The 144179-nt window shown below is 42.6% G+C and overlaps 1 protein-coding gene, 1 long non-coding RNA gene and 1 pseudogene across 5 annotated transcripts; 2 read left to right on the plus strand and 1 right to left on the minus strand.

Annotated features, from left to right (window-relative positions):
- Positions 1-582: 582 nt before the first annotated feature.
- LOC133497370 (5S ribosomal RNA) lies at positions 583-701 on the minus strand (annotated as a pseudogene).
- Positions 702-39832: 39131 nt separating this feature from the next.
- LOC133492217 (uncharacterized) lies at positions 39833-106368 on the plus strand. 4 transcript variants are annotated; one of them, XR_009792596.1, is made up of 5 exons: positions 39833-40400; positions 40557-40675; positions 40802-40939; positions 41335-41439; positions 106069-106368. It is a non-coding gene; the product is annotated as an uncharacterized LOC133492217 (long non-coding RNA). The 4 variants fall into 4 exon arrangements; XR_009792594.1 differs by lacking the exon at positions 106069-106368 and adding an exon at positions 53317-53810; XR_009792595.1 differs by lacking the exon at positions 41335-41439.
- Positions 106369-107930: 1562 nt separating this feature from the next.
- sox1b (SRY-box transcription factor 1b) lies at positions 107931-108902 on the plus strand. Its single transcript, XM_061810898.1, has one exon. It carries the CDS (start codon positions 107931-107933, stop codon positions 108900-108902), a length of 972 nt encoding a protein of 323 aa, XP_061666882.1.
- Positions 108903-144179: the final 35277 nt, after the last annotated feature.

Consider the following 144179-nt stretch of genomic DNA (forward strand, 5'->3'; position numbering starts at 1 on the left):
GTCAGCAAAGATGCCAGTGTGTCAAATGAAACTGCTGCTCACAGTCCCATCTGGAAGGATCTTCTCCAAAACTGGAAAGAACATTTCAAAAGGAACCGGATCAGCTCGTCAAAGCTTGAGAGGCTGTTTGTTCATCCCAATCTTAATTGGACAATTTATCTGTGTGGAGATTTTTTTCTTTTGTATGAACAGAATTTAACTTGTATTTAAAGGTGTTTTGTAGTGATTAATTCTTTCCCTTTAAATAAAACAAAACAGTTACAAGTTAATTGTAAAAATGTAAGTGTGTTTTTGTATTTTATCCAGAGTTTTGGAGCTCTTTGTAAGACCAGGAATCACCAATGTGATGATTGGAGGTACCAAGTAGCCCCCAAGGAACACTGGTGGGTAGCAGGTCCATTCTAAAAATAGTTCACCACTTGATGGAGCATTTTGATTAACTTCTTCTTTTCCTTTCGGCTTGTCTCATTAGGGGTCGCCACAGCGTGTCATCTCAGATGAACACACATTTTGTTTTTGGCACAGTTTTTACACCGGATGCCCTTCCTGACATAACCCCTCTGGATTTTAGCCGGGGAGAGAAGCTTACAGCACGTGGTATTCCCAGGCGGTCTCCCATCCAAGTACTAACCAGGACCAAACCCACTTAGCTTCCGAGATCTGATGAGATTGGGCTTTCTCAGGGTAGCATGGCCGTAAACCCATTTTGATTGACTAAGCAATAATGTTTATTTAACCTTAACGTGGAAAATGTTTATTAATGTCCCAAATAGTCTTTATTGCGTTTAAAAATAAAGGAGATTGTGTTCAGTAGAGCAAAAAAAGTTGTTTTATTGACCAAAGTAATGATAAATAAAATAAAAATAAAATAATAAAAATACAATTTAGAACTGGAATTTAAGAAGACTTTCAACATTGCACATCTCATCCTGCACTATGTCATTGATTGAATTGAAAAAAAAAAAAATCAACGGCGTAACTTTTGCTCAGTCACCTTTCTGGTATACTCGGGTACTCTGTCATGCGATTGTGAATTTGTTGAACTGACATGAGAGATCCATTCCTCGCTTAATATTGTTGATGAGAATTTGAACTTGCCCTGGTGTCAGCATAAGTACACATGTGAATTGTACCATTGGAAGTAGCAGCCAGTCATCCTCAACCATTGCATCACATTGCAAAATGGCAAAAACTGAATAGTTATGTTATTTTGTACTTTCAATCCAGGTTGGAGTTTATCTTTTTGTGCGCAATGCATAAAGTCTGTGCGCAGAGACCACATCAGCAGTGTGCAGCCTAGAGGGAAAAGTGCCTAGAACCCACACTTTTATGTATTTATTTATTTATTTATTTTTACAATTTTCGGTGCTAGACCAGTACCAGAACTTTAAAATCAATTCTAAAGCTGACTGGAAGCCATTGCAAGGACTTAAGGATTGGAGTTATCTGCTCTGACCTCTTTGTTCTGGTCAAAACCCAAGCTCCAGCACGCTGGATGAGCTGCAACTGTCATGATTGTCACGGACGAGACTCGGGGGTGGACCCAAATGCACGACTCAGGTGAGAGGTAAGCAGTGCGGAATAAGCCTTTATTCGTTCCAATGTCGGTTACCAGGGAGTCAGTCCAAACAAGCAGCAAGATCAGTAACGGCAGGCTTACGGGGTAGGTCGGGAGACAGGCGTTGGTCGGTACACGGGAGGTAGACGTCAGAAGTACGGTAGTGCGGGAACGAGGCATGAGAGGCAACGATCTAGCAGAGTAATAGTCGTCCCCCGTGTCCTATATGTACTGGGTCTTAATCAAAGGTCATGAGGCGCAGGTGTGCACCTTCAGATTAGCTGGCCACGCCCAGCCCTGGCTGGAATCCAGGAGCATGACAGAACCCCCCCCTCAACGGCCGGCTCTGGACGGCCCAGGAGCATCAGGGTGAGCTGCGTGAAAGTCCCTGATGAGGGTGCGGTCCACGACGAAGCGGGAGGGGATCCAAGAGCGCTCCTCCGGGCCATATCCCTCCCAGTCCACCAGGTACTGGACCCCCCTTCCTCTGCGACGGGAAGACAGCAACCGGCGCACAGTGTACACCAACCCACCGTCGACCATGCGGGGGGGCGGGGGGTATTTGAGCGGAGGAGCCAGCGACGATGTGCGATTCGGGCGAAGTCTGCTGACGTGGAACGTAGGGTGCACCCTCATCGACCTGGGCAGTTTCAACGAGACGCGACCGGGTTAATAACTTTGGAAACCGGGAACGGGCCAACGAACCTGGGAGCAAGTTTGCGGGATTCCGTCCGCAGCGGGAGATCTTTGGTGGAGAGCCACACTCGCTGTCCCACTCTGAGCTCTGGTGCGGCCCTCCTCTTGCGGTCTGCTGCGGCCTTGTAGGCGCTGCTCATGCGCAGCAGTGTCCTCCGAGCTGCTTCCCAGGTCCGTTTGCAGCGTCGCACCACGGCCAGGGCCGACGGAACTGTGGATTCTGTGACCAGTGGAGGAAACAGGGACGGAGGATACCCATGCACGACATGGAGTGGAGCCATACCTGTTGAAGCGGAGGGTAGAGAATTGTGGGCATACTCCACCCACTTGATGTGCTGGCTCCACGTGCTCTGGTCCCTGGATGCCAGACATCGAAGACCGGTCTCTAATTCCTGGTTAATCCTCTCAGTCTGGCCGTTAGACTCTGGGTGATGACCCGATGTCCGACTTGCTGAAGCGCCGATGAGGTTGCAGATCTCCTTCCAGAAATGGGCGCTGAATTGCGGACCCCTGTCCGAAACGATGTCCTGGGGTAGGCCGTGGTAACGGACAACCTCGTCTAATACCAACTGGGCTGTCTGCTTGGCCGACCGGATCTTCGGAAGCGGCACGGAGTGGACCATTTTGGAAAAACGGTCCACTATGGACAGCACCACTGTGTTCCCTTGAGAAGGCGGCAGGCCGGTGACGAAGTCCAGCGCGATGTGTGACCACGGACGAAAGGGGATGGACAGGGGTTGCAACTCACCAACAGGCCGTAGGCGGGAAGTCTTATTGGCAGCACACACCGGGCAGGCGTTGACGAACTCCCTTACGTCCTTGCTGAGGTTAGGCCACCAGAACCTTTGTTCGACCACTGAACGTGTCTTCGCCATACCCGGCCGGGTGGCAGACCGTCTTGTTGGTATGGGCCTAGTTGATGACGTCTCCCCGCAGAGATGGGATGACGAACAGGCGGCCCGACGGACAATCCGCGGGTGACGGTGTCTCTCCCAGAGCCTCCTTCACCCGCGACTCGATCGCCCAGGTGAAACCGGCCACGAAGCACCCCGCTGGCAGGATAGTAGCGGCATCTGAATCCGTGCGCCCTCCCTCGTGGATCTGCGAGAGTGCATCCGGCTTGCCGTTTTTGGAGCCTGGGCGGAAATACACCTTCAAGTGGAAGCGGGTAAAAAATAGGGCCCACCTGGCCTGACGGGCGTTCAACCTCTTCGCCGACTTCAGGTATTCAAGGTTCTTATGGTCCGTGAAGACAACGAACGGTACTTGCGAGCCCTCCAGCCAGTGCCACCACTCCTCCAACGCGCTCTTGACCGCCAGCAGTTCCCTATCTCCCACGTCGTAGTTCCTCTCTGCCGGGGTCAACTTTCTAGACAGGAACGCGCACGGGTGGATCCTTCCATCCCTGGGACTCCTCTGCGACAAGACTGCTCCGATTCCTGAATTCGATGCATCCACCTCCACCACAAACTGGTTATCTGGGTCCGGAATAATGAGAACGGGCGCAGTAGTGAAACTTGCCTTGAGCCTGCTGAAGGCCTCCTGGCAGGTCCCGGACCAGTCGAAGAGGGTATGTGGCGAGGTGAGCGAATGCAGAGGAGCGGCCACGGAACTGAAGTTCCTTATGAATTTCCTATAGAAATTGGCAAATCCCAGAAACCTCTGTACGTCCCTCCTGTTGGTGGGGGTAGGCCACCGCAGCACCGCGTCGACCTTCCCGGGATCCATCCGTATCTCTCCCTCAGCCAGGACGAAGCCCAGGAAGGACACGGATGCCCGATGGAACTCACACTTCTCCATATTCACGTATAATTGGTGCTGCTGCAGACGCCGGAGCACCTCTCTGACTTGTTGAATGTGAGAGGTTAGGTCTGCTGAAAAGATGAGAATATCATCCAGATAAACAAAGACAGATCTGTTCAGGAACTCCCGAAGCACGTCGTTAATGAAGTTCTGAAAGACGGCCGGAGCGTTAGTCAGTCCGAAGGGCATCACCAGATACTCATAGTGCCCTGTGGGGGTGTTGAACGCCGTCTTCCACTCATCCCCTTCCCGAATCTGCACCAGGTGGTAAGCGCTGCGCAAGTCGAGCTTGGTGAAGATCCGGGCTCCCTGGAGGAGTTCGAATGCTGGAGAGATACGCGGCAAAGGGTACCTGTTCTTGACTGTGATGTCGTTCAGGCCTCGGTAGTCGATGCAGGGTCGCAGCGTGGAGTCCTTCTTCTTGACAAAAAAACCCCGCACCGGCTGGTGAGGATGAGGGGCGAATGAGTCCGGCTGCCAGCGAGTCCTCGATGTAGTCCCTCATGGCTTGATGCTCTGGTCCTTCTCTCTGGTTCTTGAGTCAGTATTGGAATCTTATATCATTTAACACTTTGATAAGAGCAGAATCTGTACTGTGATGAGTTCAGACACCTGATTGAAATTTGTCAAAAACACCATTTAAATTCAGGAAATTGCTGAGTTGAATAAAAATAACTTTCTCAACAATCTTGGCTATGAAAGGGAGATTTGGGATGGGTCTATAGCTTGCTAACATGGAATCATCCAGTGCTCTGTTTTTCAGAAGAGGCTTAACAGCAGCTACTTTAAGAGCTTTGTGAAACTCTCCAGACTGATGTGAGAAATTGATTATTTGCTGCAAATCACGTAGCACTGACTTCACAATAGTTTTGAAAAAGTCAGATGGTATTGAGTCGAGACTGCTCATTGATGGTTTCAGCTGCTGAACAATTTTCCCTTCACGTTTTGGTCAACTGTATCAAATTCTGACAAGGTAATACAGTTTTCCCTTGGTGGCTTCAGATATAGAATCATTTTAGCATTTTGCTGATTTGTGCTGACATTTGACCTGATGGATTGTATTTTTTTTTCACAAAAATAACAGAAAAACTCATCACATTCATCAGCTGTTACGAGTTAGCAGGCTACACTCATGTAATGATGAAACAACTGGTTATTCACAAAAAGAGAAAAATAAAGTCCCACAGGTTTAAAAGTATCCAGGCGCCGCTGTTTAGAAGAAAATGAGCTATCAGCAAGAAAAAATGTCAATAGAAGCAAAGCAAGCAGAGCAAGGAAAAAAACGTCTGTACTGTATGAGAAGTGAGTAGAATACGAGGTATTAAGTAGTGAGTGCTGTGACAACAAAGAAGCGTCCAGCTGTTGAGCAGAGGCCTGCGAATGATTATCTTTTTAATGTGACACCTACTACACAGGTTAAGCTGCAAATACATATGTACTGTAGATGTCACAGCATCTTGTGCACATCTAAGAGTGTGAATGTTATTCTGTATTTAGAGTGGCTTTGACAATCTTCAATAATGATTGGCAAAAAAAAAAAAAAAAAAATACCAACACTATAATTTTCAACTACACTATTTTCCATGCACAGTACTGTAAATATCATGACATGTCCAAACCACTAAAAGAAAAACTTTTCCCTTTCTATTTTTCATTTCACTATTTTTCACAGTTATTAATTCTAAGCTAACTCAAAAATATTTTTTTGCTAATTATGTATTAGTTACGACTAGCTCAAGGAATCACACAGAAGTTTAGGAAGCCTTAACAATCCTAAACCTGACCTAAATTAAAAATGATGACTTTCCTGGTAGTTCTGTAAATGACAGAAAGAACAAAGGTAGATGCTAAATTCCACAGTTTTTGTTGTTCTTGACACCTTCATCAATTAGCTTCACTCCAAGTAGACATCTTTAACAATTTGCCCCAACAAATTGTCACCGTCACATTGTCAATAGTGCAACAATATCAAACACTTTCGAGTTCAAATACACTTCTGACTGAATTTCCTATTTGGCAAAAAACATACAGTATATGAATTGTATGTATTTCTTTGGCCTTGTCCTGTTAGGGGTCGTCACAGCGTCCCATCTCAGATGACACACTTTGAGAAAACATGACATAAAAAGAGAAAAGCAGGGAGAGACATAACTTTGGGGTCAGAGTGTACATTTCATGGAGTTTCTGACATTGCATCTTGGGTTTTCTCCATTTGTCTGCTTGTGTCCACATAATTGTAATGATGAGGCAGTCTCTGGCCGTGGTGCTGAACTTCACCAACTCAGGCCACAGAATCCCGAGACAAATGACTTTCTTGGATTATATTGGAGTAAAAACACACACACATACATGCACACGCATGCATGCATGCACACACCCACACATTAATTGAATACAGTACATCACAGATAACAGATTAACGATCACATTTGGATTTAATAATTCATTTAATTTGTATTTATTTTTCATTAGACACCATCACCCACTTGTGTTTATGACACATGACTAACAGAATCAGTATGGACAAATAGAGTGATCATTGCTGTTGTATGTGAGTGTGTGTGTGTGCATGTGTGTGTGTGCGTGTGTGGGTGTGTGTCTGCGTGTGTGTGGGCGTGGTTGTGTGTATATGTGTCAGAGTGAGTGCGTGAGTGTGCATGGGAGACCGTGGGTTTCGCCATCTGGTTACCGGGGCAATGTTTACTCTGTCATGTCTCAATGTTTGGTGATCCAGCTCACATCCAAACCAAACCTACGTGGATGCAGTGTGATGCACTAACTTTAAACTGCTTATGTTGATACTCAGTGTATGGTATACATTTTGTGTCTGTGTCTGTCTGCAACAAATGGCCATGTGGTAAACATGGACAGTGGGGAAATGGTTCTGGGTGGCGCACATTGGTTGTGGGCAATCCAAATGTTTTCACAATGTTTTTTCATTGCCACAAGGCAGAAAATTTTGCATCGACCAATTTTTATGGTTGACTTAGCTGAGCTAACCGATTGTTTTTTACAGCCCTACACACAATGATACTATGAACGTGATAAAATTGTGACTTTGACTCCAATGTTGTAGGAGATTTTTAAAACAAAAACAAACAAATAAAATTATCATCATCATCAGCAGCATTATATGATACCACCTGAGAAGTCAACAAATCTTGCTGTAGCTCAACCTCACTGGAGCTGAGTTGAGTCAAACACAACGTGTCTGGGTTTAAGTTTTCCCTAACTTTTTGGACAAAAGAAGGAACAGCCACAGCAAGGAGATTAAATTGAAAAAAAAATATTTTCATACTGTCAAATGGGATCCAGTGGCTTGATGTGATGTCGTGTTGACTTCACCTGTGAAAACTTTTTCTTTTTGTCTTTATGTTGTTTGCTTTATCTCCCCACACCCCCCACTCGTCATGGTAACAAAAGGCATCTGTTGCTCACTTGGATGAGACAGGCCCTCCTCGTAAATAAATGCTATTCTGTTTTCACATTATTTAGGTGCATACCTTTACCCCAAAAAAATTCAAATACAAATTCAACCAAGTAAGCTACTAAATTGAATTCAGATTTGCATCATGGCATGCAAGCGTACTTTTATAGCTTGTATCTCGTATCAATTCAAAAACATTTACATTTTTTGTTTTTGTAAATGACTGAAACACATGAATTTGTCAACAATTATTAACGTCATGTTTCATTATCAGTAAATAATACAGACATTTTTACAAGTAATTGCTTCTGAACTCTCGCCTCGTATCTGAGCAAACACACTAAGGCCGTAAGAGTCCCCTTTGACCACCGTGAGCAACATCAGACGTATGCACTGTGGTCAGATTAGTGTCATCCATTGAAGCTACATGGCTTAATCAAAGATTCAAATTACAGCATTTACATTCCCATTAGAACATTTTTAAGAACAAATTTGTGTTTTTGCAAACTTACAATGAAAATGTCAACAAACAAACAAACAAACAAAAAAATACATTGCTAACCAAACCAAGCCAACTATGAACTATAAATTTGAAAGGTCTCTTCCAACTTTGTTTAGTTAATTTTTTTTAACCCACAATGATATCCCTGTCTGTTTATCTTGGTGTAAAACTGAATTATTGCTTGCAGAATATCTTTAGCAATGCATGTTGAAAGCTGAATGATGCTCCCAAGCAGTTTTAAGGTTAATGTTATGGGCCTCCTATTTTTAAAATACAGAATTAGGTTTTTGTGCAATGTCTGTGCTTTCATCCTTGATCAGGGTGTGCCAAGGTGGAATTTTAACACTACATACCATTTCATCCTGCACTTTCTATTTTGGCTTCAGGCAAGATATTTCTCACTCAAAAAAGGATAAAATCTCATCAACTTTCACCATTTTTTCTGTCATTATTCACATACTCCAGTGAGTGCCTGGGGAAAACCCACGCAGGCACGGGGAGAACATGCAAACTCCACACAGGCGGGTCCGGGATTTTTTGTCATAAAACATTAAATTTTAAGTCAATCAGTTAGATATATTTTTGGAAATAAGGACTCACAATGGTAAAATACATGCTAAACACATTGTTCATTTGTTGCCTCTGCGGCGTCCTATTTCAGACAAAAAATTTAAACTCGTTTTCTCGCATTAGAAAATCAAATTCAATTTGCAGAGTTCTGTATTATGAAGTTCATCAAAAATTTCACAGAAAATGTGTTTTCTTGCTTATCCAATGAAGAAGTTTGGAAAAATATTTACATCGCTTTTTCGCAAAAAACCGTCGGCCTTTAAAGGTGAAGCAGAGAGTGAACAGTGAACAACAAGAACCGTAAACAAAACTTTGTTCAAGAAAATTAAGCTCATCAGAGAATAAAACACCCTTCATAAACAAACTTTAACAGTGTCAAAATAAATCTTTCTAATTTACCTGTGGAATATTTTCTCACAACCACGAAACTGGAGATTAATGCACCGGTCGGCATGGTTGTTTTGGGAATATCAAGATGTCATGATGCTTCCGGCGACTTCAGTTTTGGCACCCGATGAGCTTTCCAGTCTTTTTTTTTTTTGATCAGTGAGGCTGAGCAGCATTTCGTTCTTAGAGACTGTGTGCTTCCGTGTTTAAAAAAAAAAAGACGTTAGGCTGTGGTTCACTGCGCTGGATTGGTTTTCATGTGCGCTGAGAATGTGCGACAAATGCGCATTTGCATTGGTCAAGACTACACAAAATAAGCGACGTCTTTCAATATCTATGTATTTCTACTCGTAACAATTTTCACACGTGTGATTCTTCATGCTTGACTGTGCAGATTTGCAAGTGCGATGGCGTGCAGATGCGATGGTGCCCGTCAGATCACAGTGACTGCAAAGGGGGCCATAAACTGCCTCGTATACAACAAGCGTTTTCATTGATCGAATGTGTTCCAATCAACAGACACATATGAAATTTTCCGCCTCACTTCCAAAAGCCGGATCGGAAAATGAATGAGTGTGGATTCTGGCACAGGTTACAGTCGGAATATTGCAGAAAAACGTAAAATATATATCTTTTTATCTATGCAATTTAAAAAGACGGAATTCCGCCTATAAACAGAAAAATCACATCTGCATCATCACTGGACTACAAGGATACCTGGGAGAAATTTTGAAAAAGTGAAACATGATGCAGGCTGCGTGGATTCAGTTCCCATTCAATAACGGTGTGAATGTGAACGTGTCTGTCTATAACGTGACTTGGAATTGACAGTCAAGGTTTTAGTCAGCCTTTTGTCCCAAGCTAGCTGGGATTGGACCAAGTACCTCCCCTGAACAGCATGCAGCACTGTACAGAAAGTGTGTGATTAGGTTTTTAAAGAGATTATTGTTAGCAATTAAAATGATATGTATGTTTATCTACGTGTATACACAGAGTGAATATCAGGAAATCATTTTGCCTTTGGCTTTGCAAATACAAACAATCAAGGTGTTGTAAGTATTAAGTATGGCAGCAGTCAACAACAACATGATTCTATTGTTTTCATCGCCCAGCATCTTTATCATTTTCCTGCTCGAATCTCCTCATCCCATATCTTTGCAATAGGTTGTCATTCTTCCCTGTGTTCCCTTTTTCCATCTCTCTGATCTTCTCCTACCGTTTGAGCATCAAAGGTGTTGAAGAGGTTGGTCATTTTGGGATCCTTCCTCATGACTCCCTTCATCTTCTTCAAACAAAAGCTGGTGCAAAGGCCAACAGTGCACGTTTCAAATGTTTTTGAGTGAAATACTCCTTGTGTTTCGAAATGCTTGAAACCTTTTGAGTGTGTCGTAGACACACAAACTGCATTTTAAGGCGATGAAGACAGACTTCACCTTCCAGGGTGACAATTCCCTCATCTCAGTTTTCAGTGTCTGTATGTAGACTAGAATTTAGTTGATTTGCTTTCTTTGTACCATCCATCCATTCATCCATCTTCCTCCACTTATCAAAGGCCAGGTCACAGGGGCAGTAGATTTAGCAGGTGTGGCCAGACTTCCCTCTCCCCAGCACCTTCATCAAGCTTTTCCAAGAGGATCCTGAGGCACTCCCAGGACAGCCGAGAGACACAGTCTTTCCACCATGTGCTTGGTTGTTCTCCTTTGTGTCTTTCTGGCGAGTTGTGCCGGGAACTTTTCACCAGAGAGGCGTCTAGGAGGCTTCTGAATCAGGTGCCCCAGCCACGTCATCTGGCTCCTCTGAATGCGGAAGAATAGCGGCTCAACGCAGAACTCCTCCTGAATGACCGAGCTTCTCGCCCTATCTCTAAGGGAGAGCCCAGACATGAAACTTATTTCAGTCATTTGTATCCGTGATCTTGTTCTTTTGGTCATGACCCACAGCTCGTGACCATAAGTGAGGGTAGGAACATAGATCAACCAGTAAATGGAGAGCTTCACCTTTCAACTGAGCTCCTTTTTTTTTTTTTTTTTTTACCACAATCTAGAAATTCTGTCCATAAATGTTAGCAACAAAATTAGTGACAAAGGGCAGCCTTGGCGGAGTCCAACTCCCACCGAAAACGAGTCTGATCCCGGCAATATGGACCAAATTCTGACATCAGTCACATAGATACCAAACAGCCCATATCAGGGGAGTTCGGTACCCCTTGCTCCCAAAGAACCCCTCGCAGAACTCCCTGATGGACATGGTCAAACGCCTCTTCCAAGTCCACAAAACACATGGGAAAACTTCCATGCACCCTTGAGGATCCTTCAGAGTGTACAGCGCTGGTCCACTGTTCCACGGCCAGGCCATAAACCTCATTCCTCCTCCTGAATCTGAGATCTGAAGGGCCCTCCTCTGCAGCACCCCTGAATATACCTTACCAGGGAGGCTGAGGAGACTGATCCTCCTGCAGCTGGAACACACCCTTCTGTCCCCCTTCTTAAAAAGGGGGACAGTCACCCCAGTCTGCCAATCCAGAGGCACTGTCCCCAAGATGTTGCAGAGGCGTGTCAACCACAACAGCTCTACAACATCCAGAGCCTTTAGGAACTAAACCCAGAGATAGAAGAGCCTGCCTCAGAGAACCCAAACTCTGCTTCCTCATGGGAAGGCGTGTCGGTGGAATTGAGGAAGTCTTCAAAATATTCTCTCCACCGACTCACAACGTCCTGAGTTGAGATCAGCAGCGCCCCATCCTCACTATACACAGTGTTGATTGTGCACTCCTTCCCCTTCCTGATATGCAGGATAGTGGACCAGAATTTCCTCAAGGCCATCTTGAAGTCATTGTACATGGTCTCACCGAACTCCTCTCACGCCGGGGTTTTTGCTTCAGCGACCACCGAAGCTCCATTCTGCTTGGCCAGCTGGTACCTATCATCTGCCTCGGGAGTCCCATACGCCAGAAATGACTGAATCCCTCACGATTGGTGTCCACAAACATGTTTGGGCGTTCCCCCACCATCAGAGCCAACTCACCACCAGGTGGTGATCAGTTGACAGCGACAGCTCTCTCTTCACCCAGGTGCCCAAGATGCGGTCACAAGTCTGAATACACGACCATAAAGTTGATCATCAAACTGTGACCTAGGGTGTCCTGGTGCCAAGCGCACATGTGCACATCCTTATGCATGAACATGGTGTTCGTTATGGACAATCCATTATGAGCACAGACATCCAGTAGCAGAACACCACTATGGTTCTGATTGGGGTTTTGGGGGGGAGGGGGGGAATCTTCCCAATCAAACCTTTCCAGGACTCACTGCCATTGCCCATGTGGGAATTGAAGTCCCCCAGCAGAATGATGGAATCCCCAGAGGCAGCGCTCTCCAGCACTCTGGCAATCTCTCTAAGGACTTCCAAAAGGGTGGGTACTCTGTACTGCTGTTTGGTGCATAGGCACAGACTACGCTCTCATCCACCGGGGTGAACCCCCACGTACAGTTGCCGAGTCAGGGGGCAATATGTATACTCGCACCTGGTTGGTGCCTCTCGCTGTGGGTGACTCCAGTGTGTAAGACAGTTCAACCTCTCTCAAGAGGACTGGTTCCAGAGCCCAAGCGATGCGTAGAGGCGAGTCCGATAATATCTAGTCAGAACTTCTCGATCTGAGGCACCAGCTCAAACTCCTTCCCTGCCAGAGAAGTGACATTCCATGTCCCTAGAGCTAGTTTCTGAAGCTGGGGATCAGATCGCCAAACAAACAAACAAACAAACCAAAACATCGATTGACAATTTTATTTATTTTATTTTTTTTGTGACTCTAAATTGGCTGGCAATGTGAATGAGTGTGAATGGATATTTGTCAAGCCCATGATTTACAACTAATCTGGGGCGTAAGGACGAACATTTGTTGTGAAAGACTGGAAATGAAAATGAAGACTGGACTTCCATCTTTCAAAAAACAAAGAAGTCTGTTTCTACTGTTTTCCATTCTGGAGTAAATGGTGGTAGAGCAAGTTTTATCAAAATTCCTTTCTGGTGTCAAGAAAGAGAAAATTTGTTTTTTTTTTAAGTTGCGTTTTAATATAATTTTGAGTTTGACGCTAATATTTTTAGTTTTTGTGACAGCTCAAATGTCAAAACAACTTAACCATAACAACAACACAAATTTGTTTATTTACAAATACAACACCGTGAAGTTTTAACAATTTTCACATTTGGAACTGAACTAAATGTGTCGAAAAATATTTTTTTCCCATGTGGTCTGCAATAAAACAGGTACCTTACTACCCTAAGTTGTGGTCTCCGCGATGCTTGACTTGGCACAGGGAGACCCAGCATTTTCTTTGTGGCTTCAACTATATGTTGGAGAGCTTCAAATATTTGTTTCTAGTCTTCCATCAAGCCAACTTGGTGGGCCACTTTTTTAAGGTACTTGACTTCGTGAGCGTTTCTTGTTCCACAGAAGCTCCATGCTGCGTCTGCTGTGACCAATCGCATCACCTCTTCTAGTGGATGTGTTATCTGTAATTTATAGAAATATGCAATCACCATAAAATATTTTTTTATACTGTTACAGTGTACATGTTCCCCATGAAACACACACACTCGCAGTAGTATCAGACGATTTCCAATATCAGATGAATCTGTATTGAGCTCCGACTCTTATCATTCTCTTCTTCCTTGGAAGTGCAAAACCGAGAATGACCTTCATGAAGCAGGTGGCCCTGGGGAACGCGAAGCTTGCTAAGTGGTGGTGCATGTCTACTCTCTCAATGTGCGCCAAAGCGTCGGTCTATTTTATTTTTTTTACTGATGTGTTCTTCTCAAGACACTCCTCGATTGTCAGTTGTCTTTGTTTTTCTGTTCACAACTCTCCGTGACCTTTTTTTTTTTTTTTTGCAAGGTAATGGGAAGGTGTTGGCATGGTGGTTCAGCTGGAAAGCATTGGCCTCACGGTTCTGAGGTCCGGGGTTTGATCCCGGATCCGCCTGTGTGGGGTTTGCATGTTCTCCCTGTGCCTGTGTGTGTCTTCCCCGGGCACTCCAGTTTCCTCCCACATCCCAAAAACATGCAACATTAATTGGACACTCTAAATTGCCCCGAGGTCTGATTGTGAGAGTGGCTGTTTGTCTCTATGTGCCCTGCGATTGACTGGCAACCAGCTCAGGGTGTACCCTGCCTCCTGCCCGTTGACAGCTGGGATAGGCTCCACCACTCCCCGCGACCCTCGTGAGGATAAAGCACCTAAGAAAATTGATGGATGGATGGATGGATGGATGGATGGATGGATGATGGGAAGGTACCTCCCCTTCCTTTCTTTTCACCCCACCCTCCACCAGGTCTTCTTCTTGACTTCCTTCTTGAGCTGTTATCAAATGCACCTCTGCCATCTAGTGTCTGTTATTATGTGCATTACTATTACTCTTAGGCCAAATCCTTTGGTGAGAGGTTAGTCAACATCTTCTGTTGTCTAGAGGGCAAAAAAAAGTCTCTCATAAATGATGTAGAACTACATCATTGCGATAACATGATCCTTTTTAAATAATATAAAACCTAACCCTATATAGGACCCTATCTTTGGTATTAAGGATGGTCTGAAGAAATAAATATGCAAACAGTTCTCCAATTCCATTTTTTTCCGTCAATATGTCAATATGGTGTGCTGAGTGTACATTAAAGAGGAAAAAATGTATTTCAATGATTTTAGCAAATGCCTGTAATATATCGGTGAAAATTTTAAGGGGGTCTGAATACTTTCTCTACCCACTGTATAAGTCTAAGTAGCATTACATATGCTTGTGGTATCACATAAAACCCATTCGATGCTTGTTTTCCTAAACCAGAAAGGCCAGGCCTTCCTTGGGTAAGCACTTTACATGAACACACACGCACATGCACACATCGGCGCACATATTCTAATCTTTGCCCCAAACCTATTTCTCATCTCTGCCGAAGCGCGCTGAGTGAATAATCTTGATAAAGGCTTTTTAATAGACTGCTTTGTGTGGGTATCCTGGGGTGGGGTGGGAGGTGGGTGGGCGGGATGGTTCCCGAGGAAGACTTGATATTGTGAGGCAAAAAAAAAACTAGGAGGTTGGGACACACCAAACTCAAGTGGAGCATTACTGCTCAAAATGCTGTGCTACTGATCCTTCCACATGTCATCGGGATAACATGATCATCAGATGCCTGATTGCAATGAAGAAATGTTCAAGGCCATCTTGTACTAGAACAACCCAGACAACATGTGCTTGATCAGAGGTAATTTTACAACTTGGTGATATACTGTTAGACGATAAAATGATGTCCCTCAGAAGTTTGTATGAAGACGTTTATTACAACAGACGTGACGGATTAGCCAAGGCTTTAGGCCATTCTCATGGTAATGTACACGAGGCTGCAAGTGCACAGATAAACACTAGCACTCACCTTATCAAAATACACGGAATTGAATTGCTTCACCATACTGAGTTACATACAAACACATCCACACATTTTTGACTAAAGAATCAGGCAGCCACGCATCCAATCACATCTGAATGCAGCATGGGCATCTGGGTTTGCGGCACAACTGCCACGCACAGAGGACAAATGAATACAAACAAAACATAGCTTCTGTGTGGTTGATGGTTTGCCCAAAATGATCAGAGAAATACAGTATATTCCTTTTCTGTTAACTCAGTAATACGCCTGTTTGCCTCTTTCACCAATGCCTTTAATTTATTCCTCTTTACCTAACTTTACACCTGCTGTGCTCTCCTAAAATGTTCAGAGATACTTAAAATCCAAAGCCTTTGCCTTTACAGGCTTGGGAGCACTTTGAGAACACCAGTCCATTGTCGGCATAAGGAGTTAGCAGACCATTGTAAACGAAAACAAGACTTTGTAGTGAAAGACGTGATGATAAAATGCAAGAAAGAGATGGTAATTTACATGAAAAAAACTAGACCACTAAACCAGAGTAATACCTGGCAAAAATAAACAGTATAAATGGATTAGAACCATATGAAATGCTAAATATGGAGTGGCTTTATCTCAACTTAATGCAGCTGTTCTTTATGATAGACATCGGCAACTACATTGTGTGTAGTGTGAGTGCATCCACTTAAATCAGTTTAAAAATTACAAGTCATTAGCTCCTCATGTGCAGTTTACCATCAGATATGTGCAGAACCTTCACATTAAGCTGGTGAATCTGGCAAACAATACAGACAGCGTCATTCAGACCAAGCTCTTAATGTCGTAGCAAGTGGGTTTGCTTCGTTTGAACTACCTTGCTTTGTACATGTAGCTCTATAAAACCATGCATAGTTTCCCATCTTCATTTATTGATGATAATGGTGTGCATTGTGTTCATACAATAGAACTCAAATGAATGCTTGAAGGAAAAGAAGATGCTACCCGTTTTAGCTGCATGTGCAGTACCTTATTCCAACTAATGGAAGAGGCATGGTTTGCCAGCTTCATCATCAACACTATCCTCATTAACGATGTTCAGTCATGGACATGAAAGAAGGTGAAGAGGATAGCTACAGGTTGGCCATACAGAGGGTCAGAGATGGGAAGGATGTGCAGCAGGTTAGGACAAATAAGATATAGATGTAAATGTGTTGATATTCAATCATCAACCTTCTGCTGCTTTTGATAGGTGGGGAAAAGATATTCAAATTCCCTACCACACTTAAGAGTGTGTCCATAATATCACGGCATGCTTGTAACCAACGCTGAGAGAAAGACAATGATTTCAGCCAACAGTGTTATGAGAACTACAAGTGGGAGGACCCAAATGCAAAACTCAAAGCCAAAGAGCAGTTTAAAAAAACGTTTATTCAACAAGTTGGGTTCTGTACATGTGTTATTAGTTAATGAAAACAAAGCAAAAATGCATGGCCCATATGTAGTCAGGTTCAACGATTTCATGTGGGTCAATGGCATGAGAAGAATGCTGGAACGTGATGATGAAGTGCAATTCACAAATGCATAGAGGTGTGGGAAAGCATAATTAGGAGCAAGTGAGCACAAGATGGGAGGAACAGGAATCACACACACAGATGTGACAACCAAATCATTCTCAGCTACATACAAAATCAGATCAACAAAAAACAACTTTTCAAAGAAATTAAAATGTTAATTGAAGACTCTAAATTGCTCATAGGTGTGAATTGGAATATGAATAGTTCTTTGTTTCTATGTGTCCTGTGATTGGATGGCAACCAGTTCAGGGTAATTCATTGCATCCTGCCTGATGATAACTGGGAAAGGCTCCAGCACTCCCGCGATGCTTGTGAAGATAATTGGTTCAGAAAAGGGATGGATGGATAGATTAAAATATAAATTCTAAAAAGTGCATCTAGGAATCTAGGGAACAATGCCTGACTACTTTCGAGGTGGTCTTGAACAAGCCTATAGGTGGAACTGCCCCTCCACCTCATGTGAGTAGCATAATTGAGTTTAGAAACCATCAGTTGATGAGACACTATTCAGATTTATTAGAACTATAAGTGCCATCAAATAATGCAGCCTATGGGGAGGACAAGCCAATGCTATTTGTAGGACGGTCCCAAGCCTGGATAAATGCAGAGGGTTACATCAGGAAGAGCATCCATTTTAAAACTTTGCCAAACAAATATGAGCGTTCACCTAAAGAATTCCATCCTAGATATCTCGTGGCCCAGGTTAACTATATCTGCCACCAGTGCCGTTAACTTACAGGTCTCCAGTAAAGATTCGGCTTTTGTGGATTGAAGACGAAGGAGAGGCAGAAAGTGAGTTCTTCACACAGAACCTAGAACTGCATGTGGGAACTTTGAATGTTGGGGCTATGACAGGAAAACGTCGGGATTTCGTTGACAAGACGATTAACAGAAAACCCTGATATATTGTGTGTCCAGGAGACAGGATGGAAAGGCAGTAAGGCTAGAAGTTTAGGGGAATTATTTTATTTTGATGTAGATGAGAAGAGAAATGGAGTTGAAGTTATTTTGAAGGGAGAGTTAGCTAAGAATGTCTTGGAGGTGAAAAGAGTATCAGATCGAGTGATGAGGGTGAAACTTGAAACTGAGGGTTATGTATGGCCCACAGGTCAGATGTGAAAAAAAAGGTGAAAGAGAAATTCTGGAAGGAACTAGATGAAGTAGTTCTGACCATCCCAAAGAGGAGAGTCAGGGAGACAGAGTTGGGATTGATGCAGAATTTGATGGACGTTAAAGAAGTGATGGGTAAATTCAGCATCCAGGTAAGGAAGCTCGAGGGACAGTTAGTGGTAGACTTTGGATAAAAGGGTGGAAATGGTTGTTGTGAACACTTTCTTCCAGAAGACGGAGGAAGATAGGTGACCTACCAGGATGGAGGTACAAGCATTGAGGTGGATTACATCTTGTGCAGACAATGTAATCTGAAGAAGTTTACTGACTCTAAAATAGTGCTGATCGAGAGCGTGGCTGGACAGCATAGGATTGTGATGTGTAAAATGACTCTTGTGGTGAGGTGGGAGATTAAGAAGACAAAAGCAGAGAAGAATGAACCATGTGGTGGAAGCTCAAAAAGAAAGAGTGCTGTGTGGCTTTTTGGGAAGAGGTGAGACAGGCCCTTGGTGGACAGGAGGCGCTTCCAGAACACTGGAACCCTACAGACAAGGTGATAAGAGAAACAGGCAGGGGAGTACTTGGTGTAACTTCTATTGGGAAAGGGGAGAAGGAGACTTGTACAGGAAATCATATGAGGAAAAAGGTTAGCTAAGATGAAATAGGACACTGAGAGGACAGAGGAGAGGTAAAAGTAGAGGTGGAAAAGGGCAAACAAGAGGCACAATGATGACATGTATGTCAGGTTGGACACTAAAGAAGTTGAAGAGACTATCTACAGGTTGTAGATGTAAAGGATATTTTGAGCAGTTGATGAATGAGGAACATGAGAAAGAGGAGGAGAAGAGGCGAGTGTGGTGAACCAGGAAGTGGCAATAATTGGAAATGGGAAGTTAGAAAGGCACTCAGGAGGATGAAAAACGGAAAGGCAGTTAGTTCTGATGATATACCTGTGGAGGAATGGACACGTCTAGGAGAGCTGGCTATGGAGTTTTTGACCAGCATGTTCAACAAAATTCTAGCAGGAGAGAAGATGTCTGAGCAATTAAGGAAAAGTATTATGTTGCCAATTTTTAAGAACAAGACTGATGTGTAGAGCTGTGGGAACTCAAGAGGAATAAAGTTGATGAGCCACAGAATCACATTATGGGAAAAATTAATGATGGCAAGACAGATGTTAATATTTGCAAGTAAAAGCATGGCTTGATGCTTAGAAAGCGTAAACGGGAAATGCATTATTCGCCTTGAGGATGCTCGTGAAAAATAGGTCAGAAGGAGCTACATTATGTCTTTGTGAATCTACAGAAACCCTATGACAGAGTACTAAGAGAGGAACTGTGATATTGCAAGTGTAAGTCTGGATTGGCAGCGAAGTATGTTAGAAAACGGGAAAATGCCTCTGCACCAAACAACAGTCCAGAGTGCCCACTCTTTTTGGAATCATTAGAGGGAGTGCTGGAACTGCGCACTGCTGATGTGGTCTCTGCACACAGACATTTTGTGTTGCGTGAAAAAAAAAAAATCCAACCTGAATTGAAAGTATAACGTATAAACATTCAGTTTGTGCAAAATGATTCAATGAGTGAGGGGCGGCTGGCTGCTACAATCAATGACACTATTCACTTAGATATAAAGCCCGTCAACCAATCCTTACAATGATAGTGTCCTTATGTGCCGCCCACCATCAGTGTTTAGTTAGCAAAGCAGTCTGGGCAACATAGGGTGAAGACGAGCTAGACAAACTGCTTATGTTTCCCCTCGATAGTAATGGTGAAAGTAAAATAAGAAATGCTGCTATTTTAAAATGGAATGACAGTTGGAGTATGTGCAGATAGAAAAAACGGTTAAAGTGGACAAGACAGGACTGGACAAAGTACCTGAGTATAACAGAAACCTGACATCGCAAAAGTTATGCCTTTGAATTTTTTAATTCAATCAATCAAATAGTGCAGCGTGGCATGTGTAATATTAAAATTCCACCTTGGCACACCATTATCAAGGATAAAAGCAACGACAATACAGTGCACAAAAGACTGAAACTGTTTGGGAGCATTATTCAACTGTTAGAATACACTGCAAAAGATATTGATATGGAAGCAATGATTGTATTTTACACCAAGAAAAAAGAAATGAAATATATTTGGAAGTGCCCTTTCAATTTATTCTCGTGTAGTTAAAAGAACATTTGTTGACATTTCAATTGTAAGTTTGCAAAAACACATAAAATAGTTCATAATAAAAGTATTCTGAAGGGAATGTAAAAGCTGTACGTAATCTGATTCTTTTAATAACCAATGTAACTTCAATGGATAACACGTCTGATGTTGCTCACAGTGGTCAAAGGTGCTCAGATGTAAAAATTTAGAAGGAAGACTGGTTCTGGGGGGGGGGGACATCGAGAGGACAGTGTCCGAGAGGACAATGATCCATGCCTCCATTGCTGAGGCAGCCAACTGGAACTGTTACCGTAAGATGGACAGTGCCTGTCATGGTGGCAAGCCCCGAACTTGTTGGTTAACACCAATGATGAGGGATGCCGTCAAGCTGAAGAGGGAGCCATTTTTGGCCTGTGGGACTCCTGAGGCAACTCATGGGTACTGGCTGGCCAAGCGGACTGCACCTTTGGTGGTTTCTTAAGCAAAAACTCGGGCATGAGAAGTTCAGTGGGGCCATGGAGAAAGACTTCTGGCGGGCTCTGAGGAAATTCTGGTCCGTCATCCAGTATCTCAGGATGGGGAAGCAGGGTACCATCAATATTTTGCATAGTGGGGATGAGGACCTGCTGATGTTGACCAGGGACGTTGTGAGTGGTTGGAGAGAATAATTTGACAACTTCTTCAATTTCACAGACATGCCTTCCCATGAGGAATCAGAGTCTGGGTTCTCTGAGGCAGGCTCTCCTATCTCTGGGGTTGAAGTCTCCGCGGCGGTTAAAAAGCCCTGTGGCATAAAGGCCCCGGGGGTGGATGAGATTGGCCCTGGATGTTGTGGGGCTGTCCTGATTGACATGCCTCTGTAACATTGCATGGACACTGGGGACAGTAAATCTGGATTAGCAGACTGAGGTGTTGGTCCCCCTTTTTAAGAAAGGGGACCAGAGGGTGTGTTCCAACTGCAGGGGAATCGCACTCCTCAGCTTCCCTGGTAAGATCTATTCAGGGGTGCTAGAGAGGGGGCTCTGTCAGGAAGTTGAATCTCAGATTTAGGAAGAGCAGTGTAGTTTTCGTGATGGCCATGGAACAATGGAACAGTTCTCCACCCTTGATAGGGTCTTTGAGAATGAGACTTCGTCCAACCAGTCTCCATATGTTTTGTGGACTTGGAGAAGGCGTTCAACCGTGTCCCTCGGGGAGTCCTCCGGAAGTTTCTTTGGGACTATGGTGTACCGAAACCCCTGCTACGGGCTGTTCAGTCCCTGTACAACCAATGTCAAGATTTTGGTCCACATTGCCGTCAGTAAGTCGGGGTCGTTTTTGGTGAGGGTTAGATTTGGAGCCAAGGCTACCCTTTGACAATGATTCTGTTATGGGCAGAATTTCTAGGTGCAGTGAAGACACAGAGGGGTCTGGTTTAGTGGCCTCAGTATTGCATCTCTGTTTTTTGCAGATCATCTGGAACTATGTTTCATGAGGCACAGTTGTGCAAAGATACAGAGTCTTCTAGCATTTAGACCTATTACAGTGCCTCAACCTCCCACATTGTGTTTAGCTTACAGTGTGCCCTTACCCATTCACTCTTCACCGTTACAGACCAGTGCAATGACAATTCTGCAAAGGGTGTAGTTTAGTGACAAATTGTGCGATAGTCTACAGAACATATTAACAACACTGATTGGACCAGCAGGGTGTGAGATTGTGTCCTCTACAATAGTGCATGGCAGAAAGTAGTAGATTTGCTGATCAAGACTTAAATGACTCAATTACAAGTGGGAAAAAACAGTTTGAATGCCTGCTAGATTTGATTTACATTGATCAGTAGTGCCTACCCAAGAGAGGGAGCTGGAAAAGCTGGTGACCTGGATGTGGACGGTCTGAAAGGATCCTGCCCATACTGGTCCTAGTTTGAGTAGTGTGCAAGTCTTCAAAGGTGGGAAGGGTGGCACTGACAATCCGTTCAGTGATTTTTTTGATTGTCTGTTCCGATCAGAGTTTGTCCTTTTTTATGCTGCCCCAAACCAGACTGTGATGGAGGTACACAGTGCTGATTGGATGACCGCTGTGTAGAACTGTCTCAGCAGCTCTTGTGATAGGCCATGCTTCCTCAAAAGCCACAAGAAGTACAGTCTTTGCTGGGCTTTTTTGACGATGGAGTGGATGTTCATCTCACACTTCTCGTCCTGTGAGACTGTAATTCAGAAGAACTTGAAGGTCTTGACAGTTGACACAAGACAGTTGGACAGTGTAAGGGGTGAGGGACGGCTGTGGTGAAGGATGCCTTCTGAAGTCCACGATTATTTTTACAGTTTTTAGAGTGTTAAACGCCAGATTGTGTTGGCCACACCATAGCTCTAGTCTCAACACTTCCTGTCGATACACAGACTTGTCGGTCTTTGATGAGGCTGATGACTGTGGTTTCATTTGCAAACTTCAGGAATTTGACAACTGGGTGCCTAGAGGTGCAGTAGTTTGTGTCAAGTGAAAAGAGCAGAGGGAGGAGAACACGAATAGTGACGCCGCCCCCCCACAACTCCCCCGCCCCCCAGGCTCAGCAGTTGTGTCTTGTCCGTCAGGATGTTGTAGATCCACTGGCAGGTAGCAGGCAAGGTACTGAGCTAGAGAAACTTGGAGGAGAGGAATTCAGGGATGATGATGTTAAACGCAAAGGTAAAGTCCACGGACAGGATGCTCGCATAGATGCCCTCGCTGTTGGTTTTTCAGAGATGAAGTACAGACCCATATTTACGGCATCATCCACAGACCTGTAAGCTCGATGGGCAATCTGCAGTGGGTCCAGCAGGGGACCTGTGACGCTCTTGAGGTGGTCCAACACATGGTATTTTATCAGGACCAACTGGCTTTCCATTTTTCATCCTTTGTAGTCTTTCTAACTTCCCCCTTACTCATCATTTCCACTTCCTGGCCCTTCACACTTGCCTCTTTTACTCCTCCTTCTCTCTCATTTTATTCATTCATCAACTTCTCAAAGTATTCTTTCCATCTATTTCGCACACGACTGGCACCCGTCAACACATTTCCATTGCTATCCTTAATCACCATTACCTGCTGCACATCCTTCCCATCTCTACCCCTCTGTCTGGCCAACCTGTAGAGTTCCCTTTCTCCTTCTTTTGTGTCCAACCTGGTGTACATGTCGTCATATGCTTCTTGTTTAGCCTTCGCCACCTCTACCTTTTCCCTACGTTGCATCTCAATGTATTCCTTACTCCTCTCCTCAGTCCTCTCAGTGTCCCACTTCTTCTTTGCTAATCTCTTTCCTTGTATGACTTCCTCTATTTTTCGGTTCTACCACCAAGTCTCCTTCTCCCCTTTCCTAGCAGAAGACACACCAAGTACTCTCCTGCCTGTCTCTCTAATCACCTTGGCTGTAGTAGTCCAGTCTTCTAGGACCTCCTCCTGTCCATCGAGAGCATGTCTCACCTCTTTCCGAAAGGCCGCACAACATTCTTGCTTTCTCAGCTTCCAACACATGATTCCTTGCTCTATCTTTATCTTCTTAATCTTCCTACCTACCACCAGAGTTATCCTACACACCATCATCCTATGTTGTTAAGCTACACTCTCCTCTACCACTACCTTACAGTCAGTAACCTCCTTCAGATTACATCGTCTGCACAAAATATAATCCACCTGTGTGTTCCTGAGTCTTCTGGAAAAAGGTGCTCACTACTGCCATTTCCATCCTTTTTGCAAAGTCCACCACCATCCATCCCTCAAAGTTCCTTTCCTGGATGTCGTACTTACCCATCACTTCTTCATTTCCCCTGTTTCCTTCACCAACATGCCCATTCTCATCTGCACCAATCACAACTCTCTCTCTGTCTGGGATGCTTAAATCTACTTCATCTAGTTCCTTTCTCAAATTCCTTTCATCTCTAGGTCATTTCCTACCTGTGGGGCATAGCCGCTAATCACATTATACATAACACACGCAAGTTAGTCTGTTTTTTGAGGATGATAAATCATGTGGTGGGGAATATACCACCTTTCTCCTTCCTCTGCTTCATTGTGCACTTCCTCTGCCTTACATTTTTTTATTATGTCACTCAAAAACGTCACATATTACTCCTTGTAATTTTGATCCTTTGACATCTTATTTTTGAGGTTCTGGAGTCACACAGTGGCCATTTGCTTATTCTCTGGTAAGTGCGGTCCCTCCTTAAATCGAAGTGGCCTTTTATAACGTCCTTCTGTGGTCTTGTAAATGCCTTCCTTAAAAAAGTTTTCAAAAAGAGAATGTCATCTAGAGACACTTGCCCATTGTATTTGTTATCATTTTTGAAGTCAGACTCAAGAACCTTGAGTACATCAGCTGAAGTCTCCTTTGGGATCTCTTTGACAGTAACTCGGTGACACACAGTAGGCTTGTTAAAGGAATTAAAGTTGATGTAGGGCCCACAATACTCCAACACAATGTTGTGTGGACTGCATAGGATTCATTCTCTCCTCCTAAGATAACCTGCCTTGGAACCAGTGCCTTGGAAAAATTGTCCCCTATTAACAAGCCAACTTCACAAAAAGAGAGAGCAGAAATCTCCTTTAGATGATTCCAACGGAGTCGCTGATGGTGTAGTGGTACACACACCTGACTTTGGTGTGGTTAGCGTGGGATCGATTCCCACTCAGTGATGGTGTTGATACCTGACCTGTGACTGACTGGCGACCGCTTCACTGTACCCTGCCACCTGCCCGTTGATAGCTGGGTTGGCTCCACCACTCCCGTAACCCTTGTAAAGCTAAGCGGCTAAGAAAATGGATGGATGGATTCCAATGTTTGCCTGATTCATAAGTAGGAATTAGAGAGGTGTTCACTGGTAAACAGTCCTTTGTGTAGCCAGGAGGAAGTTCAATAATTTCTGAGGAGTTGTAGCCTCTTGCCTTGAGACCAGAGACGTGTTCACTTGGCACAAGGGTACCCCTACCAAGTTTGTGGTGAGCCTCAACCTTACTGGTATTGACTTAGGCTTGAGACTGTGTGACACATCTTAGTTAATAAATACTGCATCACATTGAGTGTCCAAGAGCGCATAAACGAGTTTTTCCATACCTGATTGTTGCTCTGAAGAAACCCATACTGGCACAACAGTTGAAGTACTAGTTTGTTTCATTGGTTTCTGTTTTGAAAGACAAGGGAGTTGTGACCTGTTCAGTGTTGCTTTGAGGTGGATTTGTAGGTGAATTTTCATTGTCATACTTAAAATCATGCACTCCCGCGACAGGGAGGCAACTTGGGTGTTTTTTCTTGCATACATTGCAAACAGGTCTATAACTGAAGTCCTTTGCAATATGTCAAGGTTTGAGACATCTATAATATAATTTCTTCTCTTTTATGAACTTTCATCATTGAATGATGTCAGAATGAAATCAGCAAATGCTTTATATCCAATAGAGTCCTTTGTTTGTATCTTTGGCCATTTTGCCAGTCTCTAAACGCATACTGTAAAACAAAAGAATGTCCATAGCTTTGGTTGACACACTCCCATCCGTCCTTATATGCATTACTGTCATCTATATAGAAGATGCGATTAGGTGTTCTCTGAGCTAGACCGCCATGATATTCCGTTAAGTAGCAGAGTTTATCAGCAGATGAAATGTTTTTTTTTATCAATGAGTGGAAAAAATGAAGCCTTCCACTCAATGAACTGTAATGGGTCACCAGTGAATGTGAATGGGGTCTGGCATTGGGATGGTATTCATGGCGATACTGTCCTGTACATCTTGAGCTAAGCAATGAACGTCAGACTTTCAGGGTGAAGAAGACATCACATTGTTGTTAGACTTGTCAATACGAGAAGGAACTGCAAGGGGCCTTTGAGGTGCTGTTTTTAATTCTACAGAGTGAACACAGCCCTCAATTGTTCTTTGTTGTTCATCAGTTATTAGTCTAACTCGAGCAGATTTCACATCCTTTTCTGCTTTGAGCCTTTCTAATTCTCGTTGCAACTTTTTCCTCTTGATCAGCAACAGCATTCAGGGAGTCCTTGTTCTATGAACGATATCCGTTCCTAAGCTGGCGACATAACACAAATTTCCGTATAAATCGGATTTCACCATTAATGTCAAAATTTACGATGACAGTAAGGATTGGATCCAGCACTCCCATGACTCCCGTGAGCATAAGCAGCTCAGAAAATGGGTGTGTGTGGGTACTTTGTATAAAAACTAAAATAGATTCAAATAAAAAAAATAAGAGGCTGTACTTACCATTACAGTGAGAGATGGATGGCGAAGAATGAGAGGAGGCTGCGCTTTGCTATTGGTAAGGAAGCATGTGCATATTCCCCTTACTGGTGGTAAATTCCACCTCAGCGTCCTTGCCTTTCTGCTCTTTCAAAGTTTGGAAAAAACACCGTGCCTTTTCCCTTGAAGTGCCACTGACACAAAAATCACATTTTAAGATCGGTATTGTTATCAAAACTACAGATCTTTTCAATGACTTTGATGATAATACCAGTCGGAAACAGTGAGATGGGAGTGCTCAGCTGAACACTCATATTTGTTTGGTACAGTTTTTACGCCGGATGCCCTTCTTGACGCAACCCCTCTTGGGAGAAACCACTGGCACAATTCAAATATGTACTGTAAAGAATGGAAAGAGGAAGCCACTGGTTTCTTTAGGCAGGACACGGATCTTTCTCTAACAAAAACCGCTGCGCTGCCACACTTTCTTTTTCCAAGTTTACAGTACTTACACAACCCATCAATGTTTTATTATACTGACAGCGTCCACCATTGCTGCTTTAATTAGCAATCCTGCCCCCACCCTCCCGTCCGTAGCTTGTGAGAAGCTGGCTGCTTGAAAAGTACATCTTGAGGTAATAAAGTCTGGGCAACCCTGTTCTAAGGCAACGTTTAACGGATATGGGATTGTCACGTTAATTCACTTTACAACTAGAATGTTGAAGCAATGTTGTTTCAGTTCTTTAGAACAGTTCTGTAGAACTTGGGTCCGAAAGTTCTATGGCATTTGGAGCATAGTCTGGGTTGAGAAACATTTATTTTCACTTTGTCACAGTTAGTCATTGATGCCCAAGAGTCTTTCATGTTCAACCTTAATAAGGTCTCCTGTGACTGCTTCACATGCATGTAAAAGTCATCTTGTGTCACTGGAGATAGAAATATGAAGAGTTCAGACACAAAAGCAGAGATATAAATTTTTTGTTGTTTTTGTAGATATATTATATAAATCAAAGAATCTACAGAAACAACAAAAATTGATATCTCTGCTTTTGCGTCTGAACTCTTCATATGTTCCATGACTTCAAAATACACATTAAGAACATATTCTCTGGCTTTCTCTACAATGTGCATGAGTGGAGCAATTTGACTTTTTGACATCTCCCCTTAACTGCTGTTGTGTTATACATACTTGATTTTTCTATTCATCATAAACTTTGAGAAGCTGTTTTTCTTTTCTGTAGGGCTCCTCCTCCTAATATTCTCAGACCATTTCTGTGAGCATCTGACAAGTGGACCAAAGAAGCTCTTCTTCGATGTTGACTGGGAGATTGATGCAGTTGACTCTTAAATTGCTGTTGACCTTATTGGAATCGTACAGCTAGAACCATAAATTCATTCTCACTACGATCTCCGTATTGAGCATGAGTTGAGCTCCTCTGCAGCTTAGAGAATGCTCTTATTAGGATCCTCTTCTCAGCATGGGTCAAGCTCTTCTTGTAGCGTCAACGGTTGAAAAGATGGTCCCTCAAGCTGATGATTCACAACCTTTATTAGTCTCCTTATATGTGAACATACCTTAAGAACTTGTTCCCTCATCAGCAAGGTGATAAAGAACCATAAGAGTTTGAAAATGAATATATTCTCGACAGACAGGGGAACCTATGCGACGATCCTCTTCGTACACATCAACTCTGTGTTTAATACCATCATCCCTGAACTCCTTAGGTAGTGCAGAGGACATGATGTTGGATTAGTGGTAGAAATGTCATGGAACAGGAACACATGAGAGCACTGAGAACAGGAATCAACAAGGAAATGAGAAATAGAGTGGCTTTTGTGAAGTAACTGGTTCATGGAACCATTGAAAATAACTGCAATACTTTGTTGAGGATATCTGACAACAGGCAGGCTTATATAAACCAGTTTGTATAGCACATTTCATACACAAGATAACTCAGTGTGCTTTACACAATTAAAAGCAGTTAAATACAAAGAAATCTAAGTTAAAACATCCATCCATTATCTGAGCAGCTTGGATAAGCACAAGGGTCATGGGAGCGGTGGAGCCTCTTCCAGCTACCTTTGGGCTTGAAGCGGGGTACACCATGAACTAGTTGTCAGCCAATCGCACAGCACATTGAAACAAAGAACCATTCACACTCAAAATCATACCCAAGGGCAATTTAGACCAGTATAGGAATTTTCACTTAAGGCATATTTTTGGGATATGGGAGGAAACCTGAGTGCCTGGAGAAAACCAACACAGGGATGGGGAGAACCTAGAAACTCTGCCTGCCTGTGGCAAAACTGTGAGGATGATGCTCTAACCAGTTGTGCATCCACGCCGCCCACATTTATAACAGAGGGAAAAAAGAAAAAGAAGTACAATTAAGTCGGCAGTGCAAGAAATATCATCTCAAAATTTTCAAAGATTGTGAGTCTAGGTATTCACAAACAGCTACCTACTTTTGTTTATTGCCAAAAATGATTATCTCAGTTTTGTTGTGGTTCAGTTGAAGAAAACTTTGGCTCATCCAGTTATTTATCCATCCATCCATCCCCATCCATCCATCCATCCATCCATCCATCCATCCATCCATCCATCCATCCATCCATCCATCCATCCATCCATCCATCCATCCATCCATCACTCCATCACTCCATCCATTCCATTTTCTTAGATGCTTATTCTCACAAGAGTTGTGGGGAGCGCTGGAGCCTACCCCAGCTGTCAAAAGGCAGGAGGAAGGCTACTTCCTGAACTGGTTGTCAACCCATCTCAGGGTACATCGAGACGAACAACCACACTCACAATCACACCGAGGGGCAATTTAGAGTGTTAATGTTAATTAATGGTGCATGTTTCGGGGATGTGGGAGCCAACGGAGCCAGGGGGAGAACATGCAAACTCCACACAGGTGGGTCTGGGATTGAACCCAGGACCTCAGAACTGTGAGGCCAATGCTATCCACCGTTCCACCTAGTTATCTATCTGCTTTACAAAGTGACAGTCGAACTGTAGTCATCAGGAGGCACAGGTAAATATACCTCACATCTGCATAGCTATGATAGTCAAAATTAACATTCTGAAGAAACAATATGATTTTTCTTGATATAAATTCTTTTACATCACAAAAATGTGGCATTTGAACAGTGGTGTGTAGATTTTTTTTTAATCTCCACTGCTGCTTTCTTTTTTTTGTCATCACTGCCTAGTTAGGCGGTTGAGCTATTTAACCAGTGAAAACAGTACATTTTAAGACCAGTATAAAAATTTCTTGGCTCTATATTTACATTCATATTATGTTATGAAGAATTGATATGTGTTATTCGATAAAGATATTTTTAATTTATTATTTTTATAAATTAAGTGATATTGTTAGGTGGCAGCACAGTGTATGAGTGGTCTGTGTCTCCCTCACACTTCTGAGGTCTGAGTTTCAAATCCTGGCCCCCACCTATGTGGAGTTTGCATGCTTTCCCTGCACCTGCGTGGGTTTTCTCCGGGCGGTTTGTTTTTCTCTCACATATCAAAAACATGTAATAATCGAAAACTAATTTGCCCCAAAGTGTAAATGTGTTGTGTGAAAGGTTATTTGTTTATACATGCCATTTGCACATTCATATTTAAGTTAGTGATTTTTTTTTCACTTGACGTACATTGCGGCATGTTGGTGCACCCGTAGAGCGTTGGCCTCAGAGTTCTGAGGACTGGGTTGGACCAGGGTTCAAATCCCAGCCCTGCCTGTGTGTAGTTTGCATGTTCTCTCTCTCTTCTGACTCCCGTGAGTGTGTGGGTTTTCTCCAGCCCCTCAGGATTTCTCTCATCCCAGAAACATGGGTTAATTGGAGACACTAAATTGCCCCTAGGTGTGAGTGTGAGTGTGACAGGTGTCTGTCTACATGTGCCCTGCGATTTTCTGGCAACCAGTTCAGGGCGTATCCTGCCCCCTGTCTTGATGACTGCTGGGAGAGGCTCCAGCGCTCCCGTGAACCTCGTGAGGATAAACAGCTCAGAAAATGGATGGGTGGTTTGATCTACTATCTCTGATTTAAGGTACAAAACAGTTACTCTGGACTTGAGATCTTTTTCCACTTTCTTAGTACTTTCTTACTTTTACTGGAGTAATTCATTGGAGGAACACTTTTTGTCGTTCTAAAGTAACAGTCCTCTCAGTGGTACACAATATATGACCCACTTTGCGTCTGAAGTTACATGTAGTGTAATGGAAGCTGCTTAATACTCTAAATCGGGTCAGTTCAGTTAGTCCGACCTCAAGGGTCCAGCTTTGACCTGACTGCTCATCTCATCCACTGTCTTCTGTATCAGGATTTTCTCCACCCCTCCCCACCAAAAATATGAATATAACCCACCAGCCTTCGCTGTAGGAATATAGATGTACTTGTCCGATATACTGATGTCTCCCCTGCCACCTCTTATTAAGGCCGCTGTGGGAAAGATGCACCTGCACAGCTGATGGGAAACAATGCTGTTTCCTCAGCGAGATTGATTTTCTCCATTAAAACGACAGCTTTGTCTCACAACCTTTGTTATGCTAAAGAGAAGATGGAAGATTTCCAATCCAATTAGGGTTGAGTCGTGGGCTGGTCAGCAATATGGACCTCCATTGTGCTGGCCAACCCCACTGGGATGCTCTGGTGTGTCTCCTGAACGGCAATTTAGGTGGAAAGAGAGACAGGGAAGGATAATTGACAGGCAGGAGAAAGGCATCCGTCGACCTCTCAGTCTCGTCACTGAAAAAGGAAATCAAAGCCAAGAGGAGAAGTGATCGAGGATGAAGAGAAGAGGCAAAATAACCTGTTGCTCCCCGCTTTGGCCCACTAGTGCCAGTATTGTCATGTTATTATCCAAGCCGCTTATCCTCACAAGGGTTGCAGGAAAACTGGAGCCTATCCCAGCTAGCTTCAGCCAAAAGGAGGTCTACACCGTGAACTGGTCACCAGTCAGTTGCAGGGGACATATCGACACCATCACTGAGGGGGAATCAATCCCACACTGGCCACACCAAAGGCAGGCGTGTGTGCCACTACACCATGAGTGACTCTACTCCAATGTTGACATTCACAAATTCTACCTTATCTTAAGAATTAACAGGGCTTCCACACTTTAGAATGCTGACATGGTTGAACAAAATAAATTATGAAATTTTTATTCATGTAATTTTCGGTGTAATAGAAGTTTAATCTCAATTGTATTTTGTATTTTTGTCGTTAATAATAAAATAAACTTTGATATAATTCAGAAAGGTAGGCTTCTTAATTCTGGAAAAAAATATTTTATTCAAAATCATATTACCTATGGCATAGCGATATGTGCTGTGATCTTCTCACGTGTGACCAATTTTTGTTTTGGTAAATTTGTATTCAAGTTTGATATTCAGGAATCTTGACTGCGGATTAAATTGTTTAAAGTTTCCTGCTAAACTGGGATAAAATATTCCAACTGTTAGTTTTACAGTTACAGTTTTAAGCAAAGTTAATACATTGTTGGTGTTGTGTAGTGTGCAGAGGATCCCTATCTGGAGCAAGTAAGAGTGTTTGCTACCTCTAATGACTCGACAGTGAAAAGCAAAAATTGTTGAAATTTTTCAGGTATTATTGGAGAATATTGAAGACTCGGAAACTCCCTCCAAGATGCAAATTCAGTCTGAGCAAGAGATGTTCACGAATCTACAGTCTGCTTCCAAACTGCAAGTTGAAGTCACCAGTGCTGGAGCCAATCCCAGCTGTCATCTGGCAGGAAACAGGGTACACCCTGAGCTGGTTGCCAGCCAATCGCAGGGCACATAGAGACAGACAACAATCGTACTCACAATCATACCTAGGCGCAATTTAGATTCTCCAATTAATGCATGTTTTTGGGATGTGTGCGTAAACCGCAGTGCCCAGAGAAAACTCACACAGGCACAAGCAGAATATGCCCTTCCTGTCGATACGGAAACCCAATCACCATACTTTTTGAGCCTGATGACTGGCTTATCATCTGGAAACTTCAGGGCTCTGACAACTGGGTGCGTTGAGGCACAGTCATTTGTGTACAGCAAGAAGAGTTGCCTCACCTGTTGTGTCCGACCAGTCAGGAAGTTGTAGAGCTACTGGCATATACCAGGTGAGAAGCTAAGCTGGAGAAGAGACTTTTGGGGATGATGTTGTTGAACGCAGAGCTGATGTCCACAAACAGGATCAATTAAATTCGATGTTGTTATGTTTCACAATGTACAATTATAAAGGATGTCAACTTTCACCTGTAATAGTACCCAAAACAATGCTTTGCCCTGACCGGAAGTTGAAGCCAAATTACCACGTGAAAGGGGTCTGTTTGAAAATAGACTAGGTCTTTTTCAATCTAAGCCCATCTCATGCATCTTCTTCTCTTACAGCCACTGTCCTCATGCCCACCTTCACAACATGCATCAACCTTTTCTTTGGTCTTCCTCTCGCTCTTTTGCCTGGCAGCCCCATCCTCAACACCCTTCTACCAATATTTTCACTCTCTCGCCTCTGAACATGTCCAAACCATAGAAGTCTACTCTCTCGATCCTTGTCTCCAAAACATCCAACTTGGATGTCCCTCTAATGAGCTCATTTCTAGTCCTATCCAACCTGTTCACACCAAGCGAGAACCTCAGCATCTTCATTTCTGCTACCTCAAGTTCTGCTTCCTGTTGTTTCTTCGGAGCCAACGTCTCTAATCCGTACATCATGGCTGGTCTCACCACAGTTTTCTAAACTTTACCCTTCATCCTAGCAGAGACTCTTCTGTCACGTAACACACCAGACACCTTCCGCCAGCTGTTCCAACCTGCTTGGACCTGCTTCTTCACTTCCTTATCACACTCACTATTGCTCTGGATTGTTGACCCTAAATATTTGAAGTCGTCCACCCTCGCCATCTCTTCTGCCTGGAGCCTGACTCTTCCGCTTCTCTCCTTGTCATTCACGCATATATATTCTGTTTTACTTCGGCTTTGTGTAAATGTAATTCCTCACAAATTATTTGGCACTGGTTGTTCCCATTACCAAGAACTGCAATGTGCAACTTATGCCCGAAGATGGAGTGGTCATCCCCTGGACCTCAGGAACACAAAGGCAGATTTGGTTGAAGCAGGAAGAATAGTAGTGAAGAAGAAAATATTAGAAAAAATAAAGCAAAACAAACCTAGGTGGAGTAAAAGTTATTAAGGCAGAATTCTCAAAATATCAGTTATTCAGAAAAAGTTGACAATTTAAAGAACTCACATACTGACACAGAGATCAAGGCATGTATTTAAATATTTCTGCAGTGTTCATGAAACATCAAAACATTTGATTTTCATTGTCATGGGATCACACTGAGCTTGCAGTTCCTCAACACTAGTGGATGGCACCTTGCATCCATTTTCCAGGAATCAAGATTTGACGAGATGCTGCTAATTCACTTTAGGTCCATTTGATGTCTCCTCAGCCTTTTGCTTGGTCGGGATTGTTGGCACCTCTGAGAGTCCAGACTTTGAGGGTAGCTGTTAATTAATTTAAGAAGCCACCAAGACCATGTCAGTATGGGAAAGCATCGAAGAATGTGGTTTATAGAGTCTTTGTCACATCATTTGGTTTGCTAGCACACATTATTTGATTTAAAAATGCATCAACTAAGGTTATAAGGTCGACTCTAGGTGTGATTGTGAATGCGACTGTTGTCTGTCTCCATGTGCCCTGCAATTGGCTGACAATCAGTTCAGGGTGTACCCTGCCCCCTGGCCTTTGGCAGCTGGGCTATGCTCCAGCACTCCTGCAACCCTTGTGAGGATAAACGGCTAAGAAAATGGATGGATGGATGGTGTCACGATGAGGCTCGAGGGCGGACCCAAATGCACGACTCCAGAGGCAAGCAGGTAGAGTATAAAAGCCTTTATTCAGTCCGAGGTCTATGATCAGCAAGTCAGTCCGTAAGAGCAGCAGTAGCAGAAGAGGCAGGCTTACTTGGATGGTGCGGGGACAGGCGAGGGTCGGTACACGGCAGGTCAGGTATACAGGAGAAGGTTCAAAGCAGGCAGAAGTATCGAGGGAGTCAGGCTTACGGGGTGAGTCGGAGAACAGGCGAAGGTCGGTACACACAGGTTGTCGATCAGGGATACGAGAGTGCTGGAACGGGACATGAAGCTCAACGATCTGGCGGCGGACTAGTTGTCCCCCGTGTCCTATAAGTACCGGGTGTACTCAGCCCAAACTAGGGTGCAGGTATATATATTGCCAGTTCAAGGTGTACCCTGCCTCTTGCCCAAAGATAGCTCAGATAGGCTCCGGCGTGCTCACGACTGTAGGATGGATAAGCGGTTCGGAAAATGGATGGATGATTATTAAACCCAGGTTGATCTATTGATCCATGTGTAATTGAAGACATTGTAATATGTTTTCGTTAAATTCATCTTGAAAAGTTCACAAGTTGTGACAGCAAAAGAAACTAATACTGAATGGTTTATCGATCTGCAACCGGGTTTACGGAGGGGTGGCTGCTCGTGCTTTGATTTGACCTGTGTAATATGTTCTTTGGGTTAGACATTAAAAAAAAGGTGGTTCCGATTTCCAGACCAACCCTAAAAACCCTAAAAATTCCTGCCGACCCTAATATTTTTACACCATGTTTGCCATGTCCGATTTTTGTCATTGTTTAATGTTTTTTGGTCTAAGCCTTTTGCGTTGTGATTTTTGTACCGTTGCCCTGTTGGACTGCCTTCCCATGTATGAAGTTTTTCAACATTTGACTTCTATTCAACATTAAAGAATACAATCGTAGCATGTTGTTGTATAAAAAATAATACACATTGCCATGTTGAGAGACTGAGGGAGAGACAGAGATTCATGGTTACATGCATATCAGATGTCCAGTTACAATTGCACAATGTGAAAATGTTTTGTAAAGAACAAAGAAAGAAAGAAAGAAAGAAACAAACAAACAAACAAAAAAAAAACATACCTACTGACCCTAGTTCTGAAATGTAGGAAATCCGAACCAGAACACATGTTTTTTGACCTTATGTGGTACTTAAAGAAATTTGCTTCTCCCTCCTACCAATAGACCGTGAAACCCACAGGTATGAAATCAGTGGCTGGCTAGGTTGGAAAATGTGAGAGCAGGGCGCCGTACTACAGGCCTCTGCCGGTAAATAGGACAGGTGGGACCCTCCTCTGCCCAATCACCATGTGGCAATCACGTTAAGGGAGACAATCAGCGGGTCCCACCTGTTCACAGTCAGGCCGCACACACATCTCTGTGGCCACTTCCACACCAAAGAGGAACAACAGCACAAAACAACTAAGCATTTTCGCAACACCCAGCATGATCATAACAACTGTAGTAAAGCTGTGTTTAACAACCACAAAAGGATATACTTTTTCTGAGAATATGCTCAAATAGCTGTTTCAGGGTTCTGCTGTAGTGGCACCTGTTTCTTTGGCATGTGCTTGACAGCCTACAAATACATGTTGATATCATTGGGGTCTTGCAGTTAAAAGAAGTAATCTCATTCCAGCACTTTCGACACGTCTCCTCACTTTTTTCACTTCATAGCGCTGCGTTCTTCACGGTCAATCATAACTACAATCCCCACCTCCTCCCTTCTCCCGCTCCCTCTTGACTTGGCTGGTGATAGACGGCGTAATAAGATTTAATAAGGCCCATTTACATGTCAGCTTTTTAAAGGTTCTGCAGGAAAGAAAGGCAATGGGAGGCATGCAGTCGGAGGAAGTAAATGCAGCGAGAGGATAGAAAGTGGGGAAAATGAGGAAATAAGGAAGGAAGGAAAGATGGTAAATGATGAATGTTGATTTAACGATCAACTTCTCTTTTGTGAAATAATACTTAGGGGCTGCTTCAGAATATGTCAGCTCCACTATAAATCTTCAATGGGGTGCAAGATGTCATGCTCCCTTTTTTTTTTATACATAAGTTCTTGTTGCGATGTAGCACACAAAAAAGGGATCACAGCAAGGCAAAACATTTGCATTTTGACCCTGTTTACTCTGTGACCACCTGACTTTTGTGCACATGTGTAATTTGTGATGTTTGGTGCTTACTGATGTTTTTAAAATGTACTGTTGCACTTGTGTGTATTTATTATCCAATTTCCACGCTTGTGTGCATATAACCACCATCTACAGCAGTTAATTAGTGCATAAACTTTAAAATAAATAATAATGAAAGTTTAATTGATGTAAACAAGACCAACTTTGTTGAACAGATCTCTTAAAGATGATTCCACTGATGTAATTATCAATGTCCCTTGACAAATTATAACAAAGTTATGACTCTTTAAAGCCTATAATATTGCACCAATTTAAGGTCATCCTCTTAATGCAAAGTCAACGGGAGTTGAAATTTTAGGTGTAACACTTTTCATTGAGTCAAGGTTTGAAATTTTAATACCTTTCTTAATCTTTATCCCAGTTCCAAAAGACTGGTATCAATGTGAATCTTGTGTGTGTGTGTGTGTGTGGTGTGTGTGTGTGTGTGTGCGTTTGTGTGTGTGTGTGTATAAGTACATATGTATGATGTGTACCATTGATAAAATCTGTGAAATTAGTGTTGGAAGTAGCAGAAAATACAAGTCTTCATGCTGGCTCACAATAACATCATAACAGACCTGGTCAGCTCTAAAAGCCAGAATTGTGTCTGTAAGATGACCAATTTACTTCAGATTTGGAAGAAAGATAAAAAAAACTATACAATAAATTCAGTGTGTGAATTTGAAAACATGCGTTATTCACTTTTTTTTTTTTGATGGTTTGACTGTAAATTTGGGAAATGTTGTCCTAGGGTAAGTTGATCTTGATCTGACAAATTAGATTCTTTCAGTCGTAATTAAAACTATCACTAGTTATATGTCATCATTGATAGCAGTTCTGCTACCACTCAAAATGTGCAGTTATAAGATGTGCATTTTTGAGTGACCATTTATGAGAGCCATTTAGGTGTCACTCAGTATGGATTGACAATATCAGAGAGGTTTTCAATTAACAATATATTGTATTGTGGCCATAGCCGGCGGAACTGGGGACCTCTGGCACCTGCTCCCTCCTCCAACACACACTTTTTATCCAAAGTGCACTGATGTGTACTGCAAAAAAAATGCTCTCAGAGCAGCAAAAATTGCCGCCTGAGCGGACATAGGTGCACTCGGAGCGGCACAAGTGGCCCTGAAAATGTTGGTTCTTGTTGGTAGCAGTGGTGTACTAATTTGTTTCTGGTTTCTGGTCCCTGTTCTGGCTACCTGGCATCGTATAAGACAGTATTTTCTTTTACAAACATGTTTTAATTTGGTTGGTATCTTGCTTTTCAAAATTGGCTAATCTCTGCTTTAACATGTTACCAGGCAAACCTTTCTGACAAGTGTACTGTCTCAGCCAATCACTTATTTTGGTGTTTTTTGATTTCATGTGAAATCCTTGCAATTAGGATGGTTTGGTCTTGTACGCCATCTTTCATTATTATATTCCTCTGAATTGTTTTAATTTTATTCTGGTGGATATTTATGGAAAATTACTGTTGGACAGAATAAGGTTTTAAAGGGGAGCAACAGAAAAAAAACAGAAAGGATACAATAGTGATGAGAAACTAAATCACACAGGAAGGGAGGAAAACGAAACCTGACAGTAACTGTAAGAAAGAAAAGCAAAACAGATAATTAAATGCAAAGTACAATGACGCCTTACATTCAAGTATTCTATAAAGTAGTAGTGTTCCACCGTGTGAGGGAAGGACAGAACAATATAGGACAGGACTGGACAGTACAAAGATAGGAGTGGAAGCATGTTCCCGAAATGTTATTTTATGAGTTTTATTTTGGTAAAAAAATGTGTTTTGGTCATAAATCCAAAATACACATTTGGGCTATTTTCAGTCGAAACATTTCAGTGTCCGAAATTTAAGCCCATCACTAATTGCAACGATCGATTTAAAAAAAAAAAAAAAAAACTAAAAATAGCAAGCCTATTTTATTAAATATTTATTCAAAATTCATTTCACTAAATAACTCCTCAGCCTATTTCTGAGGGATTTTATTTTTCTGCAGAGATCGTTTGTAAGTCCAGAATTATAGTATGTATGTATAGTATAGTATAGTATAGTATATAAACTCCTCTGTTACACAGTAAAACAAAACGAAACCCATGCAGATCCACTATACTTTATGCTTACACAGTTCGACAGGTTAAATAAATATCCATCCTTCCATTTTCCAAGCTGCTTATCCACACAAAGATCGCACAAGTGCTGCAGCGTATTCCAGTTATCTTAAGGCATGAGACAGGGTACAACCTAAACTTGTTGCCAGCCAATCGCAGGGCACATCCAGTATACGCAATCATTCACAAGATATGGGGAATTTAGTTTCTTCAATTAACCTATCATGCGTGTTTTTGGGATGTGGGAAGAAACCCGAAGAAAACCCACACAGTCTCTGGGAGAACGTGCAAACTCCATACAGGCAGGGACCTGAACCCTGGTCCTCAAAACTGTGAGGTAGATGCCCTGATCAGCCGTGCACCCTGCTACCGTTAAATAAAAGAAAGAAAATGTTGTTTCAATCGATTCAATGCACTTTTGTGTGCATCTAAACATACTGATTGTCGTCCAGGAGGGATGTGGTGCTAACCCTTTCAGCTTTCCAAGAAGACTTTTTTTCTCATTGTTTTTGATACCAACGTTTTGAATCTTTCTCACCATCTTTGACTTGAAACATTCCTTTAGCTTCCAATTCTGTCACTTTTACAGAGTGTCAACCACAGCGTGCTAGAGACGGAAAGCTGAATACATCCTGGTACATAGCAAGTGTGTATTGTGTTGACAGTAGATCTTACTGGTTTGTAGTGATTAGCACTGGTTAATCCTCTTTTTCAACATTTCTCTTACCCATACACGCACATATGAACGTCCCTACACAGCAAAAGGTGTTTGAGTCGACAAGTAGCACAGACACTTGTCTGCCATGGACATGAATGATTATGGGGTGGACCCAATGAACTGCTTGTCTCAAGGCCAAGTTTAGCTCACTGTCACACACAAAGCTGAAGGAGCTATTTGCACTTAAATAGGAAGAACATATAAACATCTTTGAACCTATTACTCATATTGTATGATGGAAAGCTCCAGAAACAACGATCTCTAAACTGCTAACTGATGCAACATGGTCAGGCAGACAACCATGTTAAAGACTAATTGACAAGCATTTTAAACAAGTCCTAATTAGTACATGGTTGGTAATAATTGGTCAGGCAGTCTTAGCATTAATTAGCATTAGAAGAAAAAGAAAAGAGCCTGTAGTGTGCCTTCGTGCGTGGATAGATGAGCCCAATGGGGGGGCACTGATGAAGTCCCTACTTTCAAGAAACACACTGGGGCGGGGGTGAGAGTGAGCCACACGAAGGGAGGGGGGAGCTTTTGTCATGGCACATGGTCTGCGGGTGGCCCTCTGCAGGGGAGGGCCAGAAGCAATGGCAAGTGTATATGTGTGTGTGTGTGTGCATGTGCGTGTGTGTGTGTGTGAGCTGAGCTTAGGCTTTACAGAACTAATTGATTCTGCAGTCTCTTTTTTTATACTGCTGCCCCTCATTCATCTTGGCCACCAATGGTTTGTACTGAGAGGCTTCTAGAAACATTGGTAATGGATTTCTCACCTATTGCAGGGAAACTTGTGTCTTTTTGAATCCCTTTGCATCACTGACATCCACTCCCTGCTTCCACAAAGTTTTCCACTCATATACAGGAGTGTGTACAGCATTTCCTAGACTCCAAAGTAATGGTAGCAGTTTAAAACTACACTGTTTCGAGAGAACTTTCCCCACTGTAAGTCTCTAATTGTTGGTTAATTCAAGAAACTATCCAGTGGATTTTGTGCATTATGAGCAATTGTCTCCTAATGAGCTTTAACAAGCTCTTGATTAATGTCTCCAACTACATCTGGTGGCTACAATGATCCTTCAATTAACAGGAACAAGAGCCCCACAACGGATGAGGGGAGCACAGGTTCTGGTAAGGAAGGAAAAGGTTTTGAGAAAAAAGATACACACCTCTTAATTAACATTGGTGATTTTTTTTTATGCAGATTAACTAAAATTGGCATGCTCATTCCAAAATTCCAGTCACTTTTTTTTTTAAGCACGTCTATTTTTTTTCTCTACATCTTAGTCTACAATAAGCAAAATTCCACTGATTAGCTGGAGTAAGTCTTGCCATCTGATTATCACCATCTACAGCGACGTGGCAACTTGTTTGTGGAGTCACAAATTGAGACAGTGTGGTGAGAGGTGTGTGCAACTCCCAATAGTTCAGTACTATCAATATCTGAAAGCAGAAAGCTAGCATAGTAGGAATTAAGACGTTTTGTGCCATCCATCCAATTTCAACACCACTTATCCTGGCTTGGGTCACAGGGCGCTGGAGCCTATCCCAGCTGACTTCAGGTGAAAGGTGGATTATACCCTGAACTGTTCGGCATTCAGTCGCAGGACACTCACATTCCCACCATCACTGGGTGGGAGCTGAACCTGTGCTTCCTGCACCAAAGGCGGGTGAGTGTACTGCTATACTGTCAGTTACATGAGTTGTGCTGTATCCACAATAGTGTTTAATAAACATTTCAGTCATGCTTATTTCATATTTCAATGTATATCAATATTTGAAAACTTTTTTAGAGCAAGCACATATCTGTTCAGCACATTTTTTTCCCCCACACTTTATAAGGAAGTGGGGATCTGTAGTTAAAAAAAAAAAACTTGATGTGATAGAGGAAAAACTGATATCAGTTTTGGATTCTGCACCCAGAAATCAGTGAAAACAGCTGATGTAACTCAATTAAAAAATGTGTTCCCAAATCAGCAGGTGTACTTTAGTTCTTAGTACTTCACCTTCATTTCTTTGTCTTCCAAAGATTTTGTTGGACAATTCCCTCTCTAATCTGTTCTAGTATGGTAGTTCATCAAGGTGAAGAGTTGGGTGTGGAAGAACAGAACTCCAACCCCATCAAATACCTTTGAGATGATGAATTGTCCCAGCGCTTCCATCCCTCCATGTAATGTACAATTGATAGTGTTATTATATAGTTGGGCAGCATGGTGGGTCGGATGGTAAAGCGTTGGCCTCACAGTTATGAGGTCCCGAGTTCAATCTAAGACCCGCCTGTGTGGAGTTTGCATGTTCTCCCCATGCCTGCGTGAGGTTCCTCTGGGCACTCCAGTTTCCTCCCACATTCCAAAAACATGCAACATTTATTGGACACTCTAAATTGCCCCTAGGTGTGATTGTAAGTGTGGCTGTTTGTCTCTATTTGGCCTGCAATTGGCTGACAACCAGTTCAGGGTGTACCCTGACTCATGCCCGTTGACAGCTGGAATACGCTCCAGCACTCCCTGTGACCCTCGTGAGGATAAGCGGTGAAGAAAATGCATGGATGGCTGGAATATATAATTGAGTGATGCATAGGGAAAATGTTATTGAATGGGGATCAAGCGTGCACCAGCTGCATTGAAGTCATATATTTGAACGACAACCAATTGCGGTTGTTTGTATTAATCCATTCATCTATTTTCTCGAGCACTTTTCCTCAATAGGGTCACTAGGTTGGAGCCTATTTTAGATTACTTTGGGCCAAAGGTTAGGCACGCATTGGACTCGTTGCCAGCAGCTGGCACGTATAAACAAATAATGAGTCATTCTCTGGTCAATCCATCTAACTTGCATTTTTGAGGGGAATGTCGTACAAAGCCACAATCTGTCATGATCCTGCCGCTCCAGCCCAGGCTGTGCGGGTGCCCGTGCTTGTGCTAATTGGGAGGCACACACCTGCGCCTCATGCGGGCTGATTATCCCGTGTATATATAGGACCCCGATGATGACTGGTGCTCCGCCAGATCGTTGAGCTTCATGCACCGTTCGAGTACTTACGTATCCCTGATCGTCAACCCGTGTGTACTGACCTCCGCCTGTTCTCCGACTGACCCCGTAAGCCTGACTCCTTTGACACTTCTGCCTGCTTTGATCGTTCCTACTCTCTTCGCCCGATGTCCCATCTACCGCTGCCGCACCTGACTGCCTGCCCGATCCCCGACCATTGAATAATAAACGTTTATCCCAAATTTACATCTGCGTCTCCCGTGTCCCCCTGCATTTGGGTCCTACCTCCGTTCCGATGGGTCGTGACAGAATCTTGGTTATAAGTAATATTTTAAATATAATATTACAAGTAATAAATACTGCCTTTTCATTTGAGGATCATGCCTCTGACACTCTAACTGTAAGATTTCCTCAGCTTCTGGAGCTTTGTCAGAGAGATAATGGTAGCTCTCCCATTGTGAACGCACAGGTGCACACACATCTAGGTTGAACAGAGATAGCAAGGTGGCTGACATTTGTGCAGTGTCGACAGTGGACATTTCTCCTGGCCAATCATCCAGACTGAAAGGGGAACTGGAGATAAGGCCTTTTGTCTGGCCTGACAAGGTCTTAGTGATGCTGCCATGGGAGACCATTCAGTCCGTTCAATAGTGTTCACATGTACATGTATGTGTGTTGCGCCTATCCCGGTCATCCATGACAGAAAACCCAAAGGAGAAGTCATTAACAAGGAGTCTTCACCTTTTCAGGATTGTCACTACACACTACTTCGTCAAGATTCAACATATTTTTGTTGGCACCAAAGTTCAATGGTGCCATTTCATTTTTGACTACCCTGATGTGCAAAGCAGCATTTAGGGCAAGTAATGAAGTTTCATGGGATTATGTTGGCTCTAGAAGAAGGTGCGTGGGAGCCAAATGCAGCAAAAATCAACAATTCTGTCAAATGACAGCTGCACTTTGAGGTCTCCAGATGAGGAACTTGTGCACATAGCATAATGTGCGAGGCTATCTTTATAATAGCTAAAGCGCCACTTACACTAGTGTGACGAGTAATTGGTGCTACAAAAATCTTAATAGCATCATATATCCTGAGTTGAGCTTTTAAGAGTATATCTTGCCTTGATCTCTCTCTCTCTCTCTCTCTCTCTCTCTCTCTCTCTCTCTCTCTCTCTCCTCTCTCTCTCTCTCTCTCTCTCTCTCTCTCTCTCTCTCTCTCTCTCTCTCTCACACACACACACACACGTATGCAGACATGCATGCACGCACACACACAAACAATATTTTCCAAGGCTTCAAGTCATATAGAAATATACAACTATATGGGGAAACCACATACTGTAATGATCCTCTGTTCGCGGTGGGTTGGACTTTTGCAATAGTTCCGATAGGGACTAATGCAGTACTATGTAATGCTGTTGGAGGTGTTCCAGATTACCTGCCTAGTACATGCATATAACGAAACAGAGATATAAAAACTCAGGATTTGAAAGGGGCAGCAAAGAGGAAGATGAATGGGATCAAAGTGGACACACGCGGGAACTTGTTGGCATGGTATAGTGCTCAGAGTTGACTACAAAAAAAAAAAAATGCTTGCACTATTTGGTCAAGTGAACTCAGTTGTTTATTATATGTCCTGGTTCAGTCTTATTAAGGTATTAATCTCACAGAACAGTAATTATTGTGATATTATGGGAAAGATTGTGGTATTGCAGGACGGTTGATGGTACAGGTGAGTGAGTGAAAGGACAGAAGCAAGAATACGCCTCAAAACATTTTTTTTTTCGCCAAGTCCTCCAAAATAGATTTTTGTGATTTCTGTTCAGTTCAGGTTGGTAATGTGGAGCTTGCATGTTCTTTCCTTTGCCTGTGTGGGTTTTCTTCGGACACACACCGGTTTCTTCCCACATCCTAAAAGCATGCAACAGTGATTGAACACTCTAAATTGCCCCTAGGTGTGACTGTGAGTTTGACTGTCAGTCTCCATGTGCCCTGTGATTGGCTGGCAACCAGTTCAGGGCGTAACCTGCTTCCTGCCCGTTGACAGCTTGGATAGGGTCCAGCACTCCTGTGACCTTCATGAGGATAAGCAGCTAAGAAAATGGATTGATTTGGTCCAAATGATCACATAAGAAATTGCTAAAAATGACTGCCAACTATTAGTAATTTATTAGCTTGGGTCCAAAATTTCAATTGAAGTCAGAAGACAGTAATGCTCCTAAAGGCAATGGAGGTTTAGAAACAGCCAAGTAACAATAAACAAAATGATCATGTCACTTTAACATGGTTTCTTTTCTTCTGCTTTGTGATCTTGAGAAAAAAAAAGTTTTTGGACAGCCTCTGTGATATGTTTTTATTTTAAGTGTATTTTAGTGTACATTATATTTGCAGAGAGTGAAGTATATAAGATTATGTACTGTACTATGATAAGGAGTGAACCTATTATATACTTCCATTTTGAGGACTGATTGGTTGTAATTGCATAGGTACATGTTCTACCTAGAGTTAGAATTGTTATTCCCTCTCTGTGTGATGATCATGTTTTTTGGGAACATGTTGCATGCATCAAATTCAAAAAGAATAATTTGAAAAATGAATCAGTTTGAACATTGACTTGCTTCTGTTTGTCATGTATTGTTTTGAATATACACACATGGATATAGTTGTTGGTACACCTCTGTCACGACCCATCGGAACAGGAGTAGGACCCAAATGCAGGACACGGACGATGCAAGGTAGTTCGGGGAGAAACGTTTATTATTCAGTGGTCGCGGATCGGGCAGGCAGTCAGGTGCAGCAGCAGTAGTTGGGACGTCGGGCAAAGAGAGCAGGTGAGCGGGCAGGCAGGAGTCGGTACACGGGAGAAGGATCAAAGCAGCCAGAAGTGTCAAAGGAGTGAGGCTTACGGGGTTGGTCGGAGAACAGGCGAAGGTCGGTACCCATGGGTCGTCGATCAGGGATACGGGAGTACACGAATGGGACATGAAGCTCAACGATCTGGTGGGGACCAGTTGTCATCGGGGTCATATAAATACACAGAATAATCAGCCCGCATGAGGCGCAGGTGTGCGCCTCCCAATCAGTGCAACTGCGCGGACACCCGCACAGCCCGGGCTGGAGCGGCAGGATCATGACAGTACCCCCCCCCTCAAAGGCACGGCTCCCAGACGTGCATAAACGAAAGAAACAGCCAATAATTAACACAGGCAGGGGGGGCGGAAGGGGGGTCCGGAGGAGCGCACGCCCCCCCCCCCCCCGAACCCCAGTCTGGTGGCCATCTAGGCCACCAAATGCAAGGCGTCCGGGTGGAAAGGTCAGGAGGACGACCCGGACGCCAAGCACCAGGGTCCCCACGGAACGATTTGGGAGGACGACCTCTGTGAGGAACCAAACTGCGAAGGCCGAGGCAGGCAACTGCTTGGGATGAGAACCTCCCACGCCGCGGTTGCGCGACGACCAGGGACTGGTCGCCACCGAGGCTTGGTCAGGAGGCAGCTGTGGATTGGTCACCAACGAGACCAGGTCATGAAGTGGCTGGGAGCCCTCAGGAGCGAAGAGGAAGATGGAGAGAAGGACCAGAGCCATGACCGCCACCATCACAGCCATCCCGAAGTCTCTCCAGCCCGGAGGGTGGCTCCACAGAACTCCCCAGCTCCTGTCGCCGTCGAGACAAGGGCGTGGGACAGCCGCGGACCGATCGCTGCTGGTGCTCCTGGACAGGAACGTGAGGCGGCTGGGGAACCGTCGCCACCCCCTGGACAGGAACGTGAGAAGGCAGCAGTGACATCGCGACCTCCTCCTGGACGGGAACGTGAGAAGGCGGCGGCAGCAACATCGCGACCTCCTCCCCCTGGATGGCAACGTGAGGCGGCTGCGACATCATCCTCACCACCTCCTCCTGGACGGGAACAAGAGAAGGCAGCGGCGCCATCGCCACCTCCTGGACAGGAACGTGAGAAGGTGGAGGCAGCATCACCAACTCCACCTCCTCCTGGACGGCAACGTGAGAAGGCGGCCTCAGTGCCACCTCCTCCTGGACAGGAATGTGAGAAGGCGGCGTCAGTGCCACCTCCTCCTCTTGGACAGCAACGTGAGAAGGTGGTGGCACCATCACCACCTCCTGGACGGGAACATATGGACGTGCCCGTCGCCGTCGGAGCAGGAACAGGGGACGACCGCGGACCGGTCTCCGACAGAGCAGGAACAGGGAGCGACCGCGGACCGGTCGCCACTGGTACTCCAGGGCACAGGCGTAAAGCAGCTGTGGAGACGTTGCTACCTCCTGGACAGCAACGTGAGGCGGCATCTGGTCGGTCCCCACTGCCACGTGAGCTTGCAGTGCATTCTTTGAAAGAGCAACGTGGGTGTGGCACGGTGGCAGGTCCGTTTCCACGGCGACGTGAACGAGAGTAGGCAGAGAGTCAGTCGAAACTGACACGTAGGCGTGCCTCGGGAGCGGGTCAGTTCCAAGTGCCACATGAGCTCTGCTCGGAACAGCCAGAACTTCGACGTGGGAATGGCAAGGAGGCGGATCCGTTTCCACAACTACGTGCGGTTGGCAAGGTGGTGGGTCCGTTCCCACTGCAACGTGCGCTTGGCGAGGTGGCGGGTCTGTTTCCACGGCGACGTGAACGAGGGTAGGCAGAGAGTCAGTCGAAACTGCACTTGGGCGTTTCTCGGGAGCGGGTCAGTTCCAACTGCCACATGAACCTGCGTCACCAGAGAGTCCGTCGCAGTTGCGACGTCAGCGTAGCTCGCCTGGTTCACCAATCCTTGCCGGACCTGGGCTGTGAGACCCGCCAATTCGGCGCTCTGCCGCTCTATCTGCGCCCGCATTTCGCGGCAGAACGCCTCATGATTTGGCGGCTCCTCCTCCCTCTGGGCTGGAAGCTTCGCCACCAGCTGAGGGTCTGCCAGTTTCGGCGTTACCGGCAAGACTGGGAGGACGGTGTCTTAGTTGCCGCGCAGCGGGAGGCACAAGGGAGCGCCCGGCCGGGGCGTCTCCTCTGGCCGCCACGTGGAGGTCCCGGGTAGATCGCCAAGCGGTTTCCCTCATACGGATTGCTGCACTTGGACCTACCGGGCGAAGACGCTCGGGTGCTGGAAACGGGGGGAGGTGAAACAAACTGACTGGGAGGAAAGACCGGGCAAAGAGATTCATAATCAAAATCATCGGAGTCGTACTCAGGCAGCCAGTCATACAAATCAAGGTCCTCCTCATATTCCGAAAAGTCAGAGTCTAGAAGAATATGAGGAGCCGGACGGGTCGTGTTAGGGACGTATTCATACCTCGCTGGCAGAGCGTAAGACACGGAAGCGGAGGACGTCAAGGAGCCTACCCGGATCGGACAGGCTTGGTCCTCCGGCACCTTGCGTCGGTCCCACTGTTTCCTGCTGTTTCCTCCTGTTTTGGCCAGATTGTTTTATCACGACCCATCGGAATGGGAGTAGGACCCAAATGCAGGACTCGGACGATGCAAGGTAGTTCGGGGAGAAATGTTTATTATTTTGTGGTCGGGGATCGAGCAGGCAGTTAGGTGCAGCAGCGGTAGTTGGGACGTCGGGCGAAGAGAGCAGGTGAGCGGGCAGGCAGGAGTCGGTACACAGGAGAACGATCAAAGCAGGCAGAAGTGTCAAAGGAGTCAGGCTTACGGGGTTGGTCGGAGAACAGGCGAAGGTCAGTCCACACGGGTTGTCAATCAGGGATACGGGAGTACACGAACGGGACATGAAGGTCAACGATTTGGCGGGGACCAGTCGTCATCGGGGTCCTATAAATACACAGAAAATCAGACAAGCACTTTAAAGTTAAAAGTAACACAATCTCACTTTTTAAGCGTAATTCTCAATATCTCATGATTGGATTGAGCTAGAGCCCTGAAAATGGAGATTGTGCATGAACACATCATGCGCAATACGTTTTCCGAATTGAGAACACGTGACCTTCCCAAGTATGAAGGTCAATGCTACTAGGTCAATTTTTTTTAAGCATAATTCTCAATATCTAATCATTGATCTTGAGGCCTGAAAATGGAGATTGTGCATTGACACATCATGCTCGATATGCGTTCCGAATTACCAACGTGTGTAGAATTTGCTTTTTGTGCACTGCATTGTCTGTGCTTTCATCCTGGATCAGGCTGTGCCAAGGTGGAATTTTAAAATTACACATTATCTAATCCTGCAGTTTCTACTTTGGCTTCAGACCAAACCTTTCCCACTTGGAAAAGAGACAATCTAATCCAGTTTAACCACTTTGTTGTTGAATATTCACATACTCCAACAGTCATTCCATCTTAAAGGTACACTGTCATGAAATGCATGATTTTTAGTATGTTATTAATGAAAAAACAGCAGCCGGTATGGACCCATCCGTTTTTTCACCACAAAACATGATTTTGACGTGTATGGCTTTTTGTAACTCCCGCCATGAGAATCCTCTCGAGGGATTTGTTTTCAAGAAGAAGCAGGAACTGACGTACAGGGGAGTAGGACACTCCAGTGGACTTGTTTGTTTCTATTCGTTTTACCTGCGGGAAGCTAGCTTGTAGTTCCTTCGTGTTAGCCAAAATGCCGGCTTGTTGCACTGGTGGATATTGCTCAAACACTCGAACACCCTTCATAAGTTTCCAAGAGACGTGAAAAATGGATTGCTGGCTCATACATACTGTCTGGGTCTCTGTCTTCGCCGTGTCCGCTGGTCGCGGCTTTGCCGCCGCGTCCGCTGATCATGGCTTTGGCCAGGCCGCTTTATGGTGTTGTCGTCACACGCGGCGTTGTCGTCGCTCGCGGCTGAGTATGCTACATACTTTCATACTGTCTCGGAGTCTGTTGTTAGTTAGACGTGATCCACATATCATCATTGTTTCAAATCATATCACTTAAATATGGCTCGAAACAACAAGGTAATATTGCCCCGGACACTTCACTCGATTGTGAGATGTTCTTTTCTTCGAAAAGAGCTACCATGTCTGAAGGGGCGTGTCCCACAGTAGAGGCCACAGCGTGTTTTCAGTGGTGAATATCCAGTGTGACTTCACAGGCAGGAGATGCAGCCAATATGGCGACCACTTGGAAGTCGAATGAAACTTTTGCAACTTTGCACATGGATGACGGGCTCTCCGCTCATATTTATTTTTTCATATGAACATTGAAATGAATAATGGTATATGTATTTTTCATCTCAATATTTGTTTTAGAATGTTTATAGGATGACACTTGACCTTTAAAACAACAGCATTTCTTTTTTAACTTTCTCCATTAATATAGAAAGTAAACATAAGCAGCATGTCGAGCTTGTCTTTGCTCTACGTTGCCCAGACTGTGTTTCTAACTAAAGCAGTCATAATAAAACACATTGATGGGCTGCATAAGTACCGTAACATTTGAAAATTATGAGTGTATGCCTTTAAAAGCTGGGAGGGGTGTAAGCTAAACTATGTAAAAGAGTGTGGCGGAGCAGAGGTTGTTGTTAGAGAAAGTAGAGGGAGTTCCATGTGCTGGCTAAAAGAAACCAGTGGCTTCTTCTTTTCAGTTTCTGACCATACATATGTGAATTGTGCCATTGGATGCAACAACCAGTCATCCCTCACTCATTGAATCACATTGCAAAATTCCACAAAGTGAGTAGCTGTATGTTATACTTTCAATTTGCATTGTATTATTATTTTTTTTGTGCGCAATACAGAATATCTGCGAAGCGACTGCATCAGCGGTGCACAATGGATGGATCTGCGCAGGGCGCCTAAGCCACGCCTACTTTGATACTGTTGTTAACCACCCCAAGCTACCAATCAAAATGGCTGACGGAGTGCAGCCGAAGCATGTTATGAGCGATTCATTACAGTGAATTCCCGATAGTATTGCCTGAGTGTCTTATAGACAAGGGAAAAATAACAACATTCTTACTTGGATACTGTCACGTTTTTTTGTATAATGCAGTAGATGATTCCCGTTCGGTGATGGCTTAGAAAATTGATGAACCAGCTACTTATATCTTTTAGCAAATAATCGTCAACTATCTAATTCTACATATATCCTTGACAGTAAAAACAGATAAAAAAAGTACATCTGCAGTCTTCAAATCTTGCCATTTCACAGCTGAGTTTGAAGTGGCTTGAATGAAAATCAGCACGCTCGAATCTGAGCCCATGACTCTCAGTCGCAAAAGGGTGGCATGCCCTCACCAGGTGGGGCGTAGTTGGGGTCTGTTTCATGAGTGAAGCAAGAATGGAGCAGGAGATCAACAGGCAGACGCTGCACCGCTCTGTCGTGATAAAGAAGCTAAGCCCAGAGGCAAAGCTCTCATTTTGTTGGTCTATGTGCCGTGACTGAAACAATGTCAAGCCACTGCCCTGGGCGGTGCTGCAGTCCCACAGCTGCACTGCACTGGACGCTAATTAGACCAGGCATTTAAGCCTTGCGTGTCATCTACATTTGCCAGTTTGTTGTGTTACTGCGTATTGGATACTCCACAAATGTGTGTTCACAAGCCTTGGGTAATGCATCCCTTCGTCACAGCGAGCCTGTGCCACTATAGTCTTATGTCCTGTTCATATTTCTAAGCTTTGTCTCATAGTCATTTGACCTTGTTGAATGTTTTTGGATCATGCCTGTAGCGTTGCATTTTTGTGCTTCCGCCTTTTTTGGACTGCTTACTTGTGTACGACCTTAGCCTGTAATAAAACCCCCCTCAATATCATGCCCTCGCCTCAGAGTCCTGCAATTGTGTCCAGTCCCTTGCCTCGTTCCCATGACAAACCAGGTACAGGCAACCAAAATGAGTTTCTTCCACATTGTGTCCAGACTCTCCCTGAAAGATGGGCTAAGAAGCTTAGTCTTCCAGGAAGGGGTCGTTGTTGAGCTGCTATTCCAATGGGGACCCAGATGAGATTGCTCGGGCACCAGAACAGCCTGGCCCCACCCTGCCCTGCCCTGCCCTTGCTTGCTTGGCCTCCTTTGCTTTTCCATTGCATCAGTCAAAAGTGGGAGAGATTAGGTTGGGATCAAGAAGTTGATGCGCTCATTTCTTGTCATGGTTTCCATCTTGCTGTATTTTATCTTTTACCAATGTGGACAAATGTCAGCACGTATTCTGTCAATCACAGAAGAAAAGAGGACACACAAAATTTGAAAATGTGAAAATGTTTAAAAACACTAAATGAATCAATCAGCATATCTACAAAGCGATCTTGCTCAGTTTGTTTCCTTTGGTACATTACATCTGGCAGGAGTTGTCCAGGACAACTTGTGGCTGCTTCACCATGGCAAAGGAGCAATGTGCATACTCAACCTAGATGATAATCATGGTTCACAGTTCCACGCCAACGTTGCCATCTCATGGTTTTTAACAATCAGTATTGACTTCAAGTGCAGTGGTGTGACCTTTTCACAGAAAGCGTCATCAACAGTCTCAGGTGTGGCAAGTATTCTGCGGGGATGCCCGCTACGCATTCTACTGTAATTCAGGAAACGTTTCTCGGCAGCGCAGGATGACAAGGCAGCTCTCTTTTTACTGATGCTCCATAATTCGCTTGTTTTGCAACCCGCCAGGGAGCTGACACACTGCTGGTTTCTTTCTCTCTCTTTCATTCTACTGGCTCCTTTTTCGCGCACTCGTTTGCTCCTTCTCATTGTTGTTGCTGTTTGTGGCCTACTGTATATCATGAGCATTCATCAAATAACACACCTTGGTATTTTTTTTTATTAATTATTGTCACTCATTTAGCATTGGTCAAATGTAGGTGTAGCTTTAACAAAACATCTGAAATAAATACAGTACAACAGATTGGGGAAACCAGGTGGCACGTTGGTGCAACTGGTTAGAGTATTGGCACTCCCATGACGCTTGTGAGGATAAGCAGCTCAGAAAAGGGATGGATATTTGGACACCTGGAAGGCAGCATGCTGACCAAATGTTTAGCACGTCTGCTTCACAGGTCTGAAGTTAGGTGTTTGAATCCCAGCTCATGTGTGTTGTCTCCAGAGTACTCTAGTTTCTTTTCACCCTCCTAAAATATGCATGTGAGTGTGAAAGCTCGTGTGTTTACATGTGCCCTATGATTGGCTGACGACTAATCCAGTGTGTGCCCTGCCTTCTGCCAAAATCAGTTGGGATAGGCTCCACTTTCCCTGTAACCCCACTGAGGATAGGGTTCATAGAAAATGGCTAGATGGGACACCTGGTCATTACTCGGACATAAAATAACGGAGAAAAATATTTGCTAAAGATGCTACATACATATTAGCTGACCTAGAGTGACTAATTTGAAGCACAACGTTATGGGCTGCTGGGAACTCAGTGTGCACGTCAGGGAGGAAACTGCGTTCTGCGGATTTGGCTGCTCCTAGTGCAACTAGCGATTGTCAGAAATGTCTTTACACATAATCAATAATCCTACAATTCTATACTCGGCCAGTGATGCATATGATTAGTAACACTACAATAACAACCTCTCTTGTCAATCCAATGACACATTGGTTTTGGGGCCATGGCAACGAAGATTAGCAATTTAACTAGCTCTCTAGAATGGAAGAACGTGAACATTGTGTGGGTTTTTGCAAAATGGTCAACAACTTTTAATTTTGGGGTAAAGATGACACAGCAAAACAATAATTTAATTGGTGAAAGATTGCGCGTTATGGAAACAATGAGTCCCTGCAATTTATCATAATGGAATACAGATAGAGATATCTGCTGCTATATCACGGTTGTAGCTTTTGAAATTCCGCTATATTGCAGTTTTTTTTTTTTTTTTTTTTGCTGTTGCACTCATTTATACTGTCTGTAGAATATTTTTGCTACTCATTGCTCTTTGTCTCCCTCTTGATATTATGTGTTTGGATCTGCCATGATGGAAATTTTATAGAAATATACATTTTCCCCAAAACTTTAATTTAAAAAAATTATAGCATTGTTAACATTTTTTTAAATACCATTGATATAATGATAGAGCATAATAAAGACTTGTTCACATCTTACAATTTCTGCCATAGTAATCAAACATATGAACACAACTGTTTCATATTTTTCATTAACTAAATCTTTTCTTTTTAGGTCTTATTTTCAAAACAGGGCACCACAGAACAACACTGGATTGTACATCTTCCTCACAGATGCGAGAACCAGTGTTCAAATCTAGCCTCGCATGTGTGGAGCGTGCATGCTTTCCCCGTGTCTGCGTGGTTTTTTCCATATGCTCCATTTTTTTCACATTCCAAAACCACGGATGGTAGGTTAATTGAAGACTCTAAAGTGTCCATATGTACCCTGTGATTGGCTGCAATGGTCCAATGTGATTCCCGCACATGAATATTTTTTCATCTGAATGCTTGAATGTTTTGTTTAATTTTTTAGTTTTCAGCGAAACCCAATAGGATGGCTCAAATTTGGATGAATTCAATTTGAAATCCCTCGTTCCTATTTAAAATTATAAAATGTGCAGAGGTGACTGAAAATAAATGTGTCCACATTGAAGTACTTAATGATGCTGGATGGACTCTGTGACAGATATGATGAGTGGTTCAATAAATATGCTCATCACTGTACATTTGAACTATGTGCTATTACATATACTTGTTCAAATAAACACTGATTGCAATCTTGCAAGTACATTCAATGGAAATATTTATTTTTGATCAAATACAATATTATTTTCGAAAGGTCAGCTAATTATATAAGTATAAAATTCTACATCTTAATTAAAATGTGAGATTTAGTGAGCTGGTGTGAGCCATGAACCCCCAGGACTGAAAATGAGTCCCACTGTGGTCCTGCATATTAAAAAATCTCTGATTCCGACTCGCCCTGATCTATCTTTGCCTGCAAAATACACATGAATGCAGACACACTAGTATATGTGTTGTATTCGTGTGTGAATAGAACTTTGACAAGCCCCCGTTCGCCATGGCGACGCCAAACCTCTGTGTTCTCTTGTCTCTACGGCAACTGGGGCCCTGAGTTCCCTCTTGCTGGCTGAGCCATTGAACTCCTCCAGCGAGAGACAAAAGACAAGGACCTGGCGCTGGTAATTTCTTATCACCAAATCCCATTAGTCTCCAGCTTTTTTCATTAACGCACACAAAAGTAAAGTGGAAATCACCGCTGCTCGTGAGCTCCGTTCTGAATGTGTGTCTGGCTCGGCCCATGCTAAAGCATCACTGCACCCCTAACATGAATGCATATGTAATGAGAATTTCATTAGTAAATAATAGCCTATGAAAAAATGTTGCTCTTAGTGCTGCATCAATATAGACTGTTAGATCAGACCTTAAAAGGAACCCATTATCAATTCATTCCCTATTTAAAACTGTTTCTTGGTGTTTTAATAGAACATCTCAGTTTTCCGACAAAATATGCAAAGGCACGTTAAATAACCGCTTGTCACACCAGTTGAAATTGTTCGGTTTGGAAAAGTTTTTGGTAGATCATCCAGAGTAGCCCTTTTCAAAGTCTGGATCAGGATCTGATTTTTAATTCACCTTGTATTGAAAGTGCACAAATTATACGCGATGGATTAATGGTGTACACTTACCTACATAATTTGTAGAAAGCATCTTATTTGTATATTATTTTTGTTTTACTGTCTCTTTTTGGGATGCCATAGAATATTCCTGGACCAAAATGAATGAAAAAGGAGTAATTTACAGTTTTTCTGTTTCACATGGATGCTGCAAGTTCAGTTGAGCTAATGGCAAATTGATACTACTATTTCAAGCTCTTTTCCATCAGATTTCTCCTGTCTCTTTATGTTGCCAATTGATTAGTTTATTTGAATTTGGTTATCTTCAACCAAGACAACAAAATAGAAAAGTAACCCTGAAGAGTGTGTAAATTTGATTCAGGCCGTAACAGAATTGGATAATTTCAGATAAAGGGATTAACATGAGGCAAATAAAGAGCAGTGGAAAAAGAATAGTCAAGCAAAGTTTAATCATCAGAACTCCTACATTTTAGGGAGACATACTATGGAAAGGCTTCTTATTTATTATTTGTATACAAACAATTGGGTCTTTGGTGTATTTAAACATGGTCCAATTAATTTGTGGTAGCTCTACACAACAGAAGCAGATGAATGGACATTGGTCCAAGCTCTTACCCTGGAGGCAGAGGTTGGACCAAACTGCTTTGCAAGTCACAAATAAGTCTCAAGTCATTGCCCTCAATTCCCGAGACAAGTCGGAAGTCCAGACAGACAAGTGGCAAGTTCTTCACTTTGAATTTGGAAGCTTTTGGAGTCATTCAAACATCCATCTGTCTATTTTCTGAGCTGCTTATCCTCACAAAGGTCACGGGAGTGCTGGAGCCAATCTCAGCTGTCATCGCAGAAGGCGGGGTACACCATGAACTTGTTGCCAGCCAATTGGAGGGCACATTGAGACAAACAGCTGCACTCATGATCACACCTAGGGGCAATTTAGAGTGTTCACTTAATGTTGCATGTTTTGGAGCTGTTGGAGGAAACCAGAGTGCCCAGAGAAAACCCACACAGGCACGGGGAGAACATGCAAACTCCACACAGGAGGGGCCGGGAATTGAACCCGCTCCTCAGAACTGTGAGCCCAATGATCTACAGCTGCTTCACCGTGAAACTGTCAATAAAGAAAGTAGTAATACAGTGAAGAAAATAAGTATTTGAACACCCTGTTATATTGCAAGTTCTCCCACTTAGAGATCATGGAAGTGTCTGAAATTGTCATCATAGGTGCATGTCCACTGTGAGAGAGATAATCTAAAAACAAAAATCCAGAAATCACAATGTATGATTTTTTTTTTTTTTAAAACAATTTATTTGTTTGATGCAGCTGCAAATAAGTGTTTGAACACCTGATAAAAACAATGTTGATATTTGGTACAGTAGCCTTTGTTTGCAATTAGGGAGGTCAAACATTTCCTGTTGTTGTTCACCAGGTTTGGACACATTGCAGGAGGGATTTTGGCACACTCCTCCACACAGATCTTCTCTAGATCAAACAGGTTTCTGGGCTGTCGCTGGGAAACACGGAGCTTCTGCTCCCTCCAAAGATTTTCTATTGGGTTTAGGTCTGGAGACTGGCTAGGCCATGCCTGAACCTTGATATGCTTCTTACGGAGCCATTCCTTGGTTTTCCTCCCTGTGCGCTTCGGGTCATTGTCATGTGGAAAGACTCAGCCACGACCCATCTTCAATGCTCTAACTGAGGGAAAGAGGTTGTTCCTCAAAATGTCACAATACATGGCTACGGTCATCCTCTCCTTAATACAGTGCAGTCATCCTGTCCCATGTGCAGGAAAACACTCCCAAAGCATGATGCTACCACCCCCATGCTTCATCGTAATGATAGCTCCAACAGTGGACCTTTTTTCACCAAGTTGCTTGGCAATTTCTCCGTAGCCCTTTCCAGTCGTGTGGAGGTGTACAATTTTGTCTCTGGTGTCTTTGGAGAGCTCTTTCGTCTTGGCCATGTTACAAGTTTCCTTTTCATGTTTCTCTGATTTTAATGTTTATAATCTGTTTTATTTGTTTTCAAATGCTTTTAATCATGTAAAGCACATTGTGTTCTTCATATAGATCATTACCAGTGTTTTTCTATAATTATACATATAACAGCAAACTCCATTTTCGTATTTACCAGTATTTCCTGAGACACGTTCAAAATATAAAAACATAAAGAATTTGGAGCACAGTGGCCGACTTCTGAGTGACCAAATGTTCCCTCAAAGCAGTGCGCGTGCGCAATGGCACATTGTTGATATTGTCTCTGCCCACAGAATTTGTGCGTGCACAAAAAAAGAAAAAAAAATTCAGCCTGAATTGAAAGTATAAAATTGAGTTTGTGCCATTTTGCAAAGTGGTCTTGGCAATGTAGAGCCAAGACGAGCTCGACACTTATACTTATATTTACCCTCGATAATAATGGCAATAGTAAAAAACTAAAAAAAAAGATGCTGCTATTTTAAGATCCAATGACTGTCGGAGTAAATGCAAATAGAAGAAAAAGCGATAAACCAGGAAGACATTTTCTCTTTTCAAACAAGAAAGGTCTGGTCTGAAAAAAAAAAATGTTGCAAAAGCCAAAGTTGAAACAGAGTTTTCCTAAGATGTTTGACAGAATGGAAGCAGGACGATCTAAAGCATAACATTCAGCACAAGTAATTTGAAAGCAATTAGAATTGTAAACAGATGTAAGTTGGGAATCGGGATCGGTACTTTGTTGGGGGAAGAGTGCCAAAGACGAGAGAAAAGGAACAAGCTGACATTGGTAAACAAATCAAACCAAGAGCAAGTTAAAATTCTCAACAATGTTCTGCCAGGCATCAACAGGAATGCCTCTCTGATGCCGTTTTAACAAATTCACAAACACTCGGCAAAGTACCAGAAAGTTTTTGCTAAATCACCCATGTCTCAGAATTTTTTTTTTATTCAATCAGTTGATGGAATGGAGATATTTATCAAGTGACTAGTAATGTTAAAGTTCCATCTAGGGACATTTTCATCATGGCTGAAAGCACAGAATACTGTGCACAAAAAGCTAGGTCTTTATTCTAAATACAAGGAGCACCGTCAAACCGTTTGGAGCATCATTCATCTGTCAGCATGCACTGTAAAAGATATTATGGAAGCAATACTTTAGTTTTGTACCAAGAAAAATGGATGGGGATATCATTGTGAACTAAAATAAATAAATAAATAAATAAATAAATTGGATTCATTTTGAAGTAGGCTTTATTTTTTTTTTGCGTAGTAAAAGAACACAAGTTTATTGACATTTTCATTGTAAATTTGTAAAAACACACATGAAATTGTTCCTAATAAAAGTGTTCTGATGGGAATATTGCTGTAATTTGATTCTTTTAATAAGCCATGTAGAGTCAATGGATGACCCAAGACTGATGTTGCTCACAGTGGTCGAAGGGACCACTCAGGGGCTTGGTGTGTTTGTTCACAAAAAAAAAAACAAAAATGGGGGAAAACATGGAGAAAAATTAGAGGGAATATTGCTTAGGATCAGCCTTTCTTGTGTGGAGTTCGCATGTTTTTTCAATGCCTGTGAGGATTTTCTCAAAGTACTCCAGTTCCCACCCACAACCCAAAAACATGCATGGTAGGTTAATTGAAGACTTTAAATTGCCCATAAGTGTCAATTGTTTGTTGATGTGTGGCTTGCATTTGACTGGCAATCAATTCTGGGTTGACACCACCCCTCGCCGGAAGATTGCTGTGATAGGCTCCACCATCCCTTTAGTGAGGAGAACCGTTAAGGAAAATGGATGAATGGATTAGCAGATTTCAGATCAAACTTGGCACAAGTTTGTCATCTCATAAAGGCACAGTTTTATTCATTTGTAGTATGTCAGTTGGAACAGTAGGGGTCTATGTAAACTATTCCATCTATAAGAGGAAAAGAAAAAAGGAACACACAGAAAAATATAGTTTCATGTCGTATAGATAGATGTCAGATGTGTGGTGATTGGTAAATAAAATGAATTAAAAAAGAAATACAAGGTTGATTCTTGAGAACACTACACCAAATAAACCAGACTGTTATTAACAGAAAGCCCAGACACCACATGGCTAGTCCACTGTAAAACTATTTGCATGATTGCTTACAAAGACAGCTGCTAATGCAAACAAATATGAACATATGGAACGTCAAGTCGTGTGATTCCCACAAGGTATTTGTGTTTTTTTTCTTGGAATAATTAACTTACGCGGCACGGTGGGGTAGGTTGAAAGCATTGGCCTCACAGTTATGAGGACATGGTTAAATCCCAGCCCTCTCTGTGTGTAGTTTGGATGTTCTTCCCGTGCCTGCGTGGGTTTTCTCTGGGCAGTCCGGTTTCCTCCCACATCCCAAAAACATGCAACATTAATTGGACACTCTAAATTGCCCCTACGTGTGATTGTGAGTCTGACTGTTTGTCTCTATGTGCCCTGCGATTGGCTGGCAACCAGTTCAGGGTGTACCCCGCCTCCTGCGATGACAGCTGAGATTGGCTCCAACACTCCCGCGACCCTTTTGAGGATAAGCGTCTTAGAAAATGGATGGTACTGTCTACAACCATGTCAAAGTCACAAAGCATGAGCAGACAAAACAACATTAAAAGATGTGACTCCATTTGACAGGGGACCTGCAATGAACGGGAAGATTTGATGGTGATGTTTGTGCAGGAATTTTCTTTAAAAATTTTATTAAACCAAATGACTACAAAATAAAAGGGCAGGTGAGGAGGACAATGCTGTATTACAGTAAATTGAGAGGAAGTACCATAATCCCTCTCCAGCTAATACACCATTTTCTCTCATTTGTCAAAAACAAAAAAAAAGCAGTGGGCATCTGATTGTAAAAACTGAGCTTTAAAAGGGACCTGAAATAAGTCTCTATGTCTTTCTTCCTAACATTGAACCCATTCCATTGAATAGTTTTGTTTTAGGAATCCCAACATTTGCTACATTTCGGGGCTAAGATGCTTGTCTTTTTTGCTACTGGCTAACAGCTTGGATGACAACTTCTTCTTTTGAAGAGAACTGGTGCGCATGGAGGAGCAAGAGCTATTCCTTGTTTGTGTTGGGATTCACACAGAAGCAACGGTAAAGAAACAGGTTTTGGAACTATCACATCAGTACAAACATCAAATGAGAGTTGATGTGAATGTTTTCCTCACTGAACACATCATTACATTCTGTAGTCTTATATTAGACATAGGCCTAAAGTACATTTGTATTGTTACAGCCAGGTTGGTCCTTATTAGTATAAAGTGTGAGTGTGTGTGTGCGTCTGAGTATGAATGTCAACCTGGTACTGACGTCTTACTGACGTCATGAGGAAAGAAATGTGTGCTATTGGTTTGACAGGTAGGGCCTTTACGACCCCTTTGAACCAATGTCTTCACATGAATTGACTCTCTAATCGCATACAAATGACCATCGAATTGATCGCTCATGAAAGTGATTGTGATCGCCATCTGGAAGCTTACTGGCCCACAGGGTGATTAGCCCTGTTGCTTTTCGATGACGGGTTCAGCTGCAAGAAATCCCAAAGGGGACATTTTTTTTGCAGGCAACAGAATTAAGGGGAAAATTAACCAACAACAAAATAGTTAAATAATATTAATGTTGTTCCAGAAGTTTCCAAACATAGGAGACATAATGCATTCCATACATTTATGATTCTACTGTGTATTTATTTACAACTGAGATAACCTAAAGAATGCATTTAAATAAAGGAAACATATTGAAATCATCCTGATGGCTGGTTGAGCAAGCAATCGTATAGTTGCAAGCACATTTAAACATTAAACAAGTATCACACACAACACTGGCAAAACTTGTGGTCAAGTTAAAAAATAGGTGATTTAGATAAAAAAAGATGCGGTTGAAGATGTACAGGCACCATATTGGAGGAGCAATAGATCATATTATATAAATCAAAATAGTTTATGTCAAGAAACGTTCATTTTTCCTACAGTATATAGGGAGACTTAAAGTCACTTGTTTTTTATGGTTAATTGGGACCAGAACCACGGGCGAAAAGTGAAAACCCGCAAAGTAGCGTGGGATGTATGTTTATGTGGGAACCAGAATGTTTGAAATATGTAAACAATAGTTGTACTTTGGTGGTACGGTAGTTCAGCTGGAAAGCGTTGGCCTCACAGTTCTTAGGTCCCAGGTTGAATCCTGTCATGAACGAGGCTCGAGGGCGGACCCAAATGGACGACTCCAGAGGCAAGCATGTAGTGTCGAGAAAGCCTTTATTTGGTCCGTGGTCAATAATCAGCGACTCAGTCAGGAAAAGCAGCAGTATCAGAAGAGGCAGGCTTACTAGGATTGTCAGGGAACAGCTGAGGGTCGGTACACGGTTGGTCAGGTATACGGGAGTGCGGGAACGAGGCAAGAGAATCAACGATCAGGCGGAGGACTAGTTGTCCCCCGTGTCCTATAAGTACCGAGTGTAATCAGCCGAAACAGGGTGCAGGTGTGTGCCGACTAATTGCCTGGCCACGCCCAGCCTGGGCAGGATGCCAGGGGCATGACAAATCCCGGACCCACCTGTGTGGAGTTTGCATGTTTTTCCCGTGACTGTGTGGGTTTTCTCTGGGCACTCCGGTTTCCTCCCACATCCCTAAAAAAATGCATTAATTCGGGACTGTAAATTGGCCTTAAGTGTGATTGTGAGTGCGACTGTTGTCTGTCTCTATGTGTCCTGCGATAGGCTGGCAACCAGTTCAAAGTTTACCCCACCTCTTGCCCAATGATACCTGGGATTGGTGCCAGCACCATGGTGACCCTGGTGAGGATAAGCGGCTCAGAAAATGAATGAATAAAAAAAGGAAAACAAAGATGTATTTCCTTTTCACAAATGAACACATTTAAATACAAATCCCTCCAAAAGAAAATAGTCAGCACACACAGTTTAACAGCTATTCCACAAAAATTGCATAAAGAAAACCTATAACCTAATTGCTACTCTATTATACTGAACTTTTACCTGTACCAATTTTTTACCAGGTTATAGCTACATGGCAACTCTGCTGTAATTTTCAATCAGAAAAATATTTCTCTGCTTGCACGTGCCCGAAAGCCATATACCCCACCATGATTTTGCACACAACAGTATAAAAGTGCCATTCATATACAACTCGAGGGCCGCACTAACATAAAACTTTCATATTAACGTGGTGGCCACAAAATATTATCTCAAAATATAATCAAATAAAATCATTAAATTGTTAAATAATTAAAGGTTTGTACACAATATTTTCCATTTTTTCTAGTTGAGAATGGTCAAACCATTTGCTATAATAAAACTTGTATTTTTTGCCAAGAACGATATATGCTGCTTTAATTCAACCATGTCAACAGTGTTCAAAGTTTTAAGGAAACAAAAGATTACCAACATAACTCAGGAAATTGTCTTTTAACAAAAACTCTTCTAAGTTTTAGTTCTTTCTGGGAAGGGGGTGGGGGGGCAGGAGCTTGTTGCACCTTGTCCAGGTTCAGCGGCTGATTCAATTTCATGGTTGATCCCTTAGCCAACACTGATCTGTTCAGGTGTTGGAACTGGATGTATGGTAGGCACTGATCCAGGTTTTAACATTTTTTTTTTTTTTTTTTAGATTTAAAACCAGAAAAAGTGTCCAGGTTGAAATTTTCTCTGCATAGGAAAGACTGCTGACTGGGTTTGGAAAAATTCACTGTTTGTTTGTACAAACGTTGACCCACTTTCTTCTGAGGTTTATATCTTTGCAAAAATAATGTAAACTGTAACCAGAAAAATTACCGTAGTTTCTCATATATAATGTGCCAATCATGCCAGTCAATAGAGTACATTATATTTAGGTATAGATTAAAAATAAAAAAGAAAATTACATTATATAGTGTTATACAGCTACATAAAGTGGTAAAAAAAAGGTAATGTAATTTCTCAAATAATGCACAATTTTTTTCAAGAATATTTTCAAAATGTCAATAGAGAGCATTATATTTAGGTATGGATGAAAAATAAAAAATACAATCACATTGTATAGTCGTATACAGGTAAATAGAGTGGTAAAGAAAGGTATACATATAAATCTTGATATGATATTCGATTTCTCATGTTACAGATTTATGCATATATTACGGTAATGTGTGCCACCAACCTGAAATCTGAACTCTGACCTCCTGAAGTGGTGGGGTGGGGGATTTACATTTTACGATCGTTAGCATAGCATATTTGTTGCTACCGCACCAGACATCAGAAACGACTGTCCCTGAGTTTATTTAAAATTATACGAAGAACAAAAAAAATGGTGATTACAAGGGCTAGTTGTGCAGCCGCTTTTGAAAGAAACATGTTGTTGCTGCTGCGGATGACATGGCCAAACCGGAAGAAAAACAACGTGAGCTGAAACTATGTAGTACAATCGTACGATGTTACAAAAAGGAGACGACAAGCAAAACAGTTTGAAACAAGCTGTACATGTTTGTTCACGTGCGTGTGCATGTGTGGAAGATTGCTGAATACATGTGTGGTCATGATTTCTTTAAAAGGCAGCAGTTCTAACAGTTCTGATGATTCGATGTTTTTGTTCTTGCTATCTCCTGCTAGGAGGCTGCCACGTTATCTAGAGCAGAGCAAAGCATTTCTTTATTGGAAGCAGATGTATGATAATTATGATCACAATTATTCCTACATTTCCCCCCTGTTTATCCTACATTTGCTACCACTTTTTCTAGAGCAGAGCAAAGCATTCTTCATTGCAGGCAGAGACAGAAACTGAATTGGAGCAGAGCAAAGCATTTCTTCATTGCAGGCAAAAACAGTAACTGAATTGGAGCAGAGCAAGGCATTTCTTCATTGCAGGCAGAGCAGTAACTAAATTGGAGCTGAGCAAAGCATTTCTTCATTGCAGTCAGAAGCAGTTACTTAATACTATTTACAATTATTTCTACATTACCCTCCTGTTTATCCTACAATTGCTCAAATCCTTAATCATCTAATAGATCACCCTTTCGGCTTACACTCGGAGGAAAATATAGCACTAATTACTTGTAATCTTCTGGATCAGAGAACAGGTCTGGAGGAGAAGTCATAACGTCATCATCGTGGTCAACAATATCACTGTCATTACTCTGTTGTGCCAATAGTGGATATATTTTTGCCAATTATTAAAATTATATAAATTATTAATTATTATTATATAATTAATAAAATTATAAAAATTTGTCGGGGCAATAGCAGTGGTTATAAGTTGGTTAAGTGATGCCTTTATGCAGGGAATACAACAACATCCACACACTGCAAGAATAGCTGCAAACAGCGATAGAAACTAGGACAGAGAACACCAAATTATTAGATTTGCCAAACTTTTTTTCTTTTCCCCACCACTCAGACCTGGCTGATGTGTTTACACCAGAGTGCTCCTTCATCTTGTTGTTCAGGGTGCGGAGGCCTTGAATGGCCCTTGTGCGCGACCCATCAGGTGCTGTGATATTTGGAATAAACAACACTGGTCACCGAACATTAAGCAGTCGCCACCCTTCTCGGCCACGAGCATGTCGACCGCTATGCGGTTCTGGAACGTCATGAGTAAGGTTGCAGCTGGTTGTTCCCTTATGGCAATAAAGCCTGCTTCCGTATAATTACCTAGTTTCTGTACATTGTAATGTATGTAGTTGATTCTGTCAACGTTTTTATTCAGAGTTATCCATAAGATGGATTCCCATCCTGCAGCAATCTCGTTAACCAACTTATACTCATCTGGTATGCAGTTGGGATGCCATTTCCATCAATGTATGTCAGATCTCCATCTTTCCAAGAGGACCTTCGCCTTCGGGAGAACCCAAAGGGAGGTCCAAAGATGGATGCGGCCAATTGTATATCCTCTCCTTTGGATGGAAACACAGTCACAGATAAGAGCAGTGATACCAGTGTACACGTTCCTGCTGCATTTATCAGTGTGTCATACAAATTTTGACCAACACACCACCACAACAAATCGCTGCATGGGAGCAGTGGGGCAGTTTGCAGATGGATATCATGACACCATGTTTTGTTGAGACTTCCCACCTTAAAATCTGTCCCTGTAAAGCTAACACAGGAGAAATTAGCCAATGCAACATTAGTAGAAAATATCAGTTTATCATTTACTGCCTTAGTTGTTGGATAAACACTTTACCATTTCTGACAAGTGGTGTTAGGAGTTGTTTTAGTCTTTACCTCCAGGGTACATTGTGTTGGGATTTCTGTTGGAATGACACGCATTAGTGGCCCAGAGCCCATGCATGTGATGTAATTATAGTTTACCTTGTTAGCTGCATTCTACATTAATAACAACCAGTTTTGTTTCCTATTTGTAAAAATGATAATCAAAATAATGAAAAAATGTTCCTCAGGCTTTTTCGGTTAAAATACTCCCTCCATAGAATACGTACTCTTTTGTATGGCATTGTGCTGAACTGATTCACTGGGAGGCACACATGGAGTCCTCTTCTCATGCCTCAGTGACTCCCGCATAGTTGTTTACCAATGTTATTTGAAATGAGGTTGCACCTCTTTATCTTAAGTGTGGTAGGCATAGTTGACTGAGTATAATTATTGGTTCTGTTGTAATGTATTTTTGTCACCTTTACAGGTGTCCAAAAGTAGCATATGAACAAAAATATCATTACGGCTGTCAATGTTGCAGCCCAACATGCTATCATATTATTTAGCCATTTTGAAGTCATGTCGACCAAGTCACCCCTAAATGAGTCAAGTGTCTTTTAAATCTTCACCAGCCTTCAGGTATTTTCTGATACTATAAATCTGCAACCACCGTATGCTGGACTTTGCTCACCTTTCCCCTCGGGTGACTCAGCTGAGATGACCTTTTACAGTGTGTAAGGTGTATCCACGTGTTTCTTTCTGCTATTTTGTCCATGTCATTCAGCTCTTGCTCAGTCTACGCCACTGTTCGGGTAAAACTGCATGTACAGTCGATGTTAATTCATAAACAGACATAGAGTCAATAGACAAATGGCAGTAATAAGGTTATTAAAGCACAGTAACTTGTTACATTTTTTTTTTCCTGATGGTGTAGTGCAGGGATGTCAAACTAATTTCTCTTGCGGGCCACGTTGTAGTTCGGGTTTCCCTCAGAGGGACATTTCGAGTGAAGGCAGCGTGGGATCGATTCCCACTCTGTGATGGTGTCGACATCTGCAAGGCGACTGGCTGGCGACCAGTTCGGGGTGTAGTCTGCCTCTGCCTGAAGTTAGCTGGGATTGGCTCCAGCTCTCTCTCCGAATAAATGCAGAAGGGTTGCGTCTGGAAAAGTATCCGGCGTAATAAAATCAAAAAGACAGTTACTGCTGCACCACCATGACAATGGCACTAAAATGGCTTTACACACCAATGCTAATAAAATTCCCAATTTGTTTCTAGTCCTTATCAAATTGATGCATGTGAAATTTCCTAGTGACACATCATTAGAAAACAGTTTTTTTGTTTTTCAAGAGAAGTTAATGGATACACAGAATCCCCCAACTTTTTTTTTTTGCATTCGTTATCAATTAATAGGATTGGTATTATCTCTGGATCTGTACAAACAACACAATCTTTTGGACACGTTTTTTGTATGTAGTTATCCAATTTGTTTTGTTTTTATTTTATTTTATCTATTTTTCTGGGGTGGGACCCTGAGTGGTTCCCACAGGTACCACTCGAACAGAAAAATGAAAATAACGGGTAGCGTTTTCATCCAACATCCAACAGTAAAATTTAACTGTTTCGTTGCCATTATGACAGCAGTCTCACTCCGATGTGTAACCGGACTACAGCGACCTTGGCAGTGGGAATGAGAACAGCTATCTTACAAGTGGCCAATAAAAACAAATTAGTTTTGTTTGTGTTAACAATGGTTTCAAAAGCAAAAACTTTCCTACAATGAACAAATGAACTCAAGTACCCCTTTTTGCAATTTTTTAAACTGTTTGGGGTTGTTAATAACTCCTGAATGGGACCCACTTCTGTGTTTTTTCTTTTTTCTTCATCATTCGTCTATCTCTCATTGTGTGGAAAATATTGGTAATTTGTATGGTCTCCCAAACAGTGTTTTGAATGGAATGAGACCCTTACGTGGTTGTAATGTATGTATAGTTAGACTAAATCTATCATTGTGTCCAAATTGCCCCTACGCGTGATTGTGAGTGCGGCTGTTTGTCTCCATATGATCTGCAATTGGCTGACAACCAGCTCAGGGTGTACCTTGCCTCCTGCCCATTGACAGCTGGGATAGGCTCCAGCCCTCCCCGTGACCCTTGTGAGGATAAGCGGCTAAGAAAATGGATGGAGGGATGAATTGATGTGTAGCTTGAGGAAACTGACCACATTTTGGATGCACATTCCCTTGTGGATTATGTTGCACGCAGATCAAACAAGCCCTACAAAAAAAGTTTTTTGCATACAAGTTAAATCCATGAATCATCTAATGCCTTTGTTCCAGGGTTACCATTGCTCCTGTTGAGACCTGAGACTTCCTATGGCTCAAGATTGCCGCCCCTTAAAAAATGTTTTTGGTAGAATTTTTTTTTTTTTGTATCTGTGCTGACATAATTCCCAATTTGTAATGTAGTACCTTATTTTTTCCACATTTTTAGTTCTGCTGGTAAGCTTTTTTGTTGCATTTTTTTTAACACATCATCTCAAAGTATGTCTTCATTTGTTTCATGGTCAGCTAATCCCATAAAGGTTTTGGCTGCTGCTTCTTTTGCTGTTTTATCTGTAAATCCATTTCCTAATTATTCTTTATCTGTTTTTGATGTGTGTACTGCACATTTACATATGGCTATTTCTTTTGGTAATTGAACTGCTATGAGCAAATTTTGTAGTAGCTCTGCATGTGTCACTGTGTTCCCTGTAGTTGTCGCGATTCCTCTATTTTTCCAGTATTGTCTGTGTAGATTGTGATACTACCGTGAATACAGCAGCATCTGGTCTCAGATTATTTAAGACTATCCAATAAGATATTGTCTGTACAGTTCAGTCGTCCCAATCCAAATCTAGTTCTTTTTCTGTCCAATCAGGAACATTTCTTACTACCAAGACAAATTGTCCCAAAGTCTTCCACTCCAGTTGTAATGACGTGTGTGGTGGTGTCCATTCCTTGTGTAGTGCATTTAGTTTGTCAGTCAGTCTTGTTCCTGTCACCACAATTGATATACCATCTGAGTACAGATAATCATGATTTTGTCTGGTGTGGGCTGTTATAAGTTTATCTTATACTACATTGTCACATGGAATGAGTCACTTCCTACGTCATTTTGTGGTTGTTCAATCACGTCTTGAGGTGTTTGCAGCAAGAAATCTCCCTTTCTTGTGGGAGGATTGTTTGGAATACCTAAGGTGTAATAATAGAGCGCTGGATTCCTATTTTGTAAGATATTTAACTGTCCTCCCAGTAATTCCTTTTTTTTCTTTTTACTTCTATTTTTCCTGTTAGAGAGGGAATTAAGACCAGTCCTAGTTTCAGCAAGCCATCTCTTCCCAAAAAACGTACGGGGCAAATTAAAAAGTTGCATTTTGGGAGCATTAGTTGTGACATTTTTGATGGAATATGGCTGCTCTCTTCCTCATCTGTGGCCACAATTATTTAATGTTTCATATAAAGCTCCATAAATTTCTCCTTCCTCTGTCAGAAAGGTGTCAACTTTCTTTTTCTTATTTTGTAGCACTCATTCTGTGTGTAGTGCTTGGTTAACGTATTGTTATAGGCTGCTAGTCGGTTTGTCAACTCAATGTTCTTCCGTCCATTGTTTTGTAGGATTATTTGAATTTGCATGAAGAGCATTTTTTAATTGCCCTTGATACACACTCCCTGGAGTGTGATCTTCAGGAATCCCACTGTTTGGTTTAAAACATGCAGTCATTCCAATTCTATATTCTTCAAATGGTTCATTATTTTATTTTGCTCTTCCAATGGCAGAACAATTTGCTTTTTTTCTAAATCTAGCAGAGGTGCGCGATATTAAGCCTCTAACTCCCTGCTGCTGTAAGAAAGTACTTTGCCAAATTTATTGTACTTCCACACCATTTAATTGGTAAGATTTTCTCAAATGTTGCGTTCCCTGGATGAATTATGTTACATCAACTTTATGAGATGTGACACCTTTTATGGCTGTTTTCACATTATCTTGACTCCAGCCTTTTTTTTTGTTGTTGTTTTTTTTCTTTTTTTGGGTGTGTGTGTTTCTCTTTTATCCTGCAGGTTAACTATATATATTTTTTGTGTGTATGTTGAGCTGGCCAGATAAGTCATATTGTGTTATCCACAAATTTAGATGTTTTGTATTAGTAGGACATTTGCTTTCTACAAACTTCTAGTCCTTACACATTTTTTTCAGATATTCTGTTTCAACTATTTTGCTATTTATCTACTATTTTGCCATTTGTTTTTCCCCTGTTGGAGTCAGCGGTTTACCTAGGGTGACTAAACTGACTTCCCCTGAACAGGGTGACAATTACGTTCCGTTTGAGGTAATTCTCAAGCTTCTACCACAAGTGGCGGAGAATTCTTACCTCTGCATCCTCAAACAGTTGTCACTCAATTTCCTGTTCAAATGAGGTAGCCAACCTCCACTCACACTTTTACACATGCACACGTTTCACGGAGCTCACGTACAGGACACACATTGCCCTTTTCTCAGTTTTATAGACTCATTAGTCTACTTGATAGTGACTAGGACTCTCGAGGTTTGGCTCTGCTGCAGTCACCCAGACGCCCATTCACTCATTCCTCATGAGTGTGGGAGTTTCCTACTCACCAGAAATGCCTTTACTTCCTTCGGCTTCTCGTCAACCCTCAGCCTCCAGATGCTAAGTCGAGGCCCAGTCCCGGAAAGGGTCTTAAGTGCCGTGGCCACAGTCTTTGCCTGGACGTCAACTCAGCCCCTGGAAACCTCAGGTATCTTGAGATCCGGCTCGAAGGACAAAGTAAATCTCAGGTTCACCAATCAGACATTCATTAAACAGGACAAAAAAGGAAGCAAAGACACCAGTTCAAGTCTCGCGAGGAAAGAGGAGAGGAACTGTCTCGTACAATTCACCACTGCACACTCTGATTATCCTTTCCTCAGCACTTCTATTTATTTAGTTTTAAGACGCCCCTTATTTACATGGATGTTACAAAAAGGAGACGACAAGCAAAACAGTTTGAAACAAGGTGTACATGTTTGTTCATGTGCGTCTGCATATGTGGAAGATTGCTGAATACATGTGTGGTCATCATTTCTTTAACAGGCAGCAGTTCTAACAGTTCTGATGATTCAATGTTTTTGTTCTTGCGATCTCCTGCTAGGAGGCTGCCACGTTATCTAGAGCAGAGCAAAGCATTTCTTTATTTATTTATTCTTTGTGCGGCCTTTCGGAAAGAGGTGAGACAGGCTCTCGACGGACAGCAGAAGCTCCCGGAAGACTGGACTACGACAGCCAAGGTAATCAGAGAGACAGGCAGGAGAGTACTTGGTGTGTCTTTTGGTAAGAAAGGGGAGAAGGAGACTTGGTGGTGGAACCCCAAAATACAGGGAGTCATACAAGGAAAGAGATTAGCGAAGAAGAAGTGGGACACTGAGAGGACTGATGAGAGGCGAAAGGAGTACATCGAGATGCGACGTAGGACAAAGGTAGAGGTGGCAAAGGCTAAACAAGAGGCATATGAAGACATGTACACCAGGTTCGACACGAAAGAAGGAGAAAAGGATCTCTACAGGTTGGCCAGACAGAGGGATAGAGATGGGAAGGATGTGCAGCAGGTCAGAGTGATTAAGGATAGAGATGGAAATGTGTTGACTGTTGCCAGTAGTGTGCTAAATAGATGGAAAGAATACTTTGAGAAGTTGATGAATGAAGAAAATGAGAGAGAAGGAAGAGTTGAAGAGGCAAGTGTTAAGGAACAGGAAGTGGCAATGATTAGTAAAGGGGAAGTCAGAAAGGCACTACAAAGGATGAAAAATGGAAAGGCAGTTAGTCCTGATGACATGGAGGTAGGGAAGCAATTTGGAGAGATGGCTGTGGAGTTTTTGACCAATTTATTCAACAGAATACTAGCGGGCGAAAAGATGCTTGAAGAATGGAGGAAAAGTTTTCTAGTTCCCATTTTTAAGAACAAAGGCGATGTTCAGAGCTGTGGGGATTATAGAGGAATAAAGTTCATGAGCCACACAATAAAGTTATGGGAAAGAGTCGTGGAGGCTAGAGTATCTGCGAGCAACAGTATGGTTTCATGCCTACAAAGAGTACCACAGATGCATTATTTGCCTTGAGGACGCTAGTGGAAAACTACAGAGAAGGTCAGAAGGAGCTACATTGTGTCTTTGTGGATCTAGAGAAAGGCTATGACAGAGGACCAAGAGAGGAACTGTGGTACTGCATGTGTAGGTCTGGTGTGGCAGAGAAGTATGTTAAAATATTACAGGACCTGTATGATGGCAGCAGAACAGTGGTGAGGTGTGGCTTAGGTGTGACATAAGAATTTAAGGTGGAGGTGGGACTGCATCAGGGATCAGCTCTGAGCCCCTTCCTGTTTGTAGTGGTAATGGATAGGCTGACAGATGAGGTTAGACTGGAATCCCCTTGGACCATGATGTTCGCAGATGATATTGTGATATGCAGTGAAAGCAGGGAGCATGCAGAGGAACAATGAGAAAGATGGAGACATGCACTGGAAAGGAGAGGAATGAAGATTAGCCAAAGTAAAACAGAATATATGTGCGTGAATGAGAAAGGTGGAGGGGGGAGAGTGAGTCTTCAGGGAGAAGAGATTGCGAGGGTGGAGGACTTCAAATATTTAGGGTCAAAAATCTAGAGCAATGGTGAGTGTGGTCAGGAAGTGAAGAAACGGGTCCAAGCAGGTTTGAACACCTGGCGGAAGGTGTCTGGTGTGTTATGTGACAGAAGAGTCTCTGCTAGGATGAAGGGCAAAGTTTATAAAACAGTGTTGAGGCCGGCCATGATGTACGGATTAGAGACGGTGGCACTGAAGAAACAACAGGAAGAAAAACTTGAGGTAGCAGAAATTAAGATGCTAAAGTTCTCACTTGGTGTGAACAGGTTGGATAGGATGAGAAATGAGCTCATTAGAGGAACAGCCAAAGTTGGATGTTTTGGAGACAAGATTCGAGAGAGGAGACTTCGATGGTTTGGACATGTTCAGAGGCGAGAGAGTGAGTATATTGGTGGAAGGGTGCTGAGGATGGAGCTGCCAGGAAAAAGACCGAGAGGAATACCAAAGAGAAGATTTATGGATGTGGTGAGGGAAGACATGAGGGCAGTTGGGGTTCGAGAGGAAGATGCAGAAGATGGGCTAAGATGGAAAAACATGACACGCTGTGGCGACCCCTAACGGGACAAGCCGAAAGGGGAAAAAAAGAAGAAGAAGAAGATATCTCTTACAATCTTTATGCACCTAAGATGAAAATTTCAGAGAAAGTTGGGAACTTTCAAAATCGCAGGGTGTTCTCCTCACTGTATGTATAATATAGATAGATATCCATCCATTTTCTTGGCCGTTTATCCTGACAAGGGTCGCGGGGAGTGCTGGAGCCTATCCCTGCTGGCAGGAGGCGGGGTTCACCCTGAACTGGTTGCCAGTCAATCACAGGGCACATAGAGACAAACAGCCGCACTCACAATCACGCCTAAGGTCAAGTCTAAATAATGTTGCATGTTTTGGGATGGAACCCAACGCAGCCACGGGGAGAACATACAAACTCTACACAGGTGGGTGTACTATTGACCTGAAATATTCACCAGATGTTGGGGAAACCCAAGTAATCCATACATGCAAAAAAAAAAAAACCCAAATAACATCAGAAATTAAGTTCTGTATAAAATTGTGAAATGACACGGAAAACAAAACAAGCGAGGGAGGTGCAAAATGACATGGAAAGCCAAGACAACGCAAACAAATTCTGTCAAAAATGCCGGTTAGAACGTTGGACTCAGTTCAGAGGACTGGGGTGACTGGGGAGACTGGGGTGACTGGGGTGGAAATCATGAGCTGTGCCCTGCAATGCTTTTGTAGGAGCTTGGGTGGTGCTTTGTGCTCCCTTTGCTCTCACTTCCTCCCTTTCTCTCTTTCCAGTAATCAGCACCACTTCGGCCGCAGATCATCACTACCTGCATCAAAATTGCAACAAACTATTTTACAATTATGGATTTTAGAAATGATTTCATAAAGGTTACAAATATTAAATATGCACTGCTCCTGTGGTGTGACTTCCTTTTTCTTTTTGCCTTCTTCTATGAAAGCTTTGGGCCAGTTTAATGGACCTTTCCGACTGGCGATCTTTAGCTTCGTCCCCCTTAGCAACAGTTGCCATCTCCCACATTTTTCCAAAATGGCAACTGAACAGAGGTTTGAAGTGGATTCTCTATCGCGTATTCCCAGTAAATGTGCAGGACTTGTCCAAGAGGGTTCAACAGAGAGGTCTCAACTATTTCACCAAGGATATGCATATGGAATTAAGATTTTGGACGGAGCAGGACACAATGTCAGAGTCCCAGCAAAACGTTGGTGATTGATGCAAAAACGTTTAATGCCTCACAAACTTCATATTGAAATCCAACAGGATAAAATTGTGGAATTGTACTACACGTAATTTAGGGTGTGTACTTTTTACTTGGAAAGATCACGAGTAATACCACTGTAGTCTTGATAAGTGAGTGGGTGTATTCATATGACTTGGCTCGTAATGGAACCCAATGCTCTGTCTTAAAAGTCCAATGTGATACAAATAGGCAAATAGACATTTCTCTTCCATGACATTGCACATTTATATATCACTAACCCAACTCTTCGGCGTAAAACATTAAAACAGTTCAATCAGCAGGTCAGTGAAATTCTAATAAAGTCAAAGCTGTTCTCCTGCAATGTATAAACCACTGATAATAATCAAATCAAACTCAGAGAAGTTACTTCTCCCTCACTTGCCTTCGAACATACAGCCTTGTGTTTGTTGATATTGTCTACACTTAGTTGTACGTGCGATCTTCCACAAGCCTTAATCAATCGTAGACACTTCGTCAACTGTGTTTTAGTTGTTTTATTGTGGAAAATGAATCAACCATGCCCCTTGTAATCTAGCCGGATACTTTTCATCAGAATTTGTTTGTTCCCCAAGCGCATTTGAGGACCATTTTGTTCGTAACATTAACTTTGCAAAGCGCACGTGACTGATAACCAGCATTGCTTGTGGGACATGACGACAAGAAGGGCGTGTCAAGCCAGGGGTTAAGACAATGCCAATCTGGTTGGCTATTATTGTACAAATGATTGACAGGTTGCAAAGGTTAATTCTGCATCTGGATCAAATTCCTTCAATAATGCACACCTACACACTATTGCACGACTGTTCAAGCAATATGCAAAGCACAAAAAGCCTTCATTGTTTGTGAATGTCATTCTTTACCATGAAAACAAGTAAAACAATGTTAAACTTAAGTTGAACATTAAAGAGTTTTTGCTCAACTTGTTAAAAGGTTGTTGAGTTGTTGTTGTTGAGGTTGTTGTTTCCGTAGTGTGATAGTGTATCACACTACGGAATTATACAAGGGTCATTCAATAAAAAAGGTTTAAGGACTTCTAATACAGATAGAAGCTGACTTTTTTTTACCAATGTACTTTCTCAGCACTGTCACACACTTTTTCCATCTGTGCACAAGCCTCCATATTCCCTCACCGTAAAAATCTTTGGAGTGATGTATCAGCCAGTCGCTCACAACACTTTTGAATTCATCGTCACTTTCAAACTTTGTGCATCTCGTGAACATTGTCAAGGGACTAAACAGGTGAAAGTCTGAAGGGACAAGATCTGGGGTGGAAGGGGGATGAGGGAGCCGTTCCCAGCCCAGCTCGTTGATGGTCTGCACCTTTTGGGCTACTGTGCGAGGCCTTGTGTTGTCATGATGTGAAGATAACAAAAAAAAAAAAAAAAAAGCCAAATACTCCTCCTTCAACTTGACGCCATGTCTCACTGCCGGTGGGTTTGGAGATTCCCACCACAACAGGTACTGACCTCCAGTTGGCTGATGGCACAACTATAAAGTTAATTATCTAACTGCGGTCAAGGCTGTCCGGGTATCAAAAGCACAATTGGAAGATCTCACGTGAAGACCACAATAGCGGAACATCACTTGGGTTCTGTCCAGGGGTGTTCTTCATTCCAACCATTACCCATGTGAGCTTTTTAGTAGAAGTAAGTAAGTTTTGTTTGGCTTGTCCCGTTAGGGGTCGCCACAGCGTGGCATCTCAGATGAATGCCCATGTTTGTTTGGTGTATTTTTTACACCAGATTCCCTTCCTGACACAATCCCCCCAGTGAGATATGAACTCACAACCTCTGGTTTACCAAACCAATGCTGTAATCACTGAGCTATGGGGACTCGATGTGATCTTTTTAGTACCCCAGCAAAACTACGTAGTATCCAGCGGCAGTACTCAAGCACCCCAACACTTCCAAAAAGGGTGGATATTCTGAGCAGCTATTTGATACATAGCCACAAACAACACTTAGGACCCATCCCCAGACTCAGAGGTGGATGGAAGGTACCCTCTCATCCATTGGGATCAACCCAATGTCTTGACACTGAGCCTGGAGGTAATAAGTATGTCTGCGCCTCTCAACAAGCGCCTCTCTTGAGTGGAAGAGGGTCTAACCCCTCTTAAGAGGAGTGGTACCACAACCAAAGCTGTGTGTTGAGTCGAGCCTGACTATATCAAGTTGGAATTGCTCAACCTTGTGCACCAGCACAAGCCCCTTCCCTGCCAGAGAGGTGATCTTCAGTCTCCCTAGATTCGATTTCTAAAGGGAAGGACTTGACCACCAAGGTCCTATCCTTTGTCTTTTGTCCACACTGCCAACCCTATTTGCTCTTCTAGCAGGCGGTGAGCCCATGGGAAGGGGTACCAATGTTGTTTCTTTGGACTGTGCCTGGCCAGGCTTAATGGGTGCATGGCCTGTGCACAAGTACTCATCAGTGGGGCCCACATCCAGAACTGGCTCAAGAGGGGGGAGGGGGGGGGTCAGGTGACCCACATCAGGGCAAATGAAAACATCTTGAATGCTTTTGTTCATATGGGGTTTCTGAGCTTTTCTATGTCTAGGCACTCACCCAGGATGTTTTTGCCCTGCATGACACTGTGAGGGGCATACAGCCGGAGAAAACTCATCTCCTACAATCCCTGGGACACACAAAATCCTCTACCAAAAAAAGGTGATGGTTCAGGGAGGAGCATTCAAAGCCACATACAGTATGTGAAATAAATCATCCTGTTTTACAATGTTTTTGGTGGAAAGATCTTTTCACCATCCAGTAAAACTCATCCCTTCATCTGTCTGCCTTTTCTCTTAAAGGTTGCAGGGAGGTGATTCCTACCTACCTGATTTCAGGTGAAAATCCCCCTACTGGTGGTTAGTCAACCACATATACTATCTTTCATGCTCACATTCACAAAGTCACATAGTGAAAACTGACCTCATGGTACCTGCCTAGAAACACTATCAAGCAGAGGTGGGTAACTCCCTTCAATGCTATAAAATAAGAAAAACAGTCCTAAAAAGATTCTCAACAGAAATGAATACTCAAGAACTACACATTTTTGTTCTGAAAATAGGAGAACTAATCCAATAAAACAAAAAAAAACAAAAACCGAATTTCCAAAGTGTATAAATTAATCTCAAGTATAAATTCAATACACTTAGCAATTGCAAAATGTTGTCTACTGACAATGATTACAGGCAACAAATCTGTAGGAACACATTTTCAATGACAAAAACAGAGTAATTTTCATCTTATCCAGTTCAAAGTACTTAATCGATCTCAAATTATGCAATATAGAATGGGAGCTAACTTCGGGCAGGTCGCAGGGTACACATCGACACCATCATCTCAGTGGGAATCAATCCCTTGCTGCCCGCACCAAAATTAGGCGTGTGTGCCACTACACCATCAGTGACTATGCATGCAGTGGGATATTGCAAATCAAACATATTCAGACATTTAATTGAACAAGGGGTTAAATTACTGGCAGCCAACATTTTTTACTGTGAATATCCTTCATCAACCTGAAAAAACAGTGGCAACGTTTACACAACTCATGGACGAAAGGGTGCAGTTGTTCCCAAACATTCGGAGGAACTTGATATAAAGCAACGCGAGTAGCAGAAAGACTCTCTAGGGTCATCCAAACAATCAGAGGAGAAAATGATAAATGAGATGAGCCAGCACTGTCAATCTCCTGCACATCTCCCAGCGCCATTGGAGTCAAGCCCAACACAAAATTCATACTCTACTAGCCTAAATGAAATGTTAGGTCTGATAGATAGGCAAGATCTTCCTCCCATCCCCCCTTGTCTGAAACTACTCCACTAAGATGAGAAAAGCCTGTACTCTACCTGTGAAGAATCCTATCTGTGAATGTGATTGATACGTGCAGGGTTTTTTCCAGAATAACTCAGACCCTACCTCAGAATTACAGATTCTTCGAAATGTTCAGACAACCTCTGTGTCTATTAAGAAAAGGTACATAAATGGGAGTACTGCCACTTAGTTTATGGAGACTGTAGTTGTACCACAAATTGAAAGCTGAGACAGTTGAACTTTGGGACAATTTCACCTTGAACATCTCAAATATCATGAATGCTGGCACTCCTGTTGAACTTTGGGACAATTTCACCTTGAACATCTCAAATATCATGAATGCTGGCACTCCTGTTGAAAATAAAACCATCTTGAAGTGACTAAGAACACCGTGGAGGAGCATAATGATGGTCAAAGCTCTAAATCAAAGTTAGGAAAGCAGAATGTAACTGGAGAAAAACTTAATTCCAAATTGACTATGAACTCTACAAAGTTTTTTTTAAATTTTAACCAAGAGTTCATCATGGCTAGAGAGCAGCAATTTTCTAAAGTTGCGAGTCAGAACTTCAACAATACTCACACTGTTTGCTGTGGTTCATAAGGTCATAAGCCCCCCAGAAATAATAGCAGGTGATAAATGCAATGAGTTTGGCAAACACTTTCTAGGTGAGGGACCAGACGGCTCCATAAACCCCTATGACGAGTAAAAATAATGGATTCAGGTTTCCCTTGCCCGAACGCGGGTCTCCCCCTGGAGCCAGGCCTGGAGGTGGGGCTCGAAGGCATGTGCCTGTTGGCTGGGCCTGCATCAATGGGGCTCGGACTGGTATAGCACGAAAGGGTAATATGGGTCCCCGTTCCCGTCGGCTCACCACCTGTGAAAGGGGCCATAGGGGTCGGGTGCAATTTGAGCTGGGTGGTCGCTGAAGGCAGGGACTTTGGCAATCCAATTCCTGGCTATAGAAACTAGCTTCAGGGACATGGAATGTCACCTCTCTCACAGGAAAGGAGCCCAAGCTTGTGTGTGAGTGTGTGTGTCAGTAGATATAGTCGGGCTCGCCTCTACGCACCACTTGACCTCTGGTACCAGTCCTCTTGAGAGGAGTTGGACAGCCGTAAGGTGGTCGCCGCCTGTCGTGGCAACCTCTGAACACATTGGTGGACACCAACAGTAAGGGATGCTGTCAAGCTGAAGAAGGAGTCCTATCAGGTATTTCTGGCCTGCGGGACTCCGGAGGCACCTGATAAGTACCAACTGGCCAAGCAGAATGCAGCTTCATTGGTTGCTGAGGCAAAAACCCGGGTGTGGGAGAAGTTCGGTGAGGCCATGGAAAACACGTCTTCAAGACACTTCGAGGAAATTCTGGTCCACCGTCCGGCTTCTCACGGGCACCATCAACCCTCTGTATAGTCAGGATGGGATGATGCTCCCAAAAATTATGTACTACTCTCTGCATGGCAACATCTTGTCTTCTGCCAGCTAGCTAGATTAGCTGCTAGCTAGCAGTAACGCTCGGCAATCATCTGGCACGTCTTGAATGAATCTTGCATAACTTTGTCCAATTCATCTGCCATTGTCACAGTCTGCCATTCTCATGTGACACTTCTTTCTACAGAGATTCTTGTCTCAGGGGAGACAGCTGCACAATACATTGGTTTATATATTTGGGCTTACAATGGCTACTGTACAACTGCACATACACAGTAAAAGTCAAACACGCTGGAAATAAACAAGGACATTGCCAGATAACGTAATTCGTTCCAACTTCTGTGAGAATAAGATGCATAAATTAATTCCCCATTGAACATGACGATTTCAATTTGATATATTCACGAATTGATTCAAATACTGGTGGTATGTTAAAGCATCTGTAGAGCATTGGCCTCACAGTTCTGAGGACCGGGGTTCAAATTCCGGCCCCGCCTGGGTGGAGTTTGCATGTTCTCTACTCCAATCTGACATGGAATTCGAGTTACCTCAGAGTTGAAATGATACTCAGGTTTTTCACCTAAGAGGAATGATTTTAAAGACAATGCTTGCAAGTTAGTGAAAATTTCCTTTCTCTAGGCTTCGGGTTCACTTTTAGCCCCCTCCAGGATAACTAGGCTATGATGGATGCCGACTGGGCAGCATTTACTAAATAGTATGGTAAATGGAATAAACTCCAGGGTGGATGGATACATGCATGTTTTAGGGCTCCATAATCTAATGATTACCAGGTAAACCACATTGTCTCACTGGATTAGATATTTTGATATTTTTTCATAAATTGTACTTATTTGGTTTAAGCTTCAATACTGTAGCTGTCCTTCTCGAGACCATCCACTACAAGTTCTAAGATCCCTTTTGAAATGGCCACAAAGAGACTTCAGAATAGTAAATGTGAAAGCAAATAATGCAATTGGATGGATAACCTTAATTAATTTTTTAGATTTCTGTGAACGGCCTCCTTTGTAGCTACAATGTTCGCAGACCATTACTAATGTGCTATATGCAATTGTTCCTCTGGACCTTGGGTAAGATGAGAGGGTGAGGGTGTCAACAATACAACAAGCTGCAGCTAGCGAGGTTTTGCATTATGCGTTTGTGTGTCTGTGTTTGTGCATTAGTTATTGTGAAAATGAGAGCAGTATGACAGAAGAGTTGTGCATCTTGATTGACAAAGAAAAGATGGACAACATTAATGTGAGCATTTGTGTCTTGCCACATTCAAAGAGATCATGTTGACTCACTTCCTTTACAAATATGTTTAATTATCCAGCTCAGGTGTATGTTATGTGAGCTATCATATTTCTATGAGTCTAACAGCTTGACATGGGGACAAGGGCCTTAAGTCTAAGAAGCCTTTTTCTACTGGGAGACTAATGTAAAAGCAACACAAAATCCCCGTGTTGTAAGATATGGACACTCATCTGCCCATCTAATAGATGTTAAAACAAGAGTTGTATCATAAAATAGGCTTGTATAAAGACAATGTTCAGTTTTGACTGACACTGTCAGACAGGGCTTGACATTAACATCTGGAAACCCTCCATTTACAAGCTGATTTCCACCATGGTGGGTAGCAGCCACTCTCAACAGTCAAGTTAAGTTGTATTTACTGTACTTTTTTGGTACTGCGTTTGGTAGTGCGTGGAGATTCGGCCTCTCTGTTCCTGTCCTATTCACACATTTAAAAAGACACACCCACAAACACGACCCACTCATACATGCACACACGCAGACATCCCGACCCCAATCTCATGCTTGTCCTATGAACAGAATGACAGCACTTGTCAGGCAAGTTTAAGAGAGAGTATTGGAACATTTTACCATCATCTAATTTGCATTTTTGTGAACTAAACAGAAACATTCTACTGTTCACACCCCTAAAAAAAAAAGATGCACAAGACTATACAGTAATCCATCTCTACATTGTGGATCACCTATCGCGGATTCAGTGCATTGCATTTTTTTTCACCCTCCCCCCAAAAAAAGACAGATCTGCCTTTTGGAGCTAGTTGGGTGCATCATTGACGCTCCACCCAGCAACCTCCTTTTTCCCCTCCCTTCTTCTCCGCCATTTTGCACAGCTGTTGACTCTGTGCAAATATCCTCTCTAGTTCAAAATACATCCGAAGTGCTTGTGGTTGATCTTAAAGAGCTAATTCATATTAGCTATATTTTATTTTCGTATCACACAAACGTAGCTAATTTTTCATTAAAAATATTTAAAAAATTCTCAACACAACAGCTAAGAAATAAATTAGCGTCAAAGTGCACTTTTTTTCCTGGAATCTGAATGCCTCCAATGGCTGTTTCAAATCGAGGCTCTGTAGAACTTGCTTCCGTGTGACGTCACATCTACACAACCCCCAGTAAACACAATCGGTTCCGATACGGACAATCATACACACTGCATGTGGGATCTCGAGGAGATAGACAGCAGTGATGAAGTTTTTATGGAATGCTCTGTGGAAGCGATAGGACTGAAGAGGATAAATTTTCCAATTTCTCCATGTTTGGAAAAAAATCACATGCAGGTGTAATTAAACCATATATGTTCGATCCTGAGTTGACGAATGCAACACAAGGACAGAATTCAGCGAGACCTGACAAAGTTGACGTGGAACTTCGCACCCAAAACACAGACTGGTATGTGCGTCAAGAAATCTACGTACACCTTTTTGACGAAATAATCTAATTCAAACACGTTTAAACGTCTGATGCTGCTTGCACAAAACAGTGAGTCGTTTGTTGTTGTTGTTGTACTAGAGACTGAGTGGGTGAGGCATAAAACAAAATGGAAACCTTCGGTATCATTCTGCGTTTAAAGATCACATATTTATAGTCCATTCTTCGCATTATTTACATGCATTTAGCCCATATTTTAAATAATGCATGTAACCCGGATAAAAGTTGGTACAGGTAAAATTTCAGTATAATAGAGTAGCAATTAGGTTATAGGTTTTCTTTATGCAATGTGTTGGAATATCTGTTAAACTGTGTGTGTTGACTGTATTTTCTTTTGTAGGGATTTGTATTTAAATGTGTTTGATTCATTTGTGGAAAAAGACATACTTTTGTTTGTCATTTTATTGTTGTAACCATTGTTTAAGAAGGACAGAAAGTGACGTGTTAAGGAGACGCAGGAACCGAGAAAAAAGGCTAGACGGAGTGCAAGGAATGACTGTTTGTCGGAGGGTAACGAAAGGACAAAGAAAGTGAACGGTGGACATTTGTCAAAAGTTGATCGACGTGTTCCACAACGACTGTTGAAAGTTCACCTGGGATAGTGTATCGTTTGAGTGGACTACTCAAATCATGCCGTAACATGGTGGAGTTAACCGCTACCACAGGGGCTAAGTGCATGCATGGGACTTGGCTTGGGCCCTAGGAACCAGCTAATGCTAGCTAGCAAGGCCTGTGTGTTGGACAACGAAGGAGAGGACAAGGGCACTAGCGTGGAGCTAATGTGGCTAGCGAGGCTGTGTTGTGCCTTCAAGGAAGAAAAACGGACGAGGACCGTGAGGACACTGGACAGAGAAAAAACCACCTTCACCTTTCTTCACTCCTGCCTTGGGAAGCACCGCAGTGACATTGGGGTTTGAATTTTGTTTGCTTGGCGGCTATATTCACATTTGTTTGGGCCCTTAGCATGTGAGCATTGTTTCCCTGTTAAATTGACTTTGTTTATTTGACTGTTGTGTATACATGTTTGATTTTTCTATCCTTTATTTTGTTATTTAATGTTCACACTTTTTGTTACATAACCAGGTTTATTATTTGACTATCTGCCAGACAGTTAAAATAGTGATGAGTTTATTTGGTAGCTTGATTATTTAAATTAGGATATTAACTCATAAGGAGAAATATTATTTCAGAGACTTTTGATAGAGAATTAAATGCACAAGTAAATAGTAAAACTGTAATATCCATTTAGAGGAATTAATGTTTAGTTAATTTTTTAGTTTAGTACTTTGGAGTAATAAAAGAACTCAGGTGGCTACCTCGTCGAAGTATTTTATACTAGAGAGAGCACACACTGCCGTAGTGTCAAACATGGTGGTGGCAGCCGCATGGTTTTGGCCTGTTTTTCTTCAGCAGGGACATGGAAAATGGTTATAATTGATGGGAAGATGAATGGAGACAATTACAGTGGTACCTTGGTACCTGCTTAAAAGACGCCTGAAAGAAATGACATTAAATTTGTTCTTTGTGAAAAAGGGGCGAGTCACCCCCACCGAAGACATCTGAAATTGTTTTGCATTGCTTTTTTTCTCAAGTTGCAAGTTTTTTTCTTTTTTTTACATTACGTAATTTCTGTGCAAATAAAAAACAATTTCTCTGTTTTGTTCCCCCTCGTTATTGCTTGTTTAAAGTTATTCTGCACTTTTGTTAATAAAAAAAGGGTTTCAAGACTGGTGGTCAAGTTGCTCCAGATACGGCAATGCAGTCCCAGCCTAGCATACTCTACTAGACCAAAGTATACATTTTAACCACAAAATAAACATATTTCTTAAATGATTTAATTATATGAAGTATTTAAACTATACATGTATTTCTACTATGCAGTTTATTATCAGGAAAAGCTGAAAACATTGCTTAAATAACGTTTGTTTAGGCTTGGAACGTATATCATTTCTTTTTCCATTCATTGTAATGTGCTTCGGTTTTCCAACGTTTTGGTTTTCCACTGGGCTTCTGGAATGGATTGTGTTTGAGAACTGAGGCACCACTGGACAGGACCATTCAGGATGAAAACCTGTTGGAGTCTGCAAATGACCTGAGACTGGGATGGAGATTTATCTTCCAACAGGACAACGATTCAAAACATAAAGCCAAATCTACAATGGAATGGTTCACAAATAAACGTATCCAGGTGTTAGAATGGCCAACTCAAAGTCCAGATCTGAATCCAATCCAGAATCCGTGGGCAGAGCTGAAGACTGCTATTCACAAACACTCTCCATCCAACCTCACTGACCTCGAGCTGTTTTGCAAGGAAGAAAAGGCAATAATTTCAGTCTCTCGATCTCCAAAACTGATAGACATACCCTAAGCGACTTGCAGCTGTAATTGCAGCAAAAAAACAAAGTATAATATTGCACGCCCCACTTTTCACGTTTTTATTTGTTAAAAACGTTTAAATAGCCAATAAATTTTGTTCTACTTCACGATTGTGTCCCACTTGTTGTTGATTCTTGGAAAAAAAAAACATTAATTATATATCTTTATGTTTGAAGCCTGAAATGTGGCGAAAGCTGAAAAATTCAAGGGGCCGAATACTTTCACAAGGCACTGTATATGTATATTATGATAGATATTAACAATAATTCATTCATTGATAATGTAATAACGTTGTAAATCTAGGTCAGTGTTTTTTTTCTAGTGTTTAGGCAAGCAAAGAAGTTTTAAAACCCTTCACTGCACACCATTGATACATATGTGTAGTCGTTTATTGCTATTTTGTCACTCCATTGCACTACATTTGTATATACATATTGTACATCTAGAAATTATTCGATTGGCTGGAAAGCAGTTCAGGGTGTACTGTGCCTCCTGCCCGTTGACAGCTGGATAGGCTCCAGCTCCCTTGTGAGAATAAGCGGCTAAGAAAATGGATGGATGGATCTAGAAATTAAAATTGGAATGAAACACAATCCATTCCGTGATGCTTGTAGTCTTCTGTGAATTTTCCAATTTACTTTTCCCCATAAAAATATAATGGATTAGCATATTAAGCTCACAGCTCTGATGACCGTGGTTCAGATACCAGCATATCGCCTGACAATAGCTAGGCATCCCTGTGACCCTGGTGAAGATAAGGGGTACAGAAAATGGATGGGTGAATAGATAAACAATCTACCCCGGGTTCAAACTGCCTCCACCATTAAACGTGTATTTCATGTAGTGGCGCATTTTTAAGTACCATTCTTAACATCAAGCTGCTGACTCTGACAGAGACTCCATGGTTTTGAGTTCACTTCTGCACATGTAAAAGTTGTGTGAACATAGCTGAATCTGCCTGATATGTGACAAATGCATCCCCTTATGACACCCTTTACTGCAGCTTCTTGTGCTTGCTTCTTGAATGAAGTTGAATTTGAAGGTATGACAGCATTTTCCCACCTCCCTCCTCATCACTGTCTCCATGCCTTACCCCTGATCACGCTTTTATCAAATCACCCGTAGTAACCTTTCCATCTTATTGTTCTGCTGCTGTTATCTGTCTCTTTGTGGCTCTGATAAGGGTTACAGGGTCAGCCAGGGAGGGGGCTTGTCATTAGCTTAGTGTGTATATAGATGTGGGCAGGTGAAGTGTGTACATGTGTACTCCAGATAACAACAGACTTTAATGATCGATGTGAGGAGTTTGACACAGAAGAAGATGAGCAAATATTTCAAGGTAATTAAAAAAATAGATTATATTTTTTATGTATACATACTTTATGGTGGCCTGGAAGTGCAAAACAATAAAACAAATTCTAAAACACTTTTACATTTTAGAAAACCAGTCAGTTAACCTATCAGGAGCCACCAAAGCCTTGATCTCATTGTCTGGGCTTCCCCGTGTTTTTTTAAGACGTAGTACTTTTTGTGTTAGTAAACTGTGGAAATCGAAGAAAATCCTGAAAAATGTTCAATGAAATTTTCTCTCTCTCATTATTGTGGCATTTAAATATTAAATAATTTTGCTGATTCTGACTGACTTGAAACAGGAGAGTTATAGTCTGATTTGACATCAGTGAGAAAAAAAAATCAAATGCACATTTCCACAATGTATGTAATTTGAGATTGTTTTTCTAGTAAATACTTGATTGAGGCTGTTCCTAAAGTGTGTCACAAAAGTAACATGTTAAACAAACTCAGAAACCTTTCCATTGTGTTTTTGCAGACACTCGTCAACTTTTCCTGCCTTCCGTTGCTTTCCATGCTGACTGGCGCTTCTCTCTCTCTACCCCCATCAGCAGCAAAAATGCTGACACTGCTGCGCTTGAGGGAAAAAAAAAACACAATCCAGGGGCCTCCACCTGCTAGCCAATTTGGCTACTCTAATGCTGTCCACTAACATTTGGTTTCAAAGATTACCCATGCAGTTACTTTCTTTTACACTTCTCCTTGTCAGGGTTAGGCATGAGTTGAATCCTCAGTGACTTTCAGGGAGAAGTGAGGTATAACCTGGATTGGCCTCAAAGCAAATGTGAGGCATACAAAAAACAATATTAAAATAAATGTACACAGATGAGTTAAATAAAAGTAACAAAATTAACCTACAGGAGATTTTTGAGACTTGTCGCAATTGCATGTGCAATTCGTGCATATGTGTGTTCACTTATTGTGCAGGCCAGTAATGAGAGACACTTAGCTCGTACCGCCGCTGATCCCGGGCTTGTGTGTTTAGGTGTTGGTACCCTGAACGTTTGTATTTACAGCCACGTGAACGCATGTGCATATGTCGATGCAATTATTTGTTCAGCTTTGCCTGCTTTCTCAAAGTTGCCTCATCACAGTGTGTTTGTCTGAATGTGTTTGCCAGAGGCAACAGAATCCATAGCAAACATGTGCTCTCCTAGCTGGAATGGAATAAATGAAATGATTGACATTTAGTGCATTAGCACAAAAGAAAACCAAACTTTTACATAAAATCGACTGAAAGTAGACTTAAAAGCCCTGTTAACACCCTTATCTGACTCAGTTGGCCTTAAAAGGTGGATTAACACACTCAGACTACTCAATTGAAAAGAAAATTCCTGTTGCTTGTTAATACAGTCCTTTCATCCATTGTACTGCATTCATCTGATTGGGTGACAACTCTTCCAATTTTCTGGACACCCACCCACTGATATTTGCACACATTTGTTCTAATTCATCTCAAAGGTACTACAACAAATTAAAACCAAGCATCACTGCAAAAAAAAAACAAAAACAAAAACAAACAAATCTTACCATGTGATTTTTTTTCCATTGAAAACTTCTTACACTACTTATTTCAAGACAATTCTGACTTTTTAAAATACATTTTCAGCAAGACAAAAGAGTTCTTTTAAAATAGATCTTATCTTGAGAACCTTATCAAGGCAGTCCATACGACAGGGGTGTCAAACTCCCTTTGGTCTGCGGGCCGAATACAGCTTAATTTGAGATCAAGCGGGCCGGACCAGTAAACTCATTGCAAAATTACATAGAACTAACAATAAGCCCACTTTTTTTCCTTTGTATTCGTCACTAATACTAATAATTAGTGCAAAGAATGAGTAAATTATCAAAATGTTTATTAACAGAATTTTACTTTTACATTATGAACAATATATTATGAACAAGAAAATAACATAAGAACATAAATAAAGTATGTGCAATTTTAACAACACTTTTACACAGTTAAACATATATTTGAGTGTGTTGTACATAAAACTGATCACAGAAATAGTAACAATGTTCCAAAAACATTTAGTACCAGCCTTGTGGAACTTAAAAACACTTTTTCAACATCTGGAAAGCAATTTGAACAAATGAATAACTTTCACAGCAATTATTCGTCTTGCTTGGAATTTGCCCTTGAAACTTGACATCGTTTATCCTGCACAAGTGCATCAATATGAGGCATCATGTCCTGAGAAGCAGCCAATTTCAGAATCTCATTCAAATGCTTTTGTGTGAGCTTTGAGCGCAGCTTTGTTTTATTAATGTTCATTAGTGAGAAAACTTGCTCACAAAGGTAGGTTGTCCCAAACATGGACAATATTTTAGCAGCTAGTGCTGTCAATGCGGGATAGCCTGGTAGGAGGTACTTGTAAAATGTGTCCAAGCTTACAGAGGCAAATCTGTCCTTCAGTTCTACATCACACTGCAAGTCAATGACTTCAAGTTGCATGGCAACGGGCAAATCAGAAGCTTTGACTGTGAATGGTGAGCGAAAAACTGCAAAATCTGTTTCGAGTTCGCTAAAAACCTGAAATCTTTTCTCAAACTCCATCAACAGCCCTGAAATCTTCTCTTTGTACCGTTTCACGTCAGAATTAACGCTTGCTGCGCAGATATCTTTTAAACAGCGAAAATGAGCAGGGTCACCGCTTGCCACCTGCGTCTCCCATAACCCGAGCTTTAACTTGAATGCACGTATGCTGTCATAATACTGTGTTACGATTTTTTTGCGTCCCTGCAACATTTTGTTAAGAATATTCAAGTGCTTAGTGATGTCAACCATAAACGCAAGGTCCTGCAGCCATAGATGGCACTGTAATTCCTTAACAGGTTTACCTTTTTTCTCCATGAATTGTCCGATTTCATCACGTAAATCAAAGAAGCGCTTTAGCACAGCACCTCTGCTTAACCATCGTACGTTCGTGTGATAAGGCACACCATGGATAATGTTACAGTCACTGAGAAAGCTGTCAAATTGACAATGATTGAGACCTCTGGCTCGGATGAAATTAACATTTCGGACAACCACCTCCATGACGTGATCCATTCTTAGCGATTTGCTGCATAATGCCTCCTGATGCAAAATGCAATGAAATGTCCAAAAATTACCTCCCCCATTTGCGGCTTGTACTTTATCTCTGAACTTTGTCACAACACCTGCCTTTTTACCGATCATTGATGGCGCACCATCAGTAGCCAGGCTTACGGCGCGTGACCAGTCCGCTCCGGCTCTGTCCAGCGCTCCAACGACGGAGCTGAAAATGTCCTCAGCTGTTGTGGTGTCGATCATCGGCACCAGCTTGAGAAACTCCTCTGTGACATTCAATGTCTTGTCAACTCCACGAATGAATATGGCCAGTTGAGCGACGTCCGTGATATCAGTACTCTCATCAATCGCAACAGAAAATGCCACAAATGACCCCACTTTGCGTTTTAGTTGGTGGTCCAAATCTGCAGAGAGTTCTGAAATCCTGTCAGCCACGGTATTTCTCGTCAAGCTTATATTGGCGAAAACATGTCGCTTCTTAGGACACACAATTTCAGCAGCCGTCAGCAAGCAGTTTTTGATGAACTCTCCATCACTGTACGGCTTTGATGCCATTGCTATTTGGCTCGCAATTAGGTAGCTGGCTTTCACCGCAGCATCACTGGCTTCTCGGCTCCGGGTGAAAACAGATTGCTGTTTCTTCAGACGCGCCATCATTTCATTTACCTTCTGTTTTCTCAATTCTCCATGCAAACTGTTGTATTTTTCACCATGCTGAGTTTCGTAATGGCGCCGAATATTGTATTCTTTAAGCACCAAAACTTGCTGCTGGCACACCAGGCACACGGGTTTCCCATTCACCTCCGTGAACATATAAGAACATGTCCATTTTTCTTGAAAAGTCCGACACTCTGTGTCTACTTTTCTCCTTTTTGACAGACATTTTTCTGATGAGGGTGCGAGGCAAACGGAAAAGTAGATAATGCAATTGTCGCCAATAGACGCTGTACAGACGTTCAATTTTACCAGGTCAAGGTGGTCCTAGTTCCGCCGCAGTGTTGCTTTCATGTTGTCTGCACGTACTAAAACATTGCGCCCCCTAGCGGATGGTACAAGAACTACAAATTTTAAAGAAAATTCATATTTTCTTTATACAATGCAGCTTTCTTCCCCGGGCCGTACCAAACCACCTGACGGGCCGGATCTGGCCGTATGTTTGACACCCCTGCCATACGACATAGTTCCAATGATTTTTTTTTTTTTTATTAAAACAAAACATTTTTCCTCTCAAGGAAATGGAAAATAATCTGTCAATGTATGAATTACCTCAATAAGATTCTTAAATATGATCTTCTAATGTAAATATTTTTTCTTCTTGGTGAAAATGTAGAAAACGAGTCAAAATTGTCTTAAAGTTAGTACATCCAGATGTTTTCACTCGAAATTAGATAAATTCATTAGGGAAGAGTTGCATTTTTGCAGTAACTTTTTGGACCATGCTGCACGGCCATACTGGGGGGGGGGGGACCTTCCTGAAAATGTTGCTTCATATTGTATGCACAGAATTGTAAAATGAAGAATTAAAATTCATAGTATTGTAAATTCAATGTCTCAATGCCCTCGATATTGGTCAAGAGGAAAGGAGTCAGCAGTGTACTTCATTCCCTTTTGTCCACTTGCGGAAACGCAAGAACATCTTCACATAGAGATGCTATTGGCCACAACTCACGCCAAGAAGCCCCGTCCCATTTGTTTCTGCTTGACATCAACTCCTTACCCCCAAAAGCCCTTTTATAGGTAGACATTCATAATTACAGACTACTGAGCTTACAAAATGATTTGGCACAAACAGCTGAAAGACACACAAACTCCCCATCACATGGAGAGGACAGAGAGTGTTTGCCACAAATTGCTGTGAAAAAGCTGCCCTTCCATTCCTCGTTCTGTCTGAATAGGAAAGGCATGAAAGCCCTTGTCTCCACCCCGTCATGCCAGGCAACTAACTCCCAGTGGCCTCTCTGTTGACAGAGCCACCACAATAGCAGCTAAAGGCCTTCCATTATAACACTAACCCCCGGGTCCGGTCATGGCCCTGCAGGGTTATCCAGTACACAGCAGCCAGCACTGGCCAAAACCCACTTCAATATCAGCTTGCATGTATAAGACTAAACCCTTTGCCCCCAGCTGCATTGTTCAGCATTATTCTGTCCTGACAATGGGAAATCACACTTTGAAAGTCATTTTCAAAAAGGGGGAAGCCAATCAAAAATTATTGTTTCTCTTTGGCTGAGCGGCCTGCCCCTCCCAAAAGCGCTGGTTTCATTCACAGCCATTATACAGACAAATTAAATAAAAGCGAGTATGGGGTCGGAGGAGGGCTGAGAGTTTTGCTGACATTCGGCAGCAGCATTCGGGCTGAGGAGGATGAATTCGGGAGTGACAGAAGAGGGAGGCATTGAAGGACGCTGTTGCAAATAGTCCATAGCGCCTCCATTTGCAGCTGTACACTACTTCAACAACAGAGAGGAAACAACAAATGGCAACGCTGTGGAATTAGCTCTTAACAATTTTCTGATCCAGGTGGTGGGAACTGAATGATGGAGGCCTGCAAAGAAGAGGGACGGTATGGTGCTACATCATGTGTGTGTGTGTGTGTGTGTGTGTGCATGTGTGTGTGTGTCTGTGTGTGTGTGTGTGTGTGTCCTTGTGCGTATATGTGTGTGTGGCTGAAACCCACTCTGTAATGATCAGCTGTATTTAAATTTTGCCTGTCTGTGCAACTACTACTTCTGCAAGAACACTCATACACAAGAACCAAAAGATCATTTGAACACTGTCCACACACAAAAAAAGCTTTTTAGGATTATTGAATGTTTCAGTATAGCTTTGTGATTATTTTTAAGATTACTTATTCCTTTTGTTTAAATTAATAGTATTGTCATGTTTCTTACAATTGATTGATTGCTTCATCGCTAATTTGTCTCAATATTATTTGCACATGTATTTCATTTTCAGTGTTTTTTCCTTCCTGTGGTGCTCAAGACAGCAATTGCCTCTATTCTCAAGTAAGCAACAGAGCAGATGTGAGGCTGAGTAAGCGAGGGAGCAAAAAAAAAAAAAAAGATTGCTAATGAAATGGAGAAAAGGGCAGTTGGATGTGCGTTGGTCTTTGGGATCTTTGAAAGCCAAAGAGCTTGGCGAGGAGCTTGGCCCATTTAGGATGAGTGAGAGAGCTCTGGAACAACTCAGGGGAGAGGGGGGCTGGGGTTGGGTGCTCCTCAGACCTGCACTCAAAAGTCCCTCTGCAGGATGTCCTCATTCTTCCTCCTCTTCAGAAGCAATCGCAGCAGTAGTAACAAAATACCCAATTTAGCATGTGGGAGGAAGGGAAGTAGGGAGCGAGGGAGGGAAATGAGTGAAAGGAAGACGCCAGTCTATTAGCTGGGTGAGGGTGTAACATCAAAAACTCTGAGGTAAATGTCAGCAAGAACACAAGCATTAGTGTATTTTCCTTATTTATTTCTGTGTGCAAACCTTGTATTCACTCACTGTGTAACACTTGACAAACAAGTTTAACAACTGCTTTTTGCCACTTGATGTGATAGATGGAACAAGCAACATCCCTCACAATATCTTCCACACTTGAAATGATTACAGATGCTATGAAAGACCAAGGGAAGTGATTTGTATTTTACAGGCATTGTTGATACAAATATGCCATGGTTTACATGCAAATATGAAATAAAAACTCAAACAGTATAACCAAAAAGTATTTGAAACAAGTAACGGTAACGCTTGTGGTTATGGACATTATGGACATAGTCATTAGAAGGTCAATATTCAAGATAAAGGATGAAAAGGTTAACATATCACATAAAAGTGGGAAAACTATTATAAATTCATATAACTTTTAAAGTGCCACTAAGGCCCCAAATAAATCTTGTAAATTCGAGACACCAAAGAAAAGTGTAATATTAGCAAGATGAAAATTGTCAAAGAATTAGACATTCTTTGTGTTCCAGATGTTGTGGACATGTTGCAGGGTACTAAGAACCCCTTCCCTCCCTAACCCTAAACTTTCAGCTGTCCATCAAATACTTCCTTCTATGTTCCATCAACCCATCATGGTACCTCTGTGGGGAAAGGAGAGATGCACATACCACACTCTTCCCCTTTGCTTCTGTTCAAATTTAGTGGGCTGTTAATCAATTGAGAGCCTTGTAATTATGTTTGTTTTGGGGGGGGACATGCTGTGGACAGGCTGAAATTTCTTTCTCCTGTTGCGCTGGACCTTCCCGGTGTATTATAACCACTGTCAGGCTGGCGTGGGTCGGGGGTGGCAGAGGCAGACAGCAGAGACAGTGCTGCCAAAATAACACAAAACTCATTGCAATTTGGAGATGTTTTTTTTTTTTTAGTTATGGGCATACAGTGAAGAAAATAAGTATTTGAACACCCTGCTATATTGAAAGTTCTCCTACTTAGAAATCATGGAGGGGTCTGAAATTTTCATCATAGGTGCATGTCCACTGTGAGAGAGATAATCTAAAAAAAAATAATCCAGAAATCACTATGTATAATTTTTTAACGATTTATTTGTGTGATACAGCTGCAAATAAGTATTTGAACACCTGAGAAAACCAATGTTAATATTTGGTACAGTAGTCTTTGTTTGCAATTACAGCGGTCAAACATTTCCTGTAGTTGTTCACCAGGTCTGCCCACAATGCAGGAGGGATTTTGGCCCACTCCTCCACACAGACCCTCTCCTGATCAGACGGGTTTCTGCGCTGTTGCTGAGAAACAAGACGTTTCAGCTCCCTCCAAAGATTTTCTATTAGGTTTAAGTCTGGAGACTGGCTAGGGCATGCCAGAACCTTGATATACTTCTTACGGAGCCACTCCTTGGTTTTCCTGGCTGTGTGCTTAGGGTCATTGTCATATTGAAAGACGCAGCCACGACCCATCTTCAATGCTCTAACTGAGGGAAAGAGATTGTTCTCCAAAATCTCACAATACATGGCCGCAGGCATCCTCTCCTTAATGCACACACCCCAAAACATGATGCTACCACCCTCATGCTTCACAATAGGGATGATTGGCCATCACCTTTAACTTCTTCCATTTTCTAATGATTAGTCCAACAGTGGAACTTTTTTCACCAAGCTATTTGGCAATTTCTCCATACCCCTATCCAGCCGTGTGGAGTTGTACAATTTTGTGTCTGGTGTCTTTGGAGAGCTCGTTGGTGGTGGCCATGTTACAAGTTTGAGTCTGACTGATTGTATGGGATGGACGTGTTTTTATGCAGCTAACGGCCTCACACAATTGCATCTGATTCAGGATAATACATGGAGTGGAGTTTAACAGTAACAGGTAACAGGTATTTGAGGGTCGGAATTCTAGCTGATAAACAGGTGTTCAAATACTTATTTGCAGCTGTATCACACAAATAAATCGTTAAAAAATCACACATTGTGATTTCTGGATTTTTCTTTTTAGATTATCTCTCTCACAGTGGACATGCACCTACGATAAAAATTTCAGCCCCACCATGATTTCTAAGTGTGAGAACTTGCAATATAGCAGGGTGTTGAAATACTTATTTTCTTCACTGTATTTTGATGGCTGACTGCACACTATACTGGTAGAAATGTGTCCAATAATAATGAGAATGTGGCAATTTTGCCAAATGGCAATGGAATGTGGGTGCTTCGTGTTTAGATAGTGGGGGTTGGGCCTCATGCCAGCAAGTATATCTACGTATGTAAGTAAGGAAACTGTACTTCTCAATGACACAAGAACAGTTTTTAGCTCCACCAACAAAATCAGGAAAATTTAGAAAGTCATATATTGTTCAAAACAGTATGTTTTTAGCCCCTATCTTTAAACTTACACATTTGGGGGTTTTTAACCTCAACTGTAATCAAGATGTTATCCAGTTCAAATTTGGTATTTACTTTATTATGCTTAACAATCTGCTGGGACACCATTGTGGGTCAAAAAAAGATTAACTAATCTAATTATACAAATAAATGATTAAACAATCTTCAAATCATCTCAATGTCTTACTGCAGTATTGATGCCATTCATCCATTCCTTTACTGCCGCAGATGTGAGGTTCTGGTGGCAGCAGCTGAAGCAAGTAAACCCATACTTCCCTTTACCCAGCCACTTTGTCTAGCTCTTCCTGGGAATTCCAAGGCATTCCCAGACCAGCAGGGAGACATAGTCTCCCCAGCATGTTCCGAGTTATTGCCAGAGCTTCCTCCTAGTGGGATGTGTCTGGAACAGCTCATCAGGGAGGTGTCCGGGGGTCATCTTTAAGAGAAGTCCGAGCCACTGTATCTAGCTCCCCTCAATACGGAGGAGCACCGACTCAACTCTGAGTCCCTCCTGGATGACCAAGATTTTCACTCTATCTCTAAGGGAGAGCCCAGTACATTGTGAAGAAAACTCATTTCAGCGGCTGGTATGCACAATCTTGTTCATTGGGTGATGACCCACAGCTTGTGACTGTAGGTATGGGTAGGACTGTAGATACCTGGTAAATGGAGAGTTTTACTTTTTTACCTTTCTGTTCCTTCTTTACCACAACAGATAGATACTGAGTCCACATTACTGCATACTCTGGACTCGTCCTCTTGTTGATCTCCCACCATTCTTCCCTCACAATCAGAATCATTCGCCAAATATGTAAACAACACGCAAAGAATTTCTCTGGTAGTTGGAGCAACCCTAGTACAACATACATGTTGAGTACAACAGCAACAACAGATTGGGGAATTAACCAGGTACCTTCCCATGGTGTCCCACGAGGGACTCTCCTCCTGCGGAGCCTTACGAAGCCTCGTCACTTCCCTCTGACTCGCGCCATGGGAGGCGCCCTTTTTCCCAAAGACTTCGCTTCGATCACCTGTACAACCTGCCAACGGGGGTTCCACAGACCTTCTCCGGCCAGACCCAATATTCAGAGATTTTAAAGCCATCATTTTCAGTTTCTGCTCGGGTTCTCCCTCGCTATCCCCAGTGGCACAGGCTAGTCACAGTGCCCCTTTAGCTCCATATCTATCACCCTGTCATCCTTTGCATTCTCCCGTCGTCGTCTTCTCATTATTATTCTACTCTTCGGAGGACTACAAAGCCTCCCACATGCGAGTCTAGCGCTTCTGAGGACCATCCTAAAACAACAGCAACAACAGTCAGTTGACAGAGAATTTTATTTTTAAACTTACAGTTGTGAAAAAGATGGAGCGTTTTCTAGCATTTAGAGCAGTTAGAATGCCCACTAGCGCAATATTACAGTGCAATGACCATTGTGCTAAGGGTGTCAAGACTTTAAGGAATGTATGCAGTTTAAAGTGACTCGTCATGCACCACTAAATTCATCAACATTTTTTCCCAAGAAGGCATTCACTCTGAATCAACAATACACATCATAGTCACCAGCACATTCCATATCTCAGGGAAAGGAATCTTTATTTATTTTATTTTGTAAATGTGACTTTCAATAGCTCGCTGTTAATTACAAACAAAAATGATTGCACTTTTCTATTTTTAATGAAGCACTTTTATATGATGTTATCTTTTGTGTGTTTTCTATGGTTCCTGATGATGCACAAGAATTGTTGTGGCTTTTATCATAGAGAGGGTTGTGCAATTTTGTTGTGTTTATATGACAATAAGATGAAAACTTGAAACCTGAAGATCAGAAAAACCCAAGCACCAGCAGTGGATAGTGTGTTAGACTATGTTGCCTACATCTTATCTGGATCGAATGTATGTGAACAGTATCCAACAGATAGTCTGAAACATTCCCTAAAGCACCAACAGATGACACCAGACCTCTGGGCTGCTCCGTCTGTTGTATGTTGCTATAATTTGCTTCAATTTTTCCTTATCACTTATCTTCACTACGATTGTGAGTTAGAAGTCTCTCCCAACTGACTCTGGGTGGGATGCGAAGTACTCCCTGAACTGGTCGCCAACCAGTCGCAGGGCACTAATTTACCGTATTGGTGCAAATCTTATTAGCTTTTCTTATTGTATGCTCGCACTTGGGTTAGTAGGCATTGGTTGTTTTACAGTGCAGTTTTATCATAAATTACAGATGGGCGTGACGAATAGCTTGAAACAAGAATGTTTTGCGATATTAAAGTATTCACAGTACGATTGTTTGGTGGATGATGTACGCAGTACAAGTTGGGTACAAATTATTTTGTGTGTGTGTGGTGTGTGTGTGTGTGTGTGTGTGTGTGTGTGTGCGCGCCAGTAGAGTGTTTTCTTTGGTACCTTTCTAAGTTTACTCTCTCAGAAGCATGGACTGATTGAAGTAAGCACGTGTATGTCTGTGTGTGTGTGCGTGCGTGGGTATGCGGGTGTGTGTGTGTGTGTGTGTGTGTGAGAGAGAGAGAGAGCAAGACCAAAAGTCCAAGTATTACATCTTCGATTCATATGAGACACATGTGCTAAACACTTGTCCACTTTGCTGTGTTACATCCATCCATCAAATTTTCTTCTGCTTATCTGACATTGGGTCGCGAGGGAAGAAACCTTAACAAGAAAGCAGAGACTTCCCTCTCCACAGCCACTTGCTCCAGCCCTTCAGAAGGGATCCTGAGGCGTTCCCAAGCAAGCTGAGAGCTATGGTTTCTCCACCGTGTCCTGGGGCATCCCTGGGGTCTCTTCCCAGTGGGACATGCCCAGAACACATCACCAGGGAAGTGTACAGGAGGCATATGAATTAGAACCCTGAGGCACCTAATCTGGCTCCTCTCAATGCGGAGGAGCACCAGCTCTATTCTGAGCCCTTCCCGGATGACTCCTCCTTTCCCTCTTCTTAGAATTGGGATTCACCACCCCAGTCTGCCAATCCAGAGGCACTCTCCCCAAAATCCAGAGGCATGCCAGCTAGGATAGCTCTAAAACAACCATAGATAGTTTCCCTTAACGCTAGTATCCACCAATGGTTTCAGAGATTGCTGCCACGACAGGCACTAACGTACAGCCACAGCTCCAGGTGGTGGCCTCGGCAATGGAGGCACAGAACATTTTCCACTCGGACTCAATATACACCATCTGAGATGACACGCTGTGGCGACCCCGAAAGGGACAAGCTGAAAGAAACACACACACACACACACTCAATATACACCATCTCCTTTGGAACGTGGCTGAAGTATTGATGAGGTGGAAGTTTAAACTTCTTTTGACAGTGGATTCTGCCAGACGTTTGCAGCAGACTCTCACAATACATTTGGGCCTGTCAGGTCGGACCAGCCTCTTCCCCCATCATTGGAGCCAACTCACCACCAGGTGGTGATCAATGAACACCTCTGCCGCTCTCTTCACCCGAGTGTCCAAGTCATGCAACTGCAAGTCTGATTACATCCCAGCACCTAGTGCACATATGGACAACTTTATGCCTGAACATGGTGTTTGTTACCGATAATCCATGATAAGCACAGAAGTCTAATAACAGACCACCACTTGGGGTTTGATTGGGGGGCATTCCTCACAATCATGCCCTTCCCACATGAGGATTGAAGTCCCCAAACAGAACAAGAGAGTACCCAGCAGGAGCACTCTCCAGCACCCTCTCCAAAGACTACAAAAAGGGTGGTCACTGTGAACTGCTGTTTGGTGTATTGGCTTAAACAACACTCAGGACCTGTCACTCCACCCAAAGTCGTCCAGTGGGGTGAACCCCAACGTATAGGTGGCACACTGACCCGGCGCCTGTCACCTTGGGCAACTCCAGTGGAAAAGTGTTCAACCCCCTCAAGAGGACTACCACCAGAGCCCAAAGTGTGTGGTGGTGAATCCGACTGTATTTTGTCGGAACATCTCGACCAGACACACCAGGTCAGGCTCCTTCTTTGGCACAGAGGTGACATTCCACATCCCTAAGGCCAGTTTCTGTAGCCGGGGATAACCTCGCCAAGGCCCCCACCTTCGGCCACCACCCAACTCACACTGCACCTGAACCCTATGGCCCAACCCACAGTTGGTGAGCCCATGGGAAAGGGGACCCACTTTACAATTTTGGGCTGTCCCCAGCAGAACCCCATGGGTGCAGGCCTGGCCATCAGGCACTCGCCTTTGAGCCCCACCTCCAGGCCTGACTCCAGATGGGGGCCCCAGTCACCTAAACCTATATTATTATTACACATCATAGGGGTTTATGGAGCCTTAATTTGTCTGTTCCCTCATCTAGGACCTTTTTGTCATGTGTGACCCTACAAAGGGCGTGAAGCCCCAGACACCTTAGCTCCTAGGATCATTGGGATGCACAAGGGTCAAGGACGGGTAACATGTTACAATTAAGGTAAAAAGAAAAAAATCTGAATAAATGAAGGTGAAATATTTGATTACTAACAGCTGATGACCACAACTCCAGGGAGATTTTATTTTTCTAGTCACAATGTACTTATGACATGTCACAGAACAGTAGATGTATTAAGATTTGGCTGAACTCCAGACTCTCTTCATGCCAGTCTTTTATTCACAACATGGTCAACTCAGGAGGCAGGGTGGTGTGACTGTTGAAAGCATCTGCTTCACAGTTCTGGGGACCAGCGTTCAGACTCCTGGGTAGAGTTTGCATGTTATCCCTGTGCCTGTGTGAGTTTTCTCCTGGCACTCCTCCTACATCCCAAAAAAAATGCATTGATTGGAGACTCTAATTTGCCGTGAGGTGTGATTGTGACTGCGACCTTTGTTTGACTCTATGTGCCCTGCGATTGGCTGGCAACTAGTTCAGCGTGTACCCCGCCTCCTGTCCGAAGTTAGGTGGGCTAAGCTCCATCACTATTGCGACCCTTGTGAGTATAAATACCTCAGACAATGGATGGATGGATTTTCAACTATTGTTGTGCAAATTTCATTTGATAAATTTGGTCCTATACTTGTTTGTTCTCTTCTAGCTTCAGGTCTTCCTATTGCTCTGATTCCTTCTCTGTGGATTCCCACTCTCACTCTCACTTTTTTTCTTCTAAGTCCACTTTGGTTGAAGACAGGTGAACTCACTGCATTTTTGTAATGCTTAAACCTGATTTGTCTGTCTACACTTAAGCAATCATGAGTGCAGGTACCGGATGGCTGTGTTTAACCAACTGGCCCATAGAGCTCATGCACCTAGGTCATCAAATCACGTGACTGGCCATTTTGCCGTTCTAGCAAAGCATTTTTCAATGCTAAGTTGGTTGGAGACAACACGAAAAGATGTCTTAAAGCACAACTCCCAGAGTTTTGTCAGATTCCATTAAACATTTAGAAGGTCATAATAAAAAACGAAGTTACATGGAAAAATGAGAGGCACTTGGCATAGAGGACCCATATTTAATGCTGAAGTTTATGTTTTCGCTGATAAGAAATTGTACTGTTAATCCGCTTACGCTTGTCTTGGACAACAGGATCAACACATGTATCTGGTGAGTAAGTCGTCGAGATTTACACAGAAGAGTTTGAAAGCGTAGAAAAGTCTGGACGCATACAAATACTTCGTTCCTGGATCTGTTCTCAATCAAGAATAAATCCCACATAGTGATGGAGCCACTCAGGTTTTTTCAAAGCAAATACCAATATTTAAAGGGGAAATTCACTGGTTTGCATTAACAATGTATCCAATAGGTCATGTAATATGTACTCTATTTTGACAATGTGATGTTAAATTCTCTCTCATTTAATAGTGTTTTGAGAAAATTTTTATCGACAATTACACATTTTCAGGAGCGCTGCCATTTTCGTGAGTCACATGACCTACGTGCACTGATGTGACGTGTTACATGCCGCAACAAAGGCTCGATTACATGGCACACCATTTATACCCACCTCTGATTTCTCGGATTTATCCTCATCTGATGAAGAAATTGCAGTATCGGTTGATCGGGAAGACAGAGGAATACTTCCATACACAACCGTGAGTGCCACAGCTCCGGGGCTCAGGGTGCCATGCGGGCGAGCTCTGGAGCTCGGGGTAACCGTGAGCTCGCTCACACGGGTCGGGGGAGCTGTGAGCTCGCTTCCCGGTGAGCGAGCTCCGGGGATCAGGGAGCAACCTTACGGCTGTTTATGGAAGTATTCCTCCGTCTTCCCGATCAACTGATACCGCTATTTCTTCATCAGATGAGAGTAAATCAGCACTGGGCATAAATGGTGTCCCATGTAATCGAGCCTTTTTTGTGGCACGTAACACATCACATCCATACACGTAGGTCATGTGACTCGCGAAAATGGCAGCGCCCCTGAAAATTCGTAATTGTCAATAAAAATATTTTGAAAATACTTTTAAGTGAGAGAGGATTTAACATCACATTGTCAAAATAGAGTACATATTACAAGACCTAATGGATACATTGTTAATGCAAACCAGTGGATTTGTATAAATGATCCCTGGTTTTACACAAACGTGCATTCATTAACTATGACAGGAAAAAAAAAAAGACAGCGAGTCAGCTCCTCGTACATGGAAGTGCGTTGCGCCCACACGTTGAACTTCGGTAAACCTCTCCGTGACAAACTTTTTTTTTTTTAAACATGCATTGTTCTCAAATGAGTCCAATGCGTATTTAAAAATAGAAAATAAACCGCTGGAATAGGCTTCACCCCCCCATCCACAGAAGCGTTTTGCAGCCACACGTTAACGTACGTAAAGCTCTGCGTGATGACGGTTTATTTTCTTTTTTAAATATGCATCTGACTCATGGCCCATCTGTCCATTTTCAAAATCCAGAGTTTGATTTCCCTAAGTGAATTTCGTCTTGCCCTCCAAATGTGACATGGATGGAACTACGGTGGCCTGGAAGTGCAAAACAATATAACAAATTACGAACCCAAAAACACTTCCAGGCCACCATATGGGACACATCATCCAGTTCCCATTTCATGTACTTTACAATTTACAACGAGACAGATACCGTAAGTAAATATAATTGTGTTCAATAAAAATGTATGGAATGTTACTTGAGGGAAGTTAGAATTTAGGTTTTGATGAAGAGCATTAAGTATCTGCTAGCTTGAATACTCCAAACGTCCAGTATTTTCTCTACATTATTTTTTCTTTTCATATTTGTGTGTTTGTTTTTAATGTAATTGTAACCTTTGATGCATACAGTATTTTATGTTTGTCTGATATATGAGCTTACAATGTTACTCACACTATTGTAGCATGAAAACTTTGTTTTGTTATGATTCTCCACGCTGACCTTCAAGGATTCAAGGACTTTGTCATACCAAAGCACAATTACACATGATAAATTTGATACCCAAGGTCCCAGATTAGCCCAAAGAGTCTCAAGATTTAAATTTAAATAGAACAATAAAACCAGATTAAATGAGACTAGTTAAAAATAGACAAAAGTTCTTTTGAAGTTCCTTACATTTATTGTATTGTTTATGGTTCATTTCAATTACCTAAAGAGAGTTTCCAAAAGACACCCTTGTTTTTCTAAACACTTCATACAATTTGTACATCTACTAATTAATTTAATTCTACTACTTAGTGATTGTCCATCCATTTTCTTCACCGCTTATCCTCACGAGGGTCGCGGGGAGCGCTGGAGCCTATCCCCGCTGTTAACGGGCAGGAGGCGGGGTACACCCTGAACTGGTTATCAGCCAATCGCAGGGCACATTGAGACAAACAGCCACACTCACAATCAAGGTCAGAGTGTCCAATTAATGTTGCATGTTTTTGGAATGTGGGAGGAAACCTCAGTGCCCGGAAGAAACCCACACAGGCAAGGGGAAAACATGCAAACTTCACACAGGTGGGTCCGGGATTGAACCGGGGACCTCAGAACTGTGAGGCCAACACTTTACGAGCTGCGCCACTGTGCCGCCCCTTGGTGATTAGTAAGTCTTATATATGGACTACAGAGAGAAAATATATAACTACCCAAGACAAGACCCATGTTGTGGATGAATGAATATACCGTAAATATATTTTTTCTCATAGATCTATATTGCACTGTAAAAAAAGTATCCCCTCCCACCACCTTGTGAGTTTTTTGGTGGGGGGGGCATATGTATCACATACAAATGTTTCAGGTTTGTTAATTCAAAAAGTCACCGTGACTAACCACAAATTTGGGAAGGGTGAGTCTGGAAAATGTTCCGATGCCAGTTCCAAGGCTTTAGGACTCAAGCAAACCATTGTCATTATCTACACATGGAGATAACTGGAAACAGTGGCAAACCTTCCCAGGAATCGACTCACAACTAAAATCACACCAAGAGTGCGACGGTGACTCATTTAGGAGGTCACAAAAGAACCTAGAACAACATCTAAAGACCTACAGGCCTCTTTGGCCTAAGCTCAATGTTCATGACTTTGCCCTAAGAAAGACACTGGCCAAAAATGGCAACCATGGGCTAGTTGATGATCCTCGAGACATTTGAGAAATATTCTGTGGACTGACGAGTCAAAAATTAAACTTTTTGCAACGTGTTTGGCCCATTACATCTATCGTAAAAATGGCACAGCATTTGATAAAAAGCAAATTAGGCCAGCAATGAAGCATGGTTGTGGCAGTCTGATGGTCTGGAGCTGCTTTTCTTGATCTGGACCTGGACAACTTGCTATGATTGATGGAACAATGAATTCTGCTGTGTACCAGCAAATCCTGAAGGAAAATGTCTGCCAATCAGTTCAGGAGAACTTGCTATGATTGATGGAACAATGAATTCTGCTGTGTACCAGCAAATCCTGATGCAAAATGTTTGCCAATCAGTTCATGCCCTCAAACTCAAGCATTGTTGGATCTTGCAGCAGGACAGTGATCTGAAACACATCAGCAAGTCCATCTCTGAATGGCTCAAAAAAAAAAAAAAGAAAAGGTTTTGGATTGAGATTCTGTGGTGTGATCTTAAATGGGAAGTTCATGCTAGAAAACCCTCCAGAGTTTAAACAATTCTGCAAAGAGGTCTAGGACAAAATTCCTACAGCGCGTTGTGAAAGACTCATCACCAACTATCACAAACGCTTGGTTTCAGTTGTTGCTGACAAAGGTGACACAACCCTTTATTAGGTTCAGGGTGCAATTGCATAAAAAATTAGGAGCGGGAAAGTAATTTTTCACGGCACTGTATATACTGTATAGATATATTCCCACACCGGCCAAGATGAAGAATCACAATAAAGTATATACTAGTTTTTAAGCTATGAAAATAGTGTGTGTAACCAGTGGCATCAAAAGGGGGGAAAGGGAGACAACTATCCCAGGGTCCTGAGTATTTTGGGAGGGGCACCATGCCCCCCACACCCCAATCTTCCCTCCTCACTAGTAATACTATTTAAAATGGGGTGGAGAAGTGGGGGAATTGCCACTTCCCCTGTTCACAAAATTTGCCGGGGGGGAGGAAAATTCTCCTCAAGCCTTGTTTACAAAGATTTTTGGGACGGGACCTTCCATGAATGGCCTGTATAGTGGCCCATAATTGCGAATTGCAAAGCCCGTGTGTATTACACTGCAAGTTTAGCAAATATTATACTGTACACACAACATAAGATACTGTACCCAGCACATATTACAATTAAATAAGATGAAAACATATTCTAAAAAAAATACAATACATTTAAAAAATAAAGAGTTTTCAAAACACGACATAGGCATTTTTTTCAGATTTACGAAACTCGCGCCAAAATTAATAAAAATAATAATAATAATTTTGGCGCGAGTTTCATAAATCTGAAAAAAATGCCTATGTCGCGTTTTGAAAACAAACTCTTCAAATGTAACTCTTCTTCCATTTTGATTGCAGACAAGTTAACTCGCTGCATTTTTTGAGTGCTTAAACCTGAGTTGTATGTCTACAATTTATCACCAAGTGGCTTATAGTTGTAGTCATTTGACATTCAATACATTGGAATTGCAAGGAACTGTGAAGCTGCCATTGTGGTAATCATGGTGCAAATCTGAGCTGCTGTGTTGCACCTTGAGTGTAAGTTGTTCTTTTTTTTTGATAACTGTGCAGTACTTTTGATTCTAGTGCTCATGCAGTCAAAAACAAAAAACGTATTTTCAGTTGTGAATATGTGTAAAAGTGCAAACACAGTAATGATTTGAATGCAGTGAAAATCAAAATGCTAGTTAAATGACGTATGACAAGATTACAAATACAAATGACATGTTTGATCTGGGTATTTCGAGAGAAAAAAAGTTATACTTTCATCAGTCCAGACGATTGGTCTTGTCTAGTGTGTGGTGAATTTATTGTATATTTGTACTTTCTCTGCACACTTCACTTTAATTAATCACTGAGAAGTAGAACTTTGAAAAGTGCCTGTAGTTACCAATACTACTATGTAAATGGTGTACACAAAGTGAAGACCTATGGAATGTGTTTCATATGCTAACTATATGTGTGTTTTTTAATTTATAAATTAGTGTTCTGCTACCTTGTGCAGTCTTGTGAATTGTGTGTAGTGTTTTGATGAAATAAGCCCAGTAATCAAAATTGCATGTAAGCAAATGAAAAAAAAAAAACCTTATAAACTTCAAATCCTACAAAATTATTCTTGTGTGACATTATGTGACTTGATGTGAGGGGCATACAGTATGCTGCTGCGAGCGCATACCACTTTTGTCAAATGCAAATGACACACTACCGTCAAGATATGGAGCTTATTCTTATCTAAATTTTATGTTATCTGCCTTGATCCTTCGTTGTTGCTGTCTCGTTTTTACCCTATTAATAATAACCATTCAGGACATGTGAAGTGTTTATTATTTTTTACAGCCTTCAGCATGACCATCAATCCATCCATTTTCCAAGCTGCTTATCCTCATAAGGGTTGCGGGAGTGCTGAGCCTATCCCAGCTAACTTTGGGCAAAAGGGAGACTACATTGAGCTACTCACCAGTCACAGGGCACATATCGACATCACTGAGCGAGAATCGTTTCCACGCTGCCCACTCCAAAGTCAGGCGTGTTTACCATTATACTATCCATGACTCGCCTTACAGCATCAGCCATGTCAAAATAAGTGTATAAAGGATATAGAGGTCAGAGCTCAAACCTTTCTGTGTGTGTGTGTGTCTTCTACCAGTGCAGCTGAAATCCATAAGAGATGACAGCTTGCTATGACAGAGTCAAAACCCAACTTGCCGTGTCACGTGCACAGCAGATATAGCTTTGAAGTGTGTGCTTGTGAAATTATTGTCAATATCCAATCGATCAGTTAAACTCCATCATGGCTGACTCAGAGAGCCCCGCATCCAAACTATCTGTGACACAGCCAATTTCTAGCACAGTCTACTTGCAACGTTCATTTGCATGTTTCCTAATGTTGCAGTTCTGGTACCCGCTGGTGACCACTCCACGGTGTAACCCTGCCTCTCGTCTAAAGTCAGCTGATATGGGCTCCAGCACACCTCCAAACCTAATGAAAGAAAAACATCACTTTTTCAGAAAGTAACCTAAAATGTAATGCAGCAAAAATGAGGACCAGTAATGATAATAGTGTGTTGATATTGAGTGATTGACGTAAAGAAATGCTTCATATATCCTGTTTTCAGACAGGTACTTGCACCATATTACTGAAAAGCAGCATATTTCTCTGCAATTAGTGCAAAGTGGGTGGCACTGGTTGGAGCAAACCCCTTTCGAGGCAATTGGGTGGGGAGGGTTGGTTAAATATTACTTTTCAACCAAGTAGTGTATGGTTTTGCAATTTTACATCTTTAAAAATAACATACAGCTAAAAAAAAATGTAAAGTTCTCATTTGAGGATTGCTTGGACACCTCCAAAAATAGGCTGTCAATGGCTATGATAAGAACTATAGAAAATGGATGGATGGACAGTTCTGGATACTTCCAGTGAAAAGTAGACCAAAAAAATGCGATCCATGATGAGCATCACTGTGAGAAACCAACAAAGCTATTAATAACCTTTAACACTGATCCACAATCAACCAACTTAAATTTTAGGAGGCTTCATATCATGTTTTTCATAACAGAAGTGAAAAATATTTGAAGTACAGAAACAATAAAATACAGATTTTTCAAGACGTCCTCTTGACATAATTTCCATTTGTTGTTGTTTTTTATCATTACAGAAAGGTGCATGGTTATCCAGCTGCTGCCCTTGCATCTGGGCTATCCAAACATTTTTGGAGGAAATTTTGGATTACAACAACACATGTCACAAATTCAAATGGCAACACACCAACTTGCATTTTCCTGTATTCTTGCGGCCTTCAGCAAGCTAAAGTATATCAAACAGCAAAGAAGAAGACGTGTGATGACAATTTTTAGCCCTTGTGAATGGCATATGGGCCCGAGAAGATAAGAAATCCCACCTTTATCCTGTTGAACAGTCAGATCAACAGTCTTCCACGCACTCTCCTTTTAATGTATTTTCCTAACAATAAAACTATGATGACAGGAATGTCAATAAAAACCACTGACTTTCTGTGTGTAAAAGTTTTATATTTCCCATTATATTTGCCTTGTTATTGAAAGCTTCTTGTGTGTTTAGAAAGCATCGTGGTAGGTTTTGAAATACAGATGGTCATTAACTCTGAAAGCTCTTTTATGAAATATTTGTCACAATTCCTTAAAAAAAAAAAAAAGACTGCGACAACCAATGAGCAGCTTCAATCAAGCCACTCAGCAACCAAATTGGTGTGAGATATGTGTGGGAAATAAAAACAAAAATATACATTCATTGTTTGAAGGGTAGCGTGACTTATGCATAAATGAGTGTGCTATGTCACTGGGCCTTCAAGAGGCCGGCTTGCCACATCTTGCGCATCATTTTTTGCAAATGAACTTTGATGTGATATGGGTCAAATTGACTTATTTGAAAGTTTATATATATATATATATATATATATATATATATATATATATATGGACAATATATAAGCTTCACTTCCTCCAGTTCATCAGATAACAATGACAACAACAATAAAAAGAAGAAGAAGAAGAAATTGGCATTGCGTTCTCATAATTTTGGTCATATTGACTCATTTGAGAGACTTGAAGAAATGCAAATATTTTAACATTTGTGACACCGTTGTTTTATGGCCGTCGGTGTGTGTGTGTGAGCGTGTTAAATATGTTTCGCTCATGTTCGCCACAGAGCACTGGAAGCAAACAAAAGGAGGCTTTCAGTGGCACGTGCTCTGCGCCGTCAGTCATCGGTCTCCTAGCAACAGACAACAGAAATGCACCTGTGGCTCTGAAAGGCACAGCAGAGCCTGTTGGTATAGTCAACAGATATTTCGAAAATTCATTTCACGGGGGTTGACTGGTTGAAAAAAAAAAAAAAAGAAGTAGTCTAAATCTAAATGCATCCAATTCGGAGAACTTTATTTTATTATTTTGGGAGAATTGTCGTTTCTAACTTTTGCAAAAACCTGAAAATTTAATAAAAGTCATTATTGTTCTTTTAGCAGAGGCTAATTGGTAGTCTGCTCTTTTGCGTCAGTATATCGAAATAATCAAGTACATTTAAATTTGTAGACAATGAAGTCCTGAAGTGTTTTGAAGTTCACAATACAGTAGTTGTAATATTCATGCTCAACAAGTTCCAAAGTCAATAGAATCAATGTTACTCACGCGCACGCACACAGCCACTGTGACGTCAAGTAAAGCTCGTGCCTGCACATGCAAATGAGGTCCCCGCTTGCAGCCTCTCCATTGGCCGCCCTCGCTCATTTAGCGGCTGTCAGCGTGAGCGGCCCGGGCACGCTGGCTAACTTTTGCAAGCGCAGCTTGGAGCAAACTGCCGCACGCACGCTGCGCCCCCAGGCAGGCGGGCGGATGCCAGCAAAAAGAAGAAGGAAAAAAAAACAAGCAGGGGAAGCAAGCGAGGATCAAGTTTTCCCTCTTTCCGCACTCTGCAGCATCCTCCGGGGGTTGAGGCGGCTGTTCCTGTTCCTGCATTTCTGAGAGATTCCGCCAAGACAAGTGAATGTACGGCATGATGATGGAGACGGACTTGCACTCCCCCGGGGTGCAACACGGCAACCCGTCCAACCCCGGGGCCCACGGCGGGGGCGGCGGGAAAGTTCCCCAGGAGAGAATCAAGAGACCCATGAACGCCTTCATGGTGTGGTCTCGTGGCCAGCGGCGGAAGATGGCCCAAGAGAACCCCAAGATGCACAATTCGGAGATCAGCAAGCGGTTGGGAGCCGAGTGGAAGGTGATGACCGAGGCCGAGAAGCGGCCCTTCATCGACGAGGCCAAGCGGCTGCGGGCCATGCACATGAAAGAGCACCCGGACTACAAGTACCGGCCGCGGAGGAAGACCAAGACCTTGCTCAAGAAGGACAAGTACTCCCTGGCCGGGGGGTTCCTCGGAAACGCAGCGGCCGCAGGGGTGGGGGGTGGGCAGCGGCTGGAGAGCCCTGGCGGGGGGCACCTGGGCTCTGGCTCGGGCGTTTACACGGCGCAGGTCAACGGGTGGCCAAACGGCGCCTACTCTGCGGCCGCGGCCGCGCATGCCATGATGCAAGAGGCCCAGCTGCAGGCTTACACGCAGCACCCGCACCAGCACCCGCAGTCCGTGCACAGGTACGACATGAGCGCCCTATCTTACAGCCCCGTGTCGAACTCCCAGAGCTACATGAGCGCCTCCCCGCCAGGGTACGGAGGAATCACCGGCTACACGCACCACGGCGCCGGCGTGTCCCCGGTGTCGGGCACGCTCGGGGGAACCCTGGGCCCCCTGGTGAAGTCGGAGCCCAACGCCAGCCCCCCGGTGTCCGTGGCGCGCCAGCCATGCCCTGCGGGGGACCTGCGGGATATGATCAGCATGTACTTGCCCGCCGGGGAGGCGGCGGGGGACTCGTCGGTGCAGGGGCGCCTGCACTTGCTCCACACGCAGCACTACCAGGGGAGCAGCGCCCACGTCAACGGGACGGTCCCCCTGACGCACATTTAAATGTTTTGTCTGTTTTCCAAGCACTGCACTGCAACCAAATACTCCAGGCAGAGGTGGGCTGCTGCTGCCTCTCGTGAATTGAGGCGCTTAGAGCCATAAAAATGCAATCATCTTTGAACCAACTAACTTTTGCCCCCCCACAAATGTTTTCTTCTTTTGTCTGCCTGCGCTCGACGGAACGCTCACACTGATTTATTTGAGCTCTCTGTGACAGAGCTTGCCAAGTTTTGACACGATTTAAATTATAATCCTCCAGGTCTGGTGCATTATAAGGATTTTTTTTCTTGTGTGGAATTTAACGCTCTGGCTGTTTCGCAAAAGAAGAAGAAATTTAGTCTTTTGAAAAAGTTTACATACGGGCAGTCATCTAAAATTGATTTCGAGTTTTAATCCTTGTAAACACGTGAGTCGCTCGGTGTAATTTGATTTTGTTATTGTGAGTGTTGTCAATGGTTAATAAATACGCCAGTACTGAAAACGCTTTATGCAATCGTCCTCTCAGAAAGAGGAGAAAGTCGCTTTTACCCCATCTTAATTCATTTCCAAAGTATTTTCACACCATTGGGATATTTATTTTTGTTGCTAAATGTTATTCTGACGAAAGTGAAAATGAGCATGCCACCATAGCAGAAATAGTGGTTGCTTTTGACTAGTACCAATGTTTTCCCCTGACTTTTTGTTATGAGAAGATTTCCTATATATGCTTTAAAAGATTATTTCTCAAAAGATTTTGCATGTAAATTGATGAATTATTTTTCAATTGGGATATAAATTATTGTTGTAGATGAGACCAGATTATTTGAACTCCGTTTTTAAAGAACGCTTTTAGATACGAGATTTTTAATCATTATTATCAATTTTGTCACATTTGCAGGTACTTAGAATGTCACAGATTTGCCGTCATCTATATATTTTTGTTCATTTGATTTTTACCACCGGACCACAGACAAGAAAGATGTTTCAAAACACAATGTAATATTGTCCCATGTTAAAATCCACTAAACATGCAGAATAAATGACACGTGCAAGTTTACACTGCATTTCCATCAATCTTTGCTGTAATACACACTTGCTTTCTCTCTGTTTCCTTCAACCAAAACTGTTCAACTGTTTATATACAATACCGTACACGTAACTGCAGTTAGATTTTTTTAGGCCTAATTAACATTGAATTATAATAATTCCATCGTCATGATGGAATGTTCAAATTAGCTGGAGTCGTAAGGTAGTCATGAAAATTCAACAAAAGCCGATGCCATCTGCGGAACTCTGCCCGAACCTTGTGGCCTTTTATTCTGTTCGACGCATTGTCGGTCTCCGACGAGGAGGCCCGCGAGCAGAAGGAGGCAAAGGTGAGTGCAGCAGAAGTTTTTTTTTTTCTCCTTCTTTGTCTGGATGAGAACAGAGGATTCGTTTTAGGGTGGTCTTCGGAAATGGAGTGGCGCGGGTTGTTGGGTAGAGGAGGTTGTTGGCAGAACACTCTTTTATTCCCTCCCGAGGGTGGGGGATGAATCAGCTTTGCCCATTGGTTAATAATTTGATTTGCCTTGTCGTGTTTGTTTTTCGTAAAATAAATGAAGACGGATAAATTTAATTTAAAATTGAAAATCATTGTACATCTAAAAATGTTTTAAAACTCTTAAAATGTTAATTTGATTTTTTTTATTCATTTATCTGTTTTCGCTCGTGGTTGTTAGCATATTTAATGACTGAATACATACTACTGGATCTTATTAATATGAATTATTTTTTCTCATTATTGAAGGGGAACTTTATAAAGACTGTACTGTTGTCAATTAATTGTTTAATTATCACTTTTGATCCATCCATCAATCCATCCATTATCTACCGCTTTTCCCAGTCAGGTCGCTGGGGAAGTAGCTTCAGTAGGGATACCCAGACTTACCTTTCCCCAGCCACTTCTTCCACCTCTTCCGGAGGGATCCCGAGGCTTTCCCAAACCAGCCGAGAAACATAGACACTTTTGATATTCAAACTTAATATCAGAAGGCAGGATTGATTATTTGGAGTGAAGTTGAGGAAACTGCAAGGCAAAGGTGAACAATTCAAGGCTCCGGCTGCCAAATTATTTGAGTTGGCCCGCAAAAGTAAATCACGTGCACTGACTCCGTGTTTCTCGTTAAAAACGAAACAAACAAAAAAAAAGAACATTTGCTAATTGTCTTCACTTATTTAATAACAACAATATATATTTCTTACCAACCGCCCTTTCAAAATAATAATTGAACAAAGCATATTTTAATGGCTTTCAATTTGGTAATTCTCTATCCATCAACATTTTGTGTAGATGTCCAAATTTGCGACGATAATACATTTATTTGGGTTAGTCAAAGGAAAACCATAACCACGGCGTAGCCCGCAACAAAAGTGAGTTTGATACCCAGAAGATACACTACAGAATTTACTTTCATATCTTACACACATATACACACACACATCCGTTTTCTGAGGCGCTTATCCTCACGAGGATTACGGGAGTGCTGGAGCCAATCCCAGCTGTCATCGAGCATATACGTGTGTGTGTGTGTGTGTGTGTGTGGTGTGTGTGTGTGTGTGTGTGTGTGTGTCCGTGCGTGTGTGCGTGCGCGCGTGTCTTTGTGTGTAATTTTGCAAACAGGAGCAAAATGTATCTTAAATAATTGTTTTGGAAATAGTTAGGGATAAGCGATGACTTTTTAATGATTGCCAGATATTAGATTTTTTTAAGGGGGACAGTGTTGAGGCCAGAAATTTCAGCCACAGCGTCATCAGCGAAATATCGACATTTGTGTGGAAGTTTTACTAGCTGTTCAAAGAAAACAATTCAACTGCAATTTCTCATGAGTGTGGCATCAAACTTCCCCAGTTTCATCAATCTATTCTATCTGAGCCGCTTATTCTCACAAGGGTCGCGGGAGCGCCAAAGCCTATTCCAGCTACCTTCTATTGGGAGGCGGGTTACACCCTGAACTGGTTGTCAACCAATCGCGGGGGATATAGAGACAAACAGCCAGTCGCACTCACAATCACACCTATAGGGCCAATTAAGAGTATCCATGTTTTGGGGATGCGGGAGGAAACTGAAGTGCTCGAAGAAAACCCACGCAGGCACGGGGAGAACATGCAAACTCCACTCAGGCGCGGCCGGGATTTGGACCACGGTCCTCAGGACTGTGAGGCCAACAGTCTACCTAGCCGCCCAACCAGTTTAATCGCACGCAGCAAATCCGTTTGTCACCAGAAACAGAAATATTTCAGCAACAGTGTAAGGAATAAAAAGCTGTAGTGCAAATTTCTGCACCGATTTACAAAATGAAAGAATTTGGTGCTTGTAGGAAGACTACTTTTATTTCTACCAAGAACAGGCTTAAAGGCAACGGTATTGAAAATAAAGGCACTCGCCGAACAGACCTTTAAAGGAAATTGTCATTTATCAGCATATTTGTAATTCAAGGAGCAGCTACCCTGGATGTTTCCCTCCGTGTGCAGTGTTGTCTTCGCTGTACAAGGCATCATCTAGTTCTATAGCGGTCTCGTCAGTTTAAGGGACGTGGACTTCAGACGTCACCTCTCGAAAGTAAGTCGGGTTCTCAGTTTTCATCTTTCCGCCTAAACTTTATGGATAGTAACTTTGTCTGTATTCCATGAGCATTTTTAATTTTTGCCTTTATACTTGAAACGACTGTGCACTAATGCTCTGGGCTGGAGCAAGACCTTTCGCTAGACAGTCGCAGGGCACATGTAAACAAACATCAATTCAAGGTCACATTCACAGCTCGGGACGATTTCGAGTCTTCATGCTTGTTTTTAGAATGTAAGAGGAAACCAAAGTACCCGTGGAAACCCACGCATCCACGGGGATTCCATGCAAATTCCAAAGAGGAGAAAGACTCCGTGCGGACTCGAACCCTGGTGGTCAGAACTGTGAGGCGGATGTGCCAAACATCTTCTAACCGAGTACTTTAAGTCATGCATAATAACATGGCTATTACCAACATAAATGTAATCATCTTCAAAAACAAATAAGCCATCAGTATTTTATCATATTATTAACAATGTTTTATTTGTCATATTAATTTCTGCACTCAAAAGCACGAAGAAGATGTCAAAACACTGACGGGAAATATTTACCTTTCAGCAATAAATGTAATGTAACCAATCTTTGAAAATATGGATTAAGAAACAACTCATTAAGGAATCATTGAAGTTATAAATGTTTGAATTAACGGGTGTGTGAATAAGAGTTGTGGCAAGTGTCTCAGAGGCTATGCAGAGTGAGATTTACAAAACGCAGACACAAAGCTTTCATCCGAATCAAAGAATCTGCAACAGGCTGGGATACCAGGAAATTGCACCGCCAAACATGAGCCTCCAACCACGACACCCCTCCCCCATATGCTCACACAATTCTTCAGCCATTAAAATAATTAAATTCCTATTGAACATTTCGTCACGTGAACGTCCGAGCTACTCTTGAACGCATCATACTCTGCACTCGGTACACGTGAAACATCATACAGAACTGACCCAATGTTCAACAAACAAGCCATGAAAATTGAGAAGCACTGTTACATGTCACTAATGTATACAAAGTTTGACACATTATTAAGTCGTAAAAGGTGATTAGGAGATTAAGTCACATATTAGTTTGCGTGACATCTTTTTTAATGCAATAAGCCACTCACTGCTTTGCACAAACATGTACTGTATTTATGGAACATTCATGCATCAATTTTACATACTGCTTATCCTGTTACAGGTTGTTGGGTGCGCTCACGGCAAAATTCGGGCGAAAGGCAGAATACGCCCTTGACTGGTTGCCATTTACTCAAAAGACCAAATACTGAGACAGACAAACATTCACTTTCATGTTCACACTGTCGATGAGTGGAAACTGAATCCATATGGCTGCACCAACACAATATTGCTACAAAAAATATTGTATACAGTATAATTGATCTTTTTCTGTACAGCACGGTGGGATAGCTGTCGAATGTTGGCCTCACAATTCTGTGTACTGTTGTTCAAATCCTAGCCCTACCTGTGTGGAGTTTGCATGTTCTCCCCATGCCTGCATAATTTTTTATCTGAGCACGCCAGTTTCCTCCCACGTTCCAAAAACATGCAACATTAATTGGACTCTAAATTGGCCCTAGGTGTGATTGTGAGTGCAGCTGTTGTCTGTCTCCATGTGCCCTGCGATTGGCTGGTAACCAGTTCAGGGTGTACCCTGCCTCCTGCCCATTGACAGCTGGATTAGGCTCCAGCACTACCCGTGACCCTTGTGAGGATAAGCAGCTAGAAAAATGGATGGATGGATTAATTATATTTTTCTGGGCACCACGGTGGCGCAGCTGTATAGTGTTGGCCTCACAATTCTATGCACTGTGGTTCAAATCCTGGCCCCGCCTGTGTGGAGTTTGCATGTTCTCCCCGTGCCTGCATGGGTTTTCTCAGGGCACTTCAGTTTTCTCCCACATCCCAGAAACGTGCATTAATTGGAGACTCTAAAATTCTCCCTTGGTGTGATTGGCTGTGCGACTGGTCCAGAGTGTACCCCGCCTCCTGCCCGAAGATAGCTGGGATAGGCTCTAGCACTCCCATAACCCTTGTAAGGATAAACGGCTCAGAAAAGGGATGGAAGATCTTTTTGTCATGTGTTGACCAGAGTTTTCATCAAAGGTTTTAGTGGGGCCCAGAGGATTTCAAATTAGGCCTTAGCACTCTTGAGTATGTGAATATATGTGTTTAATTCAAAGCATGTCAGAAAAGAGGCAAAAATGGTCATCACTTGCCATAAGATGATTTCAGTTAAGTCTTATTTTTCTTAAAATCGCAAAATAATTTGTTTGCTTTCATAGAGGATGAAGGAAATCAGAATGTATACACATCTGAGAAAAAATGGGGCTCATAAAGAGTCCAGCACTCCTGTGAACCTTGCAGGCATAAGCAGCTTGGAAAATGGAAATTGATATCAGAATGATTTTATTTTCAAAAAGAAATTCAGTGGGCTGTGTTTGTACATCTATCAATAACATTCTATACAAATCAATCATATATTTATCGAAAAAACAAAACTGAGTGTCGAAGCTTAGCATCATCACTTAACCCTAAGAGGCGAGATGAAGAAGATAAATTATATCAATTACCTTGTTTGCCCATGACATCGATCCTGTCCCACTCAGTGTGGGGTTGACACAGGACTCTGGTCCTCTGGCACGCCCCATTACACCACTCGCTCCCCCATTCCTGCATGTTCCTGGTGTCCTAAACATGATAATCGGTGCCAGTTTATCACGCCAACACATATTCTCCCCCGTCTCCCCCTATAAAAGCCTTCACCTCCATCGTTGGACGCCATCCTGTGACAGGAGATTACGGGAGGCCGATTGCACAATACCGAATGTGGCATGGGGAGATTAGTGGGGCCGCCATTGAAAATAGCAACGGGGCAGACAAATTCTTCACGAGGGGGCCTTATCGTGCAATTACACGTTGACACGTTTTAACCATTTTCCAGCCTCCTAATCCGAGGGCCCCCCTCCCACTTCTAAAAGGAGAACTATTGGTGCTGCTCGCTGCCTGACTCCCTTCGATACTCTGATGCCTCACTTTCTCTTCTCACTGCACAACACCAAAACCACAATTGTCTTCATCTCTCCTCCTGTTATAAATTGTCCCCACTACATTATATATATAAAAAAAAAAATCAATGTGAGAATGTCATTCATGTGATGGCATGGAGTATAAGTAAGGGTACATATTCCTAGTACTGACTCTCATCTATAACTAGCTGAAATCCGATTAACCAGCTAGTTTGCCTGCAAGCTGCCAAGTTGCCACCACCTTAACGGGGTGTAACCAAGCCACTAAACATCAAATGGGGTGCAGTTGGTGTTGTTCCACCATGTCGTTCAATTCAATTACGGCCTTTTATGACAATCAATTAGTGAGCCCCACCTGGATCTCCCTAGATAGATGCTTATAGTCTTCATGCACCATCTGCGTACATGGGCACTCGGGGGCCCCGCTACAGAGTAACAAGCATTGTTGGGTCTGATGAATTGAAAAATAATTATAAAAACATTGAGTGTGGAAATAAATGACAGAATGTCAAATGAATGACTGAAACTCTGCCCGACATACAGATGTAGGCATGCTCCAACCATTGGTTAATTCTCAACACAGCCACATTCCCATTAAATAAGAGGTTGTTTACTTATGCAACCACATTATATTCATCCATCCATTTTCTTTTCCGCTTATCCTCACGAGGGTCACTGGGAGTGTTGGAGCCAATCCCAGCTGTCAATGGGCAGGAGGCGGTGGACACCCTGAATTGGTTGCCAGCCAATCGCAGGGCACCTAGAGACAGACAACAGTTGCACTCACAATCACACCTAGGGCCTATTCTGAGTGTCCAATTAATGTTGCATGTTTTTGGGATTTGGGAGGAAACCGGAGTGCCCTGAGGAAACCCATGCAGCCATGGGGAGAACATGCAAACTCCACACAGGGGGGTCCAGAATTGAACCTCAGAACTGTGAAGCTAACACTTTACCAGCTGATCCACCATGCTGCCCACCACATTATATCAGTTTTTTATCTTTACTTCCTCTTGAAAAGATTTCATGTTTTTTGTTTGATTTGTACAAGTTATAGGTCACATTGATAATGGGAATAGGCTTGAAATAATTTCTTTGTCTCATCTATCCACTATATCTATCTATTCATCTATATCTTTTCAGCAGTCACTGATCGTGTAGTGACGGTGTTTTGTGAGTGTGAATTGATATCTGTCTCTATACAGTATGTGTCCTTTGATAGACTGGTGGCGACCAGTCAACTGCCCTGTCTGCTTTTTGACAATGTAAAAGGCTCCAGCACCACATGACCCTGAAGACGAGTAGTGCTAGAGATAATGAATGGATGGACTGTCTTTCATCAGCAGTGGACATTGGGTGCTGTCCAGGTTCTGAAACACCAAACTACATTTAGTTCTGTTTATAATCCATCCATCCATTTTCTGAACCGCTTATCCTGTTTTTCTATTTACATTTTTTCCGTCATGTGGACTTTTTTGTAGTGATTTTTTTTTTCAAATTGCTGCATATCTTTTATCTTTTTTATCATATCTGCATTGCTGGCTATCAGATGCTAACATTTTCATTCATGCAAAATTATGGGATTAATTTCAAGACAACCCTTTTTCAAAGTGTGAATTATAGTGACTCATTCAATCAGGTGAATATCCAGCACATGTTTCACTATCAGCGTCATGCTTTCACTGTTTGATTGCCTTTATATCACAAGGTGTTATACTGCAACATCGTGAGCCCTCCCGGGTCCATTTGGAGAAAATAAAAGGCTACCAAATGTGGCCCCGTTCTAAATAAAGGGTTAAAGAAACTCCAACACTAAATGTGGAAATTGACAATAGCAAAGGTGTCAACAATCACTTTACAAGAAAATGTAATATTGTACAATGGCTGCAAAGCTCAAAGCCACTTTTAAGTGCAGGAGCAATTACCTCCAACATTTCCCTGAAGGGTTAAGACACCTCTGAAAGAAGAGGGGGGGGGGGCTTCCAACAAAAGGAGAAACACGAAACACTCACATAATTATCACAATAACTGAGGCTCAGGCTAATCACAGGAGTTAAAAGGTCTCCTGCCAGCCTGAAGGCCAGTGAACTACCACAGTGGCAGAGGAACTGTGTTATTTACAGACTGCAGGTAATGTCTTTGTGAACTCCCATCGCACTGTCTGTAATAAACACAGCACAATTAGTGCCAATCAAAAGTGTGTGCAAGAATTACTGGTTGTTTCACAAGCAGACATGAATGAGTGCATGTGTGTGTGTGTGTGTGTGTGTGTGTGTGTGTGTGTTTGTGTGTATGCGTGCCTGTGAGTGAGTGAGTGAGTGAATGAGTGAGTGAGTGAGTGAGTGAGTATGTGTTTGGAGAAGACATGGTAATCTCTGCCATGGAGTGGGGGGGGATAAGCTGTATAAAGGAACAAGAGACAGGCATGCTTGTTAGCGATAGTCTGGCTAAAGATTCCCACTCACACCCACCTCTCTGTTCCACTTACAGTATGTAGGCCTTCAAGTCTCTGTGCCCGTTTGTGTGCGTATGTTTGTCAGAGAACTGATATGTTGGGAAATAACCATCCATCCATCCATCCATCCCTCCCTCCATCCCTCCCTCACCTCCCTCCCTCCCTCCCTCCCTCCCTCCCTCCCTCCCTCCCTCCCTCCCTCCATCCATCCAATTGTACATTTGTGCTTATTATTGTATTTGACTTGAAAAATGCAGCCCAACTTTGCCAAAGCAATATGAGCGTTAGTCTAAAGAACCCCATACTGGATCGGTCTTGACCCAGGTTTACTATGTCTGCCCCAGACACCATTAACCTACAGGGCGCCTGTGGAAATTCAGCTACTGTGTGTCAATGAAGAAGGAGTGGTGGAAAGTAGGTTAGGGTCTCTTTGACAGAAAGAGACAAGGAAAGCACAGAGTCTACAACTGAGGGTAAGGACTTTGAATGTTGGGACTATGATAGGAAAAGCTCAGGAGTTGGTCGACTTGATGATGAGGAGAAAGGTTGATATATTGTGCAACCAAGAGAGTAGGTCGAAAGGTAGTAAGGCTAGAAGTTTAGGAGCAGGGTATAAATTATTTTACCATGGAATAGATGGGAAGAGAAATGGAGTAGGGGGTATTTTAAAGGAAAAGTTGGCAAAGAATGTCTTGGAGGTGAAAAGAGTATCAGATAGAGTGATGAGACTGAAACTTGAAACTGACGGTGCTATGTATAATATGACTAGCGGCGAGAGAATTGGCCTCACAGTTCTGAGGACCTGGGTTCAAATCAGCCATTTCAGGGTATACCCAGCCTCCTGCCTGAAGATAGCTAGGATAGGCTCCAGCACTCCTGTGACCCTTGTGTGGATAAGTGGCTCAGAAAACGGATGGATGGATGAACAATAAAATACAGGCAATTCCTTGGGCGCTTTTACGCACCAACCCAACTATTTGTGACACACCTCCTGTCTGCCATAACGGACAGGACTGAACATGAGTGGCACTTCCATGGTGTGTCCCGTCTCTGTTTGTCCACCTGGACCCAGTGTTTACATTTTGGCCGGCTTCATTGTCAAAATCGACAGTCAGGGAGTATGGTTCACAGTGATGGATGTTAAAGGGAGCATCAGTAACATTAGATGGCCTGTCAATAATTTTTCTTTTGATGGAGAAGCATGCTTTCTTCTATGAGATGGATGCCTTTTACATGTCTTGGCGCGATGCTACTGAGCTTTATTAGTTTAAATTAAGCTTTAAGAACAACCAAATGTTTTCTAAAACAGCAAAAAGAGGAATGCAAAATTTGTTTGAAGACAAGCAATAATCTGACTACAACAATGAACTTCAAGAGCCAGTTTTCCCAGGAGGAAATAACTACACCATTAGTATTTAGATTGATGCATTAATCAGCGATTACTCAATTGGGATTTGAGTCCACCAAAAAAAAAAAAAAAAAAAGACTGCTTAATCACAGTGTTGGAATAATAACTAATCAAACAACACTACTTACTTAATTTAGAAAAGACTTGTAATGCTCCCATGTTGCATTCATCTTTAAAAAAAAAAACCTTAATATTTCACGTTTACACCTTGTTTATGGCCAAGGTCATTTGAACTTATGGTGCATAGTTTCTGCGCATGTGCACCATTAAAAAGTGTTCCCATGTTTAATATGGGTGTTACTTTCCCCAAAAACCTGTGTAAAGTCAAATCTGTGAAGTAGTACATGTTTTTTCATTCTTAAAAATGTTTCTACGTTCATTGTATATTTTTTTCATGCACAGGATATGTTTTTTAATTTACAGGAGTTTTTCATTTCCTGTGCTTGTGTTTTTGTTTGTAGGTTTTTTCTTTTTTCATTTATAGTAATTGCTGTTTCGTTTCATTTATATATTTTAAGGCTGTTAAACCCCTAACCAGACACTTTATAAACTTTTCTCACAGACATTGCCATTTTCTCACATTTCTCCCATTTAAACACCCTCAAACTTCAAGCCTTGGTAGATTTAAAAAAAAAAAAAACAAAAGTACACTTCTGTATTTTAGAATGAAAACAAAGTTGGAGACCTTTTTGAGACTAAAACATTTATTTGAGTAATAAATATATAAACCACTTCCTCCACGTGAATAAGAATTTTCATATAAAAGAAAAACAATAATGATCAATCTATGAGGGTGGACACAAGAAATTATTACTAGTGACTTAGGCATATTTTAAAGTTCCTCTGGCTGCTTCGCTCCGCTTAGCGAATCAGGATACAGAACATCGCGCAGTCATCCACTGTAAAATAAAGCCTGGTACACTGTACAAAATTACACTCACACACACAAATCTTTGTATAGCAAGGGTGCATAGAGTGAAATGCGTTGTAGCGAGGGAACACTGTACACTGAAATTTACATATGACGTTTGTTTCAAGAAAAAAAAAAAGGAGATCACTGTGGAAGAAGTGTCCATTAGCCGAGCCATAGAAAGTTGCAAGATAATCATGGGTGCGCCACAACCAAGACAAAAAGGAGCCATTGCTGAGGTGTACAGTGACCGTGACAGAATTAATAGGAGAAAGTTGAGCCAACACCGCAACACCTGGCTATGTAGTCCTCACTAGCTAACAGTAGCTAAGTAGCTAGAAAGTCCAGGATAACAAGGCTTTACAGCCCCAACAGAAGCAAAATGAACCCTTTGGTCGAGGCACTGGAAGGGATCCTGTCTAAAGTAAACTATTAAAAACTAAAAAGAAAAACTTTTCTGGGAGGAGATCTGCAAATCGGATCAATTGTAGGACTATTACTTCAAAATAGTAAAGGGAGTGATGATTTGATTGTGATTCTCAAGTTAATTTTTTCTGTCTCTACAAATCGTGAATCATGGTTTAGGTGGTGAATCTGAGCCCAAGTCAATTGTTAGCTTGTTTTTTAATAGGAGGGTGTGTTCCAACTACAGAGGGATCATATTAGTCAGCCCCCCTGTTATGGTCTATTCAGGTTCTGGGGATGATTATCTGTTAAGAATTCAAATCTCAGATTGAGGGGGAGCACTGTGGTTTTCGTACTGGCCATGGGACAGTGGATCAGGTCTACACTCTCAGCAGTGTCCTCAAGTGTGCATGGGAGTTTACCCACCAACGCTCATGCATGTCATGGATTTTGATAAAGCATTTGATCCTGCCCCTTGGGGAGTTCTGCAGGGGGCCTTGGAGAGGATAAATGACTGGACCCCTGATATTGGCTGTTCAGTCCCTTTTCAGACTGGTGTCAGAGTTTGGTCTCACGGTCAGTACTTCAGTGTATTGGTGTGTTTCAGTTCATAATGAGAGCCTTCCAGTATGACGTGTGAAAGATTTTCAGTAATAAAGCCATCCATCCATCCATCCATCCATCCATCCATCCATCCATCCATCCATCCATCATCCATCCATCCTCTTAGCTGCTTATGCTCACAAGGGTCAGGGGAGCACTGGAGACTCTCCCAGCTGTCAATGGGCAGGAGGGAGGGTACACCTGAACTGGTTGCCAGCCAATCACAGGGCACATAGAGACGAACAACAGCAGCACTCACAATCACACCTTGGGGCAATTTAGAGTGTCCAGTTAATGTTGCATGTTTTGGGGATGTGGGAGGAAATCAGAGTGCCGGGAGAAAATCCACACAGGCACGAGGAGAACATGCAAACTCCACATAGGGAAGGCTGGGATTGAATTTAGGTCCTCAGAACTGTGAGGCCAACGCTTTCCAGCTGCACCACTGTGCCGTCAGTAATAAAGACATACCTGTAACATTACAACTTCTGGGTTCATCTGACGTACCTGCTTCATTTTGGCGGCTCGTGTTCACCTTGCTAATGTCTGCAAGTAACATAACCAAAGCAGTGGGTTGAGAGCATTTCAGTAGCATTTGAAAGCATTTCAGTACTCAGTGCGAAAGTGTTCCAGTTATGAATTTGAGGAAATCATTTTTCAGTTGTGTGTCTGTGTGCAGTTCAGTCGTGTGTGAGTAATCACAAATTATGTCCTGACTGCTCCTCATATGTAATGAACCATTTTGCTGGTCTGTAGATGCGGACACAGAGCAAACTTGAAGGAGGATTTGGTTATTCAAAATTTATTGGTTCTTATAGTCTTAAAATTATAGCACAGTCACACACACATTGATTTGTCTGGTTTAATTTGCCTTTATTAACCTTTGTACTGTAATTATATAACATTCAATACAATATCTCTTATGTGGCCTTAAAATTTCAGTCGGGAGCTAGTAGTTGCAACCTAAACTTTTTAAGTAGAAAAGTCAGAAGACTGGGAGGAATGAAACACGGTTGGAAGAGGATAGCGCTGCCCAGACACAATGGGAGCATCCGTCCTTTAACTGCTGGGGTGTTATCATCCAACCACAGAGAGGTTCTAAACGCTTTAAAAAGCACATTTGAAGATGCATTAGTGCATCCCAGAAACCACTTGCTGCCAATAGGGGACTGCTTGCTGCGTTTTGGACATGTCTTTTTCGTGTACGTGTGTGTGCCTATGTGTGTGTGTTTGCGTTTGGCTTCCTCCAAATTCTCTTAGCGAGCGTTGCTAAGGTGCTTTAGGCATGGGATTAGCTGGAGGCTCATCGCACATTCCATGACTGATAAAAAGGTACAAAGAGAAATTGCTAGACAAACAGGAAATAGGAATGAAAACATTAAAATAAAAAAACAGCAGAGGGCACAAAGGCCATCCATAGAACAGGAGGAAAATTTAAAGATGGGAATGAGGACAAACAACAGAATGAGGCGCATAGGTGAGGACGGGGGCGAGGGAGATGCGGAAGAGGTGGGCGAGAGGCAGAACAAGCTTGCAGATGGTTGCATCAGCGTGCTCACCGATGGCAAGATGGAAAGAATAAGCTGCATAATCAAGCATGGAGGCAGTTGCGATAAAGTGTCCAGGACGCCACCTTACCACTAAGCTTGGAAAGCTTTCAGAGCTGCGCGATGGCAACCGTGGCATCCCAGTTTGTGCAAATGGAGATGACTCAACCACACATATTTGAAACATCTTTGTTTATTTTGGTCAGCTGTCAATCAACCTGACATAAAGTACGTGTAGATGTATGCCAGCCAAAACACAACATTCATGCAAAATAAATGAAGACCTTTTTGTTCAAATGAGAACTTAAAGTGGATCGATTGGATTTTCTCCACATATGTCATGCTCAATTCAAACATGATTTCGTTAATGGCCACACCTCTAATGTATACTACTTAGAATAAGTTGGGGATATTTGGGTTATGGAGGTGGGTCTCGAAGTTGAGGTAGATGTTCTGACTAGATACAGTCAGACTCTCCTCCACACACCACTTGGGCTCTTGTAGCAGTCTTCTTGAGAAGGGTTAGACTCTGTTTCACTCTGGAATTCCCCTTGGTGAGAGGTGCCGAACAGGTGTGGATATACTCCCCCACCCTCCCCAGCTCAGCGCCTGTATGCTGGAGTGCACCCCAGTGGATGAGAGGTTAGCCTCCTTCCACCTTCGGGTGGGGGAACAGGTCCTGGCTGTTGTCTGCACCAAACAAAAGTTTCGGGTACCCATTCTGTATGGAGTCCTTAGAGCAGGGGTGTAAAACATACAGCCCACGGGCCGGCCCCGGCCCGTTGGATGATTTAATCCGGCCCGTCATAAATTTCTGAGCATGTCAAAAAAAGAAGCGAGTCTCTATCTTATTTCAATCAAAAGTTATTTTTTTTTAAATACAAAACCAAATGCTCCCTACGGCCGCTACAGGGCAGTAAACGTGTAAAGGCGCTCACGTCCAGCATGCGGCACTGAGTTAGTCACAGGAAATAAACATTCGCAAAGTGATGTGTTCAAGAAAACGTAAACAGGCAATCTTGTTCACCATTCACCACTACTAAACAAGTTATAGATCAACACAACCTTCCCAAAATGGCACTGTCAAAGAAAGAAAAGTGGACACAGAGTGCAGAGTTTTCCAGGAAAAATGGACTGAGAAGTAATTTTTCACAGAAGTAAATGCAAAAAAAAAATGCTTGGTATGTAATCAGCAAGTTGCAGAGTTCGGCGGCACAATACAGTGCAGGGCCGTAACAGTTGTCACTCAATATTACGACAGTATAAGTGCGTTCAAGATGAAACTGTCACTGTGGGAGTCGCAGCTATCCAACGGTGACACCGCACATTTCTCTTGTCTCACAGCTGTGCAGACGAAGGCACTGGACCGTCACGATAATGATTTGGAAAAATATAAAGACAACATAACAGATTTGAAGTTTGAGCAGAGGTTTCAGGAATTCAGTGAACTTGATAACAAATTTGGCTTTTTTCACCTTCTAATATGCCATGACGTTCAACTCGAGCTTACTGACTTGAAGTGCGATTTCGCTATGATGGATAAATTTGGGTCCATGGGATTGGATACTTTTTATCAATATCTCGTGCCAGGTTACCCCATATTAACAGCCATGGCTCCAAAGGTTCTATCCATTATCCTATCCATCTAATAAGAGGTCCCATACCCCCAGTGGTTATAGCATTGGTATGGTAAACCAGGGATCGTGAGTTCGTATCTCACTGGGGCCTAAACTCCCAAGTGGGGTTGCATTAGGAAGGGCTTCCAGGGTAAAAACTGTGCCAAACAAATATGAGCGTTCATCTGAGATGTCACGCTGTGGCGACCCCTAATGGGACAAGACGAAAGAAATTTGCCTTCTATCTAATAAAACAAAGCCGCGCTCAAGCAAAAAGATGCCAAGTTTCAGGAGCCAGTAGCAGCAAGGAGATTGCAGGAGTGCAGTGAGGGAGAAAAAAAAAGTGTGATGACATGAAATTTGTTTGCACTCATGAATAGATCATTAAAAATGAGATTATTCTGGTTTCATACTAAAGACAATTAATATTGTGCAGCATAGGCCCAGCCTTCTTCTTCTTCTTTTCCTTTCGGCTTGTCCCGTTAGGGGTCGCCACAGCGTGTCATCTTTTGCCATCTTAGCCTATCTCCTGCATCTTCCTCTCTAACCCCAACTGCCCTCATGTCTTCCCTCACCACATCCATAAACCTTCTCTTTGGTCTTCCTCTCGCTCTTTTGCCTGGGAGCTCCATCCTCAGCATCCTTCTACCAATATACTCACTCTCTCGCCTCTGAACATGTCCAAACCATCGAAGTCTGCTCTCTCGAATCTTGTCTCCAAAACATCCAGCTTTGGCTGTCCCTCTAATGAGCTCATTTCTAATCCTATCCAACCTGGTCACTCCGAGCGAGAACCTCAACATCTTCATTTCTGCCACCTCCAGTTCAGCTTCCTGTTGTTTCTTCAGTGCCACCGTCTCTAATCCGTACATCATGGACGGCCTCACCACTGTTTTGTAAACTTTGCCCTTCATCCTAGCAGACACTCTTCTGTCACATAACACACCAGACACCTTTCGCCAGCTGTTCCAACCTGCTTGGACCCGTTTCTTCACTTCCTGACCACACTCTCCATTGCTCTGTATTGTTGACCCCAAGTATTTGAAGTCGTCCACCCTCGCTATCTCTTCTCCCTGTAGCCTCACTCTTCCCCCTCTACTTTTCTCATTCACGCACATATATTCTGTTTTACTTCGGCTAATCTTCATTCCTCTCCTTTCCAGTGCATGTCTCCATCTTTCCAATTGTTCCTCTGCGTGCTCCCTGCTTTCACTGCATATGACAATATCATCTGCGAACATCATGGTCCAAGGGGATTCCAGTCTAACCTCATCTGTCAGCCTATCCATTACCACTGCAAACAGGAAGGGGCTCATAGCTGATCCCTGATGCAGTCCCACCTCCACCTGAAATTCCTCTGTCACACCTAAGGCACACCTCACCATTGTTCTGCTGCCATCATACAAGTCCTGTACTATTTTAACATACTTCTCTGCCACACCAGACTTACGCATGCAGTACCACAGTTCCTCTCTTGGTACTCTGTCATAGGCTTTCTCTAGATCCACAAAGACACAATGTAGCTCCTTCTGACCTTCTCTGTACTTTTCCACGAGCATCCTCAAGGCAAATAATGCATCTGTGGTACTCTTTCTAGGCATGAAACCATACTGTTGCTCGCAGATACTTACTTCTGTCCTGAGTCTAGCCTCCACTACTCTTTCCCATAACTTCATTGTGTGGCTCATCAACTTTATTCCTCTATAGTTCCCACAGCTCTGAACATCCCCTTTGTTCTTAAAAATGGGAACTAGAACACTTTTCCTCCATTCTTCAGGCATCTTTTCGCCCGCTAGTATTCTGTTAAATAAGTTGGTCAAAAACTCCACAGCCATCTCTCCAAATTGCTTCCATACCTCTACCGGTATGTCATCAGGACCAACTGCCTTTCCATTTTTCATCCTTTGTAGTGCCTTTCTGACTTCCCCCTTAGTAATCATTTCCACTTCCTGGTCCTTCACTCTTGCCTCTTCAACTCTTCCTTCTCTCTCATTTTCTTCATTCATCAACTTCTCAAAGTATTCTTTCCATCTATTTAGTACACTACCGGCACCAGTCAACACATTTCCATCTCTATCCTTAATCACCCTTACCTGCTGCACATCCTTCCCATCTCTATCCCTCTGTCTGGCCAACCTGTAGAGATCCTTTTCTTCTTCTTTCGTGTACATGTCTTCATACGCCTCTTGTTTAGCCTTTGCCACCTCTACTTTTGCCCTACGTCACATCTCGATGTACTCCTTTCGCCTCTCCTCAGTCCTCTCAGTATCCCACTCCTTCTTCGCTAATCTCTTTCCTTGTATGACTCCCTGTATTTCGGGGTTCCACCACCAAGTTTCCTTCTCCCCTTTCCTACCAAAAGACACACCAAGTACTCTCCTGCCTGTCTCTCTGATCACCTTGGCTGTCGTCGTCCAGTCTTCCGGGAGCTTCGGTTGTCCATCGAGAGCCTGTCTCACCTCTTTCCGGAAGGCCGCACGACATTCTTCCTTTCTCAGCTTCCACCACATGGTTCTCTGCTCTACCTTTGTCTTCTTAATCTTCCTACCCACCACCAGAATCATCCTACATACTACCATCCTATGCTGTCGAGCTACACTCTCCCCTACCACTACTTTACAGTCAGTAACCTCCTTCAGATTACATCGTCTGCACAAAATATAATCTACCTGCGTGGTTCTACCTCCGCTCTTGTAGGTCACTATATGTTCCTCCCTCTTCTGGAAATAAGTGTTCACTACAGCCATCTCCATCCTTTTTGCAAAGTCCACCACCATCTGCCCTTCAAAGTTCCTTTCCTGGATGCCGTACTTACCCATCACTTCTTCATCGCCCCTGTTTCCTTTACCAATATGTCCATTACAATCTGCACCAATCACAACTCTCTCGCTGTCTGGGATGCTCAGAACTACTTCATCTAGTTCCTTCCAGAATTTCTCTTTCAACTCTAGGTCACATCCTACCTGTGGTGCATAGCCGCTAACCACATTATACATAACACCCTCAATTTCAAATTTTAGTCTCATCACTCGATCTGATACTCTTTTTACCTCCAAGACATTCTTAGCCAGCTCTTCCTTTAAAATAACCCCTACTCCATTTCTCTTCCCATCTACTCCGTGGTAGAATAATTTAAACCCTGCTCCCAAACTTCTAGCCTTACTACCTTTCCACCTGCTCTCTTGGATGCACAGAATATCAACCTTTCTCCTAATCATCATGTCAACCAACTCCTGTGCTTTTCCTGTCATAGTCCCAACATTCAAAGTCCCTACACTCAGTTGTAGGCTCTGTGCATTCCTCTTTTTCTTCTGACGCTGGATCCGGTTTCCTCCTCTTCTTTGTCTTCGACCCACAGTAGCTGAATTTCCACCGACGCCCTGTAGGTTAGCAGTGCCGGGGGCGGGCGTTGTTAACCCGGGCCACGACCGATCCGGTATGGGATTCTTTAGATGAACGCTCATATTTGTTTGGCACAGTTTTTACGCCGGATGCCCTTCCTGACGCAACCCTCTGCATTTATCCGGGCTTGGGACCGGCCTACAGATTGCACTGGTTTGTGCCCCCATAGGGCTGCATTGCATAGGCCCAGCCTAGTAGTTTGATATGATGTAGTCTAATCTTATTGGCCATGCACTGCTATAGGTTTTTATTTTATTTTGTATTTCATTTTTGTATTTATTTTAAAGCAGTATGACAATTAAGGCAAAAATATTTTTAATAGCTCCCATTTGAGTTTGTTTAGTGTGGTGAGTTGGTTCAGGTGTAAAACTGCATTCATTCAACTGTTAAAATAAACCGGTTGTTAACACATTCACCCCCAAACATGAAAATTATTTTTTTCCATTTCCATTGTGAAAAAATGTGTTGTGCTTAGAAAAGATCCCTTGTCATCCGTAATTATAATATGTAGGATAGGCTACAAATCTAGGCTGAATGAAAAAGCATAGTAGTAAAATACAAAGCTAAATATTTGGAGTTGACATTCTTTTACTGATCCGGCCTACCTGAGAACAGAAAGTCTGGATCCGGTCCCAGAGCCAAGCTGAGTTTGACATGCCTGCTTTAGAGGGAGTGGTGGAGAGCGTTCGCAGTGGGGACTCTATCATTTTGCTGGGGAACTTCACTGCTCAAGTGGGCAATGATAGTGAGATCTGGAAGGGCGTGATTGGGAAGAATGCCTCCCAGTCAGATCCCGAGTGGTGTTCTGTTTCTGGAATTCTGTGCTTATTACGGATTACCCATAACAAACACCATGTTCAGGTATAAGGGTGTCCATGTGTACACTTAGCACCAGAACACGCTAGGTCGCGGTTCGATGATCAACACTGCGGTCACGTCATTGGAATTGCGGCCGCATGTCTTGGAAACTCTGGTGAAGAGAGGGACGAAGCTGTCAACTGATCACCACCTTGTGGTGGGTTGGCGCTGATGGTGGGTCTGCAAGGAATATCTGGCAGATTGGTGCCTGTCATAGCGGCAATCCCTGAACACATTGGCGGACACTAACAGTGAGGGATGCCGTCAAGCTGAAGAAGGAGTCTTATAGAGCCCTTTTGGCCTACAGGACTCCCAAGGAAGCTAATGGTACCAGGCTGGTGAGGCGGGATGCAGTTTTGGTGGTCAGTGAAGCAAAAACCTGGGCATGGGAGGAGTTTGGTGAGGCCATGGAGAATGACTTCAAGACGGCTTCGAGGAAATTCTGGTCTGCCGTCCGAGGCCTCAGGAATGCACCGTCAACACTGTGTATAGTGAGGACGGGGTGCTGCTGACCTCGACTCAGGAGTCTGAGTCGGTGGGGAGTATACTTCATAGACCTCCTCAATTCCTCTGACATGCCTTCCCATGAGAAAGCAGGGTTTGGGTTCTCTGAGGCGGACTCTCCTATCTCTGGGGTTGAAGTCATGGAAGTGGTTAAAAAGCTCCTCGGTGGTAGGGCCCCAGTGATGTTTGATATTCACCCAGAGTTCCTAAAGACTCTGGATGTTGTGTGTCCATCCTGATTGACATGCCTCTACAAAATCGCATGGACATCGGGAACAGTGCATCTGGATTGGCAGACTGAAGTGGTGGTCCTGTTTAGCCTCCCTAATAAGGTCTATTCAAGGGTGCTGGAGATGAGGGCCCATTGGGAAGTCGAATCTCGCATTCAGGACGAGCAATGTGGTTTTACTCCTAACCATGGAATAGTCCACCAGCTCTTCACCCTCATTAGGGTCATTGAGAGTGCATGGGGGTTCCCCCAATCAGTCTACATGTGTATTGAAGACTTGAAGAAGGCATTCGATCATGCCCCTTGGGAGTATGAGGTACTGAACTCCCTGATACGGGCTGTTCGGTCCCTCCGCAGCAGGTGTCTGATTTTGGTCTGCATTGCTGGCAGTTAGTCATTTCCGGTGAGAGTTGGACACCATCAAGGCTGCCCTTTGTCACCGATTCTGTTAATAACTTTTATGGACAGAATCTTGAGCTCCAACTCCAGTTTTTGGCTTCAGTATTGCATCTCTGCTTTTTTTGCAGATTATGTGGTTCTCTTGGCTTCATCAAGCCGTGATCGCCAACTCCCACTGCGGCGGTTCGCAGCAGAGTGTGAAGCGGCCTAATGAAAATCAGCACCTCCAAATCTGAGACCGTGGTCATATGTCTGAAAAGGGTGACGTGGCCTCTCCTGATTGGGGATGAGATCCTGTCCAAAGTGGAGGAGTTCAGGTTTCTTGGGGTCTTGTCCACAAGTGAAGGAAGAATGGAGCGAGAGATTGACAGGTGGATTGGTGCAGCGTTTCTCGTGATACGGATTTTGTATTGATGCTTTCTGGTAAAGAGGGAGCTATGATACAAGGTGAAGCGCTCTATTACCAGGTTATCTAAGTTCCTAAACAACAAGATCCCAGATACAAGCTGCCGAAATGAGTTTCCTTTGCAGGGTCTCCAGACTCTTCCGTAGAGATAGGCTAAGAAGCTCGTTCTTCCGGGACTGGCCCAGTGTCGAGCCGCTGCTCCACATTGAGAGGAGCCAGATAAAATGGCTTGGGCATCTGATTTGGATGCCTCCTGTACATCCCTGTTCGTTACTTCCCACCGGAAATAGACTCCGGGAACGACCCAGGACGCACTGGGCTGGCCTGGGAGCAACTTGTGATTCCACCGGAAGAGCTGGATGAAGTGGCTGGGGAAAGGGAACTCTAGGCAACCCTCCTGAAGCTACTGCCCCTGCGACCTAACCTGGAGAAGTAGTAGAAAATGGATAGATGGATGACTTTTGGGCAAATTCTCTGGATAACTCTAAAAATGAATGTATTTTATTTAGATAGTGTCAAATCACAACAGAGCCACCCTCCTTACCTATGAAAAGACGAATCAAATGCAACATGAAAAAGTACTCAGCAACTGAGGCTCCCTCTTGGGAAGAAACCTCAAGCAGTTGCAAGAATCAGTGTGGAGTGAATGTTTGCTTCAACTTGTTCCTTGATTTGACCACGAAATATTCAAATTTAACTATTGGAAATAGTACTCGTCGTCATTCTGTTCACATATTGACATCATCAGATCAATATGCCACCCAACAATTGATCGCCATTGCAAGGATTCTTTCAAAATTGTAGTCAGATAGCAAAATGTGTCACAGTGTCATTCAGCAGGGTGCAACAGAAATACATTCAGGGAGACTTGAAGAGTCACAAAAATGTGTAGAAATAAATTTCCTGTTGTGATTTTTGCTATTCAGCTCCTTGTTGAATAACAGCAAATCTGTACAAAATGTACTGAAACACCGACTAGTTGAAGACGCGCATATATAAATTCAAATAAGGTCAAATGTACCAAGATTACATTTCATTAAGGTCAAATGTACCAAGATTACATTTCATTTCAGCTTCGTTCTCGAATTTTATCCAAAGTTCAATATAATTTTTTTGGTGTAGTGCACATTTAGATGGTGGATTTCAGGGTGGACCCTGCCTTCTTCCCAATGGGATAGGCTTCATCACTCCCGTGACCCTTGTGAGGATAAGGGGCTCCGAAAATGGATGAATGAATAGATGAAGACTCTAAATTGTGGGTGAAAATCTGAGAGCGAATGGTTGTTTGTTTAGGTCCCCTGTTATTGGCTGGTCACCGATTCCAAATGCATCATCCCTCTTTGCCAAAGGTAGGTGGGACAGGCTCCAGTACACCTACGACCCAGGCAAGAATAAGCCGTAAAAAAAAACGTAGATGGATGGATGGACGAATGGGCGGACGGATGCATGGATGGATGGTAGTTCATTTTTGGAACGGTGAACAAAACGTTCTCATCACTGGGGGTGGGTATAATCGACTGTAGCTTTGACCTCTCAGACACTGCTGCAAGCCTACATTTAACAGTACCAATCGCCCCCCTTCTCATGCGCTCCTCTTGACTGTCCACCACACGTGGCCATTTGGCCAATAAGTTAGAGGCCGAGACTAAAGGCTCTTGCAGGGTGAGTGACAAAAGGAGGCCAGGGAAGTGCTCACTCGCTTTCCCCTGCACCAGCACTCTCCATCCTTCACCACAGGAAGACATTATGGATGTCATTATTGAAGGCCTCCAAGTCACCATTGTCTTTGGCCTGGTCAAACAGCGTGCACGAACGTGGATGTCTGAGTGTGTGTCTGTGTGTATGTTCAAGTGTGTCTTTGCATATGCCCTGTAGGATGTCTTTCAATTTTATTTTCCTTCTCAGGATTCAGACTTGCCCCTGCTGAGGAGCACACGTTTGACATATGTCACCTGGGTGTGATTTGAAACATTTGTATGCACACATGCAAAGCTGAAAATCGGTCCCTGTATGTTTGAAGAAGACAACTGTTGACCTTCAACCACTGTTTCATTTTTTCACAGGAAGAACTGTGACCAATGATAAATCATCCTCATGCTGGTATAACTACAGTATTTAGGTCCGCTTGGGCCCATTTTTTAAAGGTGAGTCAGGAAAGCACTGGAAGATTTTCCGCCAAGTGGCTGATGGTAGAGACCAAAAAAGAGGATAAGATAGGGGAAGTTGATATAGAAAGAGGCGATAAATAATTGAAAGCACTTAGCAGGTGGTTTTGATTGTCTCCGTTAGAGGAGAAACTTGGATGGACCAGTGTGAAGATTAGATGAGCATGAAGATGATGGACAGTTGCACAACTGAAAACATTATGAAAAGTAAGACTCAAACTCAATCGCTGATCTGAAACTGTGACAGTAACTATATAAGTAACTGACACCCCTCCCAACGTTATAAACAATACAATTATAATGAAAAGTTTAACTCTGACTATCGCACAAAATAGAATCCCAAAACACATACAGTAACTATCATTTGAATTTCATCTTGCAACATTACCCTTGAAAATTGATGATTTTCTGAGGATGTCATTAAGAAAAAAATACACACAGTTAATGCTAGTATCTGTTTTCTGAATCTGCAAAAATACCAAATGATATTTACTGTAGTCACTGATGGTGTAATGTAGTATGGTGTAGTGCCTTTGGTGTGGGCAGCGTGGGATCGATCATGTTCTTGGGAATTACAGTCTCAGAGGACCTGAAGTGGGAGACGAGCATCAACTCCATCCTCAAAAAAGCCCAGCAAAGAATGTACTTCTTGCGGCTTCTGAGGAAGCACGGCCTGTCACAAGAGCAGCTGTGAAAGTTCTACACAGTGGTCATCCAATCAGTAGTGTGTACCTCCGTCACAGTCTGGTTTGGGGCCGCCACAAAAAAGGACAAAGTTCGACTATAATGGACAATCAAAACCACTGAACGGATTGTCAGCACCACTCTACTCACTATCGAGGACTTGCACGCAACGTGAACTAGGTCCAGAGTAGGCAGGATCCTTTCGGATCCTCCACATCCTGGCCACCAGCTCTTCCAGCTCCTTCTATCGGGAAAGCGCGACAGATCAATGAAAGTCAAAGCTAGCTGGCATTCAAACAGTTTTTTTTCCCCAATGGCAATTAAGTCATTCAATTATTGATGAGTGAACCTACTATTTTTCTTCCTTGTGCCATTGTCAGCACACACACTCACATCCTGCTGGTCCAATCAGTACTAGTATCTTCTTCTTTTCTTTTCGGCTTGTCCCGTGATGGGTTGCCACAGCGTGTCATCTTTTTCCATCTAAGCCTATCTCGTGCATCCTCCTCTCTAACACCCACTGTCCTCATGTCCTCCCTCACAACATCCATCGACCTTTTCTTTGGACTTCCTCTCGCTCGTTTGCATGACAGCCCCATCCTGAGCACCCTTCTACCAATATAATCACTCTCTCGCCTCTGAACATGTCCAAACCATCGAAGTCTGCTCTCTCTCTCTCACCTTGTCTCCAAAACATCCAACTTTGGCTGTCCCTTTAATGAATTCATTTCTAATCCTATCCAATCTGCTCACTCCAAGCGAGAACCTCAGCATCTTCATTTCTGCTACCTCCAGTTCTGCCTCCTGTTTTTTCGTTAGTGCCACCATCTCTAATCCGTACATCATGGCCGGCCTCACTGGTGTTTGATAAACTTTGTCCTTCATCAGAGCGGAGACTCTTCTGTCACAGAGAACACCAGACACCTTCCGCCTAACGTTCCAACCCGCTTGTACCCATTTCTTCACTTCTTTACCACACTCTTCATTGCTGTCCGTGTTGTTCACCCCAAGTATTAGAAGTCATCCACCCTTCCTATCTCTTCTCCCTGGAGCTTCATTCCTCCGCTTCCGCCACTAACATTAATACACATATATTCTGTTTTACTTCAGCTAATCTTCATTCGTCTCCTTTCCAGTGCATGCCTCCATCTTTCTAATTGTTCCTCCGCCTGCTCTCTGGTTTAACTGTAGATCACAATATCATCTGCAAACATCCAAGGGGATTCCAGTCTAACCTTATCTGTCAGCCTATCCATTACTACCGTAAACAGGAAGGGGCTTCTCGCAGATCCCTAATGCACACTGACACACGGACGGCACATCTCACCACTGTTCTGCTGCCCTCATACATGTCCTGTACTATTCTAACATATTTCTCCGCCACACCAGAGTTGCGCATGCAGTACCACAGTTCCTCTCTTGGTACTCTGGTATGCTTTCTCTGGGTCTACAAAGACACAATGTAGCTCCTTCTGACCTTTTCTGTACTTTTCCACAAGCATCCTCAAGAAAAGTAATGCATCTGTGATACTCTTTCTAGGCATGAAACCATACTGTTGCTTGCAGATACTTACTTATGTCCTGAGTCTAGCCTCCACTACTCTTTCCCATAACTTCATTGTGTGGCTGTAGGAATAATTGTGATCATAATTATCATATATTTGCTTCCAATAAAGAAATGCTTTGCTCTCCCCTAGATAACGTGGCAGCCTCCTAGCAGGAGATAGCGAGAACAAACACATCTAATCATCAGAACTGTTAGAACTGCTGCCTGTTAAAGAAATGATGACCACACATGTATCCAGCAATCTTCCACACATGCACACGCACATGAACAAACATTTACACCTTGTTTCAAACTGTTTTGCTTGTCGTCTCCTTTTTGTAACAGCCATGTAAATAAGGGGCGTCTCAAAACTAAATAAATAGAGGTGCCGACGAGAGGATAATCAGAGAGTGCAGTGGTGAATTGCACGAGACAGTTCCTCTCCTCTCTCCTCGCGAGATTTGAACTGGTGTTTTTGCTTCCTTTTTTGTTCTGTTTAATGAATGTCTGATTGGTGAACCTGACAGTGGCTAATCATCTTTATTCCTCTATAGATTCCACAGCTCTGAACATCATCTTTGTTCTTTAAAATGAGGACTAGCACACTTTTCCGCAATTCTTATGGCATCAGCTTCTCTCCTGCTATTATTGTATTGAATAACTTGGTCAAAAACTCCAAAGCCACTTCTCCAAATTGCTTCCATACCTCCACTGGTATGTCATCAGGACCAACTGTCTTTCCATTTTTCTGTTCAGTGCCTTTGTAACTTCCCCCTTACTAATCATCTCCACTTCCTGTTCATTCACGCTTGCCTTTTCAACTCTACCTTCTCTCCCATTCTCTTCATTCATTAACTTCTCAAAGTACTCTTTTCATCAACTTAGCACACAATTGGCACCAGTCAACATATTTCCATCGCTATTGTTAATCAACATTACTTGCTGCACATCCTTCCCATCTCTATCCCTCTGTCTGGCCAACCAGTAGAGATCCTTTTCTCCTTCTTTCGTACACAACCTGGTGTAGATGTCGTCATATGCCTCTTGTTTAGCCTTTCCCAGCCTCTACCTTTGCCCTACGTCGCATATCAATGAATTCCTTCTGCCTCTCCTCAGTCCTCTCCATGTCCCACTTCTTCTTCGCTAATCTCTTTCCTTGGACGACTGTATTTTGGGGTTCCACCACCTTCTCCCCTTTCCTACCAGAAGGCACCCCAAATCCTCTCCTGCCTGCCTCTCTGAGTACCTTAGCAGTAGTATTCCGGTTCTGGGAGCTCTTCCTGTCCATCTAGAGCACGTTTCCCTTTCCACTTGCTCTCTTGGATGCACAATGCATCAATCTTTCTCCTAATTATCATGACAAATAACTCCTGAGCTTTTCCTGTCATAGTCCCAACAAACAAAGTCCCTACACACAGTTGTAGGGTCTGTGGCATGCCTCTTCTTCTGCCGACCAAGCCGCTTTCCTCCTCTTTTTTGCTTTCGACCTACATTATCTGAATTTCTACCTATGCCTTGTAGATTAACAGTGCCAGGGACGGGCGTAGTTTGCCTGGGCCATGACCTATCTGTTATGGAAGTCATTTGATGAACGCTCATATATGTTTGGTACAGTTTTACGCCGGATGCCCTTCCTGCCACAACCCTCTGCATTTATCCGGGCTTGGGACCGGCCTACAGGAGACACAGGAATTGTGCACCCCTTTGGGCTGCAGATATACAAAAACAAGCAAACAAAAAAAATCAGCACATAAGATACACAAATTACACACTACCTAGTCTATGTTAAAATTAAAGTCAGATAAAACCAATCAAATGTACAAAGTCAACATATAAGTTACACAGTTTACATACTACTTAATCTATGTTAAAGTTGAAGTCAGATAAAAACTAACAAATAAACACAGTCAGCAAATAAGTTCCACAAATCACATAGTACCTGTGTGAAATTATAATGGATATGACGATTCAAAGAATATGTGGATATAAGGGATTTGGTAAGGTTGTTAGTGCGCTAAACTAACTTGGGCCAAGCAGCCTCAACATGAATGATACGGCTCGTATTTGGGTTCATAAGACTTTTTAAATTTCCTATAAGTCCTCTCGTCCCTCGCTGTACGTGTTGTTTAGGTCGTACACTTTATGAATTTACACACGTTAGATGTTTCTTCAACAGCATGGTTTGACCGCAAAATGCTACTCGTTGTTAGCCAGCTAAGCTACGGTGGTCTGGGCCTATACACACGTTTAAATTGGTATAAGTAAGTAAGTAAGTAAGTACGAAGTACTCACGGTCCAATTAGTATAGTATAAGTGATATATTTTGTAGACTACCCCACGATTCGTCACTTCAAACTGCTCCCTTTCCACAATTGTCATTGCACTGGTCTATAAGGGGAATCGCGAATGGGTACAGGGACTCTCGACAAGCTTAACAAAATGTAGGACCACGACACACACATCTCCAACCTATTCTAAATGAAGAAGATGTTACATCTTGCACGACTCTTATCGGGAATCTTCTTCTTCCTTTCCTTGCAGCTTGTCCCGTTAGGGGTCGCCACAGCGTGTAATGTTTTTCCATCTGAGTCTATCTTGTGCATCTTCCTCTCTAACACCCACTGTCCTCATGTCTTCCCTCACAACATCCATCAACCTTTTCTTTGGTCTTCCTCTCGCTCTTTTGCCTGGCATCTCCATCCTCAGCACCCTTCTACCAATATACTCACTCTCTCGTCTCTGAACATGTCCAAACCATTGAAGTCTGCTCTCTCGAATCTTGTCTCCAAAACATCCAACTTTGGCTGTCCCTCTAATGAGCTTATTTCTAAGACTCTTCTGTCACATAAGACACCGGACACCTTCCGCCAGCTGTTCCAACCTGCTTGGACCCGTTTCTTCACTTCCTTACCACAGTCACCATTGCTCTGGATTGCTGACCCAAAGTATTTGAAGTCGTCGACCCTCGCTATCTCTTTTTCCTGTAGCTTCACTCTACCCCCTCCACCCTACTCATTCACGCACATATATTCTCTTTTACTTCAGCGAATCTTCATTCCTCTCCTTCCCAGGGCATGCCTCCATCTTTCTAATTGTTCCTCTACCTGCTCCCTGCTTTCACTGCATATCACAATATCATCTACGAACATCATGGTCCAAGGGGATTCCAGTCCAACCTCATCTGTCATCTTATCCATTACCACAGCGAACAGGAAGGGGCTCAGAGCTAATCCTTGACGCAATCCCACCTTCACCTTGTATTCTTCTGTTACGCCTACAGCACACCTCATCACCGTTCTGGGTCCACAAAGACACAATATAGCTTCTTCCAACCTTCTCTGATCCTTTCAATTGGCATCCTCAAGGCAAATAATGCATCTGTGGTACTCTTTCTAGGCATGAGACCATACTGTTGCTTGCAGATACTAACTTATGACCTGAGTCTACCCTCCACTACTCTTTCCCATAACTTCATAGTGTGGCTCATCAACTTTATTCCTCTAGAGTTGCCACAGCTCTGCAAGTCCCCTTTGTTCTTAAAATTGGGAGCTAGCACAAATTTCCTCCATTCTTCAGGCATCTTCTTGCCCGATAGTATTCTGTTGAATAACTTGGTCAAAAATTCCACAGCCACTTCTCCAAATTGCTTCCATATCTCCAGCGATAAGTCATCGAGACGAACTGCCTTTCCATTTCTCATTTTATTTCTCTTTGTGGTGCCTTTTGAACTTCCCCCTTGCTAATCATTGCCACTTCCTGATCCTTCACACTTGCCTCTTCTACTCTTCCTTCTCTCTCAGAAATGTCTCTTGTTTTTTGTTCCTGTTGCTTTGTTGTTCTTTGTTCTGAATGTTGTACCAGGGCAGAACCGACTGCCGGGGAAACATTCCTCGTGTGTTTTTATTCACTTGCCCAATAAAGCCGGTTCTGATTCTGATTCTAAGTATACATCACAGACAAACTCACACGGACTGAAAACACCACAGCAGTGGTGAAAAAGACCCAGCAGCGTTTCCACTTTTTGAGAGTGCTCCAGAAGAACAATTTGGAAGCTAAGCTACTGCTGGCTTTCTAAAGAAGCACTGTGGAGAGCATCCTCACATACTGCATCACAGTGTGGTATTCTGGATGTACAGCAGCGGACTGGAAAGCTCTGAAAAGAGTGATCAACAGCGCCCAGAAGATCACTGGCTGCTCTCTGCCCTCCCTAGAGGAATTGGCAACTCCCGCCATCACAGCAGAGCTACTGACATCGTAAAGGACTCCTCCCATTCTGGTCACGATCTGGTTAGTATGCTGCCCTCTGACAGGTAGTACAGGTCCCACAAAACACGGACAACCGGATTTAAAGTTTTTTCCCTAGTGCCATCAACTCCTTGAATTTAAAACCACTAAACGCAACAGTACTGTTATGAAAAGTGATGCAACTTCACTCTTGTTTACTTTTGTTGGTTTTAATAATATTACCAAGGCCTGGAAAGGGGGAATAATACTGAAAAAAATTATTTATTCTGAGTTCTTTTAGCAATAACTGTGCCTTGATGTAAGTATTTATTTTATGTAATTTTTACCCAAGATGTTCTTCTATTTTTATTCTATTTTATTCATGCATGCACCTTGTGGAGAAACACTTGCTATTTTAGTTGTCTGCACAGTTCATATCATGACAGATTGATTTTATTTTATTGATCTAATCGTATGAAATTTCATTTGTAGTCAAGCCTTGGTTATTCAATATTTTCTAGTAATCCATCTTTCTAATCCATCCATCCATCCATCCATCCATCCATCCATCCATTTTCTTAGCCGCTTATCCTCACAGGGGTTGCAGGAGTGGTTGAACCTATCCCAGTTATCATGAGACAAAAGGCAGATTCAAGCAGAACATGTTGCAATATCCCTCAGTAACCAGTGTGTGTCACTTCTTCTTCTTGTTTTTCTTTCGGCCTGTCCCATTAGGGGTCGGCTCAGCGTGTCATCTTTTTCCATCTAAGCCTATCTCACTCTCTTGCCTCTGAACATATCCAAACAATCGAAGTCTGCTCCCTCTCTCACCTTGTCTCCAAAACATCCCACTTTGGCTGTCCCATTTCTCATTTCTAATCCTATCCAACCTGTTGACACCAAGCAAGAACCTCAGTATCTTCATTTCTGCTACCTCAAATTCTGCTTCTTGTTGTTTCTTCAGAGCCACCATCTCTAATCCATACATCATGGCTGTTTTATAAACTTTATCCTTCATCTTGGCGGATACTCTTCTGTCACATAGAACACTAGACATCTTCCGCTAACTGTTCCACCCCGCTTGGACCCGTTTCTGCATTTCCTTAACACATTCTCCTTTGGTCTGTATTGTTGACCCCAAGTATTTGAAGTCGTCCACCCTCGCTATCTCTTCTCCCTGTAGCCTCACTCTTCCCCCTCCACTTTTCTCATTCACGCACATATATTCTGTTTTACTTCAGCTAATCTTAATTCCTCTCCTTTCCAGTGCGTACCTCTATATTTCTAACTGTTCCTCTGCCTGTTCCCTGCTTTCACTGCAGATCATAATATCATCTGCGAACACCATGATCCAAGGGGAATCCAGTCTTACCTCGTCTGTCAGCCTATCCATTACTACCGCAAACAGGAAGGGGCTCAGCGCGGAACCCTGATGCAGTCCCACCTCCACCTTAAATTAATAATAAAAATATTTTCAAACAACCAATTAATTTACACTGGATTATCCCTCACATATTGTCCAAAGATTTTACAGCAGTCGGGATTTATCACTTCAACATACTGCCTCAAAAGCAATTCCTACTTTCCTATAAACCATAGTTTTGCATCATCATTTGACATCTTGGAGTGTTACAAAAACAGCAGACTGCCACAAATAGATGTTTTTCAACAAATAGCTGAGAATAAACCACAAAAAAATAAAATCTCTGAATATCTCAATAAGTGAAACCATGTATAGTTGGGCGCTTAGCGTACAGCGTAGAGCGATGTATACATATCCGAATCATCTAAAAAAATACAACACTAGAAAAATATATGGGGAAAAAACACCTTTTCCAAATTCAAATAACAGGAAAAACATTTTAAAAATACTTGTGGCATACATATGCTACATATAAAGATTAATGATTGCTGATGTCAACCATTGGATTGATGATGATCTTATCCTTATTTAAATCAATCTGGTGTCGTGGTGGTGTTTGGGTTCGTCAGCCTAAGGAAACGTAAGTTTTTGTGTGTGTGTCATTTATTTATTGCTGTTTACTTCCTTGTTGCCACTACTTGATGTTGATATTTGTTGAATTCTGTACAACTTCTGCACCTGCACAGGTGGGTGATTTCATGTGCTCCATAAATGTCATATTGGATATCACATGACATCTAAATAAGGCCGAAAATTGGTTAAAGGCATTAAATTGGGATCAGACACTTGAGTTAAACATTGGTTCATATGACACACTACAAAGTTTCAAGGAAATCTGTTATCCATCTTTTCTACTACTGTACTTACAGCTCAAAAATGCAAATGTGATATTTAAAATCAAGAAAGGTAGTAGTGGCCAAGATATTAAAAATAAATAAATAGAAAATACACAAGGACGCTATCTGGCAAAATTCAACATCTCCTATTTGATATTTTGATGGGAATTTTGTAATGTTGCAAAGGATTCATGATTTAGTCCTAATTCAAATGTTGACATTTTGGAACAGAGATGCATGTGTTATGGTGCTTCATACGCAAGCTGCATGTGGATCTGCAAGCATGTGTAGATATTGGATTCATGTGATGAAAATTGATTGCAAGCTGACTTGCTTGCCAAGGTGGCAAAAAAGCCATTTGTTGCGGTTGTGTCCTTGCCTCTCATCCCATTCTTCATGTTGATCTTGTATATGTATTCAGAAAAAGTCGAGAAATTCCCCTCACATTCAGTGTGTCTTTTTTAGCTTTGAAAAAAAAAGGAATTCTCACAAAGAAAAGAAAGTATTGATCAACTTGGTTATTGTACAACACAAATGTTTCAATCTTGACCTTTTTGCCTATGACTTGACGTATTGGCAGATTGATAAGAATGTGGTTATAGCAAAGAAACTAAATGCATTATTATTACCAGAGCACATAACTTTACGTGATCGATACGAACTCTCGCCTGAGAAGGTTAACATCTGATTATGTTCGAGCAACAACCTCCATAGTTGCACATAAATGTCTCAAAGCAACTGCAGGCTATACATATGATCTTGAGGCCAAAACAAACCAGAGTTTCCCAAACTATTCGGGCATGAGCCTTTCTGAAGGTGTACAGCTTTTTGGGGGTTTGTAGGGGTAGATTGGGGTTGAAAATCTACGGTTGCAAAACTAGCATGAATTGATCTTTAGCGATGGCATCAAATTCCAAAATTTAGGGGAAACGCACATGGTTAGCCAAATAAATTCTTTCACTGGTTGAAACAAATCAGTTGGCTGACATATCCTCACAATGTCAATTTTTTCTTGAATGTACGCCTAGAAAACAAGTCATGTCCCACATTGGTCCTCCTTAGTCATCCACTCTGCACATTGCATGACTATTTCACCCAACTAATCAGAAGAGTGCACATTAATAGACTACTTAGCTCAACCTGCCACCAAGGACTGACAAACACAAACATTGCTCAAAGGCTGTTTGAAGGCCAAGTTAAGAGTGGTGAATCTGATATCTAATTGTTTAAAAAAAAATAATCAGCCACTGCTAATAATGTATGTCGTATTCCTGTGGGATGGGAGTCAATTAATCACATGATTGGGTAGGAGTGGACAGGAGCAGGAACCATGATGGCAAAGTCACTGGGAGTGGACAGGAGAAGAAACCATGATGGAAGTTGAAAGTATGTGACTTTCAAGATATTAATATCTCAAAATCAACGACATTAAGATTCCCTACTTGCAACTACATGTACAGCCCATTTTTACATTCACTCGTGAATGCATTGCAAAGGCCAGCCAATCATAAAAGACATTTCATTTTGCTCATTGGCATGGAGATAGCCAATGACAAACATCATATATATACATGCATACAGAAAGTATTGAAACCCTAGTACAATTTTTTTTTTCATCTTTTTAATGGTGGAATGGTGGAGTAACTGGTTAGGGCATCAGCCTTACAGTTCAGAGGACATGGGTTCAAATCCCGACTCCACCTTTGTGGAGTGTGCATGTTCTCCCCATTCCTGCGTTTTCACAGGATACTTCGGTTTCTTTCTAAATCCCAAAAATATGCAGTGATTGGAGACTTTAAATTGCCCGGAGTTGTGATTGTGAGTGTGACTTGTCTGTCTCCATGTTCCCTACGATTGTCTGGCAACCAGTTTACGGTGTAAAACTGAGCTCTACTTGGTTGCCTCCGCTGGCCACCATGCACCAAATGACACTGGTAGCGGATTTTTATTGGAAATTTTATGAAGTCTACAAGAAACCATAGCGGAAGTGTCTGTTTACAGACAAGGGACACAAACATTGGTAGAGGAGGCTGAACAGTGATTTGAGGATGGAATGAGCATGTGTGGTTTAGAGTTCATTCTGGCTGTTATTTCATTTACCCAAATACATTATGCACTAATTTGTACGTAACTGCATGTAGGACCTCAGTTGGATAGACCAATTTAGGTCATTCTGGGTGGTTGACAAGAGCGCTCACAAGGGATGGTTAGAAGAAAAAGAAAGAAAAGAAAAGGAAAAAAAGGGAAAAAAAGACGCACTTCAAATGTGGGGTGGCTGGAGCACTTGCAGGGGCCAAGATTCAGGGAAAAAAACAAACCCTCAATTTCTAAAAACCTCAATTCCTCCCCAACAGAGATTTGTCCGTAAACTACCACGCACCCAAAAGGGTAGCTGTGAGCATGATGCTCCCTGCGGTCCACTGTCCTTATGTCCACCCTCACAACATCCATCAACCTTTTCTTTGGTCTTCTTCTCGCTCTTTTGCCTGGCAGCTCCGTCCTCAGCACCCTTCTACTAATATACTCACTCTCTCACCTCTGGACATGTCCATACCATCGAAGTCTGCTCTCCCTAACCTTGTCTTCAAAACATCCAACTTTGGCTGTCCCTCTAATGAGCTCATTTCTAATCCTATCCGACCTGTTCACGACAAGCAAGAACCTCAGCCTCTTTATTTCTGCTACCTCAAGTTCTGCTTCTTGTTGTTTCTTCAGAGACACCATCTCTAATCCATACATCATGGCTGTTTTATAAACTCTGTCCTTCATCCTGGCAGATGCCCCTCTGTCACATAGAACACTAGACACCTTCCGCCAACTGCTCCATCCGCTTGGACCCGTTTCTTCACTTCCTTACCACACTCTCCATTGCTCTGTATTGTTGACCCCAAGTATTTGAAGTTGTCCACCTTCGCTATCTCCTCTCCCTGGAGCTTCACTCTTCTTCTTCCACCCTTCTCATTCACACACATATATTCTGTTTTACTTTGGCTAATTTTCATTCCTCTCCTTCCCAGTGCGTACCTCCATTTTGCTAACTGTTTCTCCGCCT

This window comes from Syngnathoides biaculeatus, chromosome 2, assembly GCF_019802595.1.
Source record: "Syngnathoides biaculeatus isolate LvHL_M chromosome 2, ASM1980259v1, whole genome shotgun sequence".
Taxonomy (NCBI): Eukaryota; Metazoa; Chordata; class Actinopteri; order Syngnathiformes; family Syngnathidae; genus Syngnathoides; species Syngnathoides biaculeatus.

What these genes read in the sequence shown, in the direction of transcription:
- sox1b (XM_061810898.1), top strand. Translation starts at nt 107,931, where the DNA reads ATGTACGGCATGATGATGGAGACGGACTTGCACTCCCCCGGGGTGCAA.